Source organism: Gordionus sp. m RMFG-2023, chromosome 1, assembly GCF_954871325.1.
Source record: "Gordionus sp. m RMFG-2023 chromosome 1, tfGorSpeb1-WG-v2, whole genome shotgun sequence".
Classification (NCBI taxonomy): Eukaryota; Metazoa; Nematomorpha; class Gordioida; order Chordodea; family Parachordodidae; genus Gordionus; species Gordionus sp. m RMFG-2023.
This window is the reverse complement of record NC_088775.1, coordinates 83,577,203-83,721,381: the sequence shown is the minus strand read 5'-3', so window position 1 is coordinate 83,721,381 and position 144,179 is coordinate 83,577,203. Positions and strand designations below refer to the sequence as shown.

Here is a 144,179-nt window from a genome sequence, read left to right as displayed (position 1 = left end):
GGGGAAGAGACTAGTTATTGCTTCAAAGAAAAATCTCGCGGCATTTTGAGAGATTCTTACCGAGCTAATCCATATCCTTCCCCAAGGGAAAAGAGAGAGTTATCGGGTATCACCGGTTTATCCTCAACCCAAGTTAGTAATTGGTTTAAAAATAGACGACAAAGAGATAGGGCAGCCGAAATTAGAGAAAAGTTTGTTTATTAAATTAAAAAACATATATTATTATTTTAAATAATTTTTTTAAAAAGTTTTTTCTATTTTATTCATGTTTAAAAACTAGTTGTCAGATATTTTAAGCAAAATTTTTCTTTCAAAAAATCAAAATTACAGGGACGGCATTAAATACTCTGACAACGAAGATGACACTAAAACAGTCTCATCCTTCGAAGAAAAAGATAAAAACCTCGATATCGATTCCACGAAAGAAAAATACAACTACATTGAAGATCCCCAGGATGGTTATAGCTCATCCGAAGCTGGGGACGATAGATTTGCTGATTCATTGCTCACTGATAATGATTGTGGAGCTGGATACGAGCGAATATATGCCGTAAACATGACCTCCGTAAATAGCGGTAACAATAACCATTGCGCTTATTCCGTTGCGTCCTCCCTTCATCCTAGCAACTACATAAATTACACGAATCTTGATAATATCTGCTCTCAAACTGGAGATAACGTGAGCCACATAATTAACGATATAAACAGGGGACTAAGTGATACAGGGTATAATGGTTCTGCGATGTTCCCCTTTTTCGATACATCACAACATAAATCCAATATAAGCCCAGAATTTTTGCCCTTGAATAAAAGGATCAAACATTATTAAACATCCATGGTATTTAACTTAATACTTGCATATCTTATGAAATTGAGTGTAACGAGTTTTCATAAGATATTACAATTGTATACGCTAGATAATTTTTCATTTTTTTTATGTGATTCGCTAGGTCTCACGATATTTTAGAAAGGTTTGTGATTTGAAATAATTATATAAAATATTTACAATTTAATCTGTCAATATTTCAGGACTCTAAAAAAAATTTATATTTTATTTTAATACGCGCCGATAACATGTGATTTTATAGTCATACTACTTTATATAAATTTTTAAAATAAAATCATTTTTACTATATCTGATTGATTTGAAATATATTACATATCTTCGTAAGTTTTTTTGCAATTTTTTCAGAAAAAAAGAGAAAACCTTATAGATAAATGATTTATAATAAATATGGCCAAAACTTTTAAGAGTTATTTTAACTTGAATATATATATCCATTGGCGTAGCCAGGACGATTGATAAGGGAAATCCCCTCTCCAGAAATTCTGTTCTCGTAAATATTATTTTAAGTAATAATAAATTTCCCCTTACACATATTCCGCCAAAAAATGTATTATAATTATAAACAAGTATTTGAAAGAAAAATAAGTAAAAGTTAATAATGATTTAAAATAAATAACGACTATAATTGGAAATTTTTAGGAAAAAAAGCAGTTTTATACAAAATTATTTTTATAAAAAGACCCACAATAATGTGACCTTTAGACTTCCATTGAAAATTATGGATGAAAACCCACTTAATAATGCACTCCTCCCTTAGCAAACTCCTGGGTACGCCAATGTAATGTTATATCTAACATATCTCTTTCTCTTTATATATTAAATTAATGGAGACATTAAGTGTATAATCAGGGCTTCAAATCGAACCGCGAAACCGGAACGTACCGTTATAATTTCCTGAACTGTAACCGTAACAGAGCAGTAAAGAAATTATAAAAAGAGCTAACCGAACTGTTATAAATATATTTGAACCGGTTTAACCCGGTTCATAAGGGTTTTTGTAAATAATTAATTTTTAAATTACTAACCTAAATTTGACATTTTAATTGCGATTTTAATTCGTGATTTCTTTTCATATTAAAATAGTTTTACAATTAAATCGCTATTATCTTCATATCAATCAATACCAAGTTTATTGTTTTTACTTTATATTTTCAATTTAATAAAAATTAGGAAATTAACTAGTTAATTAGATAAGATATAATCATCATATTTAAAGTAAAAAAAGAATTATAAAAATATAATTTCAGTTAAATTTATATATGGTTTATGATTAATTTTCTTTAAAAAAATCAAATTGATAAAAACTGGAATGAATCGAAAAGAACCGTTTTAAATTTTAAACCTAACCGATATGAATTTCTTAAAAACCAAACCGCTATACTTAAGTGTTCGAAGCCTTGAGTATATCTTTGATTAAGGAGAGAAAAAGAATAGAAAAGGTTTAAAGAACATGTCAAGAAAAGAGATCATTTGATGGAAGAGATAAATCAGAGTAGTGTTGTTAAATTACCTAACTTTGACCATCTCTATTGTGTTTGAGTCAAGCTTTTAAACTAAAAAATTTAATTAAGCTTTTAAGTTGAGCCTCAACTTGATGATTGATTAGAATATTTCTGGATAAAAATATGGCTAAGCTATTTTTTTTAGTTGACTAAAGATAGGTAGCTTAACAACACTAAACAAAGTGAATAAATACTATTTTCTTGTTCGATTTTTTCTAATTTTTCAAAAAAAAGGAAGGAATATGCAAAAAAAAAGAAAAAGGAATTTTAAATTCATAACTTACACAAAAAAAAACAAACTCTAGTAAAATATGGATTATTATTAAATGATATACTATATAGATAGATCCCTGCTTAGCATATGCGGTGCCAAATTTTTATTAAAAAATAGCTTTAATTTAGATTTATTTTTTTCTCGTCGAATTGAACCGGGATTTAAAAATTCTTAGAAAAAAACAGGATAATTAGATATTTCTCTTGAGATCAGGACAAAAAAAAATATAATAAATTCTTTCGTAAATTTTATTATAAACGTTTATAAAAATAATTTTTAATTAATAATTTTTTTGTAAATTGTCAATTTAGTGTCAGGCCAAAAATATTAAATATTATAATTACAAAAAAAAGAATAAGTATCTTTGATTGAACAAGTTTGATTATTTATTGTTATTTATGTTAATATAGAAAAAAGAAACAGGTTTCAGAAAACATTTGAAGAAATCTGTGAATATATAATATTATCGCAATAGTTTAAATCAATTTTTTAAGAGTAGCAAAATAGCTCTCGAAAAAGAGATCCCTACTATCTTATTTTTTTTAAAAAAAGCAACCCGTTAGTTTAACCGATTATACGGTATTTCAGAATTTCAGAACTGAGACCGGGTATTCTAAAAAGTTCTAATGATGACGGGGGAAAAAGGATATTAGAAGCAGTATATGACTATCCTTAATTGGATGGTATCATTGATAAAGAATAACCTCTTATTCACCGTTTAGGGGACGGAAGAGGGAATGAAGTGAAGGAGATAAGAAAAAGAAAAAACGGAATGAGAGATGATAATAGAAAGAGAAGGATAAATATATGGAAGGAAAAATAAAAGGGAATGAAAAAAGAAAGAAAAGGAGGGAAAAATTAGGGAAAGCGAAAAGCAAGATTAATTTTTTTTTGCAGATAGGACTTGAAAGTTTCCCTATGAACAGTATAACTGGATAGTCGCGAAAAGTAAAACCACGCCATTAGTGGCGTTATAATAGAATTGATAGGAATCAAATATTTATTCCAAAAAATTATCGTTAGATAGGGAACAACCAAATAGATTTGAGTAAGAAGATTTGTTTTTTTGTTATTGCTTTGATTGTTATGAAATAATAATTAATGCTATTAGCTATTAAAAATAGCGCGTTACATTTTTTAATTGGTGATCGGTAACTACGCTACTTTTATATAGGTAATTAGTAGCGCGACTTTTAATTTCGAGTAGTTGTAGTTTATAAAAAAAAATACAATAATATTTTAAAATGATGAATATATTAATTTAAAATTATTTTATTTATAATTTGGATAAATAAAATGGATATATTTTATAGAAATTAAATTTATTCAAATCTATTAATTTGATTTTTTTTCCTCTGTAAATTTTATTGTAAAGCTTTAAGATTACCTATTTAAAGCCTTTGTCTAAATTACATTTTTTAAAATTATTAGCTTTTACTTATTTTTAAATTATTGTTTATATTGGTATATTGTATACATTTTTGGGTGACACGGGAGGAAAGGAGGGAGGTTAGGAACAGTTTGCATCCAATTCTTTTGAGGGGGTATTATGAATTTATCGGAGGTTATCTATTAAATGAATTTTTAGATGAAGTAGGACAAAATATATTGCTGTAAAAATTAAACCTTCTATTATAGACCTATACAATAATATTGCAAATCATCGACCAAATCTAAATATCGTATATAATCATAGATATTACAAAAAACTTTCTACTATCCTTTTAACTGTAATTCAAATGAGTTAGACATTCTCAGCAAACTCATATTCATGCCAATATATTATAATAATTAATTCATTTAAATGAGGGGGTTTTAATTGAATTCATGATTTAAAAAATAACTCTTTTGTATACATATTATTTTGATAGTTGGTAGTAGAGATAAAATAATTTAAGTTATTCTTTTTAAAATCTATGAATGGAGTACCATTAAAATTAAAAGGTGCAATTAATAATGTGCACATTACTGAAAATATTGTCATGCAGACGCTAGTTTGGAGGGGGGGCAGGTATAAGTTCTTCTCCGTTAAGGACCTAATACTTTAAAATAAAACCGAAGTAATAAGCCTAATTTTAAAAATACAATCCATTCTAGTCTAAACAATTAAAACCCCGTTTAACAAATAATTTTAAACCAGCTAAAAGCATTTAATCTATGTTATAGACTAATTAACTTTACCTAAATAGCTAGCATATAGTTTACAACAAAATGAAAAAAAAAACAGGCAGGTATAAGTTTAATTTTTTGATATTATATATTTAATAAAAAATCCCTATAAAATAGGCATAATATTTAATATTAAATTTAAGCCTTTGATTTTTAACGATTATTATTATTATTTAATGTATCTCATGAATAATTTCTTATAATTCTAATATTCTCATCCTAAATTTAGATTTGTTATTTTATTTACAAATTTAAAAATAATTTGTTTAACATCAAGTTTGAGACACAAACCACCTATCACTTGTCTGTCCATTCGACTGAAAAACAAAACCTGTAAAATTATGACATTTTTTGCGTTAATTATTATTTTGTAAAATCAATTAGGCAAGCACATTATGAGCTCCAACTTTATTTGATCATCACAATTATCGATTGATTAATATTAGCAAGGATAAAGGAATTTAAATAACTGAATTGGATAATCAATCATATATTAAAATGAAAATCAAGGGCTTATGTATTTTAAAATATAATACATAAGCAGTAAAATTTTCAAACAATACATTTATTTCATACTTTATTTTTACTTTTAATTGAATATAAAGTTGAATTTTTAAATCAGTTGTACACTAAAAAATTTAAAATGTGGATATGTAATAGATTAAAAGAATGAATATAAAATATAATAGCATAATTTGTTGTTGATTAATAATGATTGACCAACTTATAATATTTAAATAACTTATTTTTATTAAGCTAGCCTAAATATTATCTAGTATTAAATTTAAATCTCTCAGTTATATGACTTAATTATAGAAGATTTCATTCAAAAACTTAATTATAAATGGTCTAAAAAGCTAATAATTTTTTATTAAGTTATTATGACCATTATGTAAAATATACATAAATATTTAAGTAACAAAAAAAAAATTAAATGCCTGTAGAGTGCTAATAATTTATAAGTTGGGCAAGGATATGTTATTTTTTATATAAACCTTATCATAGTTGGTATTTGCTATTGTAGTTTACACGTATTTTTATTTTTTATTCTGGCTGGAGATCTACAAAGCCTGGCCTAAGGGCCAAACTAGGAAATTTCCCTAAAAAATGGTAAGACTGGCTAAGAAATTTTAAAAAAATTTCAAGTAGGCAGGCCTCATAAATCTCTGATTTCTAAAAGTTTAATAGGCATAAAATTTTAATATATTTTTTGAATTTCATTCAATATTTAGATCAATACATTTTGAAAATAAATTGCCACACATTTAACAGTAAGCTGGGCTATATTAATATATTTTTTAAAAATCTGGGCCATGCAAGTACCTTTCCAATCTCTGATATTTATTTTAAGAACTGTCTAATTAAATACAAAATCTTTAAATAAAATTGTAAATTTAGAAAAAATCAGAATTTATTTATGATATGATCCAATTCATTAAAATTATACAAGGATATCAAATAAAATTGATCTATAAAGCATTGTAGAAAGATAGCCATAGATTAGAGATAAAAAAGCCTTAATTGACATTAAGAAAAATTAGATATAGATACAACTACATGCTAATAAAACTATTGGTTGTCAGTGAGTTTATAAAAATCTAATTTGTGGTTCACATATTTTTAGTTACTGACAACATAGGTTGTGTATATTGGTGAACCAACATAAAATTTTTTATAATATATATTTTAAAGTGCTAATTGGATTTTTAAAGAAAAGCTAAATTATAAATAAAATATACACTACAGATATATCAGCATATTTCTAGATAATTATTGGAGAGAAAACTATAAAAACAATTTTTTTTAGGGATGATCTGATCTCCTTGATTTCAATGTCAACACAGGATTAGGTTGATAATTGGAATTTTCCAAATTCATAAGTTCCTATTTTCTTTCCAAAAATTTGGAACGTCCATATCCTGTGAATGCTACCTTTGCAGAAAATATGGCATTGTTCTATGTCTAGTGTAATCATAATTTGTGCTTGTAGATTATTTGCTAACCTTGTAAAATAAATTAACATTTGGTTTGCAGTAGACCTAAAATATTTCATTTGAAATAGTAATGGATAGCAAATAGTAGGTAATCTATTTGTTTTGTTAATTAAATGAATAATTCAAACTGGGCCTATATCTTATTTACTGCTGGCTTGGCCAGTCAAAGATTAAGAAATTGAATGAAATGGAATTTCATAACCTTAATGAGTCACAATAACTGCTTGTGAAAGGCTTTCCCATTTGGAAAGAATTCTCTTGTCTTATAAGGCTGTATCCTAACCTAAATGCTAAAAATAAAAAAATTATTAATTTTGAAGAAAAAAATAACAAGCTATCTTTTATGTAAAAATAAATAAGTGTTCTAAATTATTTATATAAATTTTAATATATTTTGCTTAAAATTTACGTAATTTTTATGAAAAAACTAGTAAGTAATGTAAAAGTATTTGGTGGCATTGTTATTTTTAATATTTTATTCTCGTTTTTTTGTTTTTCTTAGTTATATTTTTTACATTATCTTTTATTTTAACTTAAAAAATAATAATGAAGATTTGACATGTCAAATTTTATCATACTAGAAATAAATTTGAAGTTTTTCAAAATATAGCACAGCTTAAGAAAAAAAATGAAAACGTCTTTGTTTAAAAAAAATTTGATCGATGTTTTATCGTCATATTATTTCAAAATTTCAATAAGAGTAAATAAGTTAAAATTGTTATTTGAAAAGTGAAAGTTACTAAGGATAACTACCTTATTTCAAAAATAACAAATTACTTTGTAAATATTATCACCTATCATTTTAAATATAATTTTATTATATTGATTAGCGGCAATGTGTTTTTTCGGATAATGTGTTATTTTTTCAACTTTAAATTATCTTTTGAACGCCTTTTTTTAAAATTTAAAAAATCTGATTTTACCAGAAATGTATTCCAATTAGTTTTAAATACCTATATGAATTTCAAACAATTTTGGCTTGCACTTTTGAACTTAATATAATTTATATTAATTTTTCCATAGTATTTTTATATAAATTAAAAATGATTCAATGTTAACAGCAAAATTGGCTACAACTCATAAGATAGGCATTCTAAACACGTTGAAATACATGTCCGGTAAGATCAGATTTTCAAATTTAAAAAAAAACACGCCAAAAATTCAAAGTTGGAAAAATATTGCCAGAAAAAACACATTATCATAATAATATATTTATTGTTCATAAAAATTTGAATTTAAATAGCTCATAGAATATTTATTTTCATAAATTTGAGGTTAATAAATTATCTAATTGTTTTTCTCGGTTATCCTAAATTGAGTAAATGCAAGCAGAACATTATATTTAATATGCAGGGATTTCAAATTTAAGAATTCACCAAATAATGATTACCACTAAAGTTACCTGTAAATAGTTATCTTAACAACACTAAATTTTTATTCGAATAATTTATTAATTATTTTTTAAAAAAAACAAATTTTCTTGAATCAAATACAAATAGTAAATTTTGTTATTTCGATATATTTAATTATTCGATTTTCAGCTAGACTATCTGACAATTTCTTTTAATTCAATCAATATAAAATGAATTATATTTTTAAATTAAAAATAATCTCATTTTATTAACTTTTGCCTTTTGGGGTAATCATAATCCAAATTAGTTTAGTCCCTCTTAACGAGCAGAAATAAAAGTATCTTTATAAACCAAGATTATTTCTCACCAGGTCCTATTCATATTCATTTATTATACTTACCCAATGTTGATACTAAGAAAAATAGGAGCCTTTATTTTATGCCTTAATAAGTATACTAGGGCATAGCAACCTCTCCAGAGATTTTTAATTTGTCACTACAATTAAAACATTCCGATATTTTTTTAACATGATTTTCTTAATAGCCTTATAACTTATATTATAGCTATGTTAATCAGAGACCTTCAGGCCCGGGTCCACTGGCCAAGCTTATTTTAATTCTTTTAAAATATACCCGGGCCTGGCCTTATATTATAAATCGCCATTAGTTATAAAAATTAAAAGTAAATGTAATATATTATAAAAAAATCCTAGCTGAGCCGGACCTAAAAATATAAAAACTGGGCCGGGTCGAAAAATTTTTTTTAAAGAAAAATCCTGGCCGGGCCCTGCAATGGTACCTCTGTAGATCTCTGATGTTTATAAAAAGTTTTAGTAATTTCATTGATTAATTTATAAGATAAAAAAATATTTGGAAGCAAAAACGACAGTCATATAAATTTGTGTAGGATATCAGAGTTTTAAGAAGGGAGTGAGTTACACCCCACTCAAAACTTACATTATTTGTTTATCTACCTTACCACTCAGGGGTTAAATACATAGCCAATCTTGAATTAAAATATACAATTGAAATCGTATTTTGTAACCATTGGAGATCGATGCTATGTTTTGAAATTTGCCATAAGTTTGGGTGTTTACTAGATTAAGATTATATTTCATCAATAAATATTTTTAAAAAAAAATCTTATCTATATACTCTTCATCATAATATTATATTACATTTTTTTATATGTATATTATTTTTATTTTATAATCACTAATCTGGTGGTATCGAATGTTAAAAAATTAAAATATTATTTATAGTACGTTATTTCATTGCCTTAATACAATAGTTTTAGAATTATTAATTTTTTTTTGTAATATGATAATCTATCTTTCTTATCTTATTATGTTATATATAATTTTTTCTAAAATTTCTCTTTAAATTTAAAGGGAACAGGGAGGAAAATTATTATATATATTATTTACACTATTATACAAAAAAAAATTGACTCGTTTGGTTGTCGCCTCCCGCCCAACGAAATACGATATGTGTTGTGTACTATATTTTATGCATTTTAAAAAAGTAGATGTAATATTTTTATTCTATTTTTTTTTGTAAAAAGAAATAATATGTATATTGTTAATTTTTGTCTCAATGCAAACAAATGATAGGAAAATCATTGTTTGTCGGGAAATTAATACCCCCGTTTAGTTGACCTTTTTATTTATTTTATTTTTTTAAAGTAAAATAAAAAAAATAATTAAGGTATAATAAGATATTTATAATTAATCATCAAAAGTTATATGTAAAGGGTGACATTGTTAACTAAATTTTATTTTCTTCCTAAGGCTAAGTCCAAAATCTTTTTTAAAAAAATTCCATTTGTTTTTAAACTTTCAGAAGTATTAAAATTTTAATAAAATCATATTTAAATTTGGAAATTTTTATTTTCTAGAATTATATTTTGGACATGTTTTTATTTTTATAATAGGCTAAATCCATTTTTTAAAAAAAATTTGAAAAGTTTTAAACTTTCAGAAGTTTTAAAATTTTAACAAAATCATGTTAAATTTTTGATATTTTTTTAAAATTTTCTAGAATTATATTCTGCAAAGTTTTTTATTTTTATATTAAGTAAAGTCCGAAATCCTTTTTAAAAAATTTGAAAAGTTTTCAAAACTCAGAAGTTTTAAAATTTTAATGAAATCGCACCTCATACAGTTATGGCTATTCTCAAAACTATATATGCGGTTCAGATTTTTTATCAGTCATCTTTATCGGCATGATTTTTTTCTTCTAAGTTTTTAGTGCAATTCTTCAGGATAAAAAATAATAATTTGGATTTTTGCCTAAGGGCCTCGGTCGTGGAATCCTTGTTCATAACCCGAATTTAATTTGGCCGATTTAAGTTCGGTCAACTAACGAAGGCCAGCCATCTTTATCTTCCATTCTTTAATTTTTAGGTTGGTTCACAAATACACCATACCTTAAGGTGGGATGCGTTTTAAGAAGTCTAACCCTCGGGATAAGACATTTAGGACTATACCGTTTTAATTTTCTGTACCAAATAATTACTATATATTTTTTTTTATAGCACCATAATAAATTATTATTTTAAATTTTATTATTCATGTTCTACCTCATAACCATCATTTCTAATCCAGAATTCAGGTTACGAAGATAACTTGATTTGAAAGCAACTTGCTTTGATCTTAAAGCTGGGCATGTAATGTGCTTCATTTATGGCTATGTTTGTTTATTTCTACAAGTTCATTCTCATTAATTTCTTTCTTTCATTTAAAAAGTTATAAAATTTACAAATAATGAGATTTTTTTCCCCATAAGATATTAGTTTCAAAGACAAAAATTATTCCGTTTTTTCTTGATAGATGGGACACGTTCGAAAGATGCTAAGAACTCTTCTCAAGGCACTATATCTTGGAAGACAGCTTCTCTCGGTTGGGCTGATTTTTTATTAGTATATTTTTTTTAAATAGCAAATCATTTAATTTTTTAAATTTTCTATCATATTTTCGGAATTTAACCCCAGATTTAACATTTAAAATATATCGCGTCCAAGGTCATAGTTATTTTTCGACTCATATTTTATTGATCGATGATGGTTATTGGGTGAATGAGTAACGTTGCATTTCAGTCTTAAAAGATATTTCAATTAATTTCCCTTTGATTATCACCCATCATATTAATATCGATAAAGTTTTTTAATTAAATATTTATTTTGAGTCTATATATCAACTCCTAGTCTAATTGCGAAGACTCATTCAGATCAGGTTTCAGATTTTGGGTTATTGCCGTTTTTTGCGGGTTTGACTCGAAAATACACGATCCAAAAACCAAACCATTTAACAACGTTAGTAGAAAATATGGCATCAAAGTTTATTTATAATTATGGGGCATGACATGTGTTATCAGCGCCGTGCCGAGACTTTTAGGGTCTAGTACAAAAAATAATTTGACGGCCTCAAAAACACAATTCACCTAAGCTTTTTTGATAATTTCTCGCAATGAGAACTAATAGCCTATATATTCTATTAAATTTTAATCATAAATTAGTAGCGCACATTATAAAAATGAATATAATCATGAACGAAAATACTGCAATTTTATTTATCCTCTTCGGATTTTTATATTCCAAAAGGATATTATGTTAGTATAATCTAACGATGAGTCGATATCATTTCTATTGAAAGTGAAGAGAGATTAACAAGTCGGTCCTGTGCCATACAGGAACGTAGTAGTTATATTAATTTGAGAAAAGGGCTGCGTTCTGCGGATGCCACAGTAGTTGGAAAGATTAAAGTAATCCTTAATAACAATGGATATATTTGGTAAGGCTTCTTTAATCAATTAGTGTAAATGTAGCGTAATAAAATTTTAAATTGAATTTTTATAGGATGCTTGCTTAATATATTAATTGAATATTTTAATTCAATTAGTAGATCTAGCAGATTTATATCACTTTATAGAATATCCTAATCTGTGAATATAATAGTTAATTGATAACATTTTTCCTATAGCTATCTTTCGATCGTATTTATTAATTCTGGTATAATAAATAAAAGATTTAACAGCTGGAAACGTTCCTCCAACCAATTTCTCTCCTAGTAATGCATTGAAAAATTTGATCTCATATTTTTTTTGAGGATCATTAAACGTGTCATCTCCTTCGTAAGAAAATTGTTTTACAAATTAATGCTATTAGAGGAAAGCACTGCCTTTCTAAACTTAATTCTGATTTCTGCTCAAGCTCATTCGCTGAGTAAATGGAATCCTGAAAACCGTTTTTCTTGAAGCGATCTAAAATATCTTGCATACTTTCTATAAGTGCGATCATTCCATCCAATTCAATAATGTCACTTTGCATGACCTTATTTAATAAATTCACCTGGGTTAATATATCAAATAAGATGACAAGAGTTACCAATAATGGAAATTGTTTTATTTCTTTAGCTAATGAAATGCCTTCTGTGCAGCATTTGGGATCTTTCGTTTTTTCGGATACGTCTATTAGTGCATCGTATATATGACGAATCTTATTTCTAATGACTTTTACACTCACCACCTTACACTCCCATCTCGTCAAGTAACGGGTTTAACGTAAAGTGATTCATATGATCCTTCAAAATTTGCCATCGCTGCGAAACGTGAATATTTATTCATTAGACAACGCTAAAAATAATTTTGAGACTAATGATAATCGTGCCATGTTACCAAGTAACAGATTTAAGATATGACAACCGGAAAGCATAAAAACGCTACTTTTATTGGTAATATTAGAATATTAACCATTTATCTGATATGTCTGGTGTGCAGTCTAATATTACGGAAAAATATTTTTTTTAGTAGTATCAACATTTTTTTACTATTAAGTTAATAATTTTATTTTGAATTTGATTTCCAAGGTAATGATAATAAACTTCACTCTTAATTCGACGAGAATAATATTATATCAAATTTCGTTAAAAAAAATAAAATTTCTTAACCAAAAATAAATGAAGTGTTTTTACTAAAATATAAATCAAATTTTTTGTTATAGTACCCTCTTTTCAACATGCATAGATTTTTTACAAAAAAAAATAATAATGCCTTGCTTGTATATAGTATATAGTGATGTTAAAAGTTACTTTTGAAACATAACTAGTTACAGTTACTAGTTACATTGGCAAAAACATAACTAGTTACAGTTACTAGTTACATTTTTACAAAAGTAACTAGTTATTAGTTACATTTTTACAAGAGTAACTAGTTATTAGTTACAGTTATTTTCAAAAGTAATTAGTTACTTACTTTATACATCATTCATATGCGCATTATTTATTTATTGAATGCATTTATTTAATATAAAAAAAATTAGGATAAACAAAGTATAATCAGTTATTTAAAATAATATACAATTTATTTATATAAAAAAATATCGCAAAATTGAATATTTACATCGAATATAAAAATATATATTTGCATTGAAAAAAAAACATTTATTTTTCATAAAAATTAGAATCTAATAAATGTTTATTTGCTTTTAACAACAAATTAATTTCAAAGTTATTATCTAAGAGACGGCTCGTTTATCTCCAAAAATGAGCTTACCTAGACTGAACAAGCGCTCTACGGGAGTACTTGATGTTAGAACAACATTATATTTAATGAAGAGTAATTTTAACTTTGGAAAATCGTTATATAAAGAAAAAGTGTTGTTATTAGATTTGATAAAGAGATCAAAAAATCCAACTACATCAAGTGATGTTGGTTTTGAGCATGATTCATTCGTCTGGGATTCACTTTGAGGTATTAAGGTAAATTTGAACGGGAAATTATAACAATCAGACATTTTCACAAAATTTTAAATTAATAAATTTAATTTAAAAAATAAATTTAATTTGAAATTAATTTATCACAACATATTAAAAATAAAATTAATTATTTGAATATATCTTTAAAAGTAACTTTACTTTTGACAGTTACATTTCAATAATTATAACTAGTTACAGTTACTAGTTACAGTTACTAGTTACAATTTTAAAAATATAACTAGTTACAGTTATTTTTTAGCCAAAATGTAACGGTAATAGTTACTTTCCTTAACATCACTAATAGTATGTACAAAAAATATCTTATTTTTCAAGAGCTACAAATAATATAGTAAATTCCAAAATTTGGTGGCTCCTAAAATCATTTATTTTGGTGGCTAGGGGCAGCTGCCCCGATCGCCCACTATTGCATGTTTCTCTGTGTTATTATAAATCTCGATTAGACCCATTTAAAAGAAATGGCGTAATCAAGATTTTTTTAAATAGACCACCTGCATTTTAATGCATTGTATATAATTCTTCGCCCTCCTCTGGGAAAAATCCTACTGACACTCCTGTGTGGAATGGGCATTTGATAAGAAATAGGTTTATGAAAATGTGATCCCGGATCAAAGGCTTTCCTTTGACCTAAGGGATGGGCGTAATGCTGTCTAACCTTCTATTTTATGACGTGTTAAATTCTACAGATTTCTGTGAAATCCAAGGGCATTATGGTATAAGTAGGTTACTGGCTCGGTGGATAATAATTTTTAAAAAAGCAACATTGATATATAGAACACATATCTGATGATATTTATCTATAAACGATATCTTTTTATTAGTCATTCTTTAGGCCATTGAATATAATAACATTTAAAATATTAAAAAAAAAATAGTGTAGTAGTTTGGATCGATTTCTAAAAACGACCCTATTAAAATTTAGCCAAAATAATATTATATAAGCCTGAATATTTTGCTCAATGTGATAGAAAGGTTTGGGTCTTTAGTTGCCAAATTTCTAGGTTTTCAAAATATTATTTTGGCTAAAATCTAAATCGAGCCATTTTAAAAAAGCAACCCAATCGGGCCATTTATCACTAGTAGTAGTGTTTAATAAATATTTAAATGTTGTCGCTATTAGATATATAGTGTAGTAGACCTATTCAAAAACGAATTTGAATGGAATAATGCATTATTCTTTGATTTCTATAAACGAATCAAATAATTTATTCGCAAAAAATAAGATTTATATTCGTACGAATTATTCGATTCAAATAATTCGTTTTTAAAGTATATTATAATAATTCATATGAAATATATTATAGATATTTTCATTTCTAATTCATTTAATCAGATTGACCTTGTATGAATTAACTTTAAATCACGATTATGATAATTCCGTTGTTAAGCATATTAGAAAATATATTTTATTATTTGTATATTATCATTATTTGGAAAATATAAAATATAACTGTAAAGTAGAAATAGCAAATAATGGTTATTAATACAACATACCGGTAGCATCACTAGGGGGAGGGGGCGTGCATGAAGGGGCTCGAGCCCCTTCAAAAATTTTAATAGCCTCCTGAACGATTTTTTTTTATTTAATGTTCCCTAACAGCCCTTTGAAATAAATAATTTTGATATTCCCCTAAGAGATTTTTTCAAAATCCTATTATGTACATATAGATTTGATATTATTAGAAATCAATAAGACTATAAAGGTTTTTATTAAATGAGTCCTATTTTAATTATTAGATTAGTAGTATAAATTATATTTTCACTATATTAAAAATTGCAATCAAATTTTGTGTTAAAAATGAAATATCAATCACGTATAGTTATAATAATTTTATTTTTTTTATATGTATATTATTATTTAAAATTATACATTCTATTTCCATATTATAGTATTATGAGTTTTTAAGATTCGATATTGATTAGATTTTAAATATGGCATATTATAAGACAAGTAAAAAGTATTTGAATACTTAATAATAATGTCTAAATATCAAGCAAGCATTAACAGTTGAACCTTAATTAATTTTTATTATTTAAATTATTTATTAGATTTTTTGTCTACTTTTCTTTTCTTCTCAATCTTACTTCCTCTTTAGTCATAAACCTATTACTGACTTGTTTTTGTCAAGGCTTACATTAAAGATGCTAAACTTAAACTTAGCCACCACCCACCCTTAAAGTAATTAAATTATTTTTACAGTTCTTGGGTATAGGCTTTTGTTTTGCCCATTTCTTTTTTTCTATTAGCCTATAGACGTTTAAGCAACAGTTCTCGGACTGTTGCGCGTACAAGTACGTGCGGCTTGCCCACAAACGTGTGAAGGGCTCCTCATTTTTTCTCCCCTTAATTAACTATCCAGTTTGATGGATTTTTGAGGAAAACCTAGCGTAACTCTGTTGTATCCACAACCAGAGGGCGAAAACGCTTTTATCACGTATCACGTAATTATTTATTAATTGGAAATAAAATAAATCCAATTTAATATTGTGATTTGTGTTAGTCGAGTTCAAAATTACTAATCAACTATATTACGATTTAAAATTTAATTTACTATACCTCTCCTAAGAAAATTTCTAAAATACAAATCAGTAAACAAAATTAATTTGTTAAACACCGAGTATATTTAATGAAAACATCTTTTACTCATTTATTTTATATTAGATAATGAAAAGGGAAGAGATTGATTTTGAAATGAATGTTTTAAATAATGGAAATGAAAACAATATTGATAATATTTGAAACAAAAGAAGATGAGGCAATAAAAGAATTGGAGTTAAAGTATATTCAATTAAAACATCTTTAACTCATTTATTTTACTTATTAGATAATAAAGAACAAATAGATATTGATTTTGCGATAAATTCTTTAAATAATGGAAATGGAAACAATATTGTGTTGATAATATTTTAGACAAAAGAAGAGGGAGAATTGAAGTTGAACAAAGTATATTTAATTAAAACATCTATAACTCATTTATTATATATTAATTAGATGAAAAAGAAAGAAAAGCTATTGATTCTGATATGAAAGCTTTAAATAATGGAAATATGGATATTGACATAGGCGTAGCCGGTGGGGGGGGGGGCTCTTCAGAAATACATTACTTGTTGTGAATATCATTTTAAGCTAATAAAAAATATCCTCCTTAGTCTCTTCCTACCTGTCCCCCAAATATGTATGTATATATCTTAAACAATAATTTAAAAGAAAATGTAAAAGATAATATTTTTTTAAACTAAAACAATTCATTAAAATTCATACTTTTTTGGAAAAAAGCATTTATATATTAAAAAAAGTGAAACCAAAAATGTTTTTTAAGAAATGAAATATAAGCCAAAGATAAGTCTTAAGACAAGAGTGAAATGTATTATAATTACTATTAATAGATTCATAAAATATCTATTTTTTATAAAGTGTGTAACTTTAATTTATTTATCTTAATAAAAGTAAAATATAATTATAAAATTATTGATAAAATTAAATTATAAATTAAATAAAAAAATTAATGGACATTACAAACAATGGAATATTATGTGTCGTAGATTTACAGTATATCTAATTTTATCTATTATCATATGACAATCAAATAATTTTTACCAATAGTGAATTACATATTTTACAGAAGACTTAAAATATTGATAAGGACATAATAAAATATCTTTTAAAGAATGTAAATGAAAAAAACAATTCTTTCAGTAGCGTCAATATCTAATAAGGTAATCCATTGTGGGATGATGGTTAATTTTTAATATAATTTTTTTTATTTAAAATAAATAGATGGCTTTAAAGAATTGATCTATTTGTTGCTTATATTTATTAACAAAAACATTGATTAGTAAAGCTTATTAAAATATTAAGTAATATATTCTATAACTGTCAAACATATCTGTAAAAGGGGAATTCTACCTAATATTTTGTAACCAATTCTATTAATAGAGGAATATCAACTATATATCTACTAACTTTATATAAAAAAATTTCTTATACTTGTTTGGAATAAATTATTACCATGCTTTTGTATTAATGTATATATATGTAATTTATTATATTTTATATAAACCAATAAAAATATATTTTCTATTTGTTCCAGCCTTTATTTGATATAGACTGTTAACCAATTTCTTATATTTTAAATAATGACAATATTTATTTTTTTGTTAAAATTAACCTCCTATCTGGTAAAAATAAATTATGACTAGATATAGACTACGAGAACCGGGCCAAAGGCTGGGCAAAAGGGGGCCGAAGGCCCGCCCAAATTAGGATCTGGTAACTTTGCTACCAGAAATTTTTTAATTCCCCCCCCCCCCCCACCACCCCCTCCTTTTTCCAGGATAATCCTGACTACACTTATGGTGCATTCGGTTGCTTAAGTTATATAAAATATAGAGTTAAACATATGTATTTAAAAATCATTGTTATAATATAATAAGAATTAAAATTCGGAATTAACAGGAAATATATAATAAAAATTTTCGATAGCATCAAAAAATGATAACGAACAGGAATGAAAGAAAAAAAAGAGACTCCTGATGTATTAATTAGTAGCCGACTTCGATATATCTCAAAGACACAAATAAAACTTAAAACAATTGAAACAAGAAATACACGAGAGTAAAATTATAAAAATTGGCAGGGAGATGGTGTAATAAATTTAACTATTGTCGTTGCACTATGTATATAATATCAAATAACTATGTAATAGTGCAATTAAGGCAATTGGTTTTGTTTGATGTAAATAAATATTTGTTATAATATTATGATAGTTTAATTTTAAACCAAATTTATTTTAAAAAAGTATTTATTATATACATATTATTATTTGAAATAGAATTGAAAATGAGAAATGAATAGCAGTTAAAAATAAGTTGTATAAAATATTGAGTCAAACATATTTAGAATTTTATTATTATTATGTATAAATGTGCATTTTTTGAATTTAGATTTTGATAGTTTTATGTCCAAAATATTAACATTTCTTAGATATTTTTTTACAATTATTACTGCTTTTATTACTAAATAACAATATTCTTGCTTTCCGTTTTAATATCTATATATAATATTTAAAACACTCATAGAATCATAATAATTTTGTAAATAATTTAATCTCAGAACAGATTTTTAATGATTGAAGAGCCATAATGATATCAACATATATAATATAAAATAATGCATTAGAATCACTATTTTTCAAGTAGGATATTAAAATAAAATAGAAAACAAAAAACGAACAATTATGAACTTTAAAAAAATGAACTAGTACGTTAAAAAACGTACTGCAAACGCTCAATTTGTGCTCATCATCTGAATTTAAAAATCTATCCATAAATATTTTTTAATTTTTTGTAAAATATGAACACAAATATCACTAATGATAAAAACCTTATGGCAGATCTGGAAATTGAAATGATATCTGATATGTATCACAGGTCTGCATGGTATTACAAATTTATCTCAATATTTTTATGAATTTTCTGTTAATATCTGAATCTAAAATATATTTAATATATATCACTATTTACAATTATATGATAAATATTTTGTGTAATAGAATGACAGATGCCTGTATGACCAAATGTATACCTAAAAAGCATAAGGAAGCAGATCTGACCAAAGGTGAAAGTGTGTGTATTGATAGATGTGCTGCAAAATATATGGAAATTCATGAAAATATTGGTAAAAAATTGACACAAATGTCCATGCAAGATCAAGAATTAATGCAAAAATTACAAGCACAACAAGAGATCACAAAATAATATCAAACTACATATATAATTTTGTATTTAGAATGTTATTAAAATGAATTCACATTTAATTAATTATTAAAATATTAAATTATTATATGAATGATTTACTAATATCAGTGTTGTTAGAGTCATGATACTATCTTATGCTATATTGACAATAAGCATACTTTTATACATGTTATTTTCAGCTTTTATATTACTTAAATGCTTAATATAATTTTGTACATTTAGAAATTTAATTTTACTTAATTTAGCTACAAAAAAACTCTTGATGTTGTGGAATAAAAATATCAAAGTTTAATAAGTTTTGAGTAAATTAGTATAATAAAAAATTAAATTGTCATTATCAAAACAATATGACATAATTGTTCAAAATCACTAAAAATAGGCGGAGATTTCATAATTTGGGCATGACTAAAATATGTGCTCCCTATAAAAGAAGCTCAATTTAAATTATATTAATATAGAATCGTATTTAGCCTCATAAGATGAGTTAGAAAATGTTTTTTTTTATTTTTAAAATAATAACAGTAAAATTTTTAAAAAAATATTTTTTTGCATGTCTAAACTAAAACTACCACCCCCCCCCCCTCTTTATCAAAGAAGCTTAATTGATTAAAAATGAACTAGAATCATATATAGCTTATTAAAAGGAATCAAAATATTATATTTTAAAACTTTTTATAACCTAGTGGGCTTTTGAAAAACATTTTTTTTTGACTAAACTATGTGCCCCCTATCAAAGAAGCTTAATTCATAAAAAAATTAAAGCATAATCATATTAAGCTCATTAATAGAAATCAAAAAATGTTAATATCAAGTTTATGAATTATTTATAACTTATTGAGACAGGAAAAAGCACTTAATTTCTCCTTTTTTTTGATTAAACTATGTGCCCCCGGTAAATATACATTATTTTTAAAAAATGAATACAGAATCATGTATAATTTTTCAAGGAGATTCAGAAAATGGTATTCAATTTTTTTTAAAAAAATTTTAATTCTCGAAATATTTTTTTGACTGCTACGCTCCCTTATGCGCCAACCAAGTGTATAGTTTAGTTTAAAAAGAAGAAATTAAGCGTTTTTTCAAAATCTCATTAAGTTATAAATAATTTATAAACTATATTAACATTATTTGATTCCTATTAATGAGCTTAATATGATTATGCTATATTTTTTACGAATAAAGCTTCTTTGATAGAAGGCGCGTAGTTTAGTTAGAAAAAAAAGGTGTTTTAGGTTATAAAAAGTTTTAAAATATTATATTAACATTTTTTGATTCCTTCTAATAAACTATATATATTTCTGCGTTTATTTTTTTTATAAATTAAGCTTCTTTAATAGAGAGCATAGTTTAGTTATGTAAAAAAAATATTTTTTATAAAATTTTATTTTGTTACCATTTTTATTTTAAATCAAAAATATTTTTTTTAACTCATCTTCAATGACATATAATAATACCTAGACTGACGATTCATTCATTAAAATGCATTTTTAAGCGTCGTTAAAAGCAAATCAGCTGGACCCGCCATTTTGGTAACCTTTATAATAATTATTTTCATGTTAAAAACTAATATTAAATTGATAACTTACTTTCTTATTATCTCGATGATCAGGCAATTCTTTAATAAAGTTTGCATCAGATATAATATAAAATTAGGCTCTCGTTTAAAATTTTAATATTTATTACAGTAACCAAGATGGCGTCTCTAGCTGATTTGTATTGATGTACACTTTTAATGAATGAATCGTCAGTCTAGGTATTATTATATGTCATTGCTCATCTTATAAAGCTATATGATTCATATTAATATAATTTAAATTAAGCTTCTTTTATAGAGGGCTGATTTTAGAAAATCAAATGTAAAAAATAAAATATATTCTTTACATATTTACAAATTTATTTCAAGATTTGGAGATTATATAAAAAATCCTCCCTACCTTTAGCAATTTAGAATGGGAATAAATATTATGATTATGGTTAAGGAATTATTTTTAATTACATAACCTATCAGATTTGACAAGTTATAAATAATATTAAATTTTAGTAAAAACCATTTTCAATATAAATTAAAACTAATCTATATCTTTCAAATTAACCCATATCTCTAGCCTTTAATCCTACATACTTGTTTAATTTTAAATATATTTCATCAAATTAAAAAATTTATTGATTTGGTTAATATTTAATATAAGATAGGAATATTATGACATTTCTTTATAAATTTAAAAATATTGATACATAATTTTTACTTAAAGCATTTAAATCGTGAAGAATAATAATGTAACAGTAATGTAAATAAATAGTTTTGTAAAGTATATTTAAGACATCAGCTCTTTGGAAATTCAAATAGTTATGTATCAAATATAGTGAAGCAATGCCTAATTATATTAAAACGGTTATTTGATCATCAAAAGTAATCTGCCTATGCAAAAAAAAAGGAAGGCATGCATTTAACTATACATGCAAACATGACTAACATAATTAAATATAAACAGGACATGGACATAGAAATTGGAGGCCTAGCCACTACGAAATTTCTATGCCCTGATTTTGCGTTTTTTTCCATTTTTACACATTGTAATGAAAAATATATTACATAAATTATTTATAATATAAATTTATTTAAAATTTCGCTGTATATTTCACAATAATCAATTTAAGATTAATATTCAAATGATAGGATTTTTCTCTTCCTTATATCTTTTTACGTGATTTGTAGCGCTTTTGCCCTTCGTTGGAATAAAAGCCCTCTACATTTTTGTGGGCAAGTACGCACAAAGTCCGAAAACTGTTTTTTAAACGTATATAGGCTGAGATAGAAAGGGTTGGGCAAAGTAAAAGGTAGTTCTGAAATTTGCGTGGATTATTTATTATGGGGAAGCTACATAAGAGGGATATATTACATTTTGAGGGAGGGGGGGCTTTCTACTTTCCCATAATAAAAAGATGATATTGTGGCTAGTTTAATTTAAATATTCAGCTGCGATGTTGTCTACACTCGGAGCCTAGTTTTTTTGTGAGTTTTTGATGATTTAGCAATTTCATAAATAGAGAAACCTGATGAGGTTGGGTCAGTATGTATGGGTAGAATTGTCTTCTTAGAGTCAAGGGCCATCATTTATTGATCCAATCATACTGCAATTCCTAAATCTATAAAGAACTTCTTGAAACTGTAAGGTTTACAGATAAATTAAAATTTTTTATAGGCATCATAAATTCTATTATCTTTCATGTCCTTATCAATATCAACTGCCTCCTTGCTATGTAGATATTTATATCACTCCGTAATAATATTTGCATTCTTTTCCATAGATCGCTATTAAAATCGTCGTTTTCTCTGAGTTCATTTATCTTTTATAGTATTTCACTAGACATCCATTTTTTCCTAGAAAAACTATTTAGGCAGATTAATGCATGATTCTGATAAATTTCCCTTAAAAAGTTTCCAAAATTCCTTAATGGTTCTGTGTTCAGTTATATTTAGGAAGTTTACTATTTTCCTATTTAATACTTTTTATTAAATTGACTTTTATCCTTTGGCCTTCATAAATTCCTAAGATTATTACGTAATAAAACCGCCGATTAAATTTTCCTAAGACTAGTAGTATTTTGAGTATTGATGTTGAAAAACCGCTATATATTCATCACGGTTATCTTTATGATCCGATAAGTTTAGATTTGCTAATGCTTTAACATCATTAAACCACCAGTGAATATTGGAGATGAATAGGTCAATTTGGGATTTCTAGCGAGCCCTAACAAAGGTATAGGTGTTGGTTTCACGAGCATTGTAACAGAAATCAATTTTTAAAAAATTATTATAATTATCGAGACATTTGATCAACGTACAAACTACAAAATGGTGCTACAGCTGGCTTCAATATGTGGACGCTTTAATTAATGAAGCGCCTATCTATAGTTATATATATCATTGTATACTAGCGATAAAAAGTTGTTTTTGTCTGATTAATGATTTAATAAATGTTATCGGGTCTCCTAAAAAATAATTCTTAAATTATATAATTAAAATATAATTATAATTTACTTTGCATTGGGTTTATATCTTATATCTAGAATTTATTTATTGATACTGTTATAATATAATATATTTGTATCCTATTAAATCTGTGTTCGATGTTATTTAATTTTTATTTTTGTAAAACGATAAGAAAGTTGCAACTGTCCTTTGTAAAAAAATGCCAATGTGTCACTTCTATTCTAATATATTATTATATAATTTTAAAAAACGTAAAAATTAAAACTATTATATTGGCGACGAGAAAAAAAAATAAAGTGAGTTAAAATGAAAAATAGGAAAGTCTAAAAATAATAAAGAAAAAAAATTTTATAGTAATTTGTTTGAAAATTTACCAATTAATGGAAAATGGCAATTATAATTCTAAATGTGGAATTATTTAAAAATTATTTTAAATCAATTCGATGACATCAATACTGATATTGTTGATTATTTGGAAAATTTGAGAATTTGTGTTGGAAGCAAAAATATACCTATTAAACCAGATATTCAAAAAAAAAGAAGATTCTAGCTTATTTTAGGATTCTAATTATTTGTAAATTAAAAATTTAATATATCCAACAAATATAAAAGAATGTTCTTTTGAAGAAATTTGCGATTCACTGAGAAAATTATATAAAAAATAAATAAAAAATATTTTGCTATATTAGAGTTTAAAGGCAATTCAAAAGAAAAAGAAAATGTAATTAGGTATTTGCAAAGAATAAATTCATAGAGTATTTATTTCAATTTTAAAGGCAATAGAAGAACAGATTATAAATCAATTTATTGCGGGTGTTAATTTATCAAGATTATTAGTACGTCCCAATGAAGAATTATCATTGGAATAAGTTTTAACTTTTGCTCAGACCAACAATGTTAATTCATCCAATAAAATTTATAAAATAAATAAAAATAAAGGCAAGAACTTTAATAATAATAATCATCAGATACGACAATTTTGTACATTCTATACAAGTCTACAAGTATGCAAATTTGGCAATTCTAATTTAAACATAATTTTAATGTTCCAATAGATGTTTGAAATGCCACCACTTTCATAAAGATTTCCAATGTCCATTTTATAGTAATGTCCATCTAATGTGTAAAATTGAAAATTTAAATTAATTATTCAAGTGATTCTATTGATCATTATGGTATAAATAAGATAATGAAAAGATTTTCTATCTCATTTATCAACTCGTTTTTCAAGAGTTTTAGAAAATAAAAAGTTATAGAATTAATTAAAGTGTTAGAAGATTTCATTATAGAAAATCAAATTAGGTCTGAAATGAAACTTAATGAGGTTATTGAAAAAAATAAAGAAAATGCTGACTAGTACAATTTGAAGGAAAATTAGTAAGATTAAAAGTCAAGAAAAACAAGTAAAAAAAATAAAATAAAAAAAGGACTTTAAAAAAATGGTTGAAACTAATAATAACAAATGTAAAAAATAATGAAATAATTTATGAATTCAAAATATAAAAAAGAAGGCGATTTATGATCAATATATAATTGAAAATTATTTTTAAAATCCATCAAACTAAAATTTAAAAAACAAATGAAATAAAAATTTGGAAAAGAGAAACATGAATAAAAATGAAAAACGGTGATCGATGATAAATCCATCAAAATAAAATCGGCGATTATCGATATTATATTTAATTTAATTCTAAAAATTCATGAAATGATAAATTCAAAATATAAAATAAATTTAATAATTTTAAAAATTTTAAAAATTATAAAAATTATAAAGGGGAAATGTAATATATTGATTTTCTAATATATTATTATATAATTTTAATGAATTAATATTATTAAAAATTAGTCATTCTCAGCTATATTATTACATTGTCTTGTCACTTTATAAGGTAGATTCAACAAATTTTAAGGATAATGATTAACGATGCACCCTATATATACATACATTCATATTATTTTTTAAATGAAAAGTTTATTTTTTCAAAAATTTTGCAATCCTAAACATCGAATTCATACATCTATAAATAACCATTTGAAAAAAAGTCTTATAATATACTAATTATATATTACTAAAGTTTTATTAGTTATATATAATACAAAGGAAAAATTAACCCAAGTATATTTAATAATTGATATTATTTAATACTTAAATAGGTTGAAGGGATCATTGAAAGCAATGATAATACTTCAAATTATAAACCTTCTTTATACCAACATCTTATTGACCAGAATAAAATTCCCAAAGGTTGTTGTCCCTTATGTGCCCTTAATATTAAATTGCAATATACAGTATTATATTTTGTTTCATATTATATTATTTTTTATATAGGATATTTTGATAATTAGCCAATTTTTAGATCAAAAGGGAAATGTTTTAGATAAAAATATTAGTGGGTTATGTTACAAGCAACATTCTCTATTGAAAAGATTAACAGAATTTGCATTTAAAGCAGGTTTTAGGGTTATTTAATTCTAAAATACTTAAATAATATAGACTAAGTTTATTTAATATTAAAAATTAACAGAATTTATATATAAATTAGATTAGATTATTCAACTAAAAATATAGAATTATTTTTCATATAATATGAGAAATTCACAAATATGGCTTGGGTATTAGGTTGATGCTATCAATTTAATTATAGAAATAGCCAGGATTTTTAGAGGAGGCTATAAGACATGATTTTCCTCATAAATTCTATTAGAGAGCTTTAGGTCCACTTATTGCAAACCTTTGGCTGATAAAATTTTTTAAAAATAATAATTTTGGTTGTATAAAATGCTCCATTTTCAGAAATTTTGAAATAATTCTTTTTAACTTATACTTATTTATAAGGACATATTATATACTTTTTCTGAGAAAATTGGGGCTGGGAGAATAGAATAGTTTTATTAGTTTAAATCATATCTAAGGAAACAGTGAATTTGGATAAAATTTTCCATGGCCCCAACTCTATGCCACTTAGAGTAATTGGATTTATCATAGATGTCACAAGAGAAGCCTTAATGAAAATTATTTACCAAATTATTAATATATAAAATACAAAAATCAATATTTTTTTGATGACAGCTATAGTGCAGATATTATAGAGATATGGAGGATATCAATAAAGCAAAGAGGTGGTGGTTCAATTCTTGGCAGGACATTTTTTTCCTAAAACTAACTTACTTGAGTTTTTATAAATGTAATATTTAGCTTAAGCATAATTATATTTATACTTTTTTTAAAAAATTACAAATGACTTTTAAATGCCTACAAAACAAAATTTGGCAGTCCAGTGTTGCCATCCAGTTGCTCCCATTTGCACAGGCCTTATAGCCAAAGGTTAGCGAGATGGAGGTAGGGTTAATTAATATATATTTTAAAAAAAGTTTAATAAAGGAGATGCTTATTTTTATTATTTTAGGGGTGGTGTCCATCCATTCTGGCGCCATTTCCTATTTCCTCCAAAAATAGAAGGTAAAAAAATCTAGCTATGCCTTATTGATACTTTATTGATATCTGTATCTCTCTTATGGAAATGATACCAATTGTGGATTTTTTATGAATATTTTGATTTCCTTATTTTTAGTACAGTTAATTTTAATTATAAATATGATTTTTTTTAAAAAAAAAGGTTTATTAAAGCCATATGAACAGAAAAACCCAAAATTTCAAGGGCCCAAAAAACGCTGGGAACTTTACAATCGAGTATATTTGGATAGAACTTTGTGGCCAAGGCAAACTGTGAAAAAAATTGTATAATAATATAATTTTAATACACAAATCTGTCAATTGTTATTTTTATATTTTAAGTTTTATAGCTATATTAACTCAATAAACTTGGTTATTTATCCTTTTTTTGTTTACAGTTATACTATTTCTTTTTTAAAAAAATTAAAATATGAATTATTCATTAAAATTTAAATGAAAAATATTTGCGTCGCCAGGGACACGCCATTTAAATTTAAAAAGTCCGCCTATATAAATTCATATAATGGGGGGGCCGTGCAAGACTAAGCTTAAAACAGAGTTTCCTGTTATTCTATTTCCGGTTCTTGGATTTGTTCTAGTTCTAGGCTTTCGGTTCCAACTATTAATAAACAATAAAAAAATAATTAAACATTGAATAAATTATCTAAAATGAATCACTTAAAATTTTCAACAATGTACATTGTATATATATTAATTAATTAGTATTTTTTTGTTAGAATCACTTAGGGAACCTTGGAATTTTTGTTCCAACAAAAGTTTTTAATAATGGTTCCAAGATTTTTTTCTCAATTTTTGTCCCGGTTTTCGATGTTAAATATATTATTTTTCCAAGATTTTTTTTAATGGGTCACGAATTTATCTTGAGATAGACACCAATATTTTTTAAATTATTATATAGGCATTATTCAAAAACGAATTCGGATCATCGAATTATTCGTATTCGATTCTTTTAAACAAATCGGATAAGTTACTATTCGTTTTCATACAAATATTCGTTTAAAGAAATCGAATACCAGTAAGGGGAATAGGTTTTTAAACGTCAAAGCAAAAGTCGTTAAAAATTTGGAATTTCGCTTATATCTCTTAGAAAAATTTTAAAATTAATTCCAATAGATGCTAGGGAAGTAAACACTTTAGAACAGGAACCAGTAAGGTTGACTGGAGTATAGCGATTTACGTAATAACAATTTGATAACTTTTTTTAACCATTAAGCATACAGACCTTAAATTTGGTATGAAGATATATTTTTATATCTTATTTTGTTACTAAGCTGTGCCGATATTAAATATCGGGTCGGAACCGATATTTGGCATTTTTTAAAATATCGGATCAGGCCGATACTTTTTAAAAAACCAATCCTATCCTATATTTTTGATTATTTTATGATTATATATTTTTTTATTTTATAAATATTTTGCTACATTATCTGCAAGAAAAGGATTTTAAAAATATCGAGTCACATTCAGCTAGCTTGCTAAACGGCTCAAGTTAGCCAATTTTTAAAAACGAGTAACTTAAAATTTTGGCCGAAAGTAGGCTTATTGATTTTGCCCACAGATGGTAAGGTTTGGATTTCTATTGCCGAAATTTCAAAGCTTAGTTAAAAATAATAATTTGACTAAAATTTAGATTTAACTCTATAAGAATCAGCTAAATGGAGTTGTTTTACAACACTACATTCACCCCATAAACATTGTAAATATTTTAAATGAGATTATTAACTTTTGGAGAATAAAAAAATCATTCCTGAAAGTTCGTTTTTTTTTCCAAATGATATTGATATTTTTATGACATTGATACAAAGATAAATGGTAAATAAAAATCAATATGAATATCGGTTCGGATCGGTTTTGTGGATCGGCACGGCCCTATTTCTTACCTATGTTGTTCTTTTGGAAAACCTGGTGTGTCATATTTTGCCAAAAATCCGTTTTTTACCCAGAAATTATAAAAATCACCCTTTAGGTTATTTTGTTTATAGTAAAATATATTAAAACTAATATAAATTTAGAAATTTGCATACATGTTCCTTAAGGTCATTCATAGCTATAAAATAAATTTCATAGGAAGTTTTTAGCTTAACTAGAAATTGCACAATAAAGATTTTTATAATATATATCACCTTGGGGTAAAGTTGTTATGGATAAAACGGTAAAAATGTTCCGTATGATTGAAGCTGTAAAAAGATAATTTTTAAATAAGGTCTACGTATTTTTGTGCAAAAATGAACATAAATAAATAGTTCATGTTATTTGGAATAAAATTTTAAAAATAGCCGCAAAGGGGAAGAATAATTGAAATGTGCTATTTTTGATAAAAAATTTTACATTACCATAATGTTTGGATTTGTTTATTCTTAAAGGTGATGAATGGATGTCAATATTTTGTTCAATAAAACAACAAGTTATTTTCAATTTTATTTACCTACTTTACCCTAATGCCTAACCATTTTACCCTGGGTATGGGGTAAAATGACGGAAATGGTACACTTCAAATAATCATAACTTCGTATTATAGGTAAAGAGGTATACTTTTTTTAAAAAAATTATTTTTGTAGATGAGGAATCCGGCTACATATAAATCTATAATTTGCTTTGTTTTTGTTTCAAAATTTTATGCGAAATATCAACCGTTTTACCCCGGTCTCCCCTAATTAATAATTCGTTTTTATAAGCATAGTTATTGTATTATACATATATACCTCAAATAAAAAATAATGATCGTCACAATTTCTTTTTTTTTCACCCAAAAAAATTAATAAAATTTACAATTTTAAAAATAGAAGCACCGATAGTATAGTTTACAATAAATTATTAATATTAGTTTTTGCGGGATTTTCTTTTCATATATGCGGTCATTTGTTTTTTCCACTTGGTTCTGAAAATTAAATATATATATTTTTGTGAAGGAGTTTTTAATTTAACCAAAAACAAAAAGTAATAAAAAACGAAGAATATAATAGCCCAACTATAATTTATTTTAAAAAAAACACTATGATTTCTTATTGCTTAAGGATTAATTGATAAATTAAGACTCGAATTTTATGTACACAACAGTGGGTTTCCGTAAAGTGGGGGCTTCCACTCAATAGCATACTGTATTGGTTGTAAGGAAGGTGTAACTTATATCCATCAGAGAGAAAATGAGTATTCTACATGAAGCTATAACTACTAAATTACAAAAATTAGGAAATAAACGCGCTAAATAAAGATATAACTCATTTTTTAAAAAATAGTTATCCAAGTTATGATTGCCTTATTTGCCTGATGAATACCAGCGTAAATACTATAGGTTAACTGTCAAATCCCCGCCGATCTTTCTCATAGATCTTCTGTCCACCCGGTTCTGACCGTTAAATGTAAACCGCTTTAAATAACTTGCTCTCCTATTTTTTTAAAATGTATGTTACGTATTTGATAACACTAGTCAATCAATAACCTTCGATTCTGGAACCAGGTCTTAATTTGATTTTCGGATAGCTTCAGCATGATCGACATTTGTTTACGTTTATTGACCGTCAAATAACGTTCTTTCTATCAATTTAAATAAATTTGTAAAATATATAATAAATTATTATAGATACCTTGAATTCCATTTCTAAATTCTGCAATTGTTGGGGGTTGTAGGCTTGTCTATTCTTCTTGCACTTTTCATAAATATCCAACTTGAGGCATTTGCTGCCTACCATCTCTTTGCTTATTGTAAGATTATCTTTGCTCGCACAGGAGGATTCTGTGTTTTAAATAATTGTATATTTTTTTTAACAAAGTATTATTTAATAATAATTGGTAAATTATGATCAACAAAACCCCTAAGCTAGAATTGTAGTTTTTTGTTTAAATTCCCTTAAAATGTGAGGTTTGAAATTGTTATTAGACAATTTTCCAGGATTCCGAGGCTAAAAATTCTCAAATCACATCTAATTCTCATTTTTAACCCTAGTTTATATAGATTATATTGATAAACTTATAAATATGATTATTAATTATCTTACCAATGCTGACAAGTGATACTCTTGAGTTATTAGTACATTTTATCGGATTCTCTATACTCTTCACACTTATATTTTCCATAGATCCCCGAGATTTTACAGAAAATTTAAAATCTTTCCCAAAATCATTCTTGCTGATATTGTTATTGTAATAAAACACCAAATAATTATAATTTTGTAGGATTTCGTAAGGATAGAAATAGGAAGCACTGAATCCTGATGGTGGTATGTTGTCATATCTCGAATTTATCCAGTAAGATTGGAAAGGATCATTATATTTGATTGTATTGTCTCTATCCCGTTTCTCTCCACTTCTCAATATGTTCTCGATTGAAAAATTGCATCTCATAGTTTAAAGTAATAATTTTGAAATATTTGGATTATTTTTTCATTTTTAAAAGCAAAGAACAGTGATAAAATGAATATTTAATTATATATATATGTATTATATTATTATATAAAATATACACAATATTAACGTGATTCTCGCACCTATGTACAATGGTAGAGGAACATTCTTTGATATTACATAAGATTTCAATATTTTACCACTGTTTAACATTTAGATGTTATTTTTTTTAGGTGATATAAAGTAAATAATAATTGAAGATTGAGAAGTGATAATATTCGAATTTGAAGCTTTTTAAACTCCAAATTTTTGACATATTTTTATATTGAATAAGTTTCAAAAAGAAATAGGAAAACGATTCGTAATCAGTAGTGTTAGATTTTTTTTTTGCGTATTTAGAGCTCTTCATAAACCGTAGATTTAACGATACATAATATAAATAAAAATATATACTACCAATTTTAATGATTTCCGGACTGTGGGTAGATGTCATTTTAAGGCATTGTTTGTCACTTACGTGTTAAGACAAGCAAAAAAAATCGTATTAGGTTACTTCTTTTAAAATGTTTTGTAGACAAAACATAAAATATATTTATATTTCTTTTTTGAAAGCAAATTATTATACTAAATAAAAAAATTTTTAATATCATAATCGATTATTATTATAATGATAATTAAATTTGTTAGTAAATAATTCCACATTTCATAGTAGATATAATGTAAAAAAAACTACTATTGCTATTTCGGGTAACCAAATATTGATCCTAATATATAAATTGCTAACATAATTAACAAAAAAAATAAAATATTTTTAACAAGTATATGATTAAAATTCTTTGTCTCATTAATTTGATATATTTATATAATAATCTAAAGTTTAATCGTCAAAATGTCACAATTATCGCGAAATGAATATTTTTATTTGTATAATAACTTCAGTTAAACAAAATATACTTCAAGATTGAGGAAAATTAAGAGCGTCAAATGAAATATTTCGTATCTACTTCTACTAACGATACTTTTCCATATAATCGCAAAAAGGTATTTTGTATCTAATTTATTCTCACGTGTCATACTCATAGGTACACTTAAAACGATTTAATCGTTATTCGAATCGTATTTCATGAATTCAAATAACAAAATTATTCACTAATAAGGAAAATTATTATCTAATTTTAATCGAATTAATCGTATAATTTAAAATTATTAGTGTTATTCGAAATAATTTATAAATAATTTGAAATTCTTTTTATTTTATTTCAAAACTTTTTCCCCTACATTCTATTAATCACTTTTTTAAATTTTAAATAATCTATTTTGAAAATATTTACATGGAATTTAATTTTCGAATCGAATATTCGGCGAATCAAATCGAATAATATTTTTATTATTCCTAAGAATAGTAAAATTATTTGATTCATTACGAATACGAATAATATAGGTATTTGATTCGAAAATATGAATCGAATACGAATAATGCAAATATTTGATTTATATTTTTTGTATGTATAGTCAGGGTTCAATATTATGATTTGAATTGATTACATGAAATATGTCCTCCTGAACATGACGGTTCTTGGATTGAAAGTCTCTGGTTATTATCGTATTCTTTTAAAACCTCTTTTTAAATAAAAAGCTATAAAACAAAAACCGAAGTCTTTTTAAAGGTAAATAGAACGAACATTCTTAGGTTTTATTTTACAATTTACTAAATTTTCCCTTGACACTCTAGTCTAAATGAAATCAACGATCTTTTTCAATATCGACACCTTTTCTTCGATTACATAATTTTAATAATTATTTAAGTAAATAAAAATGATTTCGATATTAAAATCCATCATCTAGGTTCAGCATAATCATGATGGGTGGGTGGATTTGAGTTCCTCGAATTTTACGCTCAAATTAATATATTTTTCATTTTTTTATGTATATGAACTGATTAAATTATAATCTTATTTATCTAGGAAATCGGATTTTTGATCTAATAGTTCAGAACATATGTTATGACAAATAATTTTCTCTTTTTACTATGTAAAAATCAACCACTGTAAAACTTAAGATTGATTAGAGTGTAAGGAAGAAAAATGTGTATATATATAAATAATAAAAGTTCTAATTTATAATATAATCCATTTATTAATCTTTATTTCATCCAATAATCATAATTATAATTCATTCGTAAGGTAAAAGGTATAAACAAAAATAAAAACTATAATAAATATCAAATATTTCTAAATGGACACGAAAAAAATTGAAACCCAAATTTAAAGTTTTATTCTTCTACCATTTTATTTCAATTATTAAACTAACTCATCTTTTGTCAAAAAGTTAAAAAAAAAAGGAAAAAACACTAATCATAGAAAATAAACGATCAATATGACAAATATTTCTAAAAACTTCGATAAGAAATGAGGAAAAAGCTATTCGGATTTGCCATTGGAATTGTTACTAGATCAGAATTTCCGGAAAACTTGAAAAAGAATGTTCGATTATGATATTATGATGATCCCATATTCATCATAAAGAAAAATTCAGATTATAAAACCTACTTTCATCATACATGTCACAAAAAATTTCCTAGAATATAGATTATTTTATCTATGAACGTTATGAAAAAAGGTCTATAAGTTGAAACAAATTTAAACAGATAAATTATTGGCGAAAAAAATGGCATTTCGAAAAAAACCTGCTGATGAATTAGTTGAGTGAAATTTTAAAATTTATATCAGGAGATGGGCAATAGAATTAAAGATGATAACTAGGGGCTACTAGAGCTACCGTTTCGCTCTGTTAAGAATTTTTGCCAAAGTTACCTGGCCAGCTCTAAAAATTTTTGCGTACAAATTGCACGATACGTAAAGACTTTTGCGTGGTCTGGTCCAGCCCTTTAAAATTTTTCTACCCTACATACAGGTTAAATTTTTTATAGGAATTTTTTGGCCCCCACATTTTTAATATCTATCTATATCTTATTTTATCCAAATGCCAATTAAGGCTCTTATATATCTCTCCTCTATAGCTTGTCTATTTATACAACAACCGTTTTATAAATCAAATGTGTTTGTTATCTGTAATTGTGTATTAGTAATTTGATCATATCATAAGTAACTTTTTAATTTTTTTTATATGAATTTAACTATATTGTTTATAGATTTAGTAACTTTTTAAAACAGCTCTTAAAATACAAAGAAATAAACAAATTTTAACATAGTATTAGTCAAATATTAGCTTGAAATTCAAAAAATATATATATCAAAATTTTAATGTTTAGGTTGGCCTATTAAGATTTTACGAAAAATCCGACATTTTCACGGCCCTGCTTGATTTTTATATAATTGTTCAGCCACCGCTCAAGGACATTGCTTTAAGACAGGCTGGACTATGCAGGTCTCTATGGCTTCTATCCATGCTTAAGCGTCCACGAAGAAAATACGTTTTTTCTACATTGATACTGATACTGATCATAAGTTATGTGGGATTATATATCAGTTAAGAGCGGTTATCGTTATTGGTAAGGTTTGAATTGAAGATGCAATTTTTAAAAGGTAGAAATGAGTGAATTATTTTTTAAAAAAAATTCAAATTTTAAGCGAGATAATTTTTTTTAGTAATTTTTTTCTTCCCTAGGTGCGGAAGATTAATGTTTGTTTTTTATTTTGCGTAGGGCGTCAGACTTGCCAGTCGGGACTGCAATTTATCAAGTATTTTTATGTTTAGTCAATCATGTGTTGTTAAATAGCTCGATTTGAGTAAATTTTTAAAGACGGCTAACTCAATATTTTAAAAAATTTTTTGCTTAAGCCTCGAGATTCTAATAGATATCCAAAGTGCCATAAGTAAAAATTTTCTGAACAAAATATTTAATTACCCGTTTTTAAAAATCGGTTCAAATTCGAGCCAAACACTAGCAATCAAAAGCTAAATTTTAAACAATAAGTGGATTAAAAATGAATAATGCTTATTGAAAATAGTGGCTACCTATTATATTTAACCACAAATCAACATCGTACGTCGAAATTATATAAGTCCATGGATTGGATATATCATGAAGCCAGTGGCGTAGCTAGGAATTTTCCTTAGAGGGGGTCCATACATATAAAAGATGGGGGACTTCGCCCCCCAGACCTCCTTTAACGGGCCTTCGGCCCTTTTGCCCGGCCTTCGGCCAGGTTTATCTTACAAATCATAACCATATCTTCGATAATATAGAATATATATATTTTTTAAATGCATCAATAATATGTTATTATAATTTAGTAGATTATTCTCAATGACTTTATAATAATACTATCCAAAATAATTTCAATAGTAATATAATATCCTTCCACAAACATCAAAACCAGAAAAATATAATTCATATAAAATCACTTTTAAGTCTTTTGAACGTATAATCTCAAAAAAATTTTTGCTCTGGGAGGGGTCCAAACCCAAAAACCACCCCCGTAGCTACGCCACTGCATGAAGCCCAAATTCTGTAAAGATATCTAAAGCATCCATTTTAAAACTTATTTAACCTCCTTAAGTTTGAAATAATTGTTTACAAGGTATATATGCTATATATATTCAGAAATCAAAAATGGCTAGCTGCAAATGTAAATATAAAAATCCCGGACTAATTATTTAGGCTCTATAACTGAATTTATATTATTTTAAAGTTTATCATGATTAGGTTTGGCCTAAATATCAAAAATCTTAAAATAATAAACTTTCGAAGCTATTTTTAATGTAAAAATAAAATGATAGCCTAAAACATTTTTCTAATTTACTTAAGTTTATAAATTTTTTAAAGTTAGAAAAATTAATGAATTTAATAAATTTTAACTTAAAGTTTATAAAGTTAAATTATTATTTAAAAAAAGTTATTAATTTATAATTTTTCATTTTACCGAAAATGTATTTCATCATGTTTAGACTATACCTTTCTTATGAATTGTGGAGTTAACCTTTGAGTCAGTTTATGTAAAAGAAAATCTATGGAAAAACGATTATAAATTATATTAAGTTCAAAAGTTAAGTGGTAAATTGTTTGAAATTTATAAGGATAGTTATTCCAAACATGAAGGAACACATATCAGGTAAAATCAGATTTCTATATTTAAAATGGAAACTTTCTCAAAAAAAAATGATTTAAAGTTGAAATTAACAGTTAAATAAAACTAGTGTAACTAATAAAAATAAAAGAAATTTTTTTTACTCAAGACAATCATATAATAAAAGGACACGGCATGATTGAAAAAAATAACTAATAATGAAAGATATTTTTAGAGAATTATATAGGTAATTAATCAAATTTTAGCCAATTTAAAATTAAGATTTTTAGCCAAAATAATATCACGTAAGACTCGATATTTCGATAATAGATGTCCATTCTACGATCTATGGACAAAATCTCCAGTTTTGCATGGGCAAGCCGTCTAATAACACTATTAAAAGGGAATTATAAATTTCTTAAGGTTGGTTTTTTTTCTCTCTCCTTTTATAATCGTAAATCAATATCGATAAACCCCTAAAAAAATGACAAATAAAAATATTCTAAGCATTTTATTTAAAACTTCTTTTCTTTCCTGTAAATAAATTTTATCATTAATTTTAATTGTGGTGGTTTTCAAACAATATCGGACTGTATAAGGTGACGTGCCTTTGCTGAATCTTATAAGAATTTACCAAATTTTCGTTGATTAATTTGTCGCTCATCTCCCAACCCTCTCTCGGAGATTTTTGACCTGATAATGATATATCCACATTATTTGGGATGTTAGGAATTCCGTAGTTACAATCGTGTGTATTTAAAAATTTAGAATTTAGGGGCGTATTAGGAGATAAGGGGAACCTATAACCTTTATTGCAATTTGAAGATGAAACGCTAGCCAGAAATTGATCGTGAATAATTTGGGAAGCGTTTAGTTTGGCCATATTATCATATTTATGATCTTCTATCTTATTATTACTTTCGATATCGCCATTTATCATAAGATTTATGGGCACCCAGGGTTTAATTGAAGTTATAGAAGTTACTAGGGCATTAATACTATCATCCATGTGTGATTCTGGCTTCTTATCTCTGATAAATTTAGAAAAGGGATTAAATAATTCAGCAGCTTCGAATAAGGCACCTCCTAGGACTTGATCTTTAGGGGATGGACCTCCCTCTAAATTTTTTCGTTGCGTTTTTGAAATAGCCGCTTTATTTTTCCTCTCAATTGATTTTTTTATCATTTCTCCCACCAATTTAACCTTTCTTTCCGTGTCCAGCACTCTAGCGTTTTTAGTAATGTTAAGCCTATTTTGAGTTACAGATATGGCAGAGGTTTTGACGAGGTAAAGGGTCCCCATGGGAGTTTCATTGGTCGGTGGTATCATCTTATATTTTTTCCTCGCGATTTTCATCAATTTTTCCCACTTTCTTGTTTCTTCCTCAAGTAAGGGTTTCTTCGTTATCAAGATAATTTCGGTAATTAAATAGGTTGTTGGTAAAGTAGTCGTAATTACCGTAAATTCGGGTTTGACGCTTTCCTTATTCTTAGTGACCATCATTATGCGTGGCTTTTTAGGGCGGCGCTCGGGTTTTTTTCTTCGAGTTGACAATGTGGCTAACTTTGTTTGGATAGAAATTTCAGTTTTATTTTTTTCCTTTGTTATGACGGGTGTAGGGGCCGTAACCAAAAATGATGTTATATTGATATATTTGCGCATGTGTGTTTTCTTATGTTTCTTGTGTTTACGAATACTTTTTTTGGTTGTGAGAGCGTATATCTTATTGGGAGATGATTCTATAATGAGCGTTGTTGACTTAGATACTTTTGAAGGGGTCAATTTTTTAACTTTGAATTTATGCTTATGCTTACTTATTTTCTTGAAATAATTGCGAGTAGCAAACGGCCATTTAACATTATAGGTGTTGCGCGTAGCAAACAACCATTTAGCATTATTAGTGGTGCGAATATTTTCGACTAAAACGGGCTCTACAAATGTTATGTTTGTGGGGATTATCACGGAAGTTATTTTAGTTGCATTTGTCATATTCATCATCTCAGTTAGAAATAAACTTGAGGTTTCCGATTTATTTTCGGCCATTCTGGTTAAGGTAGACTCTAAAGTAGCATTTATAGAAGGTCTAGTGCTACTGCGAATATCAAGTAACTTGGAGCTGCTCGGAGTGGTTGTCTCTAATTCCTCTAGTGTTTGATTGAATACAATGGGCTTCAAAATGGTAGTTTCTTCTATCAATTTAGTTTCAGGCCAGAATGATTTTTGAGAGATTTGTTTTGTCGCATCAGTTAAGTGGCCGTAACTGTAATTCTGAGGCATAATATTAGAAATTTTTAATAAATTGGACATCTCAGTGTTCGATATGTTAGGTAGAATATACGAAGGAATAAAGGTAGTTGGGGGAATACTTAAGATCGATATAGTAGCTTTCATCATTTTCGGCTTCTTCTTTTTCATTTTGAACCGATTAATTTTTACCTTCTTTGAAGGAACATATGCTTTAATAATTTTTTTGCCGGCTACATTAAATGCAGGCGTGCTCTTTAAATATTCTAGACTTGATGAAAGATTTTCGGATAATAATTTACCTACAATCTCTGTACTCCTTATTTTCCTAGAAAATTCCGCAGGTTCCACCACTTCCGGCTCTAAAGTTTTGGGGAACAGTACTATAAACGCATTTCGAGTAGTATGCGTAGATAGAGATATATGGATGGAAACGTCTTTTATTATAAATTCTTTTTGAGTAGGACGCGTAGATAAGAATATATGATTGGAAACGTCTTTTGATGATGACATGTCGGAATATGTGGATGATGGAAACATATCGGAAGACGTGGATGATGGGAACATATCGAAAGTCGTGAGTGGAACTTCAATCCTAGGAATTAAACCGGTTGAAGATTTCTTCTTAGCTCTGCCTACGTAAGAGGGGCAAGGTCTACATTTATCTATTTCAAAATTATATGATTTTTTTTTTTAAAAAAAAGAAGAAAATTTATGATTAGTTAATAACTATATATTCTATAAATTATACTTTAAACTTTAAAATAAGATGAATGAAAAATTTTAAACTATGTTTAGTAGATCGAAATTTATTTCTCCTTTTCCCCATGTTAGTAGATCGGAATTCATTTCCCCTTTTCCCCATGTTAATGTAAAGTGAATTAACGTCAAACGATAATCTCTGTTCTCCTGCCATACGGTCAAAATCCAGAGGAATATGAAGGATCAGTCTCGCGTCCAAGGGAGCTTCCTCTGAATCCCTCAGTTTGTCATCAAGGGATCTTGTTCTACGTCTGTGGTTTTTATCCGCTAGCCATCTCACGCAAGATATCAAGCATTCCCTGAAATGGCTTAGCGATGATCCTTCTTTCGATTTCTTTTCATCATCATCATCATTCGCGAAAGTTATATCGGTCGTGATCAGAGTCAGTAGAGAAAAGAGAATAACTAATAAAAACAAATTTAAAACATTACACCCACAAAGAATTTCTATTTTAGGGATTAATTTTAGCTTACTTATTTTATTTTTTAAAATAATTGTAACAAAACTTAAACGTAAAATTTCTTTAGGTATTATTTTATAATTTATAAGATAAACATTTTTGATTCTCGTTATTATTTAATATTACATTATGCTGTTCTTTATTTAAAACGCATGTTTATCAAATTTGATTTCTTATTTAAATAATTTAAAAAAAATATGGTTTTTAAGAATTAAGATATGTATATTAGTTTCAAGTCAAGGTTTCAAAATAAAAGCGCTCCTTAGAATTTTATCCTCAGATTTTATTATAGAAGACTGTGAACATTCTTTGCAATTTACCGCTATCCTTTTTTTATTTCGATTTGATTGGGTAATCTTTCGACCAACTTAGTAAACATATCAATTTCATTTTAGAGAGAAATTTTTTGTTAGCTTTAAATTTTTTTTGGGGAGAATAGAGACGACAGATATTAAATTCATTATAATTGAGGCTAATAAAAAAAAAGTTCGCATTTTCGATCTAAAATGTATTTATTACAATTTAAAGAAAGAAAGAAAGAAAGAAAGAAAGAAAGAAAGAAAGAAAGAAAGAAAGAAAGAAAGAAAGAAAGAAAGAATATTCATTGTTTTATTTTAAATCGAGTTCCTTCTTCTTCTATAACATTTAGAATAGATAGACCATATAGATATTCCACGGCCCTAGCCAGGATTTTGTTAAAGGGGGAGGGGGCTATTATGCTGTTCTTTTCTCCATTAATTTTATTGGAGGATTTTTTTACTATTGCCAGGCCCTGCCTGGTTTTATATATTTTTTTTAAATACAAGACCTAAACCAAAACATATGGTGTAGAAACACCCAGAATAACTATTTATTATATTGATGGTTAGATTTGAAAATCAAATACTTAATAAATTATCACTTCTTAAAAATATCAGAATTCATTAAATATATATACAAAAATTTTGCTCAACTTGGCCAATTTATTTTGTGCCTAGCCCTACCCAAATCAATTTTTCAGACGTTACCCGGCTGAGTCCGGGCTGGGCTTTGCAAAACTCTAATCTGAACTACTTAATTTCAGCACTGGTGTGGTCCTATCAAAGCACATATGGACTAAGGTTAATTAGTTTAATGTAAAATGTTATGCTTTTATTTAAATAAAACTGAGTGCTGTTATATATTTTTTGAATTGGCTATCGCCGATTCTAACCTAGTAATAACCGTAAATACTAATTAATTCTTAAGGAGGGGGATGGGTTGGAAATAACAGTTTTCACCTATTAATTTACTCCGAATTGGGCCCCCAATTTCTATGAGATACCTTTGTCCTAATTTAAGAAGACCTGATACAAGACCTGATACAGGAGACGATATCTAACAACAACACGGAAAAACAATGCCAATTCTGATTTTCGGTGTATTATCTTATAAACTGAACGTGAATATTAATTATTTTATTTATAAATAAATATTATACATACCCTTAGTTATCTGCATCGGGCCTAATTTCTCAAGCCCGGTCCGGCCCGAATTTGTTTTATAAAATTATGCCCGGCCCGAACCCGAAATTTTTTTTAAAAAATTTTGCCGGTCCGGCCTGAATTTATTTGAATATAGAAATTAATTTTTATAATAACTCAAAATAAACTATATGTTATTTGGCGTCTACTTTTCTATAAATAAAATCACATATTTTTATTTTACATAAAAAATTCAACATAAAATTGATAAATTTAGATATATTAATACCCGAAGGGCCGGGTTCGGGCCTGGTACGGATCGGGTCTACTTTTGCAGATCTCTACTCTCCCTTTTCTTTCTCTTTTTCATATATTATGGATATACATATCTGAGACCTACAGATGTACCATTCGCATTGCCCTGGCCCGGGTTTTATATTTTCAGGCCCGGTCCTAAATATATTTTATCTATTTTTAATTTTTATAGATAATAACGGGTGATTTAAAATATTTTATTTTAAAATATAAATCAGCCAGGGTATATTTTTTTTTAAAAAATTTTTAGACTCGCCTCAGGTATATTTAAAAAAAAATTAAAATAAGGCCCGACCCGATATAGATTTATTTTATTTTGAAAACCAATATTTTCCAAACTTTTATTCATTCTGAATAATCAATTTTTTTTTTTAATTTAAGCCCCGAGTTTATAAGTTTTGATAAAAATATTTCGATTGTTCATAATAATTAATTCAAATCGAACTGATTTATGTACGAGTTTATTATAAGTTCGATAAGCGATTTGAAAGTCATTCATTTTTTTTATTTGGCATTTAATTTTGATTTTTCTACAAGGGTATTTTTTTTTTAAAAAAAACGATCTTAATTTATATTATAAATTAATTATAATTATTCGATAATCATTATTTATCATTTATCATTTACAAATTATATAAATTATAAAATAAAAATAATTTTTTTTGGTTTATTTTAAATTATATAACATTGGATTTTAGTTTTAAAATCATTTAAACCCGAAATTAAGTGATGATGTCGCGCCTTTAATTAACAAGTTAAAGATCTAAATCTAATATTTTTAATATTAAAAAAACTAGAGTTTAATTATGAATAGTGTTGTTAAACGCGATTTAAGCCGATATTTTAAAAAAAGGCAAATCACAATATTTTATCCAGAAAAATATTACGCAAGCCTATATTAAATTTTCTGTATAGCAAACTATGTATCTTTATTTTTTAAAAAAGTAAAAAAATCAAATTAAATATCAATATCAATTAATAAAATAATATATAATGATTGTAATACATAAAATAAATTAAAATTATAATATTGGATATTTTTCTTTATAAAGGTAAGAGCCTCAATGTGTTAATAAATTTCTCATGTGAGGGCTAACTGTATCTAGTGATTTTTAAAAACGGCTGATTCGATATTTTATCCGGAAAAATATTACACAAGACCGAAGATTTTGATCATAGATGGTACAAAAGTTTGGACATCCTAGCTAAAATATTATTTTATTATTTGATTAAATCCCACTTGGTGAATGCTTAAAAAATGGGAGAGGGTGGAGTCAAAGTTACCAGACACGAAGTCACAAATATTGTATATCTTTCACTAACATACCCATACAAATTCGTACTTTTTAAAAAAAAGATGAATATACATCTCTAGCAACCCCCGGGGGTTAAAGTAGGATTAATTTCGGTATTTTTGTTTCGATTTCAAATAAGAAAAAGAAAGGAAAAATTGATATAACAATAAATTTTCATTATTAATTATATATAATTTAACGTTTGTCAAACTTAATCCAATTTTTATTTTTCAATTTTTCAATTTTAAAGGTTATCGCTTTTTAAAAAAAATTTATCTGCTGGGGGTTAAGACCTTTAATCTTCCTAAAAACTACACTTTTTTTAATTATTAAAAAAACATCATTATGACACCGCCAAATAATAAAAATGTATACAAGATAAAAATAATAGGGTTATTTTATAAAATATAAAAAACGTTTTTCAAATTTTAAACAAAATATAAAATCTAATTTTTTTCTCGTTTATCCGAAACAAATTTTAAGAAATTTTTTCTTTTTTTGTAAGACCCATGAATCAAGTAAGAAATGTTTTACATATTTAAAATATTCATGTTTTTTTTATTTTGTAAATTCCTGATTCAGCCGTCTTCATCGGTCGAATTATTTTTAAAACTTATTTTTATTTAGCCTAGGCTTATTAACCTTTAAGTTCAGAGACTTGAGCCCTAATCCCGATCCGGGCCGTATATTTACCAAATATCTGAAATCGCCATTATTAGCTATAAAAATCAAAAATAAATAAAATATATTTTAAAAAATCCGGGCCGGGCCGTAAAAAAATTGAAAAAAAAAATCCCGGCCGGGCCGTGTATATGGTACCTCTGCAGGTCTCTGAGTTATATGATGCCCCTCCTATTCTGGTTTGTTTTAAGTTTGTTACATATTATATATTTGTTAATTACTATTATTTTTTTTCGGTATAACGAAGACCTGTAGTTTAAATGATAATAGTCTCTTTTTAGGCTGTTTATAAAAAGCTTATATGGATAGCTATTGAAATAAATCGAGCTTGTTGACACGGCCTCAATGCGGATAAAAACTTTTATTTTTATAAAGTATAAATGGATTTAAAATGCTATTGTCCTAAATTATCTTTTACCAGAGTTTAAAATGCTCTTTCAAAAACAAAATTTTTTTATAGATTTTTGATCTATGAATTTGATCAAATTTTACCTAAAAATTCGAAATATTTTCTCTAACAAACATAATATTTTACAGTCTAAATCAAAAATATCAAAAAATACGATTCGTTAACTTTTTGTAACTATATATAATACAAAATAAATAGGTTAATGATGCTTACTACCTTAAAGTATTACCTATCAAATTTGAATTTTGTTTATTTTTCATTTGGATAGGCACTACCAATTGAAAAATCATGATTTTTGGAAAGCGTCTGTGGCCTAGTCGCGTTGATTACGTCTATGCCCTTTGTACACACCGCCCGTCGCTACTACCGATTCTTACCAATCCGATGGTTATGGGTTCGAATCCCAACAATAATCATATTTTTTTCTTAATCTAACTTGGTGGTTCCATCCTTGGGGAATGATATATAGAAAGCCGGGCTAGACCACGTGATTCCGTTATAATAAATGTTAAATAATAAGGGTCTTATTACATTTTAATAAATTTTGGTATTTGGTTTGGTAGTATGTATCAAAAATTGTAAAATCACGATTCGCTAGGTACTGCTTTTGGTAATAAGCATCATTTACCAAATAAATATGCTCTAAGATACTAGAACATTTATAAGAATTTCAAAATTTTAACGTATACGATTTCATTAAAATTTTCAAAACTTCTGAAAGTTTTAAAATGATTCGAATTTTTTTCTAAAGAAGATTTTGGACTTAGCCATGAATAAATCGTTTTGTAATTTTTATGCATAAAATTTTTATGTTTCAATTTTGTGATCTTTAAAGAATTATTTAAACTCAGTATTTTACAAAGGAGAGAAAAGCAGCTTAATTTTAAAAACCTTTACGATATTTTACAAGTATGAGCTCTTATTTTCTTTTATTCAATCCTAATGCGTTAAAACATATATATCAAATTAGAGATCCGCTTTACTTGTCCCAGAAGCCCGCCCGGCTAAATAAATTCAGGGGTTTATTTTTGCAAAGAATCTTTAACCACGATTAATGGATGTAAATTTTATGTTTTTTCTTCACAAAAAAAAATTTATTGATCAGGCTAATCTGAAGCAAACAATTTCTGTAAAATATTTTTTGGACCGAGCCGGAGTAAAAATATTAGGTGCAAGACCGGACCAAAATAAAGGTGAGTTATGCTGATCTCTAAATAAGTTTAAATTACAAAATCTTCTTTGGTCAAAATATTTTTCACAAATATAAAAATTTCTAAATTTTAAATAATTTTACAAAAAATAAATAAATCACAAACGCATTTATAGATAATCCTTAGCCTCTTTATTGTCCTATGTTTAGGCAGTACTTATTTAGTCAATTGCGAAATATTGAATTCGGAAGGTGCAAACAACGGGCTAGTTAATGTCTTGATTAGACAGAAAAGAAGAGGATACTATGGACCTGCTCAACAAATGGATAATCGATACAGTGAAGGACAGAGAACAGGGGGTGGGCCTATTAGTGGCGTTCGAAGAGGTGGTTTTCAAGGAGATGGACTTCAAAGGGGAGCTAGGATCCAGGATTGTTTGATGCTACTTGAAAAATACTATTCTGACCAGAAAAGAAGAGGAGATTTTGGAGGTGCTCAACAAATGGATCGAGGTGGTCAACGAGATATGTATCAGAGGGGTATGCCTCAAAGAAGTATGCCTCAAAGAGATATGCCTCAAAGGGGTATGTCTCAAAGAGATATGCCTCAAAGACGTATGCCTCAAAGAGGTATGTCTCAAAGGGGTATGTCTCAAAGAGATATGCCTCAAAGAGGTATGACTCAGAGAAGTATGCCTCAAAGAGGTATGCCTCAAAGAAGTATGCCTCAAAGAGGTATGTCTCAAAGGGGTATGTCTCAAAGAGATATGCCTCAAAGAGGTATGCCTCAAAGAAGTATGTATCAGAGGGGTGGCGCAGAAATGGGTGTTGATAGAGCACCGGATTGTTTGAGACTACTACAAATATACGAATCTACTTATGGTAGGAGGAACTAGGTGTTATAACTTGTACATCTAAAAATTTGATTACAACTTTCATTAATTATTTCCCTTTCTACTTTGTGTGTTTTATTGATTTGTTCTCATATTTATCGCCTTTATAATTTCAAAATTATCGCAATTCGTATAAAATAATTTTCAATATTCAAAATATTATAATTTTTTTTAAAAATCTAAGAAACCATTTTTTTTTAAATAAAAATAAAAAATTGAAATTGCTAAATAAATCATCTTTGCTTTGTGCTAAATATTTTTGTGACGATATCTCGAAAGAAATCTCCCTAAAACACAAACTAGATGTTAAAGACAAAAGATGTATAAAAATTATTATTTTCACAAGAGCTAAAAAATATTACTATAGTTCCAGAAAGCTTTTGCATTCTTAATGCAAATTTTTTATTTTAAAGCAATTTCTGAGGTCGCACTAACACAAATATGAAAAGAAAAATTACTATATATATCTAAATATATATTGGGGTAAATTTCCTTTATTTAAACGATCTCAGAGAAAAACTAATATATAAGGTATATCTTTAAATCATTTATTCGATTTTTAAATCATTTACGTTAACGATATTAATTTCAAAACCAAAATAAATCGTTATAAATTTGTTCAGAATTAGCCCCAATAAAAGAAAACATAACCCTTTCGATCGCAGTAGTGCAAATATAAAACCGCCTTTCAACATTTATATCATCATATAAAATGAAACCACCACGAATATATTATTAAGATACTTTTTCATATGTGTGTGGAGGTTGTATTTTTTAAAATATTTTTTTGCACGCATTTATTAAATATAAGGCATCACCCTGTTTTAAACTTTTATCTTATTCATTGGTCGGCTATTATAAATGGGGCAATATAGTCTATCGGGCTATGACTCTCACTAAAAAATTTACTAAGAACTTTTTAAATTTAAAAAAAATTTGAATCGACCGGAAATATTATTCCAGCATGTGTATAATATACTTACCCATATTAAATTTGAGATAAATTTTTCCCCTAACTTTTGTATATTTTAAGAATTTATATGACAAAGTAGCTATTATAAAAGAGGATATAAATTAAGAGCAATTTCAAAGGTTTGGGAAAAAAATTGTTTAAAAATTTACAACGCAATGCAGGTACTCTATCTATAGTCTATATTATATCGTCGCCTGAGAATTAGGTTATTCCATATCCATCTTTTGCCAAAAATAACTTTTTTTTTTCGCAATAAATCAATTTTTTGTAATTGTTAAAATTCTATATTTGCATTGAAAAAAATCCATAATATTTACAAATTAAGCCCAAATTATAGCCAATATAAGGTTAACAATCCTATTGAAAACAATATAATCTTCATTTTTAAAATTGCTTGACTGCAAAGTTACACAAAAGTAGATATTGAATAATTTAATCCTCAGGTGGCCATATGTTGGAATATATTTCTGATTAAATCAAATTTTTTTCAAATTTTACAAATAGCTCTCAGTTGTTGATTTCTAATTGGGTGATTCAGATTCTCATTGAATTCCATTCATATAATTAAATTATTTCATTTTGAAAATGGTAATTGGAAATATATTATGAATTGTTATAATAGGTTAAAAAATGAGAATAAAAAAAAATTCTTTCTTTGGAATTATTTCATAATCTTACTGAGAAGTAAAATGAATAGTAATTATATTGGCCATTCATTAATTAAAAGTGTAGATACATAGGAATCAGCTTCAGCTTCATTTTTGTGGATTGCAAGTCGACCTAATTGTCTTATTGTTCATTAATTATGATTATCTAATGGCTTTTAATTTTTAAATTTGAAGGTCGTCAGGTTATCGATTTTACAAATTTAGCTGCTTGGGGTATATATTTGTAATCTGCTGATAAATCTAAAAATTTAAAAAGAATTGATGAATAAAATCGTGTTATCTTTATTTTATATTTTAAAAAAATCAGAAAGAAATAAGCTTTCTCATCATACCTATAAGGTTTATATACAGCTTTTGTTTCCTATCATTGTAATACTACGGCTAATTATGTATATTCGACAAAATAGGTTTATTTAAAATATATACAAAATATTTCGAATTTAGATATTTTATAAAAATCAAAATAAGTTTTTTTTGTGGACCATGAATCAGCTGATAATTTTATTTTTAACTCTTGTAAAAGTGATAATATATTAAAATGTCCAAAGTTCTTTATATTTTACAAGGAACAGGTGGATCTCAGTAAATAATCACTTTGAAAAAGCGCAGGATTTTTTTTTCTGAGAGATATTTTGAGTGAACTCCTCCCTCCCCATTCCCCACGAATTTTATTGGAGGGATTTACCCCGCGTTCACAGTTAGGGCAAATCGCGGCGAAATATACAAAATATGACAATAAATAATGTATTAATTTTACATTTATTTTTGTATATTTTGCCGCAAATTCGTTCTAACTGTGAAAGCAGGGTAAGGCCACTTAATTGGAGGCCTATGATAGGCTTCTTTTTTTCAGAATGAGAAATTTGATGTTACGCATTTTTTTTAAAAAATTGTCCAGTTTTAATGGACAGTAAAATTAATCAAAATTGACTTAAAATATTTTTTTTTATGTATTTAAAATTTTTGGCCAGTTAAATAATATATTTTCAAGTTTTTTTAAAATTAACTTGGGAAGTTAATTTTTTTTTAAACGTTAACCATGAAAGTGCGTGTTGAAAACCTGGTTTCAGATTTATCTATTACAATGAACCTGATATGATAATGGTATGGATGAAAAAGCTAATAAAATCAGGCATTATGTTAAAATAGAGTTTATTCTTTTTTTATGCTAACAAATTAATCATCTATTATTAGCTCAAAATCAATTTATTTTTTAAAATAAAGTCTTTGAATTATTTATTGAAAACTGAGAAATAGTTGTTCCTTGCCTGACAAATAAATATTATAGAACTAAATGGCTGAATATAAATATAACACATTATAAAAAGGGTTTTAAAACACCTAGCACCGATAATGCATGAAGCTAGTAATGAGGTAGTTATTGTTGAAAATACTTTAGAGCTATTATTTACAGTTGTTTCATTTCAAGATTATTCCTAAGAAAATAGTAGAATAATGGTCTAATGCAAAAATAATTTATGGTAAATTCAATAATTATTATTAAAAACAAGAACCTTTCTGCCTGCAAATAAATTGAAAGCAACTAATTGTTAATACATTAGAAATTTATTTTAAATTGTATTAACCTAAGGGACTTGTTATATTGTTTCTTTCACTTAACATAATATTAATCTAATAGTTACATAGATTGTTATTTACTTTTGAAAAATATACATATAGAATTTATTAGGTTAATAGTCAGTTAGTTATATTTTATAATAAATAAATTTAAAATAAAATAATTTTGTACCAACATTTTTTAATTTCTACACCATATTAGAAATAATCAAGAAATTTCTACACCATATTAGATCTAATCAAGAAATAAATTTGAAAATCAGTGATAATGCATAAAAGAATAAATATAATCCAATTCCAATATAAATGAAAATTAATAATAACATTTTCTAAAATGAAGTTTAGATAAAAGAATAATAAAGAGATAATGCTAAGAAATTACCTTATATATGTCCAAAAATAAAATAAATATTATGCTATTCCAAAAAAAATAATATAAAAAATACAATGAATTTTTAATTATAGTATATATCATAATATTAGAACAGTAATTATGACCTAATTATATGAGAAATATTAGGAAAAGTTAAGATGACCCTATTGATGACATAATCTTTAGAAGATATTTGCCGTTTTTCCCCTTTGAGTATGGTGGCTATCGATATTTCGTATTCAAGACCTTGTGTAACATTGGAAAATGTAAAATCCATCCCTCGCATACCAGCCTATAATATAAAAAGAAATCTTTGTAAAAATAAAATATATAAAATATTCAAAAAATGATGATATTGATATAAATTGACTTAGAAATTATGACTTTGTAGTCTCAATTATACCTACAATATAAATTAAATGATTGCCAATATAATAGTATTCGATTGCCTTTGAATCAAATCGAATAGTTATATATTATTTGTGTTCGCATGAATATTAATTTAAAAAACCCCTTTAATAGATTCTTCAAATAATAACAATTTAAAAATTACCACCCCCCCCCCCTCCCTTTCGCACACACATTAAAGTAGCTGTGATAATTTAAAGAAAAAACTAATTTCTATAATAAAAAATTGATATTTTCTCTCTTTTTAGTCAGAATTATTTATAAATTATCGCATAGATACAAAATTTACTTCTTTAAATTGTTTTTGTTTATGTGAATTCATGTCTAAACGAGTTGGTGATACTTCAGCGAGGTATCCAGCAATATTTTCAGATGGGTCCATGTCATGACGGCAAGATACTAATAAAACTAATTCTCCATTTTTCAAAGAAACCAACGTTACCTTAATTATCTTTGGGCCAAGCGAGGAATTAACTGTCAAATAATGCATGTCACATTTTATAATAAAACTTTAATAAAGGTGGCCTTTTATATGGCCACTTCAGTTATTATTGGAGATAAGCTTTTAAAGGCCCTAATTTTGAGATTTTGGATCTCTAAAGAATAGTTATTATATATTATTATTGAGACGGTGAATGGGTAAATGGTGATTACATTATATTTTTAAAAAAAAATTAGAATATTTTTGATTCATAATTATTGATTTTATTTTATACCGATTTGGATACTCTTTGATGATTCAATATCTGTAATTATTTTAAAAATATTTATAATTAAATAAAAATAATAATATGCAAATAAAAAAAATTCTATTTACAGGTGTATACATTTAATGTCTATAGAAAATCCATGATATTTGCAATTAAAATTTCTTGTAATTAAATACTAAACAACCGATTTTAAGAATGACATTCATATTACATTTTCATTTTGAATTTTAACTGGGACGATATTAATGTTCGTAAGATCTTTCCAAAATAAAAATCTTGAATTAACGAAATCTACAAATAGTGTAAACTAGAGATCTGTAAAAGTGGCCTAATATTTTTTAAAAAAATTCAGCCCGGGCCGGGTCGGGCTTTAAATTTTTTTAAAAATATATCTAAATTTATCAATTTTATGTTATTTTTTTTTGTAAAATAAAAATATGTGATTTTATTTATAGAAAATAGACGCCATATAACATATATCGTTTATTTTGAGTAATTATAAGAATTAATTTCTATATTTAAAAAATTTCGGGCCGGGCCGGGCTTGAAAAATTAGGCCCGATGTAGATCACTAGTGTAAACAGCTAATATCGAGATTCTATAAAATAAAGTCTTTATAAATTCTATTATATAATATAAAAAAAAATTGTAAAGGCAGACTATAAATAATATACCCTGCATTTATTCAATGTTAGCGCGAATTGGTGGCGAAGTATATAAGAATACAAAAAAGTACAGAATACTTTGCCGCCAATTCGTGCTAACTGTGAACGCAGGGCTACGGCCAACACATGTATATCTCCTTAAAATTGACTGAAATTTATAGAGTAGGTATCTTGCAAATGCTGGATTGTATTTCTGGAAGTCCGATTTTTCAAATTTAAAAACGTGCTTAAATTGTAAAAAAAAAGTAGGGAAACGATTTGTTGAGTTTTAAATTCGAAGAAGATTCCATTTTGCCGGAAATGCATTCCATTAGAGTAAAATATTGTCCGTAGCATACAATATACAAATCAAAAAGCATAGGTATAATTGAAATTAGAATTTAAAAAAAAGAAGAATCTTATTATTTCATATGGGAGGGAAAAAAGATTGAATAAATTATATAGTTTATACATCTGACTATACGTCTAGCAGAAATCCGTTTTTCACGCTTATTGTCATCATTTTTGTATACAACGAAAACGACTATGTAGTATGTAGCGCTTTTCTTTAAACCTCTAATAATGAAGTAATTTTTCTAATTTGATTTTGAAAAATAATACAAAATAAGTTTTATAATTAGAAACTAAACAATATTTTATTTTAATACCTGGTTCTTGTCTTTTTTCTTGATATGATTTTTTTTAATAGCTTTGTCTCCCTTATTGAATTTACCCTTATCTTCGAACACGCCATAAATATATGTTTTATTCGACGCGATAAATTTAACTTTTAAATTAAAAGTGTTTCCACTCTCATTCACCATCTTCATATTATATAACTCGATTGTAAGTTCTTTTATATCATTGGCGGACTCTTGTTGAATTTCACAACAATGGCTACCGTTTGGGAATGTGAACACCTCCATAAAATTATTTTCTAAATTGTTTAAAAGTCCGAGTAATAAAATATAAGCAATTAATATCAAATTTTTACAATTATTTAAATTATAAAGAAAAATATGTACCAATAGAAAGTTCAGTATTCACGTCTACGAAAACAAGAGAAAGCAAGCATATTAGACACTGGAATAGGCTATAAAAGAGACCGTTAGATGTCATTGTTGAAAATTTGTTCGTTAAATATAAATTGAAATATAAGAAGTTAATCTTATAATCGAATTTGATAAAGTTTCAAGGATATTATAAAAGAAATTTGAAAATATTTATTTATCGTTATAAATTCTTGGAAAAATTTTTGTTAAATATTTACCTATGAAGTTGGAAAACATTTTGAAAATAAAAATATTGAATGCCTTGCCGTGCTTACCTTTTTTTTTTCAAATCAGAAAATAATTTGAATTTATAATAATTTCATAGTAATACAAGAATGATTTATTATTTTTCGTTATTTGTTCGCGCAAAATGATTCCAAGAAATATATAGCTAGGAACGAATTATCTGTCATTTCCTCATTTTACAAATACTTGACTTATATTACTGTTGGATTTGAGCCGATTCGAGATTTCGATTATAGATGTCCAAACCTTTGAGCCATCTTATGAGCAAATTATTTAGGGCTTGCATAATAATTTTCTGGATAAAACAATGAGTTAGCCATTTTAAAAATCGGTACAAATCGAGCCGTTTAACAACACTAATTAGATGTGTATTAATAAGTTGAATTGAATATTTGCCCAAGTTCGAGCATTTAATGCCCCCCCCCCATACCTTTTGTCTTCCGATTCCATTGTATCATTTGCGAATAATCAGATTGGGTCTCGAAAGAGACCAATTTCTATTTGGGAATTCTTGAAATAATCGTTTGGCACCATAATTTAGTTCTTGTCGTAAAATTTTACTTAACTTAGATCAACTTTAGTTAAAAAAAAAATTTTTTATCGCTTGGAATAAAAAAAAACTGTTTGGCTTATTTTTAAATAAAATTCCATATTTAAATTTATAAAACTTTGCAAAATTGTTGAAAATGAGTTATTTTATCAACTGACGGAATTATGTAAACTAAATATTGGCTTGAAATTTGAATTTTAATGTCCAGGCTGACCCATTAAAATTTTACGAAATGTCTAGCTAAATCTATAAATTTTTTTGTAAAAGGAACAAATTTACATATATAGATTTAATTTAAGACAGTACTTGGAATAAAAATAAGCTCATTGTTATTTCAATAAAGGTTATATTTATAATAGATGGCGCTAAAGAATAATAAAGGCAGCCATTCAAAATTTCAATGCGTTTATTTTAAAGAATTCAATCCCTTATAATTCAATTCCAAAAATGATTACATCTGATTAAAGTATCCTCAATTAATAAACCATAAAATATTATTAACAATTCAAAATCCAGGATTTAAAAGGTTCGACCTAATCTTTTTGTATGTATTGTCAGGCCCGACCCGTTTATTTTTTATCCACAAATAGTTATAATTTTTGCCTGGCCTAGTACATTAAATATTTTAAATTTGATCAGCTTGCGAGTTTACGAATGGGAGCTTTGCAGATCTCTGACTTCTACCCACCCTGACATCCATCTCAACATTCTTATTTCCATTGAGGCTATTTTTTTCCACCTTATTATAAGCACAACAAGTGACTTATATCAAAAAATTCGTGATATCGCTTCCTTCCAACCTTAATTTTTACATTTATTTTTAAAAAAATGGTCCAATCAAAATGGCATAAAAAAATTCTGGATTTTATTTAATAAATACTGTTTGTAATTAATACTTGCATGCCAAACACAGTATATTAACTAATTTGGATGGTCAAATCCGTGAACGGGAGAAAAAAAGACAGGTAAGGATATGAGATTTGGTAATTGTTGGAGATGTGAGGATACGAGTAGTGTTATTAAACGGCTCGATTAGAGCCTATTTTTAAAAACGGCTGACTCAATATTTTAGCAAGAAAAATATTGCCTAAGCCTATTTTTCTTGCTAAAAGATGTAAAACCTATGATCAAAATCTTCAGTCTTGCATAAATTTTTTCTGGGTGAAATATTGAGTTAGCAGTTTTTAAAAATCGGCTCAAATCGAGCCGTTTAACAACACTAGATGCGCGTGAATCGAGAAGAAGTCGTGTCTTCGTTTTTAATAACTCTTAAATGAATTTAATAGGACAAACCCCGCATTTCCAGTTAGAGCGAAATTCGAAACTAACATTCGCACTAACTGTGTGAGCAGAATAATGCCCGGGGGTTTATCACGCTCATTACAAATTTAATGCGATATAGTGAATTTCGTTTTTCAATCTAAGAAAGAAAAAATAAAATTTAATAATACTAAAAATTACATTAAATATACAGCTGTTGCTAAATATTGTTTGGTATAACAAACTGGGACGTGTTCACCGAGGACCTGAATTTCCTTACTTATTCAACTTAAAACAATGTTCAAATCAAATTAACTGAAACTTGGGGACACAAAGATAAAAATTTATTTTATTTATGTTACAATCATCAATAAATATATAATATAATTTTTTTTTTAAAAAAGATTATAAAAATGAAATAGATATATTAGTTAGCAGGTGCCAAACAAATACTTGTATTTTAGGGTTAAACTATATAATACAAAAGAAATACAATGTGCCATATGAACAACCCAATCAACGAATAAATCTCTTATTACAAAATAAGAATCTATTTTCCTCAATTTGTAGAAATAAAAGGTGAAGGGGCTTGGGGGGGGGGGGCTTAGGTGTTCCTAGAAAAAAAATTCACAATTAATGCGCATATAAAACTTCTAAGGATACTTTAATGTATTATTTTAAAATAATTTTAATATGTTACATGATATCGAAATATTATATATTTTATAAAAAAAATTATATAAATATCATTTTTTTTAAAAAAAAAGAATCATTTTTAACTGGATTTGTAGTTTCGCATTTTCCTGAGACAAACAAACTGGTATCTAAAAAATAGAATCAAGATAGGAACAAAAATGATCATCGCGCGGCAAATAGATTTCGTAATTATAAATACCAACAGGAAAAAATGCATGCTTTATAATAAAATCATATTCCTTTGACTAACAAAGCAGCAGCCTTCAAACCTATCATGCATGTTGCATCGACCAATCATTCAAGCTCCCTTTTTCTTTATTTTGTTTACGATTTTTTCTAATAACCTTCCACCTCCCGCAGCCATGATACTGGAAGAGCTCACGAAATTTTCGGCGGGTGTGGCGTGTGTAGTTGTTGCAGCAGTTGGGGATTCCCTTACTTTTCGTTTCTTAGCGGGTCCCTGCGATTCTTTGAAAGGAAAATAATTAGAGTTATCGGCCGAGTCTTCCAAGGTATGTTTTTCTGCTCCTCGTATTGCTAGTGGGTTGAGAGAAGGGATAGATGAAGAAGAACCTCCTCTGGGAGAGGAAGCGAAGTGCGGAGGCATAAAAAATGGGGGTGGAAACATGGATCCGGGAAAGTGGGGAGGTGCAAACGGGTGATGGGGCGATGCGAACATAGAGGGAAAATGTGGTGGCGGGAATTCCATATCTTTGGGAGAAGAGGACGATCTCGAATCGTCGTGGGTACGTGAATCGTGAGGAGGGCCGGAGGAAAAATAATCCTCTAAGGCGGCGGCCAGAAGATGTGGTGGGAAAGGAGGGGGAGGCATATGATGTCCAAAAGGGGAAAAAGGCATTCCAGGAGGAGCGCCATCTGGTTCTAGAGGATGAACTCTGCGGCCTTTTCCTGCCCGTTTTTTCGAACCACTACTATTACTACCAGAAGCACCTCCCATAGAAGGTGAGGTTTCGTTTTCCATCATGGCTGTCATCATCGATTTCCAAGCGGCCGAAGCTGCATCGGGGGAAAACGGAGGGGGGACGTGTGAAGGGAGTGAGTGAGGAAAGTTATGAGAAGGAAAGTTATGTTGGGATGGGGGCGGGCCGAACATAAAAGCTGGATGGAAAAAGGGTGGAGGAGGTGGTACACGCCATTCTTGAGGTTCGCTCTGAGACATTTCTTTGACCTCTTTCATAATCTCCTTGGGCGATTCTTTGGAATCGCAACTAAGATTTTCTTTAGAGATAAGGCGACGTGGTTTTATTTCTTCCTTGGGCACAGCTCCGCCACGTCTTTTTTTGGACGAGGATGTAGAAGTTGGAACTTGTTGTGGGTGATGATGTTGTGAGTCTCCTTTAGATTTTCTGTCGCTTTCCCGTTGCTATGATATATAAATATTTATAACTTTAAATGAAATATTTACGTTTTAAAAAATACTGAACAATCATTGTTCTAAAATTTGGAGTACTCTAGAATATGATCCATTAATTAATATAAAATTACTATCCATTTGGCAAAAAAATTGAATTAACAATAAAAGTTACAAAAAATCACCAGCTTGTTATAAAAAGTATTGATTATGTGTTTTATTATTAATAGAGAAAGATATTTAGATTTCATGTTTAAAATCTACAAATTAACAATTAATATGAAGATGAGTCCTTCGGTTAAACTTTCTTTTATGCCAAGGAGAGCGAAATTCCAATTTTTAGGATAATATGGTTCATTTATACATATTATTTTTAAATAATATTTTGATAAATGTTTCAAAATTTCGCACTTTAAATAAATCTTTAAACCCCTTTTTTTTAAAAAAGAGAGATTCTTTAAAAAGAATATTTAAGAAATGGGGTTTTAATAAATTTACCAATGGGGATGAATGAGTTCTAGAGTTAGGAGTTAAATTTCTGAAAAGATTTTTGGAAAGATCGAGAGCTGATTCTGATTCGTATGGACTAGACGCCGTTAGTTCATCGCGTAATTTCTTTTTCAAAAAAGTAGTATACACATATTATATAAATTAAGTGTTTTTAAAATAAATAAAAATTTAAAATTTGCATTTATCAGGTTTTTCCCATTTAATATTTTTTTTTAAAAAAATGAATTAATAAAAAGTAAATTCCAAACCTTGGCAGTTGCGGGTGCATTATAATTCACGTTGTCGGATTTGGCTGCCGCTAAAAGCATCTCAAGGAAAGCGGCCGCTTCTCTAGCCGATTCGGGGTGAGATCCAGAAGATGAATTCGGAGGGATAGGTAAACCACGGGGCAATGGGGGCATAGGTAAGAACGGAAAAGGGGGTAGGAAATTTTCCGGAGGGAAATTGTCTGTATAATTAGGATGGTTTATTAGTCGAGTTAATATGGATAAACTTGATTTGATTTAAAAAATATAAATAATGAAAAAAAACTGGGATTTAAGAGGTCCATAAGTTGGTCACGGTCAATAAAAAAGAGATTGATTTTTTTAAAGGTCACCAGAGGGTTATTTATGTTATGTTTATTTATTTTTGCAAATATGGTGTGTAGACCCGACTCAGACCAAGTCAAACATAAGATATTATGTTATACCTAAAAAAATTATATATTTGAATTCACAACTATTGCGACAAAAAAGGGTGTTTATTTACCTTAGTTTGAGACGACCATGAAATTAACTACTCTCATTAATAAGAGTAAGGGGATGAGATGTGTTTAAAAAATATATAAATTTCAAATTAATAAAACCATTTTTTTTCTTCCCTCCCGAACCGCGGGATTTAGGGGGTTCAAAAGGACCAAATTTTTCGAACAAAAACTTTTGCATCTTCTCTTGGTAATCCAATAGGCAAGCTGCCTCTTCTTCTTCCTCCAACTCGGCGTAATTTATATTTTGATTGGTCTATATATATGAAAAATTAATCAATTATTTATTTTTTTTAAAAAAAATTAGTGCCATTATATTTTTTTAATTTTTTTGCTCCTGAAGGTGTAAAATAATTCATTTGAATAAATTAATATTTTTAAAATTGAAATGAATACTCACTCTTGAAAATTCGTTGTTTTATATCATAAAATTGAAATTAAAAATTATTAACATTCATTTCTTTTTAAACTTTAATTCCTTAATAAATATATATATATTTTCCTATCATGATATTTCATTCCTTAAAAATGTAACAACCATTTTTTTTTAATATTTCGAGAAAAAAAAGAGGGAATGAAGGGGGCATTACGGTTCAAAATACGCGAAGTATTTTAAAATAGATCCTAGTAAAATCCTAGGTTAAAAGTGGAAAGGCATAATAAATGAGTACTTTTGCCCTAGAATTATTTCTAAGAGTTCTGGCCGAGATTGTTGGATTATGTTGTTGATTGCTGGAGTTAGAAGAACCAGGGAAGATTGAGGAGAGTAGGGGCATGGGCAAGAAAGGTTTATCGCCAGTATCTTTTTTTTTAAAATAAACAAAAAAATTTAATAAGTTACCGGAAAATATCATTCAAAAAAGGAAAAAATTTAAACAGAAAAGGAAAAGAGTCAAATCAAAAAAGAAAATGAATCAATTATATGAAAGTGTCAAAATTATTAGAATTTTGAATTCTGATATTTCCATTAAAAAAACACATTTTCTGTTGGATTCAGATGTGGTCTATATGGCAAAATTTTATAGTAAAAAAATGTGAAAGAGTGAAAAAAAAAATGTAGGAATGATGACAAGGGAAATAAATTTAAAAATATGATAAATATTGATTAAAAATAACATAATAGCGCGACCTAATTGAGCGTTCTCGAAAAAAAAATTTGCGTTTTTATAAATTTGAAATGTATTGTTTGCGTTTTCCATAAAGAAACGCTTAATTAGGTTGCACTATAAGAGAGGTCCAAAAAGTTTTCCTTGAATAGGATTTTTCCATTTCTACTGGGACTTTTCATTTTTTGATTCTCTATATTTTTTTTGATGAAACTTTTTCTTTATTTAATCGGACTTTTGAATGGGAATATAATAAATGAGATTATTCTGTACTAGCTATATAAACCAGGATATAAAAGCTGAAATTCTAAAATTTAATGTCCAAAAAAAAAACCAACTCTTTACAAGTAAAGTAAAAATCAAAACCCGGTGGATTAATTTTGCCGAAATTTCTATCAGGTGTTGCGTGATCGGAACCATTATTATTGGCATTGAAAGCAGCTCCTCCCCTTTTCGAGACGGCGGCTTTGAACATTTGAACCTTTTGAGCCAACAAATCGTCTTTCTTAATTCGCCTACGTTTGTTAACTACGGGAGAAGGTGGTATGTTCAATTTGTCATCCTTTTTGGCCAGAGGATCTAAAGACTTTAGTTCCTTGGTGTTCAAAAAAAAAGATGATATTAAATAAAGTATATAGGAGTCTTATGCATAACAGCTTTGTTATAGTAACTATAAAAGTAACTAGTTACTTTTAAGTTAAAAAATATGTTTAATATAATATGCATATCATTTATTATCTTTATATGATGATTTCTCAAATTTAAAATGACTATGTCTCCTCATTTATATTAACCAAAACGCTCCTATAAAAAAAAATTTCTGGCCTAGGGAAGCCTATTTTTAGAGAAAAACTAGCCATCCTTTTATATCCCAATTTGGAAAATAGTTTATAATTAAAGTCGAATAAATATTTATTAAGCCTAAATTTTTACGAAAAATAAATATTATATTGCGATATATTCTTTCAGCGCAAATAAATATTATATTTGTGGTTTTTTTAGTGCAATTATTTTCAATGTTTTTTTAAATCATAAAAAAATATTTTGTATAAAAAATGATTGAGTTATATAAATAATTTATTAAGTAACTTATAATCTTATTTACCTTTTTAAGAACTAGTTATTTTTCAAAAGTAACCTTTAACAACCACTAATAATTAAATGCAAAAATACTAATAAGATTTTAAATTCCCCTTTATATAGTGAAGATCAGGAACCAAGATCAGGCGCTTGAGAATTAGACCAAATTAAGACCTGGCTATTGATTTCACTTATCTTTTGTGGGATTTGCAATTATATAATTTTTTTTTAAAAAAAAATCATATATTGCAAAAAAATAAAAAATAGTAGACCTCGAATGGTTTGGGAAGTTTGGAAGGCTTCGTATCAGGAAGAGCATTTTCAATCTTTCTTTCTCTCCGCATCCAATTTTGTCTTCCAAATACGGCATCACAAATTGATCTTAATCTTTGAACAATTGCCGAGGTCTAATTTATGAGTATAGGTTTCGTATAAATTGTTTTAATTAGTAATAAATAGGGAATCAATCAGAGGTCTAAAATTGATAGCACAAATTTTCCCACATTGAATCGGTTGGTTAAAGATTTTAAAATGGTTCTGTTTATGCCTCATGGGTAGTGTTGTTAAATGGTTAGTTGTATAAAACGACCAAGTAGTTGGGTCTAAAAATAGGCTAAACCAGCTCTGAGCAAGAACCCCGCCACAGACATGTAACACAAACCCATATATCTTAAGTTGTTTTTTCTTGATCATATATGGTTTTAATCGATAAGAACTATTGAATAAGAGATCAAGCGCTTTTTCTCTATGGACGAAGCTATTATTAAAGGGGCCAGGAATAATTTTACCAGCCTCAAATATTGATATGATGGGCATCAAATAACAGCTAATTGAAATATCTTTTCATTAGGATAATAAAATAGTATTTCATTCACTTTATCTTAATATGATACGACCTTGGGGGGGGGGGGGAGTTTAAATAAAAAATTGATATATCTCATATGATAACTATCGATTAATACATAACCATAAAATATGCCCCAGGTTAGTACTCAGAGCAGGCCCAGGCAACAAATTGGGTCGTAAATTTTAAATTTTACGACTAAGCATTAACAACACAATTCATGAATCAAAATCGAATTTTAATATGTTGATTTTCTTTTGTGTTAATTTTTTTTTAGAATATTAGCAAAAGTGTTCATTTTTAGGCTAAATTCGTTGTAAATGAAATTAATTGAGTGGAGATATGAGGCATTAAGAGAAAATTTGATATGCAATAACAAAATAACATTCGCAATCAAGGAATATTATCCATTTATCATAATTTCAATGGTCACAATGATAGTGGCAGTGGCGTAGCTAGGAATTTTCCTTAGAGGGAGTGCATATATATCAAAGCCTGGGGGTCTTCCCCCTCCCCAGACCCCTTTTGTCCGGCCTTGTTTTTCTAAAGTCCAAGAATTATTGATCATTTTAAATGCATCAATAATATGTTATTATAATTTAGTAGATTATTCTCAATGACTTTATAATAATACTAATAGTGGTTATCATTTTTAAAAAAATGATATAAATACTTGAGGAAACTTATCCATTTTGTCGCATTTCTGCTGTTGTAACGTGGCCATAAATTTATCCAAGTTTGGGATGGCGTCCATTTCAGATATCTGCTTTAAATGTTTAAAACAATCATAAATAGGTAATATTAAGAGTATTTAAATAATTCTAAAATTTAGGATTTCGTGATTGATATCGACATTATGAACTAAGAAGTAACACAAAGATGACAACTTTAAAAATGGGGTAGTTAATATGTACATGGTCACTATTACAAAATTTTTTGCGGTAAGGTCATTCACTTCACATAGAGCATTATACTTTCTATTATAATAACCTTAAAACAATGTGTTAATGTATGAAAAAGGAAGGCCTTAGCGTATAGGGAAAAAATAGTGAGTTTAAACGTGACATGAGTAGTTAATCATTCATCGGAGAACTAACCTGAGCTCCTTGCTCGTGAACATTAATGGAGACCTTATCCAATAGCTGCTTGATGGTGAGCGCCACGGAATTGATCGCGGAGTTATTTTTATCCCTGATATTCCTGCGTTTCTTCATCATGTCGGCAAAGGAAAAGGCCGGGTTGGAAAAAATGGTTTCGGCCACGTTCCCAAGTCCGTGACTGATTGATTATATAATGAAAGAAAGTAAAATGATTTTCCAAAATAAGATAGTTATGGATTGATCTTAGTAAACACAAATATGTCTTAGTCAATAAAAAAGAAAACCGGAACACTTAAATGCGTTTGTTACAGATTCTTTTATTCTAAAAACTTTTCGAAAGAAGATAAAATAATAATCTTAGTTTTTAATGTGAGATTTAGTGGTATGTTTTATTGGCATATCAATCTTTATATATAAATTATTTGAATTTGAAGCATATTATTTACCTAATTAATAATAATAAATAAATGATAACAAGGAACTTCCTATATTTGAACGAGTTTGATTTAAAGTGTTTAAAAAAAAGCAAAATATTATTATTTTCCAAATCTTCTCACACAAAAAAAAGGACCCCGCCCATCGCGAATTGTCTAAGTTAAGCTCTTAGAAATCTGAGCGAGTAACATGTATTATTGGAAAAAATGTACCGATAAAACCATCATTCAAAAATATATAATAAAATCTATATTGTTTACCAAGCTACCCCGATCAGCATCTCTCTGTCGAAGATCTCATTGTCCCACCATAGGGGCATCTGTTCAGCCATAAATTTATCAGCCCTATTGTTATCATTGGCTTTCTCGGGTGATCTCTCGGCAGAATCTTGGGGAAAAAGATCTTTCGCGAAAGCGCTAGGGCCTCTAGGGAGCGCCGAAATAGCCTTATCAAGTGACGGGTGATGAGAGAGAAGCTCGACCCTCACGCAGTTAAGCAAATCCACGGAGTCCAGAAACTGGCAGGCTATTTCGGGGTTTAAGTTAAGATCCGGACAGAATTTCAAGGCACGTTCTGCGCAAATTTTTTTGGAGTTGTTTTGTTAAATTATGTTAGGTGAAGTCATATGAAAAACATCAAATTATATAGGTAAAATCAATATTAATTTAGATGGTAATAGGGGAGAAAAAATGACCTTCAAAGGAAGTGAGTTGTAATCCCAGAGTCTTGACGGAATTAGCGTAAGCGGAAACAAAAAATTCTTCCAAATGGGCGTCGGCCTTTCTTGAGAAGGCGGACCCGTGAAACCTATGATTGATATTTTGATAATTTAAAATTAACTTGGGAAAAATATTCCTAAAAAATTATAATGATTTATTTTTTACTATTTATAAGTTCTTAAGAAATACAGGGGCCAGTCCAAAATCGAATGCCCAAATATAAATATATTATACCTTCTGTAAACAGACCAATCAAAAACAGCTTCGTAACAAGACAGTAGCATGTTCTCTTCGTTATCTGCACCAGCACTATTTGTACGTCTTGAAGTGTGAGCATTAGATGCGTCCTCACGATTGGCCAGCACGCCAGTGTCCATCAAAACGGCTAGAAATTCTGATTGGTCCCTAGCAGACCAATCGCAGCCTAGTCTGTTGTTTAATTTAAAAGGATGGATTTAAGTAAACAATTTATTTTAAAACCAAAATTATTTTTAATGCCAAAATATCTTTTTAAAATCTAAATTGTTAATAATGATGCGGCTAAATACATTTTTTTTTACAAATATTACTAGGACAATGCAAATTTTCTATATATCAAATAAATTAAAAGTTAATTTTTAAAATTAAACTAATTCTTAAACTTTTCGCCGAATATTTCCTTACCCCCTAACCCTTCAGCGAAAAATAATCAAAAAATATAAATAATTATTTATAATATATTTAAGTGATTCTGAAGACATTATTTACGGACAAACCTTGATAAGGTATTATTAGATGAGCGAGAGGGTGCAAATACTTCCAAACGGGATACGGCCCGCGCAAGTATTCGAGAAGTAAACAAAGCTTTAGGGTCAGACGGAGATTCTTCCGTTTTGAACGACATTTGTTCTTTCAACAGTCTTTCGCGTTTTTCGTTGTTCTTTTAATTTTTTTTTTTTTATTAAGTAAAAATATCTCATTTTGAGAAACAAAAAATATCAAAAAAATAATATCTAAAGCTGAATTTTAAAAAACCAAAATTTAATTTGATATCCAAAACAACTAAAAAAAACCTTCTCAAATTTCATCAGCAACTTCTTGTGAGCCCGTTGATAAGCCGTTATGATTCTCCTGAACCTAGAGGTCAGGGCTGAAGGGATGGGCCATCTCCCGCTCATATCCTTATTCTCTGATTCACCGTTTTCCGCCTCGACAACCATCTTAGTCGTTCCAGAATCAATTCCAACGTCCAATTGGGTCTTTTTAGCAAGAGGATGTTTTTCCTCTGGGATTCCTTGTTCTTGGGCTTGAGAATCCACCGTTTCGCTGGCGACAATTTTGACCGAACTTCTCAACGCTTTTTGGCAGTCGTCGATTATGGGAGGCGTTGATACTGGAAGGGAAGGTAGATCGCTACCATTGTTAGGTAAGAATAACGAGGGGAAGGATAGATATGGATCGAGCCGCATCTCTTCATATTTCTCGTAACCTTGGGGGATGATGTTGTGAATTCATTTTAAAAAAATCATAATTAGCACACTTTACTTTTTTAAAAAAAATAACCTTCGAGAAAAATGACTGACCAAGCTTTTAGCTAGGGTATTATTCATTTATCTGGCGATTATATAAATCAAGTGCAAAAACTTATATACATGACAACCTTCTTCCAACAATTTTGCTAGTACAAAAGCCGATTCGCTACGTAAGCGATAATGTAAGATATAATTCCGTTTCTTTTTCTTTCTTGCTTATGAAAAGTAAATCAGTTTTAGAAGTAAGGTAAATATTATATTTTTATACAAAACTTTAAAGTGAGCAGTACACAGAAAAAAATGTTATTTTTCAATAGTGCATGTATATACCGTGTTTAAAAACTCCGACAAGCAGAGATTTATCGGCCTGCGCGTTCCACCAAGGAGCGGGTATTTCGGGATCTACGAAGGATGGTAATTGAATGCTCAGCTTAGATATATCGGGCCCTCGGCCACTCAAAATGTCCTCGCCCACGTCACCAATTATTTCGCTACGCAGGTAGTAAAGCATCCGAACCCGTAGAAGTATTCTAATTATTTTATTTTATGTGTTACTATATTGGTTGTTTGTCGGCAATATCTATTTTGTTTTTAACCTTACTAATATGGGGCCGTCCCCGCAAAGATAGAAGAGAAAGAAAAAGACTGTTCTTAAATGTTATAATAAAGAGTTAATTGCTAACAAGATAAAAGTATTAAGGAGTATAATAGCTTGATGAAATCAAGAGAAGATGATCTTAAAATATTCACTTAAAATAGACATATTAATATATTATCCATCACTTATTAGCATGTCTCTGTAAATGGCGTCGATAACCAAGGTCGATTAGAAGCTTTTCGGTATCAAAGTTTGAACTCCACTCGGCTTCAAGAGGGAGAGGAGAAGATTGGCCATCGGACGGGATAATTTGATCGAGGTCTGAACTGGTTATTTCTGAAGAAATCATCGACGTGATTAGAGGTTTCTTTTTGCCCTTTCTGCCTCGAGGGACAGGGGCTGACAGACCTAAATTAAAAAAAGGTGTCAGAATATGCATTTTTAGATTTCAGTTTAAAAAAAATGAATTAAAAAAAGAGTTTATATCAGTGAGAGACTAAATAAAAATAACTTAAGCGATATAAAAAAAATTAATAGTTAGAATCTATTATGCTACATAACAGAGACATATAGGCCCGAATTAAAATCAATTTTTCGAAATTTTAGACAGGCCAAAAATAAATTTAAAAAAATAATAAAGTGGCCAACGAGTGGCAAAAATCAAATTTGAAAAAAAAAACAGGTCTAAACCCTAGTAGGCGTAAATGAACAACTTTATAGGTCACTTCATAAATAAACCATAATTACCTGAATGATTCTTGAACTTGTGCCCACCCCCACTGCCACCTTTGAAAGTATCTTCCTCTCTAACGTCGTTAATATTGGATGTTTCAATTTCGGATAACTTTTGAGCCTCTATTACCCTCCTATGTTGCAGGGGGTCTATAAGTTCCCACATAAAAGACTTTATGTTTCTATCGCCCCTGTAGTGCTTTAGGCAATGCAATATGAGTAATCGGCAAAGTGCTTCGAGTTTAGCTTGGTTCATCCCTCTGGAAGATAGTAAAGCTTTATCCTTTTTAACCTCGTTAACTTCACCTATATTTTCTATTTTTTTATTATCCGCGGGTAATTCTGTCACGGTTAACGCTTCCTCGTCGCCGATCTGCTTGATTATGATGGCTGGAGTTCCTTCAGGTGAAACTGTTTTTGGAGGAGAATCCATTAGTTCATTCTTGGAAATTAGCTGGGTATTATCTGATATATCGTCTTGTTGATTTGAAGGTGGTAGGGAACTTCGTTCTACGCCAAAATCGTCTCTCAATATATCATCCCATCTGGCCCAGCTTTTTTTTTAAAAATAAGAACATATATTTTATATGATATTGTTGATTATTAAATATAAAGAAAATGAAATAAGAACTAAAATGTAGATTTTTCATTGGAAATAAAAAATGATATAGAAATTTTCTGTGACATGAAAAGTGGTCATTTGAGTGGTAACATATTTTAAAAACAATTACCCATAAGTAGTTAGTCCCTTTTCGGCCCTGAAACAAATAGCCCTACCCCATCTACGCGTGCTCAGATCGACTTCGGCGCATGCACCTTCATCAGACCAATCGCATCGAGTTTCGGAACCGTCGTCTGCTTCGGAAAAATCTTCTTCTACCTTTTGGCTCGCTTTTTATTTTTAATTTTACAAAAATATTTTTGGCTGTTAAAATAACGTTTGTACAAAACGGAGATATCAAGTTTTGCAAATATTATAAGAGACATGTTGGGTATTTCAATATATGGCGATGTAACAAGGTGAAAACTTCATTTTATATATATATAAAATCGAACGGCTATGAATTAGCGCAAGAGGATCAGAATATTGTTCTGATCATCGTTACCCCATAAAGAAAATTAGAATATTTATATAAGTGATAAGATAATCATCAAAGATGGGACATAGCACGGAACCTTCCAGGCATGCTCAATGGAAATTTGGGAAAAATCATGAAACGCGAAAAGAATGTAGATGGGGAGTTATCTAACCGTCGAAAAAAAATTATGAAAATTTTAATTCAATTTATTTTTTCTTTCTCATAACTAGAAATATAATATCTAGATCATTCAAAAAAATTTCGTTTATTTAGTAACAATATTATTAGTATCATTCATTAATTAATATTATTACTTTTATTATAAATCTTTTTTTTAAAAAAGTATTTAGAATAAATTAACTAGAGATGTAAACGATATATCTTTTTCATCTAATAAAATCAGACGAATTTTTTGTAAAATATGCAAAATATATGTTAAATAATTTTTTTTATGAGTTTAGAATATAGAACAATAATCTCATTTTTGGGAATTAAAAAGCCACTAAAATTCTTTTAATATAATGTAGTCTTCATTTACCTCTATAGTTTATCAATTAGATATGAATTTTTTATAAAAAAACTACTCAAGTAAATACCGTTGTTATCATCTCCATCGGTCACGTTGACAGTATTTTCAAATTTCTTTTTATCCCTACCGTGGATACTACCTCCTACTTTGATCTTGCCGCCGCTTCCTTTGATCCTTCCGCCGACCCCTCCTTTAAATCGTCTCTTCTTCTTACCACAGGCAGTGGCGATAATCTCCATAGGCATACCCGCGGCAGCTAAAAGTCTAGGTTCATTAGCCACCTTGAATTCTGAATCGCTTCCATCCATTTCCTCTTCCATTTCATCGTCCTCCTCTAGCCCACGCATATCCCTCCTCGTTGTTTCGTTAGTTAGCTCGTCGTTCAATTCAAAATCGGAAACCGAACCGGTATCTTCGGAAAACCGGCCTCCGGCTTTGGAACGAGTGGAAAATCCAATCTGTTGTCTGAGGAGCTTACCGGGTTTGCCTTGCATGACATAATGGAAATTAATTTATTTTAAATAACCAATTCCATCAGGATTTATAGACTTACTTTTATTTATTTTTTGTTAATTTTATAGCTAATACTTAGAATAATTATTTGATTTGAATATAAATTTTTGATTAAAATTTAATAAATATCATGAATTATCATCTAATATTATGCCAGCAAATATGTCAAAGAATGAGGGGTTATTCAAAAATTTGTTTATTTTATGAGGTCCATATTAGCAAAGTATAATATATATTTAATTCTTTCAATTTATATGGAAATTATTTATAAGATATTTATAAATAATATTATTTTTACGATATCAATTCCATAATGTCTCAAAAAAAGATTCATTACATATAAATAAAAAAAATTTTTTTTTGCATTTTTCTAAAAACATTATTTTTTAATTTATGATTTATAAATTATCCTTTTACTAGTGAGGGTTTTGCATATATTATTTTTGATTTTTTTTATTGCCCTTCAAAATCCTTACCTGGCAAGATTAATTATTTTTAGATAATAAATTACAAATTCAAATGTTTAAAGTAAAATGTAGTTTGGTAAGATTCTTTATTAGGTATGTAAAATAAATTTTTCTTTTTTGATATCATGAAATTGATATCTTAATAATAATAAGATTTATAAATGAATTCCATCCAAATAATTTATGTACTAAATATATATTTTGCTATCCTACTCGATAAAAATAACGAGAAATTTTTAAATCCCCCTCTCATCAAAATATAGCCACATTTCTTATTCATACTATAAAAAGTAAAGGAAAAATTCATGATTAACCAGTCATTCTTTTGATGGGCTATCTGCTAATTTATTCTAAAATGATAAGATATGAATACGACAATATATAGTGAACAACAATTTCTTTTTATTCCCGCACCTTTTTTGTTCTTTTTGAATTTTCCCGACTTTTTCTTGTCCTCGGATAAGTGGTTGTAATAATAGTAATCGTCGACTTTATCCGCTTTACCTTTAAAGGAAACAAAAATAAAGATTATAAGCATGGATAAAAAAAAAAGGATAAACTATCACTTATAGGTGGAGAAAATTTAGTTTTCTTATAAAAATAATTCATTCATTCATTAAACCTTTGGCGCTTCCGGAATCACCAAATCGGTCCTCACCATTCGGCTCTAGCAAGGCGGCATCTCCCCTACCATACTTGGCAGTCTGTCTTCTCGATCGCCTTTGTTGAAAACATCTCTTCAGCATAGACTCAGTATCCCCTTCTATGAATTCATCCTCCTCTTCAAGGTCGAGGATAGCGAACGATATGGATTTGTTTTTCTGGGGAAGTTTTAAAAAATTTTATATATTTAATATTTTAGGTTAGAAGTTTCACCTAAAAAATATTCGTTCTATATTGTATCCGATTTTGAGCAATCGGATTTTGAATTAATATTCTTTAGAAAAGGAAGAGACGTATTTACCGAATATCAACCGGACCGGATCAAACCGATCCACAATCCGAAAAAAATAACAAAAAATACTTTGCTGCCTGCTTTCAAATCGAATTTAAAAACTCGATAGAAATTAGTTATTTTGGCGGCAAAAATATTTGATAAAATTTTGGGATTGTGAAGCAGTTTTCCCTAGTTCTGGCTTACCTTCACTAGATGCATTATTATATTATGAATATGTATCTATGATTTTCTTATAATAAAATTTAGCGAATGTTAAAACTGTTATATATCTCGAAATAACCCCTCAAAAAAAATTATGGTTAATATTAACATCCATACAGTTAAATTATTGGTCTTTTTTTTTGTTTAAAAAAAACAAACCTTATTTTGAATTTTGTCGACGTCAATGTCCGCCTTTTCGGCCCATTTTTGCCAAAAGTTGGGATCGTCTATATCAATATCGCTCCTATTTCCAGCAGCCGTAAAACTAGCCTAAATTCATATTGAAAAGAAAATATAAAAGCCATAATTTATCTTTTGCTATATACTCTAGTTTCGCGAGTCGAATAAATTATTCTTTTTTACAAAAATTAGTAGATCAAGTTATATTTAAGATAAATCGACCCAGGTGTTTTAATAAATATTGCACCTGTCAGGTTAATATATATATATATAATTTAAATTGAGAATATTTAAAATTTCCCCCATTTTTTAGCAATTTTTTAAAAAATTTTAATCTAAGCTTTATGTTTTTTCTCTCTTTCTTTCTATCCTTCTTTATTTAAATATTTACCTTCTCTAACATTAACTTAGAGATTTTTGGGGATAAATATAAGAAAATTAACTCACGAAAGAAAAAGGTGTTGTTTATACTTTTCACATATTCTCTAAATTAAAGTTATAATTACAGGTCAACCAACTTATCTAGAGCCCAGGCATCCATTTAAAAAAATTATTTTCCAGCCCGTGTTTGCTAATAAATATTAAAATGTCCGAAGGAAAAACTAAGTTAAAAAATTCACAAAAATATTAAAGATTACAAATAACTATCTTGTTTGTTTTATTGACTTCATAGTTTAATATGTCACGTGTCTCCTAGGAACTGAGATGGTATGTTTTATCGACTCGCTTCCTAGTCACTGAGTAAATTATATTCTATGAGATGCTACTTACTACAACATCATAAACTGGCGTTTACAATACTTACAAAATAGGATTTTGAATGCTATCAATGCCTTCTATTAACCACGAAACAGAAGCCTCGTGATCTTTTATTTTTGTTTGGTTCCTTGCCCCAAAAAGGGACATAATACAAAAATATTTTTTACCTTTGCAAAAGTGGATGAGTAATTTTTCCTCTCCCCTTCCTTCGTCCCATCTGCAGCGTCCTCCCCCGTGTTCAGGGCACTGGCTTCGTCTAACACGACGACTTGAGTTCTACGAGACAGTATCTGTTCTATGTCCTCCTCACAAAATTTGTCCCCAGCTTGATCATCGTCCATCAAGGCACCGTAAGCCCCTTTTTTGAGTAGATCCTCGATTTCCTTTTTGGATAGTTGGTTGATGCTGCTAATACCCTTTCGTAGTGCAAAATTTTTAAATAATACATCAGCATTCAAAATTCGATATTTCAATTTTATTGATCTCTAAACATTCTAGGTCTTGGTTTAAAGATCCCCAGGACTGGCCATTCCTTAAAACCCAGACTGGGCTTTAAAATGACTTAAATGCTTAGCGGATCCTAAAAATTTTCTATTTATTACTCTTTAAATAATTAATTTATATGGTAATATATTGCCAAATAAATTAAAATGTATACACAAAAAAAAATGATCCCACTCGAATAACTTATTTTCGTTTCAAGAATATTTTTAATTTCAACCCTATAAAGCCTCAACTACCATATGGCCCCTGCTTAAGCATCTATGTAAGGTTAAATTATAATCGCGTTAATTTGTAGTGCTATTAGACCCAACCGTTTACCTTCATTAAGTAAATACAAAAAAGGAGTAGAGATTGAATCACGTTTATTCGTGTTAGGGAGGATTTTATATCTTCCTAATTTCTTTCATATCAAGATTTATAAAAATTCAAAATGCTCTCTAAAAATATATATCAATTAAAAATAATTTCTGATTGAAGGGAGAAACTTTGCTAAGTCCTCCCGGGAAATCTTTGCCACCTTCCACGTTATTCTCGGTACCACCGGCGGAATTCATCCTCATCGACTGAAGAACGGCTTTGTCGAGCCCGAGTTTCTTCCCGGCCCGATCAAACATCTCCCTTTCGTAAGTGTTTCGACAGATCAAGCGGTATATTTGCACGCGTTTGGATTGACCTTTACAATTTTATTTTCCCCAAATATGTAAATATAATGGTGAATAATATTCGCAAGATGATCTCGATTAGTTGGGAACTTTTTATAGCCATTTTAGCCAATTTGAGGCGGACTAAAATAGATCCTAACGGATATTTTCTTGAAAATATAGCTTATTTAAGAAAAAAAAAATAAGTCAATGAGCACGAGCCTATGGATCAATCTCATATAGCCGATTTTTTTAGCCTTTGCCCAATTATGGCCCATTAGATAAAAGAAGCAATTAAAATAATTTTGGTAGATTCTTAGTTAAATGTTGAATATGATGTAGGGAGAAAGTGGTAAGAGGATGACAACCATTAATGAAATTAAAGAGCGAAATTGGGGCTAAATATAAATTTTTTATAAAAATATGGAAATAAGGAGCGTTAAATAATAAAGAGTCTAATATATTTTAATCAAATGGAAATGAAGTTACCCAAATAAAAATATAATATTTATATATAAATCGAAACCAATCCTATGGCATCTGGCTTGAGCTTGGAGATCGTTTTGAGGGTTCCAATCAGAGTCAAATATAACGCAAGTATCGGCCGCTGTCAGGTTAATGCCTAGCCCTCCGGCTCTGGTGCATAGTAAGAATACGAATCTTGGGTATTAAAAAAAATTTTGAATGTGAAGGCCATTAAAAAAATATATATATACTTTTTGAATACAAAAAAATATTACGATTAATAATATCCAATAAATAGTTGGAGATAGAACAAAATATTAATAAAATGGGATAAATCCGGGGGGAAAAAACAATAAAAGGAATCAAATTTTTAAAGCGTTTTAATAACCTATCTTCGCATTCATTGTCCCCATTTTAAATATTATAGAAAAAATAAACAATCTTTTATGCTTTAAAATTTAAGATTTCTATACAAAATGATTCCTATACACAAATTTCTATAGTTTAAATTATTAAAAATTCTTGTAATGTAGTTAGTTATAAATACAATGAATTACAAATGGGAACGACCTTAAAATGAATTTTTTTTTTGAGAAATATATCATAAAATAATGTCCATTCAAAATGTTTTTAAAAAACGAATCATAATTTTATTTTGAAAACAAAAAAAAATAGCTCCCAAATACCTATCGCTGTCTTTCTTGCAGAATCTATCGATAGCAGCCTGTCTTAAATCGCCTCGGATGCGACCGTCTAGGCGTTCGAATGGGTACCTATTAGATTAAAATATTCAAAGGAAAAAAACCAATCAATAAACAGGTGTAGAAATAAAATCAATCACAATTATTTTCATTTCTTGGAAGAAAACCTTACAAATATTTAGATATTGAATCGTCCATAAATATTTTTCATTTTTTAAAATAGGCAAGAATTATTATTTAAAAAAAATATATGATAAATATTAAAAATACATTTCATTCGAATTTATGAGAAGCATTCTTACACAATAAAATAAGATTGGATTCTCTCTGTAGTGTTGTTAAAACTCCGATTGGGAACGATTTTAAAAAACGGCCCCGATTAAGATTATATTATAATTAAAATAACATTATGTAAGCCTAAAGATTCTGCACATAGCTGGCAGAAATGATTGGACATCTACAATCTCAATTAGTGTTGTTAAACGGCTCGTTTTGAGTCGATTTTTAAAAACGGCTAACTTAATATTCCATCCAGAAAAATATTACGCAAGTATGAAGATTTTGCTCATAGAAGGAACAAAGGTCTAACATATATTAACGAAATCTCGAGGCTTAGGCATAATTTTTTTGGCTAAAATATTGAGCTAGTTGTTTTAAAACACGGCTGAAAATGAGCCGTTTAACCACATTAATCTCAATGCTTACATAATATTATTTTAGCTAAAATATTAATTGGGTCGATTGGCTTTTTAACAACACTAGTATAGCTGTTATTTTGAACATTTTTAAGCTAAAATGGCGATGATTAACTAATATAATATACAAAAAAATATATGTAATATAATCTTTTAAAGAGTATAGATTTGTAATGATTTATTATACCTTTTATAGATAAGGTAATCCTCAAGGAGATCCAAACACCTGACCATCTGGGAAAATATGAGGACCTTGTGGCCATTAGCCTTTAGCTTTGGCAAAAGCTTGTCTATCAGAACCAATTTTCCGGATGAGTTGACCAAGAGTTTGAACGCCGTTTCTTCGGATATCGCGTTATTGAGACGGGATTTCTCCTCTTTGATCTCACCTGGGGGATTATTAGTAAGCGATTCTTCCGATAATATTTTATCTTCGGCACCTGTGGAATAATATATATTAAAAAATTAAATTTAAAAAAAATAATAAAAACTAGAATTTTTATCCATAATGAAAGAAAGAAATAAAAGAAAGATATTTGCAAAAGAAATAAGTAGTAAAAAATATGTTTACATACATAATATAGGTATTATTTAAAGAAAAAGTACCTTTAATGAGGTAAGGATGAATGCAGCACTTCCTTAGTTCCATCATGGCGTTCATGAGATTTGGAACGTTGGAACTCGAGCTTGTCCCTTTGGCCAAATACTCAAAATTTTTCTCGAGGATAGCCCTGTAGTATTTCTTTTGTATGTTGGTCAACTCGACCTAGCAGCATAGCATGATGAAATGAATAAGATAAGTTTAAAATTATTCATATGATTTAATAGCTAAGACCTGCATAGTTAATTATTTAAATCCATGGACCGAGGTCTAGCCTTTTTTTTAAATAGCCATTTTAAAATCTAGCCTGGATTTGCATTCCTATCGGGGGTGGTTTGCCAAATGTATTTTATTCTGAAGAAGCATAATTTTTTTTAAACTTTAGATCGAGATACACTACTAATTCGTGAAATCGGCACAGGGTTTCTAACATTTATTTGTTTTCAGACCAAAATGGTCCGGGTTTCAAAGGCACGAAGGTATATATATGCAAACTATATAATAATAGATATGATAAATTTATGACCTCTATAATGGTTTCTTCTTTGGGAGCTAAACTTTTTTCGACGTCTTCTTTCAACCTCCTCAGCATCATTGGTCTTAGAAGCTTGATATGTATAAAATTTTAAAATACAAATATTATTTGTTAATCATGCTTAACATTTTAAGCATAATCAAGCTCAATTATTGTTATAAGATTCACATTTAATTTCCCTTTCCCTTCATTTATTCATAAATCTACTATTATGACTTACATTCTCTAATATGCACAAATTATAATGCTTTTATTTTTTACATCCTGGAGTTTCGTGACTTGTTCTTCTGTATCTAACGTACCATACTCAGCCAAGAAATTTTGAGACGAAGCAAACTTGACAGGTTCCAAAAAGTTTAAAAGACTCCACAGCTCTTCAATGTTGTTTTGCAAAGGGGTACCCGTCAATAAAACACGATGCTCCTATTCATTATAAAATTTTTTTATAGATATTGGTATGTACATTTTAAATATTTATAATCAAAAATATAACATATTGTAATCCTTTAGATATCAAAATAAAGATTTTAAACTTCACGTTAATTATTAATCAAATTAATGAATGACATTTCCGTAATTTATCTCTAGCCTTAAAGTATCGATGATAAATATCCAAATAAAAAAGACATCTAAGATCCAATCCAACCATGCAATGTTAAATTACCACAAGAGAACAAAAGTAATGCTTCAAATGAATGATTAGATACTAAAATCCAAGTGTATGCACACGAAAAGAATAAGCTATAAATTATTCTTTTAAAAAAATGGAAGTAGGAAAACCATTTTAAGCGATTTGATCCCTTCCATGAGTTTGCATTTAACGTTCTTGAGCCGGTGGGCTTCGTCGATTATACTAACCCTCCACCAAATATTTTTGAGCAACTCGCAATCCTGCATCAAAATTTCGTATGTAGTAATGAGTGCGTGAAACTTGTACACATCGCCTAAACGGTATCCCTTATTATAAGTAAATTTTTTTTATTAAATTATCTACATTTTCATTTATTTCTGATAATGCGGTTATATATTTATCTTCAACTTCTGCCTAGAATATTTTAACGAATAGACAGAAAATTACTGTATAATATGAAGATATATAAATTAAGGGAAGAAAATGATTCGTCTAATATTTTTCTGTTAAATAACTCGATTCTGGGAGGAAAAACCTCCAAAATCGTTAATTTTTTTTTGTTTAAACTGTTATAAAATTATTTAATTATGTTTGTAAAATACTTACTTTGGAATCCCTGAAATACATTTCGTACTCCTGAGCTATTTGTCTGCTAGAAGAGCTTTATTATGTTAAAAGTATAAAATTAAAATAGAAATTATAAACTGTGCTGTTGAATTATTTGCAATTGGAAAATTATCCCTTGCTACAACAAATTATAGCTCAATCTTTGCTCGAAATTTTACACTGTACTTAAATTTTAAATAATGGAGTATTAACCTGCCGTGATACACGATAACGTTGAGATCAGCCCACATCTCGAATTCCCTCTGCCAATTGGCTATGGTCGACAAGGGAGCCAAAATAAGGTAAGGCCCTTTGATGCCGGCCTTGTACATTTCCAAGAGAAAGGTAATCGATTGGACCGTTTTACCTAGGCCCATCTCGTCCGCGAGAATGCAATTTTGTCTAATATTGTATGGGGGGGGGGAATTGGGTAGCAAATTATTAAAGTTTTTGTGATTAATAATAAAAACGATTCGGAATCCAATCTGTTGACTGAACTCGCTTTTGTCAATCAAAGGGTTGAAGATGATCGGAATTATATATTTTTAAAAAATCCTACAACACCATTTTTATCCCCCCAAACCTTATAATAAAAATAATAAAAAAGGGATATATCCAATGAATTGGTAATATATATTTTTTTTTATCTCCTTGAGGTCTTTACCAGTTCTAAATGAAAATAATTTTTTTAATAAATATTATACCTTCCTTAGCATCTTATAAATATGACGACTAGAGCAGAATAACTTTATAACTAACCCTGCATTCATAGTTAGCGCGAATTCGCGACGAAGTATATAAAAATGAATGTAAAATTATTAAATTTATATATTTTCTATACTTCGCCCCCGAATTTGCGCTAACTGTGAACGCAATGTAAGACATCGTTTAATGTCGATTTAACTTGTCAACACGAATATATCAGGTCTAAAAATTACATTAAATTTACAGGCTGTGTTCATTTGCTCAAATTCGAGTCGGACTTATAATGTAATGACATGGCATTTGCGAAGATGTATAATAAAAAGTTATGGTTTTTATTAAAATAAATTAACTCAAATATATCTAATGTAAAGAAAATGAGATTTAATCAAGCAGGGCGGTATTTAATGCCATTGAAATCACAGCTGATTATTCCCAGCTATAATAATTTTAAATATAGGTCGCAACATATGCTTCTCAAATTTAATCGTATCGTTTTCCGTTTCGCTCCATATTTATAACATATCTATTTATTATCCTGATATTGTAAATAACGTAGCGTTAAATATAGCATCGCTTAGACAAATCGCGTTTATTAAAAATGAGGCCTAAATAACTATTCGTTATCCATGCTATACGACAATTTTAGTTTTCGAATAAGTAATAAAATAATATATGCAAATATTTTTTTTTACCGATTGTACCAACAGAAAGAAAGCCAATTCACGCCCTCTAGCTGATAATCTCTGAGTTTGTTTCCGTTTTTGAATTCAATGGTATCGTCTATTTTCCTCCACATGGATGGATCGGGTCGGGGTATACGCTAAAAAAATTTTTTAAATACATTTCAAAAAAATTAATATAATTTCTCCTTTGATTAAATGTATCTTCTTTTTGTTCAAAAATTTAGGTTAAATTTGAATATACTATTTATCAGTTGTTTTTTTTTAAATAAATATTTTTTTGCCACAAAATTTTGAGAAAAAAATTTTTGAATATCGTAAAATTAAATTTTTTTTAAAATAAGATTTAAATTTTTCTTTAAAAAAAAATTAATTGTGATTTCAATCATAAAAGATTTTATTAATGTATTTTTTTACAAAAAAGTTTGGAAATTTAGGGGATTTGAACATTCTCAAAAATATCTTAATCTTAAAAAATCATCAGATTTTTTTATTTTGAAAAATATTTTAAATTTATGCTATTTATATTTTTACTAAATAAATGGATGAATGATAATGCTAAGTATGGTGTTAATAATTTATTAATGATACAATGTTAGTAGTTTTGTTAAACGGCGATATTTTAAAAAACGTCTAACTCAATATTTTAGCCAAAAAAATATTAGGTAAGTCTTAAAATTTTGCTCATAAGATGAAATGTTTGGACATTTATTAAACAAATTTCGAGACTTGCCTAATATTAATTTAAAATAGAACCTTGACGATATTTTTCGGACTATGTTATAATTTAAAAATCAGATTAGTTGGATTAAATATATTGACACAAGACTATAAAAAGTGTAAAATAAAAAAATGGTCAATAATTACCTTGGTGGATATTCTGGGAACCCTCTGGCATCTCCTAAAGGCCATAATTTTTGCCTTATCCACATTTTCCTCCCTCTCCCAAGTTATATCCTCATAGCACATTGATCTCCATTTCACCAAGTATATCTTACCTTCTCTCGATTCAGCCGCGAAAATTGGAGGAGCTACCTTAGTCCGATCAGGATTATCAGTAGATGAAGAGGGGATTATATCGTCCGTTTTGATATCGCTGTTTATGACTTCGCCGGGTTGGCGATGTTCATCTTTATCATACTCGTAATTAGTTTCCATTTTTGCGATTTCGGGTTCTGCTACATCGATCTCTTGATCCAGGAGCGACATGGTTTTCTTTATCACAGCAGATTTATCATCTACCTTATTATTATCTTTGAGATCCCCTGTATTGGCGCGGGATGGGTGGTCTTGGTAAACTTCGTTTTTGGAGCTACCTTTAGTTTCTTGAATGGATAATTCCGCGGTTTCGGCATTGTCATATGTCTCCTCTGATTTGATAAGCGGTGGAGGTATCGGGCGGTGCGAATGAATAATATCGTTTATAATTTCTTCCGTTTTCGCCGTAATTGCTTCCTTCCCGTTCAGCGCAGGTCGAATATCGTTGGCGATTTCTTCGGCTTTAACTATGCCCACTTCTCCAATCTTCGTGAATGGTAGGGCGGTTAAAATTATAACCATAATATTTTTATTATCGTAAAAAAAATGCCTATAAAATTTCATGAAATTCACTCGTTACGAGTACAGGGCAGAAATATTATTGACTGGTAATTTAATGAATTTTAAATAATGGAAGTGACAACGATATTGACAAAATACAGTCATCATGAAATATTTACAACCCCCCCCCCCCTTACTATACTTATTGTTGATTAAAATGTTAAATGTTTGATGATTATTTCCTCTTTGTAATTTGTCGAGTTATTGGGCTCAACATTCGTGGAGATATAAAAGGTATCTTTCAGAAAATTTGTAAACAGGGTGAAGATTTATATCAGATTTGTTTTCCATGAGGAATATATAGATAGCCAATATTTATCGGTGGGTTTAGGTAATTAATTACTAACATCCATGCTAACGATAATAATATGATTCCTGGACTAGCTTGTATAAGAGTTCCATAAAACTATACAAGGCGCGCCATTTTATGGATCTTTTGTTTTTTTTAAAAAAGTTAAAATTATTTTCTCTCCTGGGCTTTCTTGTATAACTGCACAGATGATTTACCTTTAAATATAAATAGGTTTTTTTAAAAATTTTATCTACCTACCTTCGAAGCCGATCAAACGCGGCTATAAAATTTGCAATCTCTCCGATTATGCGAAAATTCTTGAATCTCGCGAAAGGCATAATGTCAAAGCGGGACACTCGGTTATATGCCTAACAACTCTCTTTATTTCTAATTTTTTTTGTGCGTGGTATGGTAAATTAAAACTCCCAACCAAACCTTAGAAGATTATTGCTAAAAATAATATAAATATCAGTCGATGTCACATTTTTTCTAAAAAAAATATATGAAGCCAGATAAATCGATTGTCGTTGTATAAAAGAAAAGGAGGAAGAAGAAATGAATAAAAATAAAATATAACCTTATTAACGACCGAATCGATACTTTTGAGCTGCGCGTTTTCTTCTAATTCTTGATCGTTGGGTAGGGCCAGATTTTCTTCGTAATAATAATAATTGCAGGGCAAATAATTCTCGAAGTAGGAATAGTCGAAGACGTCTTCGGCCATCACACGTTCGATCTCCAGGAAATCTTGGTTGAAAACTTCTTCGTTGAGCTAATTAATATTTTTGGGGAGAAAAATTATAGCCATTTAAGTAAGTATCGTTGCAAACTTGTCAGGTAATCATTTTATTCGTAATTCGGAGTCAAAACGGTATTAATTTTTTTTAGCTAATAACGATACCAACAATGATTATAACACCGTCCTAACTTACTAAAAATTATCTAGCAGAATTTGTGAACTAATCTTTAATTTATAAAACTAGTTTTACTAATTTTATCTTGGACAGACCAATTTGACAACATTAATTACTAAATCGGCGATAAAAATTCGTAATTAATTACGAAGAAATAGGATGGGAGGTTAGAAAACAAAATCAGGTAGTATTTAGGTTCGTCCAAAGTCAAAAGATTTTTCAAAAAAAAAATGATTCTCGCATTAGTTTGTTATCGTAAATTTCAATAATAAATTAATTTTTATTTAAATTTTGACTTTGTTTATTTATTTTTTTAACATTTACATATAACACCAAAAAAAAAACAATAATTTATAAATGTGGTTTGAAACATATTTTCTTTTACAATTGATGAATAGATTTAAATCCCTGATCCCAAATAAATAAATAAATTTTTGGAGTTTCATTTTTTATTTTTGAAGAGCAATTTAAACTTTGATTTAAAAGTTTTTGTCTAATAATAATAATATTTAACAATATTTATTTCTTTTTTTAAAAAATTTTATTCATCAATATTATTTTTCTATCTTTCTTTGCTTATTTTTTTTTAATAAAAATTCGAATAGATTATCAACAAGCAACGAATATATTTCCGCATTCAATCAAAAAATATTTTTAATCTGAAATATTTTTGTAATTTAATACAATAAAAAAATTATATCGATATGGTACATCTCTATAAATTTTCTTAAATAGAAGAACCGATATTTAGCGTTTTTAAAAAATATCGGATCGGGCCGATACCAGTAAAAAATCGATTCGATCTTTTTACTTTTCTTTTTTATTTATTTTATGTATATTTATTTTACATTAATAATATTTTCTAAATAATTTTGTTTTAAACAATGCAAATACACAACACCCCTTAAATTTTATTTATTTTTTTAAATAGATTTATAGTATTTTGAAAGTTTTTTTTTTATAAAAATAGAAAGGAAAACCCAAAGTTTTATTTATTTTAAATTTTTTTAAATAATAACGCGGCAGAATTTTAAAACTGTTATACTTACTCTCTTATATTTATACTTTAAATAAAAGAATTTTTTTAAATATGGTATCTGAATTACGGAAATATTTTACAAAAGACAAAGATAATTTTGCGAAATGCGTTAGGAATTCTAATTTCACGGGGAGGAATACTGAAAAATTCATTTTATACTACCAATATCGGTAAACTTTTTTTAATTATTGTAAAAATAAAAAAATTAAATTAAATGCATAATTCGATTTTTTGCATAAAAATATTGTTTTCTTAATTACATTCAAAGGGTTGTGGTGAAAAATTAATATAAATATCGGATCGATTTTGAACCAATATCAGAATATATCGGATCGGATTGGTGAAAAATATGTGGATCGGCACAACCCTAATTCTAAACCATACTTTCATAGTTGATATGAAAGAATACGGTACTTGAAGAATTGACTTATCAAAAAATGTAACCATGGAAAAATATGGATATAGAACATTATAATATTCAGTCTACGTATCACAATTTTTCATTGTAATTTGTAGGCAGAATCATATCATAAAAAATCAATTATGTTTTTTTTGCTCTTTTATCTTCTCCAACAAGAAATAAACAGCTTTTTTCAAAATATTCAAATCATGAACCATTTTTTAGTTTTTAAATCATTTAAGAATTAAATAAATTTAAAATTAAAATTCAGCGAAAAAATCGTATTTAAAAAATAATAATTACGTCCATATATCCTATATTGCCAGGTAGATCCAAATCAAATTCTTTCCTTTTGGCCCTGTACCGTTTAATCTTAGAAGCTCCTCGTTTGTCAAGTAAAGACAGGGTGTCTTCATCGAGCCATAGGCAATGAAGGTAAGAGAAGTACTTGAATTTAACGTAAAACTCTTCCACCTGACGCGTTATTTCCCTTTTTCCTTTGGTAAGTAACGTTTCCGCTTCTTTATTTTTTCCCGCTTTAAGCGAAACTTTATCAAGGCTGCGTATTTCTACGTTGCTTTCATTCTCATCATTTTCGTTAACAATATTATTAGTATCGGTGGTTATTAACTGATATTCCTCTTCAATCTTTGCTTCGATGGCTATCGTAACAGACTTATCCGTGATCTCTTCAGTTACCCGCTCGTTCGTATCTAGTGTAGATTTATACGCTTCCAATTTTATAAAATTGATCGAGGCAGCTTTATCATCATTATCTATGTTTAATAAGATATCGGGAACTCGATTTTCTTTAGCGGAATCCACATCTGGTGGGGCGATACTGAAATCGACTTGGATCATCTCAGAACATTGGTGTCCTTTATCCGGGGTAGGTTCGACGCTTTCAATTTTCGTGGCTCCTTTAACAATTCCTTCCTCGGTATTATTGTTGACTTGAGGAGTATCTTCGAGTTTATTAGCTCTCATAATGACTTCGTCATCTGTGCTCACCATGACCTTGGTAACTATCCTAGAATCCATAATTTTTTCCACAACCAGGGACTCGTAGCCTCCACCCAAAAGATATGTCTCGTCGAAAATGTAGGGAACGGCCAATGGTGGAAGAGGTTCTCTAGAGAAATCCCTTTCATCCCCCTTAGATGTTTCCTTTGAATTTCGGTGAATATTTCCGGCGGCCTTTGATTCCAATTTGATTAAACGATGAGAGAGAGCCAAAGCGGATCGGCCGAATTCTGTAGTCACATTGACCATTTCGGGCTTATAGTGTGGGCCTTCCAGTTTTCTCCTTCGCCTCAGGTCCGCTAAAGGGTTAAGCGGTTCAGAATGATCGTCTTCTTCAATTGTTCCCATATGCTCACTCTTGGGAGTGTTGAGTGATTTAACGGGTAGAGACGAATCAGATTGCACAGCTATTGAGGGTGAAGTCGTCATAGTAAGAGGGATTGATGAGTTATCACCTACGATGTTATTAATGTTAGGAAGAGTTGTCGTGTTATCTATTCCTGCAATAGTATTGTTATTATCCGTTGATAGTCCAGCTAAGTCCGTGGTTTGGGAAAAATCTCCTTTAGATAAGCCGATAAATAAATAGCAGGTTTATAATATATAAATAAAACAGTTTCATTTTGGGGAATAAATAACCATTTATAAATTCCCAACCAAATGCTCAGTAATAACTAGTTACAGTTACCTTTTTTGAGGAACTTGAGCTTGCAACCAAACTAGATTTATAATTTATTTTATTATATCTTATAAAAAAGTTAGATTATTTATATAAATGTGTATCAATTTAATTAAAGTTTAAAATAAATCTTGTGTGTAATTAATTCTTTCCCGCCAACAAATATTTAAAATCAAAATTTTGTAATCGTCATTTTATAAGCAGTGTTTTGCAATTTAATTTATTAATTAAAAAGAATAATTATTTTTTATCAGTTCAATGTATTATTTTTACAATTTTAAATCATTTTTAAGAGCGCGTTTTATGTAAATTTAAAAATTTGATTTTACCGGAAATATATTAAGATATGTTTAGAGAAAACCTACTAAAATTTTTAGAAAATTGTTTGAATAACCTTTCTTTCTCTCTAACTTAAGAGAATATATATTAGTTTCTAGATTTTTATATAAATTATAATCAAAGTCAAAAGTTAAGCGATTGTCTGAAATTCATAGAGTAGATCTATTCTAAATATGGCGAAATACTTTCCTAAATTTTTTAAGCTTTAATATACGCGCTCAAAAAATGATTTAAAGTTAAAAAAAAACACATGGATGGGAAAAAACACGTTGATGCTAAATATAATAAATGATTTTTCTTCTTTCTTAAAGTTGTTTTTGTTTCATGCTTTTAAGTAAGTCACATAATTAATTGCATCTTTTGATAAAGAAAAATTAAGGTCATTATAATGTAACTATTAGATTTGAGTAACTTACATTTCAAGTAAGGTATCTATGATATTAACTAGTTACTCTTGAAAAGTAACGTTAACAAACACTAAAAAATATAATTTATTTTATCATCTTATCTACAATCTATCTATAATAACCAAATAAATTTCAAATAAACAAAACCTTTTAAATCAACAAGCCCAATATTGGAATTCGTCTCTGGGTTTGAATCTCCTTGAACAATGATGGCATCCATAATGGCATCAGAACTGAAAAAATCAACATTGGTAGAAGAGGAGGTGAGAGATTGGAGATTTCTGGCACTCGATTTCTTCTTAGTGGGTGCGTGCATGATTTCCCGCTCGAAGGTTTCGTCATCCATGGCTTCGTCCATGTACACCTTTCGTTTAACTTGTCTCGCGGATCGACGTTTCTATAGGGGAAAAATATAATGAATGATTTATGCACCCATAAGATGATCATGCAAAATCCGTTTATTTATGATCTTGCTTGAGGATAAAAACACGAGGGAGTTAAAGTGGCAATTTTACTTGTGATAAACTAATGGTCCTGGGGGCATTCTTGATATAATTTAAATAAAACAAATAATACCTCAATAAAAGAAATATCCACATCTTCCGTTCCCACTAAGGCGACTATCGTTTCATTTTCTTCTCGATTATCGTTATCATTATAATTTTCTTCAGTATTCCCAATCTTCCCGACATCTAATTTTTCGCTTTTCTTCCTAGAATAATCCCTGTAGGCCCTGACCGTGGTATCACGGTATTCATCATCACTGGCGTCATCTTCGGCAGTCACTTCGTCGTCGCAGTAATCGGCCGACAGATCACCTCCATCTTTTTTCGGTTTTCTGCCTCTTTTGGGTGTCTTACCGCCTGATTTTCGCTCTTTTCGACTGGAAGAGGATCGGGCCGAACCCTTTTTGCGACCTCTAGTGCCTACGACGATAGGTGTTCTTGTTAATTATTATTTTATTTTTTGAGAAAATTATAAGATTTACAACGAAGAAATTCGAGTCATAATAATAATGGCTACCAGATTTTTCCCATAAATTAGATTTTCCTCTCACCAAGACGTAAAGTTTTTGCGATCATAATTTATTCAAATGCTGAAAAAAAAAGTTTCACGTGTAGGAGATAAAAAATATTGTCCCATCTTTTAAAAGAAATCTGGTAGCTGACATATCCTCTAGAAACGAACCTGCTTCTAAAGATATCGTCTGCTTAAAAAATTAACAAATGTCGAGCAAGCTCAGATTAAATAAACTTATTTTAATTGTAGTTTACTTCAATTTTATGAGTCGGTGCCTTGATTTCTTCCTTCCACTTCCGCTACCTGCTGGGCCAGAGGAAAACTCGTCCGAACTCGTATTTTTATCACCCTTTTCTATCCGATAAGCCGGGTCCACGTCAGCTGTCAACCCAGGTTCTTTGTTGCCAGCCACACTAGCTGCTTCCTTAAAAGGGTTATTTTAATTTGATGTAATGATATCAATATTTTTCTAAAAAAATACACTATTTTTCGGCCTTACACGAAAAGGGGAAAAAAATTATTGATTTGAGAACTCTTGTATAAGGTCAATTTCCATAATCCCAAAGTGATTATAATGAAATATTAAAATTATACAGATTATTTTCCTCATATATAAAATAAAAAGTTATGGTTTGGCTAAAGAAAGAAGATTAAATTATATATTTAGAATCTTTCTTTTTTTTTAAATCAAAAATCATTTGCTCTTTTTTTAGGAAAGAATGAAGATCATTATGGTTAAGGCATTTATAGTAAACGCGTTATTTTCAAGCGTTGCTTTATTTATCGTTATCGAAATCAGAGCTGATTCCTCATAGCGTTAACAATGACACAGTTAGCATTAACAATGGCACATTTAGCGTTAATATTTTTTCGATATGAAGAAAAACAATGAAGTATTATCATCATAAGGCTTCATATTTATAAATTATAAATATTTATTGGCTTGATTTTAGAAATAACGCACCGCTTGAACATAACGCGCTTACTATAAATAAGGCCCTAGTCCAAAATCTTTTCTAATAAAATTCGAATAGTTTTAAAACTTTCGGAATTTTAATGAAATTGTATGTTAAATTTTTAAAATACTCTTAGAAATTATATTTTTGGGTACGTTTTTATTTTTATATTAAAAAAAGGCTTATATTTTTTTTTTCTTCTACGAAGTTTCAAAAGTTTTGGAAATAGTATTTTTGGTTGAATTTAGCCTATAGAGAAATTTCATATAGTATTCGAAAATTAATAACAAATTAAAGATCCATAGGCTAGAAAAAAGAAATTGGAATCTACGCGAGACGTTCAATTTTAAATTGTTAATTTGTCAAAATGTCAAAACAACAAATAAAAAGAAGTTTAATTAATTGTCTGAGTCAATTTTTAGCCGAAAACTATCACTTTGGCCTAGGGGGGTTTTGTTAAAAAATTAGGAGCTCAAATTTTGAAGTAACTAATATAAATTAGAACGCCTTAATGTTAACGGATTTTCTCCGGCAAGCGCCTGAAGATTGAGCGGAATTAGCCGGCATTTAGTCATTACCCAACTATACTAAATACGACGCGGCATAATGATCAAGTTTCTTCGGATCATCGGAAAATTTAATCGCGAAAACGACAAAATAAAAGATGGGAAAAAAGGATTATAAAAAAAGAAACTAACGATATCAGCTCCGCTGCCACGATCCAAGGATAATGAACCATCGGTTTTTTTGCGTTTCTGGCTGACCACGAAAGTGACCGAACTTGCTAATATATTGGCAGGTCCACCTCCGCCGGTCCCCAGTGATACGTTATTAGCGATGTTAGTGAGCGAAGTCGATATTGAGAGGGAGGTGGGCGAATGGGCAGGGGGAGACGATCCGACTGGGATCATAACCAGACTACAGGTCGAAGAGGAGGAAAGGGTTTCCCTGGGTTGAGAGGAAGAGAGATCTAATAAGAGGTCATTAAGGGAATCATTGATGGTTTTTTCCTCTTCCGTCTTAAAAGACGAGATGGTGGGCACTTTACTATTACGTTTCTTAACGGGTCCCTCCTTTTTAGGGCGAGCCGGGGTCTTAGGTAAAGCTACGGTGTTTTCGTCGGCCATTTTACGCTCCTTTTTTTTACGTTTGGGGGCTGGTTTAAAACTGAGTTCGGAGCCAGATACCACGGGTTCGAGGCCAGATTTTGAGTTTGCGGGCTGGGCCTTGGGCTCGTTATTGCTGACTCCGAAGTTCGTGCCATAGGTAGCTGGGTGAAATGAACCCATCGCTTGGGCATTTGGATGCGAGGGCGAACGATAGGAAGCATGCAAATCGAGCGAAGCGCGCGAGGCAAGGCTCGACACCACTAAGGGATTGAGAGTGTCCTGTTGTATAATACATAATTTTATATAGAAATATAATAATTACTTAACTCGAGAAATATGCATGCAAAAGCATATTGTAATTCAATGTTTAAAAAAATTGATGTGAGCGGATATTAAATACCAAATAAAGAATAGATACGAATCAAATAATATGCAGACGATATTTACTAAGTTCTCAAATAGGAAAGCAATGAATATAAGAACTTTCAAAATCGTAGGTAATGTATTCCGAAATGCTGATTTGAAAGAAGCTGTAAAAAATATATAAAAAATACGAGCAAAAATGATCCTCTAGAAATTATTCTCTTAGCGAATCGATTGACAGTGCGTATATAATGTTTTTTTAAACAAATTTCTTCAGAAATAGTAGCGCGTTTTTTTTAAAGAAAAGCTATCATTTTGTTGATTTTTATATTTAAGTATTTAATAAATACGTCAAGGGAAGGAAAGAGAAAGGATGATAAATATAATAACAAAATTAAAAGGTTTTTTCTACTATTTTTATATATAAAAAAAAATGTGTTATGTTTAGTTAAGATTTACAAAAAAAAGAAAGAGGAGAACTGATGAGTATCGTAATTAATTTAATTTTTTAAAAAAAATTATTTCATCCTCTAGGAATTTTTTTTTTACCGAGATGTGATATTAATACCCATTACATAACAACTTATTTATACAAATACAATAACTAATATTATAGATTAAATATTTATTATTATGTCATTTATTTTATATAGATGGGAATTATCGATTTGTGAAACTGGAAATGGAGAAGTAAAAAAAGAAACTGCCTTTAATGACATTAAAATATATAAAATGATTATTTGAATTATTTTTTTTGGAAAACAAAGGAGAAAAGGAATGATGATATAATCTTTTTAATATTCGAAAACCCATCTCCAAAAGGGATTGATGTATCAGCTGGAGTTTCGCTATAATAGCTATTAAAAAATTAAGTTCTCAAAGGAAAACTGTGCCTTTAATTATGGCAATGGTGTGTTTTAAGGTCTTACAATGCAGACGTTCTTAAAAAAATCTTTGCTTGCCCTTCATTCTAAAGATGCAATTTAATTTGAATCAATGTTTGGGGGAAAACATTATTCATATGGGACTTAAAAGAAAAAATAGGTTTTACTATTAAAAAGTGAAAGATAGTCTTAAAAATAAATTACAAATCCAGTTAGGGTCTAAAAACATATTTGCATTGCCCATATTTTTCATTTCCTCCCTTTGAAACAATTTATAAAATATTGTCATAATTTAAAGTGTCAAAATTTTTAAAAATCCCAGCTGGGCCAGGTCTAAAAATTATACATCTGCATGCCCTGATTAGTATAAGTTTTGTCACAAATCAATTGCAATCAAATCATTCATAAATGCAAAGATTAGATTTTTTTATCTAGTCTTTTTTAATTATAGGAATCACCATTATATAATAAATATTGATCATTATACAATAGCCCTATCTCACATTAATCAATATGAGGGAAATTTATTTGTGTTAAAAGAAATTTGGAAATAGATAAGATATTAGCCAATAGAAAAAAATACAATGTTTTTGGGACATGGCATTGCCACATTCTTATCTTATCCGATCAAAAATATATTATTTCTTTCTCCATTTTTTTCCTTTTCTTCCTTTTTTATTCCTTTCACATTTAAAAATGTCCTGGCCTTTAAATAAAGGTTTTTTTTGAAAATTAAATACTTGTATCATAAAGGAGTTTGGTTCATTCAGTGGTTCTTTCTTAATGTATTCTGCATGTCTAACAAGTGTACTAGTTGATAATTGATGTGAGGAATTATTGTTGTGCAGGAAATTAAGGGATGTAGGAAACTCTATATCCTGGTCAAGCAAAAGACTTTGGAAAGATGGGGTATGAGATGGCCTAGAGGTCCTGACAGAGAATTGAGAGTTTTCTACAAAACTCCTATTGAGAGGTGGGTACTTAATCTCTGGAACAATTAGCATATCTTTTGATAAATGATGTTCTTCTATTTTGATAGGCAAATGACTAATATTTTGTATGGGGGGTTTATACATGGTAGCACCAGGTATTTGATTTAATAATGTTGTAGGGTAGGCAGCATATCTTGTGACAGTTATATCTGATTCATGTTTAAGTAGTGTAGGCTCTTCCTTGATTTTTTGGATAGAGGGTGTTGATGATGCCATCCCCAAATTTAGTGTGGGTTGAAATGGTTCACATTTTGGCAGAATTTTATCTTCCAAACCATAAATTTCAGGGTCTCGTAGGGAGTCCAAAAAGGATTGTTTGTATGTTGTGGTATTTGGAAAGGTGTGGCCCATTGGGTAATGTTTTATGGATGAACCACCCTGTGTTATTAAAGATGCTAAATTACCTAATGGATATTTTTCAATAATGTATGGTTTGCCAATATTTTCATTTACCATGATGTTTTGTGATGGTAGTGTAGATATAGCTTGATTGTAGGCAGTAGAAAAACTTTCATTTGATTTTGTTGTTGCTATGTATGATCTATTTATAATTTTGGTAAGATCATTCTCGTTGAAAGCAAATTTTTGTTGGTCTATTGTAGCATTTGATAACATGAGAGAATTGTTATTAATTGAGTTATTATAGCTGCTATTGTTGAAATCTGAATATGAATTGGGAAAATTAATATATGAATTTTGGAGAGGGGGCCTGTTAAAAATAGTAGTAGGTGGCTTTGCATTATTTTGAGCAAGAAAAGGGCTTGGTTGTTGAGGTTTTCTATCATTTAAAATTTGAGGGTGGTTATAATATTCATTTTTAATAGCTAGATGAGTGCAGGTAATAGGAATGTATTTGTTAGATTGAGGCATACCTTGAGGTGTACTTTGTTGATAGTTCAAGATATTAATGTCACCCCTTCCATCATTGTAGTATCTTATGGGCATAGCTTGATGATGCATGGGCTGACCCTGATGAGGATTGAAAGAGGGATGCACCATTGGGGCTCTGGTAAAATCTTCGGTAGGTGTCTGGTTGACAGGAATAAATCTCTTATTTACAGGAGGAGCATTGGTATAATTATTTGGATAGGGCAAATTATTAAAATTTATCTCTTGAGGCCTTTGGTTTGGAATAATTAAAGGGTTATCTTGGTAAGGTAGCATGGGTATTCTTGTGGCAGTTTTGTCAGGATAATAAGACTGATTATTTATATTATGTGGAGTTTGGTGAGGTAGATAATTATTATAATAATTATTTTGTGGATGAGATGATCTGTATGGTATCTGGTTGAGTGTGCTATTGTTAATTTCCATGGCTTGTGATGAGTGATTATAAATAGATATACCAACAGTATTATTATTGCCATGTACTGGAAAATTAGAATTGGCATCGAATAAATTCAATGGCTGTTGCTGTAACTGGTTAGAATTTTGTGAATTTGAAGGTTGATAAGCTTGTATATTATAATTAGAAGAGTACATTTGGTTTAAAGGATGATAATTTTGTCTATTGGGAATATTATATGAGGCTGCTGGAGGTGGCATATCATTGAGCTCATCCAAAAAACTAGATGTCTTACCCCCAATTATGGGTTGTGTAAGGTTCAAATGGGAAGGATAAGAAGATTGGTTTGAAGAACTCATATTATATTGGTTTTATGAATATTGTGGTATTGACAAGCAATAATGATAAGGCATTATAATGACTCTAAATGCAATTCTATATAAATTATGAATAAAAAATAAGTTTATAATAAAAAAAAAAGGAAAAAATTGTTAATAAAAAATGTTTATAGTAAAAATAATGTCAAAAATTGTTGCAATGATAATATATCTCTACCTTTAATATCATCAATTTATTTTGTTAAAGCAAAAAAAAATTAGTGAATTCAGGCTTCAATTTTCTATTATTCAAATATAAACACAATTTTTAATTTTATGTTATTTACTAACACCTCAACGAGAAAAAAATATTAGTAAATTTAAAAGTCAATTTATTATTTCATATTTTAGTGCTTTTCTAAAAAAAAAATTTTAATTTAAAAAAAATAAATAATAACCATTACTCTCATTTTCCCAAATGCTACAACACATCTTCCTATTTATATTTTGTTTTTACTTTTTTTGCATTCGATCATTTAACGCCATTTTAATTTTTCAATTTTTTTAAAAAAAAATAAAGATAAAGGAGAAATTGCAAAAACTCATTTGATTGGTAGATTTATAAATAAAATGTATATTTTTTTTTCAAGATCTTAAACGAAGTTTGTGCAAAAACCTATATATTTTGGGGAGTATTTTTTTCTCAATGCTACAAAATAATTTATAGTAAAAAAAAACTATTTGAAAAATCAATAAAAAAAATCTTTGATCAAGCCACCATTTTCTTTTCTTAAAATATTAAACTAGAAAAAGGACATCTAGATACATATTATCGTACTTGAAAACTAAGCGATATCTCTTTTTGAAATTCATTCATAAAATATTCTTTCTACTTATTTACTTTGACTTTTGTTTACTAACATAAAAATACTTATTTATTTTTATCAGGTAAACAATAAATAGTAAAAATAAAATAAACAAGTTTCAGAATAAAATTGCTTACCACACGTCACTTCGTCTCCTTATCGCAAGGAATTGATAGTAAAAATAAAAAAATTGTTCAAAACAAATAAATAATAATAAACAAAATAATGATATTTTATGTAAACAACAACATCGATAATATATAAATTAGATTTATTTTGTTAAATATATTTTTTTTAAAATTATTATGTTCGTTTCAAAATTTAATTTTTTTGTGTAAAATAACTAAAAGAGAAAAAAAAAATTATGAAAATATAAATAAAAATTATTTTTTTTTGTTGTTTTGTTAAAGTGAGTGATTTATAAAAAAAAAATAAAGAGAGGGAAAGAAGAAAAGAGAAAAATAAAATAGAAATGTTTATTTTGTTTATTCAATCTATAATTTGTAATTTACGCGTTTGTTATGAATATATATTTTTTAAATATAACTTTTACTATGGAAAACTTACAAAATTATATTGAAAAATTTTTTTTTGCGTCTTTTATCTCTAATTTATGAGGTGCAATATATTTTATTTATTCATTATTATCTCACCCCCCCCCCCAACCCAGGAATCGAATAATAAAGAACATTAAAAATATTTTCTAAGAAGGAAAACTCATTTTCTGGATAGAACAGGATATTTTGTTGAATTTTAAATTTATAGCTCGGGCCGGATTTGAACATAAATTAATTTTTTAAGGACGTGAATTTCTAAAAAAATTGAATAATTTCAGATTTGTATTTTTTTTTATATATAATAAAATCGTACACAGGTAATTATCAGTATTATTAAAAGATACTTTTCAAATAGATCTACTAAATACAGATACAATTTTTATTACACTTATTTAAGGATGTGAGCTTAATTTGGGATTATATTGTTAAAATTCAAATTTTGAAATGAGTTAAAAAATAAATATTGAACTGATATTACATATACGAGCATATTTTAATAGTTCATAAATAAAGTTATAACTAATAGTTGCATTTGAATAATCCCCGTTAATCTGCAAATATATTTTTAGCCATGTTCCACTTGACGGCAGAGTGTTATATTTAATGATAACAACTTTATTCATATTTATGTGTGTCGCAGTTAACAATTTCTAAAACTTTCGTCACTAAATAGCGAATCAAGATTTTATAATCTCAAATATATTAAAATCCCGACACATATTCAAAAATATATTAACAAAAAATTATAATCAATATTTATATCTCCAATGGGTGCCGAAAAAATAAATCGAATATTAAATTATATGATTTCTTTTTAGAAATTGTCTAGAAATATGAATCTAAAGATAATGAAATATATTTTTATAAAAAAAATTAATATAAATAAAATAAATTTACAATGTTTGCCGTCATCCATTTCGTAAATTAAAATTTCTTTGGCTCGTTCTTGATGAATAAAATTCGAATTTAATTCAAATATTATTATTTTCAATATAAAAAAAAACGTAATTTATCAAAATCTATCGAAAAAGAGATAACAGATACCTAGTATCTGGATATAGATAAGTTAAATACATTTTATAATAGATACTTTAACAACTCTGATAATTATAATAAAATCACCTTTTCTCATATAATTATTTCTTTAAATGATGAGTAAATGCATACCCCTTATAAAAAAAACAGTTTATCATGGATATCCTTCATCAATCTCCCAATGAAGTGGGATTAAAATTTTTATATATATTTTTTAATACGGGTTTTGTAAAAAAAAATATTCGGCAAATTTCCGAACTCGCTAATTTTTTTTTTAATAATAAATAAATTTTAGGGAAGTGGTAAATGAAATGTCTAAACAAGTAATAGAATAAAAATGAAAAATATGACAAAAAAATAAAATATCATTGTCATATAATGATTTGAGTTTAAAATTATTTATTTTAAGTAAACATTATTTCATTGAAATCCTTCTCCCTTTTCCTATTCATTATTCAATAATTAACGTTTTGAAAATTTGTCATCTTCTTATCTTCTTTTTTTTTACGTTTTAAAATTTTATTTTTCCTTCATTCATTAAAATTTTTTTTTTTTTATAAAACTAAATGCGTATCTTAGGGGTCTCCCCTTAAATATTTTCAAACGATAGATGCGACCAGTAACGTATTTAAGGGCCCGTCTGGGTAAAAGGGCTAGCAAAATAAAAGGCAATGTCGAGATTTTCAGTTTCACAGGCTCATAATTTTCTAGGCAAATTTCACCTTTAAATTCTAATTGAAGTTGAGTTTTATGCATTTACATGCATTTCAAAATTGAAGTAAAATATTAAATTAATTATGTACCTAATTCAGTCATTTATTATAATTTAATTAAAACATTACTAATAGTTAATAGTATATTAGATAACTATTGCCTAATCTAAGTTGCTTCATATTCATGAATCTTCTTTAAAAAGTGATGAGCTTATTTTTATTAGGATTTAGAGTAGAGATAACGAAATATGATTCGAAATATGGAAATATATATGCCTCTTTAAATATCACTCGAAGACTAAAAGCCTGGCTATACGTCATCCTTAACTCTCTTTTATTCTCCGCAACACTTAAACATTAGCACGTGGTTATGAGAATGAGAGTCCTGCAATGTTTCAGTCTGCCAGACGGTAATATCCGCTAAATTATAGGCCCGTAGTCTGGAAAACATTGAAGAATTTCCTTCTTATTCTTCATTTTCTGCCTGATTGCCTATCACAAAATATGGTTTTGCAAATGGCAAAATTCTTAGGCCCTGCCCGGTCCGGCAGGGTTGGGTAACGAGCCTGGTATTGCAGACCATTAATCGCAATTTTAAGATAAATTTTTAGCAAAAATTAGAAAGTATGAATTATTTACCATTCATTATCATATGATATTTTGTAACTTGTGGCTGAACAACAATTCGACGCTGACAATTTCTATGCGGACAATCTCAGCGTTGACCTTGAAATAAAATCAATACAATATAAAACGAAATACATTTTAAATAATAAATATAATTATTAGCTATCAATTACTAATAACTATTTTATTGCATTTATGTAATCGAGGATCAATAATGAAGGCATTTTTATAATTTAGTTAAATTATGATTTTTTTTTAATCGAAACTCGTAATTAAATGTGTGTTTGTACATCAATACATATTTAGATAATTGATATTATATATACTTACATAATCATATTTAATGTTTTCTAATGCAATACTTTGAATTAAATGCCCAAATTTGTGGGCGCGTCCAATTGTTGATACCGAATTGTCGTGATGTGATACCATTAAATTAATTATCAAGTTGCTACATATTTTAATTTAATGAGAAAATAAAATAAAATAAATAATTGAGGAGGATTTGCTTTTCGGGGCGGGCTAGGATCGACATATTTCCATTTTACAGGTATCAAAAAAGGTTTATTTAGATGTCATCATTCTTATATATACCAAGAAATTTGATTAATATCCATAATTTAGACATTCCTATATGCCCCGTGTATTATAATTATGTCAAATGTTCCCTGTTTCTTTTTTCCAATTGAAAAATCTAAATATTTTTTAAAATTTTTATAAAATTAACACTCAAAAACTTGTTTACTCTTCGCACCATATGGCTATAAGTATATTTGGGTAATGTCTTTATTTTTTAGAAATCTGATTTAACTCACGTAGCAATTTTTATAGATTCGCCAAGCATATATAGATTTAGTTGGCCCTACTTTTTTTTTAGCTATTAGAACTAGTAAGGGATTATACCAAAAACTCTAATCACTTATAGATAAAACCACGTGGCAAATGGAAGGATTGAATATTTTAAAATATTTCAAGGAAATGAGTATTATCTGAAGGTCAAATGAATCCATAGAAATCAGTTAAAAAAAAGTAATAGAGTTTTAATAGAGAATGGATTAAAATCATTAAAATAAAAATTCAGAAACCTGTGGTGCAATTTTTTTAAAAGAAAATTGAGGAAACATGGGCCGGGCTGAGTTTCTTAAAATAAAAATGCTAACCTTTTTTTTTCTTCTCAAACATAAAAACATCATCCATATACTTGCCTTCTGGCATTCTACGAATTAGTGAAGGTAAACGGACAATGAAACCCTGAATCTGGAAATTTTAATTATGAATGAATCCCGACATATAATTTTACCAAAGAATGATGAAATAAAAGAGTTTTATCCAAAAAGAGATAAATATGGAAATTAATTTTTTCATGTTATCTAAAGACTAAAATTTAGATCTATTAGTAGGCGGCGCCTATTCAAAAATCAAATCGGATAATAAATTATTCTTATATATTTGCAATTTTCCAGGTTAAACCGGCTCAGAAGATGTCGATTCCGGCCCGAATAAAAATAATCGAATCAATATCCTGCCTGCTGACCGATTACAGAATATCTATCTTCTATTTAAATTAATTATATGGTTCCCGTTCTAAATCGCTAAAAAATTAGGAATCTCGCTTATTATCTTCTAGAAAAATTTTTAAATTAATATAAATAGACGCTATATACCTACCATTTTTATAAATTTATTTTTTAAAAAAAAATTAATTTAAATAGATAGATGTGTTTACTTTCCTCGCATCTATTATTTATTAATTTTTTTAAATTTACTTAAGAAATTTTCAAGGTAGATAACAAGCATGAATTTTTACGATTTAGAACCTATCCCTATAATATTGTGTGTTTTTAGATGTATATATAAATAAAAATTCACAGTAGACGTAAATTAAATTAAATGAGTCTTTAAACTTTACTATTATTTGATCACGATATTAAATTTACAAAAAAATAATTCTATAAAAAGGATTTAGAGAAATATTTTATTTTATGCTTTTTTTAAATATAGATTTTTAATGAATCGATGTATTTGTAAATTCGAAAACTAGTTAAACTCAAAAAAACCCCTAATAATTATTAAAAAAATGAATTCATTTTAACATTTCGAATACTATTATTCTTTTTAAAATAACATTCTCGTTATTATAAATATTACATAAACTCTAAATAAAAAAATTACAATTTTATTAAAATTTTAAAATACAGATCGATATTGATCAGATCTGGTACCTGCAATAAAATTATTTCATTTTTTTTTATTATTATTAGAAACAGTTACAATTACATTTAAAATATATAAATGTTTAATTCAAATTAATTTTGGTAATATGGTTGCATAAATTAAATACTAAAAATAAGCATATGTATATGCAATGGAATTGGGAGGTAATTTTAGAATTATTTTTTTATTGATTAATTAATTTTTTTTTTAAATTAAACTTTAAAGCATTTTATGACAAAGTTTACTTTGAAATTTGTATCATTCAAAGAGGGGTACTATTTTGGAACTCATAGATGGCATAAATTGTAATTTTATAGTATTTCATAAAAGAGGTTTAATTTTCACGATGAGATGGTCTTTCTCCAACATCATGTTTGATTCTTAATGTTATTTTCGAATTAATTTTTGAAACGCCCAAAAGAGTGATAAATTAAGTAGACCCCCTAAAAAGAATCTTTTACTTTGTTAGATTTGAATTTTACTATGACGAATAAAATAACCCAATTAATACGAATTTCCAAGTGGAATACCGAAAAAAAACTATTCAATTGAATAATAATAGCCACCTCAATTTTCGATCTAATTAAGAATATTTAAAATTACTGATTTAATATTCTGAATTAATCTCAAATATTCAATATTTTTACTCAATAAATTTTTTTCCCCCTCTTCTCTATTTCTTACTATTTTTTAAACTCTTTAATCGAATATTTTAATAAATTCGACGGTTTTACTATTCGTACGAATGCGATTAAGAAAAACAATAGTCAGAAAATAAAGCGCAAATTAAAGATATTATTTTTATAATTTAATAATAAAATGGATCAAAGAAATTGCAGTAGTATGTCATCAAAACTGATAGGAGGGAGGTAGTTTTGATTTAGATGACCTTTTCTTTTTAAACCTGGATTAGGTGAGAGATATTTAAAGGGGAGGATTAGAGTGTTATTAAAAAGCCCGATTTAAGTCGTTTCATAACGGCCAGATTAATATTTTAGCTATTATGTAAGCATCGAGATTTGGCAAATTGATGTCCAAGTCTGTCAGCTATTACTAAAAATATACTTATCCTTTTCTGATTATATATATATTAAATTAGAAATTTTAAATATTAATAATCTCATCCATCTATCGTTTATATAAACCGATTTGTTACCTGTATTAACTTCAATGCCTTTTAACAATAATGGGGCAGTTTCCTCTATTTTTACCCTACCAAAAAGTGGAAAAGTCAAATTTCTAACCGACCGAAAACCTAGCTTCGGGTTTAAAAAAAATGAAATAGCTCAATATGAATAAAGCAGAGTAAATATCAATACTTAGGGAATTTGTTTTGAAAAGTGTCTAGATGTTAGGCAAATTATCTATTACCAAACTATGCTTACTAGGCCCATTCAAAAAGAATTGAATAATGGATTATTTGTATAAAATTCTTTTGAAAGATTTTTATTATTCTTGCGAATGGGCCTGACTGCTCAAAATTATAATCTAAAATATGCCATGATTTTAAAATTATGAAAATATTTACACAAATTATCTAAATTAATAAATAAATAATTACATATTTTTTTAATAAAAAATAATATATTACATTTTTTTGGATTGAAATAATAATAATAAAACTGTACAAATCGTTGATTCAATCTAAAATTTAGATATTCGCGTTAAAAAAAATATTTTAAGAATTATAATAATGTTTAAACGAGAGCACTCTAAAACAATAAATAGTTGTCCTTTTTTTTTATCCTTTCCTGTTGATTTTGTTCATTTGTTTTAAACGGTTTTGAAGTTCGTTCAGTCTATGAATTCTAACAAAACCTGCCCCGGTACAACTTAGGATCCAATCGTGATGCGCAGGGAACGGATTGAATGATATCTTTGTGGTTCACAAAAAGTATGAATATTATTAAATTTAAGTTTAAAATAACTACATTTAATATTTGTATTGAAGTCGAAACAGAACTATTAATCCTTAATCTTTACTTAGGCAAACATGATAATATTAATTCTAAGTACAGTAATTTAATATACAGCACTTTAGGCGGGTAGGGGGGGTTAATTGTGTATTATAAATTACGCAATATAATGATAGACAAATATGTTATAACCAATAGTCATATATATTTTATTAAATAGTATAACATTTTTAATTTATAAAATATTAGTAATGTGCTACGAAAAAAATAAACTACCATATAATTATAAAGTTGGGCGGTTTAGCGAGTACTTTCTATTCTTAAAATAAAATATACTTTTAGTATTAGTTAATTATTATCTAAAAAGTATTTATATCTAGATTATATATTTTTTTAAAAAAATTTTTCTACAAAACTGTTGATACACACATATTAAACAAAATTTGATAAAACAAAAAAAAATAGAGGAGAGCATTTTAACTACGTCTCGTTACCCATTAATTTTTATCCAATCCTACAGAATTATCCATGTTCTTAAACCAGATTTTATAAAAATTATTTTGTCTAGGCCTGAATGATTATCATATATAGTTAGTATCTAATATATATGTCGTATGGGGATTCGGAATCTCTTGATTTTAAAATTTACCATGGGCGATTTAAAATTTTAAAATCAGATTTAACCGGAAATGTATTCTAGCATGGGTACCCAACCTGTAAATTTCAAACAATTTTGCCATGAACTTTAGAACTACTTCTAATTTATATTAATTTTCACATAAATTAAAAAACACTAAAATCGATGTTATAGGATAAATACTCTAAACATGCTGGAATACAATTCCTGTAAAATCAGATTTTTTAAATCCAACGCCTTTAGAAAATGATTTAAAATTGAGAGATTCCGAAACCCCATACGACATATATAATTTTTTTACTTTGTTGACATACAAATTTTCCCCGTAAAATGGATCCTCGAAGCACGGGGTTCCCAATTTCTCTCTAATTTTATTTACCTTTGTGATGTTATCGACTTTTGACTTCGCAGCATAATAAAGAATTTGTTGTTTTTTTAAAAAAAATTAATTTTAATTAGTTTGTAAATGTAATGGTTGAAATGGCCGAATTAGATTATAACTATATTTTTCTCCAATAATCTCTTTAATCGCATAAATGAATAATGGATTTTTTTTCTAAGTATTAATAACGGGCTTATTTTTATAGAATGGGAAAGTTAATTTAAGTAATAATTTAACATAGTCGAAATAAGTTATATTAAAAACAACCTTGTAAATTAATTGGTTGTTATTTATTTATATCTATACCCTTAATTATTTATATTATTGCAATTAGCTACTTATGAAAATATTATCAAATAAAGTATTCAAAATCATAGATTGTTTATTGGTAAGATCACTTACATTATAATATATATCGTTGAATAAAAGGTAACCAATCCTGTCAGAAGAATCATTCATTTCGTTAGATTCTTTAGTGCCATCCACATGGGGAGTCGTGTCATCTATGCTTTGTCCTAACATGGAATGGTACAAGGTGTCGCTGTTAATTTGAATGGTAAGTTTAGCACCGGAGTCTGATTTATTACTTTTATTCCGACCTAATGACGTGACCAAAAGTGTGGTTACGATAAAAAAAAGTAAGAGTAAAAGTAATGCTAAAGAATAAAAGAAGGTTTAATAAAAAAACAGAATTTTTGAGCATAACTCAAAATCACTATCATAGATCAAAAATATTTGAAGATATTTTGATTTTGAAGAGCTAGTCAAAACCATGTAATCTTTTCCCCTTTATTTTTGGCACATCGTCATCTGAGGAACATTCGTTTTTTTTTGAAAAAAAAATGATGAAAGACGTTTGACGAACTATGAGTATTTTAGAAAATCTTTTTATTTTTATTCCTTTGAAAATAAAAAATATCAATCCAAATATTTTTTAGAAAAAAGGATTATTTTTTAATCAGTTGTTTCCTCTATCACATTTGAATTTTTTAACCGCCACTATTTTTGTCTTATAACACAGTTTATTAATTTGAATATTATTTATAGATTAACGTAGGCGTGGATTATTTCATTATCATCATCATTAACATTACTATGGCCTAAATATAATAAATACTTCAGAGTAACATCATATCTTCAATAAACTAATTCTAGCCTTACCAAATGTAAAATGTGTTCAAAATCTTCAAGTTCTAATTTAAAGAGGTACTTGATTGTAATATTTATTATTTTATATAATATATCTATAAGTATCCTGTTAATAATTTAGACTGCTGTATTTCATTATTAAATTATGATTATTATTATAATAAAGACACAAAGTAAAAATCATTAAATATTATATACATAATAGATATAAAATATTTAAAATCTTTTTGAATTTAATTTTTAGTATTATTTGAAATTTTGCTATTATTTTCAAGTTTTTATCAAGGGTTTCATATTTTAATAGTTGAACACTATTTAAAGTATTATGAATTTATATATTATATAAATAATTAAATTTTATAGGATAAATAAAAGTTTTATATATTAAAAATTAATAAGAATTTTTATTAACTTTAAACGTGTTAAATATATTGTGTTAAAAAATATATGCTATTTACTTATATTAAATTCAATTTTTTTAAAAAAAATTTATAAAGGTTTGAACGAACGTAAACGCATTTCTTTTTTTGAAAGTTAACTTGAACATAAGAGCCTTCAATTTTTAACATCGAACGTTAAACGCGTTCGATTTCTTTTAGAAATGTCTATAGCACTACTATGTATTTAAATTAGAAAGAACTGATTGATTACAATTATTACATTTAGAAAGTGAAATGATCATTTTTTTTGATTCGTGAATTTTTTTTTGTTTTGGAAGAAGGAAAAAAATATCATTGAAAATTAATTATAGGGTTATTGCCATCAGCGGGCGATAATTCTTAAATTGAAAATAAATAAAAAATGCTTGATATTTGATAAGGTTATTAAAAGTGTTGTTTAAAAAACCCGATTCGGGTTTATTTTAAAAACGTTCGATTAAGATGATAACCAAAATAACATTATGCAAGCCTAAAGATTTTGCTTATAGCTGGCATAAATGCTTGGACATCGATTTGCCAAATTTCGATGCTTACATAATTTTATTTTGTTTAAAATTTTAATCGGGCCCGTTTAACAGCACATTTATCAAAAAATAGCACATAGAACACTATAATATTCAGCCGACAATATTTATTTCATTCTTTTTTTTAAAAAATACCATTCTTTCTGGTATAATTGGGAGAGATTTGACTAGCCGTGATTTGATATACGCATATTTGTTTATTAATCGGGTTTTTAGCGGTCGTCAGATGTTTGTAACGAGCCAAGTCTCCGGGGAACAACATGAGATAACCGCCCAAGGTGGATATGGAAAAACATTTGACGATGTGATTGAAATCAACGCTTGAATGGCAGGAATGGTTCAGGTGGGCTATTTTGATTGGATCTCGCGTGGAAAACCCGTTATCCAATACATGACAACTAGTTTTAAACCTTTCAACCAAAAAGAAAAAGGGGGCAAATATCGATCATATATAATTTTTTTATAAATATTTTGTGCGATAAAAAAATAAAATAATATTTAGCAATGATCTAATGGTAAATCAAAATTAACACTTAATATTATAAACTTTATAATCAAAGACAAGACAACATATCTCGAAAATGTTCGCTGGAAGGTGAATCTCTGTATTCCCTTACTAGAGTATTTGAAAATCAAGATAATTTTTTTGGAATTTACACATAGAAATCGAATAAATAAATAATATAGTATAGACAATTCATAGCTACGAATATAGCGCTCAGAGTCAGAATCCAGAAAATCTTTAAAACTCTTTCCAAGTTCCAAACGAGTTCTTAAAAATTTGAATAACAAGCCTAGAAATCTCGAGCATGCTCCAAAATAATATTTTTATTCTTACAAAATTTTTTTTCATGGTGATAATTTATCAATTCGATATTATCAACTAATATTTCTTTATTTTTTTTTTATAAGGGTAAGATATTTTTTTTTTCTATCTCACGGTTTCAGAAAAGTTTTAGATAGAAGGATAATCTCTATTATGAAAATTTAAGATCAATTAGCAAATAAATATGTTAATTATATAATCTCAAACCCCGAATGTTATCAATTTAAACCTGCCCGACCAGATTTTTTAAGCCCAGCTTGCAGAACTTTGAGAGTAATGATATAATGATTCTCAAAAAGTTTGGAAAAAGGAATGGAATGATCATTCGAGCTGTGATTTAAACCGTATAATGTCGGACATCATGTTAAACAAATGATATTTATAATAATTATTAAAAAAAACAATAATTACTGGGCATTGGTATCACTTATGGCCAAAAAATTGAGGGTGTCACTATTAGAATTGTCGAATAAGGAGGCGAATTTGGGATGCGGCCATATGCAACCCGTGCAATGAGAATTGTATGAGGAGGAATCACCTTTATAAAACAAAAATTAATGCGCATATTTAAAATAAAAATTATTTTGTTTAATATTTATCAAATTTATAAATAGTCGCCTGATTTTATATATCACGTGTAGAACTCGTGATCTCTTTGTCCCAAAAAAGTATAAAAGAGACTAAATTTTATAATTATTATGATTTTTTTTTGTAATTATATATTTAGTTGGCGAATAAAATTTGGAGTTATTTATTACTTTTAGTTTTAGAGTTGTGTTGGTAAATTGAGTGAGTTATTAAATAGCGTTGTACTAGGTAGGTTATTTTTTATTGTATATAATTTTCACACCAAAGTGTTATAGCTTCACTTATCAGATAACCAATGACATTAAGTGAGAGTTAGAGAGGGAAGGGGGGTGTATATTTTTTAAATTTGGTTGTCGTAGAGAACTGATCCTTAAATTATTCGAGTTATTTTTTATACCCAGAATTTTAAATCTGATTAAGACTGCCATCCATCCTATTTGGTTATAATTTTTAAAATAATTTTAAAAAAAAGGAACAATCAGTATGTTAAATTGCTCTTTTAAAATGGCCAGCTCAATATTTTATTCAGAAAAATATTACATATGCCTGTTGCTCATAGATGGCACAAAGGTTTGGACAATTAGTAAGGCGCTAGTTTAATGGGGTTTCCCGTTTCAATTCAAATGATATTATCGGTTAAAAATATATAAAATTTAAAAAAAAACATCATTTTGCCGATAAAAACTTCTAGAAATTTGAGCAAACATTATAAGCAGAGTTGTTAAAAGATACTTTTCCAATGGATCTATATACAGCAGATACATCGTCTAAAAACGTATTTGTTTTAAAAATATAGATGTTTTAAAAAATATATCTAGATATAGATATCATTTTTTTCATATGTGTGGATATTGCTTTTTAAAAAAACCTTGTAAATTAATGTTATTGAAGCTTATATTATAGTGGGGACTAATAAAGAATTTTCGATAGAAAGCACTTGCATTTTTATTAATTTTTAAAAATCGTGATAATTTGCATGACACCATATGAAATGCATTTTTTTTGCGTTTTGTATAACCAAATGCAAATGATCAATTAGGTAACACTATTATAGTTATTATAGGTTTATAAAATATTATAAACTTATGAATCAAATTTGGAAGCTAAATCTGATGACCTGAAAAAAAGGTTATCAAGATTTATGAATAAATAAAAGGGTCAAAATATAAAAAATTATTTTTAATGTTTGCAGTTAACAATATTTCTCAAGTTGTATTAATGTATAAATAAAAACTGTCTAGGCTGGTCATCGCCAGGTTAAAATAACTGCTGAAATGAACGAGGTTATAACCATCGCTGCTAGTCTTGCCTAGGTCCCAAATAGCTAAGACCCGATCCCGCCCAACCGAGGCCAGATATCTTGGTTTTAAATGGTATCGATCATCGTTTCGGCAACTCAACCAGCAAAAGCTAACGCCCGTGACGCTATCAAAATGAATAGCACCTGGAGGTATGACTCGGGAGGGAACAATGCATTGGGTGGTTATTTCGGTTTTAACGATACTTAGTAAGTTTTTGGTGGTTCTAATACTGTCGGAACAAATTTTTTCGAGATGCTTGCAACTATTAATGAGGATTTCTTCGTCGCAATCTTGATGGTTATCATTTTTGGTGATCTTTGACTTGTCATTTAATTGGGTTTGGTTAGAGTTAGGGAGCAGAACGTCAAGGTTTATAGCGTAGTTTTGAATAGACTCCGGCTTACTCGATGCCGTTATGTTCCAAATGGCGATAGTGCCTAGATAATCGAATTAAAATTTTTAGCATAAATTTCTTTCTTAAACAGGCCTTATCAAATTTTATAATATAAAAACCTAAAATTTCCAATATAAAAAAAAGTACCATCGAAAAAGCCGACAGCAAGAGAGCAATTGGTGGAACTCAAATACCAATCCAGGCAAATTGGATACGTATAAAGAGTGCGGGGGAAAAATCGGTTCATAGCTGCCTCACTCTCGTATTCCAAATCTTCGTTTTTTTCTTTAGATTTCCTTATGCTCGTTGTTGAACTTTGTTGGCGGTGGTCTAAATTCCAATTTGATTTGAGGAACGTGCTTGGGTTCACGGACAAGGTGTCAAGATTATCGGGAGTTATAGGCGGAAACAAGGAGAGGACGTAAAAATCCAGCGTTACGAACCAGGGGCGGTTCGGACTAGAGTCAGACTTGAGCAATTGTTCTGGAAAGGGAAAGCTTTTTTAATTTTTTTAAATAATATTCATAATAAAAAGCTGAAATCCTATTTTTAGAGTTTCGCTGTTTTTTCTTAACAATCTGCTTTAAAGTAAAATATAATTAAGTTCATAATCATTTAAGTACTGTGGTCTAAAGCCCGTTTTAACTAATCGGCCCAAAAAACCTTTCAATCTCTTAGAAAATAATATAATATAAAAAAAATTGTTGTTACTAATGGGGGGGGGAGGAACCAATGTTCACATTATTTAATACACAAGAGTCAGCTGTAGACGCCATACGATATATGCTCTTTGACTAGGTGATATTTATCGTTTAATATATTTTTTTAATTTCTAATGTACAATAAATTCCTTTTTTTTTAAAAAAACATGTAGACTATAAAATGACACCTATTGCCGACTTCCACGTAGTTAGTTTATATCATTGAATGGACCATAAATAAACTTGTCCTTAATTGTTATGGCATCTTATTTTAAAGACTAAATATTATACTAGCAAAACACAAATATATTTTTTTCCCCGTGCAAAGCCACTAGAACTAACGAATGAATGGATAAATTATATCCAAAAAATAAACAATAATAAACTAAACTAAAAAATACAATAAAGGTGTTTTAGAGTATACGGTATAATCTTAACATTCCCGTTCTCCTTGCAGGTGAGCGCCAAGAGTCCTAAAAATGAATTGCGAATGTTGGGTGAATCAGAGTTTTCCCAACTCGGGCACCATTTACAGTCCAAGATTCCCCATTGGTTCAACAGCCCGTATTCGAATTTGCAAGTGACAGTAGAAAGACTAGTCTTACTCGAATTCTTTAGGTACAATAATTATTATATTATATATTTAAAAAAACTATCTCGCAATTTTTTTATCATTCCGAACCAGTATGATTTAAAATAAGTAAAATATATTTATAAAATTGTTGTGTGTATTTCAATTCTCTTACTGGTTATGGGCAGTATGTGAATACTACCTATAGAAACTTAATGTTTGTTATATTAACTATTTTTTTTATAAAACAATCAATTACTAATATTTCGTATTTATTATTTATATAGCAAATGGAATAATTTATATTTAACTATCTATACATAAATAGACTAGAGTAGCATTAAACGTCTGTCTAACTCAATATTTTTGCCAGAATATTGCTTAAACCTCGAGATTCGGCTAATGGATGTCCCTCCAAACCACTGTGCCATCTATGAGCAAAATCCTTAGGCTCACGCTACATTTTTCTAAAATAATGAGTTAGCCGTTATTAAAAATCGGCTCAAATTGAGCCGTTTAACATAATTTAACTAGAAATTTGAGGGGGTTAGGCAAAAAGATTATAGGATTGAATGACGACAAATCGGGCCAAAAGTTTTTTTACGACCCCAGCTAAAGTTTTGAAAATGTGCTTAAAGATGATAATTAGGTAAAATAAATTTCTCTTTTTCCTTCATAAAAAAAAATAATTATGGTCTGGGTCAAATAACCCGATAAAATTTTCAAATGTGCCAGTTTGAAATATCCGATAGAAAAATTTCTGGAGGTCGGGCTTAAAATGAATATTGAGTATTAATGAAAAAAAATTACAACAAAATATTACTACATTATATTAAGTCATCTCTACATATTATCAATACCCCCCATAAAAGTTGGTGCACATAACATCATCGTTTACACGTTTGAAATGATATTTATATGATGTAAAAGGCTAAATTAATCAATTTCATTTTCTATGCATATAACAAAGATATATTCACCTCGTCGGAATGAGGGATTGATTCTACTATTTCAAGACCCCAAATTTGAACGGAATTGTACGGAGTAATGGCTGTGCCATTTTTATCATTATTTTGGACAGGCCCATCAACTTCGTGATTTAAGAAGATGGCGTCGTTATGGGAATATTTGGAGGTGTGGTCCTTTTTGTTGAATATTACGCTTTTAGATACCTCGAACGTATCTTTATCCTTATGATGATCTATGCCATGATCCCCGCCGAAGGTGTGAGTCGAGGTGACAGCAAAATAGTATTTCGTGGTTTTGAAACCGCGTTCAGGCTTATTTAACAAAATGGAAGTGTAAGGGGCCCAATCAATGGCGGTAACGTTGCCGTGTGAAAATAGGGTCCAGGAATTGTCGGCTTTAAAAATTAATAATAAATTTTTGTGTAGTATTATTAAGTTGTTTGGTTTAAAATCTGGTCCTCCACTCTTTAAGATGCTAAGAAATATGTTCCAATACCTTCTTTTTTAAACGAACACATAGAAAACTATAAACTCAAGTTATTAGTTATTCGATTCCTATTTTATGAATACATAAATTCTTATTTGATTCAAAATATTTGAATTTATTGATTAAATAAAATATTTAGATTCTAGGGGAAAAAATGCAATATAAAGAATTTTCTATCTAATAAGAACGCCTTACTTTTCCTTTAGTGTTTTTTTTACTACATCTTTATCATTTCCTTATAGAATGTAAAAACTAACTAAAAACTATAAATACAATTTTATTATTTTTTCAAATATACTCGGATCATTATAGATTTGAGCAAATTTTAACCGGGTAGTATTTATACGGAATTCTTCTAATGATGGTACATCGTTACGAGGTTTAAAACCATTTAGTATATCTTCAGAGGGCTTAAACAATGAATTATGCATATTGAGAAAATATTAGTTAAAAAAAAATATACAGGTATAATAAAAATAATTTAAACATTTAAATTAATAATTTAGGATGACTTGGATATTTCCAGCCTAGTAAGTGGAGATTATCACTTGCAGGGTGGCCATTTTTTTTAAAAAAAATTGCATATTTTGGCCATGATTACTTCTAAAATATTTATGGTATAAGTAACCCCCCCCCCCCCCAAAAAAAAAAATATGCTCTTTGCCATATTTAAATCAAAAATAATATTATGGTATCTTTAGAAACATGAGTTAAAAGCTAATTAAAGGGAAGAAAGAATTTGTCATTCAAAGATTTTAAGGGGCCATTCTTATAAGTGTTACTGTTTGCTCTCCGGGAAGAGCAAAATAAGATATTGTTGCTTAAGAGGAAATTAGTACGGATCATGTTATAACCATTTTCCAGGATTCAATATAAATATTGTAAAATTTATATCATTTATTTTAAGTTCAAAACAAAACAAAATTATTTTTTTCAGGAATAAAGTGAAAAAATTGATTTTCAGTTATGAAAATAAAATAAGTAATAATCAATATTTTTTTTAAAAAAAACAATTATATATAGTTTTTAAATTTTATATACTAAGGGCAAAGTTATTGTATCTTCGAGAAGTTCGTAGGCATCTTGTTTTCCGTCTTGCGTCATACCGACAACGTGGAAAGGTAAAGATGTAGCGGAGTATAATCGGTCCAATATCTCCACGCTAATAGATATTAAATGTGAAATAAATATTTAAGAGTTAGGCCCGCGAAATTAACTAGTTATGCCTTTATCACGAAAATATATATTAATCCTATTCAATTCACAGCTAAAAAGGGTGTTAATTGTGCTTAGTTTGATAAAACCATAATAATTCTTTTTTTCTCTAAGTTTGTAAATATCAACAGCTGTATTTTTTTTAGAAATAATGATATTAATTGGCTCAAAATGCTGTATCTTGCTTGTTCCAACTAGTGAACCGGTCCAAGCCGAACCCTAAAAATTGAACCAGACCATGGTAAAAGGACAATTACAGATAGGTCCAATATAGATAATATCAGAGTTAAACCTTCGCTAAGACCGGGAGTCGAATTATTCCAAAAAAGAGTGTGGAAACCGAGACATTATCTAGGGACCAAAATTTTTCTTTTACAAAATGTGTCAGATCGGGAACACGAACAGTGATGCAACCATCTTTTCATGACCCTCCTTTAAAAATTTTTGGGAACCTATTTTAAATAAATTTTTGCGTATTTATATTATATCAATTCAAATAGACAAAAATTCATGAGAAGAACAGCTGCGTGGGAAAGAAAAACTTAACTTATAGATAAAATAGTACTAGAAATAGGAGTTCGCAACAATTTATCTGAAGTTTGGGGTAGGATTTGCTAGACGATATTGGAAAAGGTAAAAAGGAGATTAATAACAGTATGATTAGGAGTTTACCGTATTAGCGATTCCGAACCGCCCTCTAGCTAAAAAAAACACTAGTTATACGGAGTATCTCGGGAAATAGAAAGGGATATTCGAGACATTCATTGGCTAAATATTTTTTTTATCCCACTCCCTAAGTCAAATTTTCGGTTATATTGAAAATTCAGAAACCCCAAGACCCTCTTCCCCTCATCTAAGCACGAATAAGAGCTAATAAATATTGACTGAAATCATTTTTTTTTAAAAAAAAATAATTAGGATCTGGCACTGGTGAAAAAAAAATTGTAACCGAAACATCACTAATAATAAGCTAAATAGTTGCATAAAGAATTTTACTTTTTGAAAGGATACCATTTGGAGATATCGGGCACCCAGGGAGGAAGACTAGCCTCGTAATCGCATGATTGAGAAAATTTGGTATCATCGGATATTTCCTTCGGGAGGTGTACCCGTTTTGGCTTTTTTTCGATCTGTATTCCACAAGAAATTAACACCAATTTTTTTTAAATATGTAAAATTGATAAATGGCCTCAAAGGAATTGGCTGACAAGGTTAGCGAGGTGAAAATAAGGATGTATAGCGGTACATTTAAATGATCCCGTATGTATATGTATATAAGGTATTAAAAAGCCTGAAGTTATAGGGTAACACTAATATACGAGCCGCCATCTTAATAATAATACTCACGTGGTTATTTTATTTTGACACGTTTATCTGGAACTTTCAATATCAAATTATTTTTTATTATCTAAAAATGTTATTATTATACTTTTTCAAATATATTACAAAATTTTATTGGGCTTAATTATTTTTTTTCTTCTTTTTCCTCCTCCAACAATACATTAAAAATGGTAGAATTTCAAGAGCTCTTAGAAACATATTTAGAGCTATGCCAATCATAAATTTTTCCCTGATCCAATCAGTTATTCATACAAAACCGATCCGATATAAAATTGATCTTTCCTCTTTTGTATCAATATCTTAAAAAATTTCTTCCTGAAGAGAATTTCTTTCTTTCTTTCTTTCTTTAGAGACGAGATAGTTTCTTCCTATAAAAAATAACAACTGTAAACTAGAGTTTGGTATAATTTAGGACTGAATATCACTCGTTAAATTTTTTTGTTATAGTAACGTAAAAAATAATAATGACATTTTCACGCTACACATTTGTCAAAATCATTTCAAATAAATTCCTTTTTCATACATTTATTATTAGGTAATGTATAAAATAAAATTATCATATAATTATATACACAAAAGAGAAACGATTATAATAATAGATCGGCTTTTTTTGAAAATATTGGCCAGATCCACGTTCGTTTAAAAAGGTGAATATCGGCACAGCCCTAAATATATTTGCGAAACGCAAATTAATGTGAAATCTTTTGAGACAATCTTTCACCTAAAAGTCTAAAAAAAAGTAAAGGCGATGAGTATAAACCGGTTTTCAATCCGGTGAATTATATTTAATCGGTCTTTTGATATAAATTCGGGTCTAATTTAAATCCTATTTATTATCGCTAATCTGCCAAAATCAAATAAGAATAATCGAGGAATACTTTTCAATCCTCCAAATAAGATAAGAATAAGCTTTTTTTCAAAAAAAATATTATATATAAAAATATAAAATAAACGGCTATTCTATCGAGCAATATGGAGTCGACGGATACTTCCGATCCGCTGAGATCTTCGGAACTTTCATTTCCAGCGTCAGCTAGGGAGTCGAACGGTTCAATTTCGAAATCGGAGTCTTCTTTTTTAAACGCTTTATCATTATTATCATAATCCACGTGATAGAAATTGTCGTCCTTGCTGAGTAAAGAGGTCAAAAATCTTAATGAAGAAAAAAAGGAGATAGAAGATTAATTTATAATTAATAAAATTCACACTTTTGACACCCTATTTTACGCAAACATATCGCTCACTCACAAATTATCACCCCTCAATGTGATGCATCAACGTCATTATGGGAAGGTAATTATTTTTAAACATAGTCTAGGTCTCCATCTACGATGAGAAAAGTGGGCTGTGGGTAAAAATATTTTGATTATAAAAAGGGCGGGATAAAAAAATTAAAATGGAGGCAGATAAATTTGATGTTTTTTTTCTGGGCTTTAATCTTTTAAAAATTATTAACAAAAAAATATATTAAATAAAATAATCCTTAAAATTTGGGCGGGTGGACTAAATAAAATTTTGAAATAAATAAGTGAACGGGTAAATATTTAAACCCCTAATTTAGGACTCCTAAGTCTGCCTATTTCATACCTGGCGGAATTTTCTATATTGGACCTCACAGATGCCTATTTTCAAATTAAAGTGGGGGACGAGTCTCAAAAATATTTTTCATCCTACTTCTATTATATTTGTAGAAAGATATTTTTGAGACTTATAATCATAAACCCATCCAATTTCATGAAAATAAGCTAGGAATGATTCACTGTACGCATTATGAAATATGATGAATAGCATAAATTTACAATATTTTTTCATTTAATTTAATTTCTGCATTTTATTTAAGGAAATAGTAAAAAATATATAATTCTGACAAATCATTCGGTTAAAAAAAATATTACATTCTTTAAAATTTCATCTTAGGTTCTTAAACATATAAATTGATCAATAAATCAAATTTATTCCAAAATTATATCATTTGACACTTAAAATTTATAAGGAATGCTATTTTAACATAATTATCAATTTGAAATGTAAAGAATATAATTAATATTAATTGACTAGCTTCAAAAAAAATTGTCGCTAATGTTTTAATCTTCAATTGTAGATTACTTCTTACTTATTTTCGTTAATCAACTCCAATATTTTTACCACAATGAATAAGAATTCAAGTCAAAATAGTTTCTTTTAATGCAGCAATTACAATCAAATTTTACAAAATGAAGAAGAATAAAATATTATATCATATATCAAAGACAGGCAGGCCCGGCCCTGCCGTAAGTTGGTGTACATAAGCCGGGCCGTATTTTAATTTTTTTTATTATACCCAAACTAATCTTAAAAAAATTTTTTTGTTTAAATATCCGACCAGCACTAAATATATTTTTTTTAAAAAATAACCGGAAACCAAGTATTTTAAATCGCTATTGTAAGCTATAAAAATTAAATGTATTTAAAAAAATTCGGGCCTGAACCCTGGTCAGTCTTATATGAAAAAACATGTAATAGCTACCATAGAAGTAACTTCATATATCGAGTGTTTAAAAAAACCAGGGCTGTGTATTTGACCTTGCCTGTCTAACTTTATTAGCTAAAAAAAATTATTCGATTCAATCAAATTCAGTTGACTGTGAACAATTATTTTCCAAAGTAGGTGTTTATAGAAGAAAAGATATAAATTATCAAGGAAGATTACATATATCATGTGGGTCATGGCTTAAAAATGATATTCAATGAAGAAAATTTCAATCTCATTTTAATGGGCCTTAATGAAGCTGATCTGTTGGTCTATAAAAATTTAATTGTTTTACTATTACTATTTTTGGTAAATAAAATTAAAAATTTTCAATTTTATAATAGTGATATTTTGTTTTTTTTATAGGCTTTAATAGTAAAAATAAAAGGCGGACCAGACCAACCCCAATTGGTATTTATTGTGGTCCGTAGTATGGTCGCTACACTGTGGTTTATGGCTGACTTTGATCTTTAAAAACCGGTGTCAGCCAACTTGAACCGTGACGTTTTGCTCATTTGAAATTACATGGCACCTTTAATCTCAAAATGGGGGGTCCAGTAATAAAAAAAAATAAAAATGATTACAATTTTAAAAAAATTAAACCTTTTAGCCTTTATTTTGCTTTTCCTGACACCGCTCTCTTCCAAATCATCACTTATTTCGACTAAAAAAATATATAATATAATAAGTAGAGTTTCATGCAAAAATTTGCAATCCCTTTCTTAAACTAAGAAGTAAATAGATTTTATGAAGATATTATCTCACGACTTCCGGCTCAATTCAGTTGATTTCTGGTGTCGCCCTAGGAGAGGGAAACACGCTAATAAATATTTTGCAATGTTTATTTGTATATGCCAAATTAAATTTATATATTTTTTTATATACAAACGAGTTCTATAGAGCGCTTGAATAATGAATTATCAAGGTAAACGCCGTTCATCAATTAAACTAATAAAATATGCTGAAAAAGATAGGGAATCAGTAATTTACTACTTTAATGACAAAATTCTGATAATAACGCTGTTTTGAACCAAGTCGCAAAATAAGCCATTATAATTTTACAACCTGTAACCATTATATTTGAAAGGTGTGAACCGAATTCCAAATGGTTTAACCCGGTTAATACCGGTTTTTAAAATTGTATATATTTATTTTAAATGAATTGTATAATTTAAAACACAAATGCACCAACACCAATACAGATGCCGATAATCTACATAGTTAAAGATGGTAAGAGGGGAAATCTCAACCCAATAATTTTTAATAAGTTTTTTATATAAAATACTAAGCGCTAGTTGGCCTATTCGAATTGAAATGAATGTTGTAAAATTCTAATAAAATAGAAAAAAATATTTAACACAATTTTAGGTTTTGTTTTTTTGAAACTGTGTCCAAACCCATTTTTAAAAAATTCGAAAAGCTTCAAAATTTAAGAAAAAGGGATATAAATTTATAAAATATGAAAAATAGATGTAAGCTAACTAACTAATTTGTTTCGGCGTGTTGTTGGAAGCGTAATTCAAAAAGGAACAATTTTTGATATGGTAAGCCAGGCCAGGGTAACTCGTATAATTTTTACCACAATCAGCTGACAGACAGTTAAATTTTTTGTACGGTCCCAAGAATTTGTTCAGGAAACGCCAGTATTTTTTGATTAAGGAGTTGTCGATCGTATATTCCTTTTTTTTGTAAAAAAAATAATATAATTTCTTTTTATATTTTCGGGATTTATGATAGTGTGTGTGTAGCATAAATTTTGAACAAAATAAAAATGGGCGAAACAAAGTTAAGATGAAAGGTCGATCTTAATTGGTATCAGAATAGAATGAGCAAAGATTACGGAGAAATCTGGTCATGGTCTGTGACATGAAGCCCAAATTTATAAGATTATACCGGAAATAAATATAACTTCTTTAAAAAAAATTAAATATTACCTTGTTGTTTTGTTATAATTTTAAAAAAACACAGTTTTGAAAATATAAATTTTTTATTCTCAAAAGTTAAATGGTCAACCATTACATTTAAAAATTTACTTTTCCCTTCCCCTCTCCGGCCCTTTTATCTAGTCTTTAAATTGTGTTTACATTTATTTTCCTTTCTACCTTTTTTGCTTTCTAATATTATAATATGAAATTTATGATATTTACCAGGCCATTATGAAGAGAGATCAGGTGGTCAATCTTTTCGTCGATATTTGAAAACTTCAATTGGCACAGATTGCACAAGATTTCTATCTAATGAATTTATATTTTTTTATGAGAAATATATAAATTTTAATTTGAAGGTAAAAATTTTAATTAGATTTTGTTTCGTATGCGAATAAATTTCTAACTTAAGAAAATCTATTCTTTTTTAAAAAAAAGGAATAACTTGATGCGACTGTAGACAGGTTTCCAAATGTTCTAATAATTGATTGGCATCGCCAGGTTCTATGTTTTTGTAGCACTTCAAGCAATCGTACTCTTTCAGGCATTCTATTTTGTACTTTAAAAAATATTTTATTCTAAAAGTTAAAAAATCTAATAAAGCATTTTTTTAAGGAAAAAGGTTTAAATATATCTCGATATAAAATATCAGTTCGATTACTCTACCGAAAATACGGCATTCTGTCTTAACTTGTTCTCATGGGAATGAGGACGTGGTTGGATGTCTAATTTTTTACAGGAAAGGGGAATGACAAACTTTCTTTTTTAAAAAAAAGAACCTTTAATTCCTTTTCCTTCAATTAATTCCCTTTATTTATATTTAAAAAATCGCATGACATATAAATCTATATTAAAATAACATTTTTAAAAAAATTAAAATGACATTTAAAAAATGAATAAATAAATTAAGCAAACAATTTTTAAAAAGACAAAAATAAGTCTTTTTTTAAAAAAAATGTGTGGCATTGGACAAAAAAGGACTCTTATTGAGATCCGAGGAAACTAAAATATTTGCCTTGAAATAAAGCGACTTGAGTTGATTGTGACATTTTTACAAGAGGATACATGATCATCATTAATTTGAATAATTTTTTTTTACCCACAATTTTAAAAAAAAGAAGATAACCTAGTAGGGACCCATAGGTAGAAATAACTATGGGATAAAGTGAAAATCAGAAAATTGATGATACTTTCAACTGTAATAATCGGATCAATGTTTGTGTTAGAAGAAAATTGGGTGTTAAAAATAAAATCCCAAATAAGGTGTATTCTTACAAACAAAGGAATGTTTGTGTTTATCTTTCCAATCAGACAGGGATAAGTTAATGGGTTCCAGAAGGTTCGTGTAGTTAGCCAACCCGAATTTATTCGAGATTAGAGTTAACTCTATGTCGACTGAACCGGCCTTTCGAATATAAACAGTTTAGACCATGTAGGCCCTTAGGATAGGAGTCTATTCCGCACCCTTTGCATATATTGAGTAGACATATGTCAGAGCATAGTCTATATCTTATGATCACCCTTAGCTCCTAATAGGAAACTGAGATTGGCACTAGGGACAGCTTCAAGCTATCATGGCCTGAGTTTTGTCTCAAGTATTTGAGGATTGGAGTGTCTTCAAGGGAGAGGTTAACCCACACCAATTTTTTAAAGTTAACCAGAAAGGAGTTAAGAAAGTCACTATCTTTTTTAAAAAAATTTTACTAAGTAAATCTTTCGCAATTTTCATGCATGACTTTCTAGATAAAATCAAAAAATCTTCAAAAATACATTAAAAAATGCCAAAATCTTTACAGATGTAATAAAAAATTTCTTTATTTTTGAATTTTTCAAACTCTGTTTCTTTATTTATTTATTTTTCCTTCTTTTAATAACTTATATTACGTTTTATATCTAGTTTTAAAGATCATATGTAATAAATATTTTCATTATATAAATTTACCTGAATCAATTCCTTCACTTTATCCGAAAATGCGTATTTTTTTAGGGGAACGACGACATGGACTACTTTTTTAGAAGTAAAATGAGAATATAAAAATTTTAAACAGAAATAAAGAAGAAAAAAAATAGAACAAAGAGATAAGAAATGAAAAAAAACGTATATGTAATATAAAGGAAAATGAATTTATAGAAAAACGAAGGTCCAATTAAAATTATGCTAAAATAAATATGAAAATTCGGGAGATTCAGACTCGCATATTAGTTTCGCAAAAAAAGCAAGTCCCTAGTCAACCGTGCAAAATGGGATAACGGAATAAAACGAACTAACAACAAAAGTGCTTAATTTGACTGGGCAAGCCGAGTCAGGTCTCTAATCTTGATAGCTTGTGATGTCATCGATATAGTGGAAAGAACAACTATAAACCCGTTTGAAACAGATTTAGAGTTTTTCTTAAATGACTCCCCCGACAAAGGAACAAATGTTGAGCAGACATATTTTACATAAATGAAAATACATAGGTTATTATTTTCAATAAGAAATTATGATTTTAAATATATATTTTAAAAAAACCAGTATTGGCTTTATTGTTCAATGGTGTTTTGACTAATTTTCTAACGTATTTTCTCTTGACAATGGTCGAGCTTGCTTTTCCTTCGTCGATCCCTTTCTCGTTTAGAAAATCGACATCGTTTGTCATCCGTTTTTCTGTCCTAAGCCTCTTGGAAACTTTGCAAATATTCTCTGTCCTATCATTCTCATGAACTTTTTCGCCTTCTCGAACCTTTAATACATTCGATTTGTTCTTAAACGTAAAATAAAAGTAATGATTTTGACTGTTATTTTAATAATATTTTTTTTCTCAAAATTCAAAATTTAAAAAAAAATATCATATGTGTGCATAAATATAAATAAATTACAAGATTTCCAGTCAAATATAAAAATATAAATTTTTAGTGATTACAATAAAAGAATAGAAACACATAGGATACAGTCAGCAGTAGTCTGCAAATGGCAAAATTTTCAGGCCCAGTCCGGTGGGAATTTAGTTTTTGCCTGGCTAGGCTCAGTTCCAATTTTTTTAAATACATGACCTAAACCAAAATATGTTATTCAACACCAAAATAAATTTATGGATTCCATGAAATATCAGAATTTATCAAAAATATATATACAAAAAAAAAATTTTGCCAAATTTTCCTCGGCCCACGTAGTTCAAATTTAAAAATGGATTCCAATAGATTTATAAAAACATCTAATTCAGATAATTATCTCAACAAATACCCTATAAAATTATGCTCTTCAAAAAAACGTTTTTCGATTATCTTAGCGGAAAATAATTCCCCGAAAAAAAATACCAATAATTCTTAGAAAATAATTCCACGGAATTGATTATCTCAAAATTTTTAAATAATTAATATGAGGATTTTTATTCCGTGGATATATTTCTAGAAAATTTTTTCTCTTATTTTATTAATTTTGTAATTTTTAATATCTCAAAAAACGGGAATTTTTTTCTGGGGAATTATTTTTCTAGGTCCATCATTGACTGGCCTGTACCCAGCTCTTTAAAAAATATTTATGGTTTGGGTCAAATAGTCGCACAAATTGAGCGTTAACGCTGCGTTGCAAGTGCAAATAATGCATTTTAAATGGCCTCGTGCAAAGTGGTAGGATTACCACCATTTTAAAAAAAAGCAAATAGGTTAGTTTTTTCATTACTTTTTTTTATTATTCGTTTTGTAATATTATATAAAATGTAAAATATAACTTACTTATATCCTAAAAAATTAGAAATATGAACGTATACGATAATATAATTTTCAAAGGCGAATCCTCTTTTAGAACTTATTTAAAACTTTAAATAGACGGATAATAATAAAAAGCAAAAAAATTTTTGTTCAAGATCGAGCTGGGCAGCACATACTTTTTTTTAAAAAAAAATTTCGAGCCAGGCCAGGCTTAAATTAGGCCAGACGCATATCACTAATTACAATTACATTTGCCTAAATTTCTAAAATTAATTTTTAATTCACCTCTTTCGAATTCCATGAATTGATATTAAGCAAATGTTCATGCTCTGCTTTGATGGTTGAGCCATTGAAGTGATTAACAGGATATGTGTCTAATTTGTGGTTAGATGGGAAAAAAATTCCACTTTTATCAGTGACAGACTCACCAACATTGAATAATTTTGATTCGTCTGGTGTTATTTGGGTAAGAATACCAGAAACTTCCTTCTGAATAGTATTGTCAACTGTGGTGCCATCATTCGAGCTATCGGGAGTGATGGTGGAACCCATAAAATCTGGCATATCCTGATCTGTGAATGGGAGTTTTTTTTCGATCTCTGCCATTACTTTGTCTTCATATCCTGATTTTCCCAATGGAATTTTTTTATTTGAAAATCAATATAAAACATTGTTGGGTAAAAAAAAATAAAATATTATTCAAATTTAAATGTTTATTCTTTTTTATTACAAAATATTATAAGAAAATTAATACTAAATTTTCCCAATCCTGTTTTAAAAATTCATTTTATAATTGTGTGATATAAAATCAAACAAAAGGGAAGAATAGGAAGAAATTATAACATTAATATTTATAGAGCCAATGACTGGAACCTATATTCTATTGATGATACTACCATTTGCCCAGCTCTGCAGGTGTCTGGTTGGTCTATAAATTATAACACTTTAAAGATTTTTCACTTATGCCTAAAATTTGATACTTTACACTTCATTTATTATAAAATATACAATATTTTTGCAAAGTTATGTGAGAATAAATCTAAGTAAAATTTAATCATTACTAAAAAACATTTTGGATATAGATGAAGTTATATTTTTTACTTTTATTTTATTAATCAAAGCAGAATATATTTTTTATTCATTAGACTCATACTTGCCTTATTCACAAATTTTGCACAAATCAATTAAAAAGAAGTGAAGTTCTTACAATATTATATTAAAAAGTCATCGTCATCGTCATCAAGTTATATAATAAAATCAATAATTGCTCTAATTAAATTATTTCAAGAGATGTTTAAAATAAAGGAAGTGTCCTTTGTAAATTTTCAATATTAAGTAAATATTTCCAGAAGTATTATATATCACGATCTTTATAGAAAATATATTTTAAAATCTAATGGTTCGGGTTGAAAATTAACTCTTCTAATGGTATAATAATACAAATTTTATATATATGAGCCATGTGCAACTATTATAATTTTTTAATGTGTTAAAAGAGAGAATTTAATTACAAATTATATAATGTAATATTATGTTATATTCTTTTTATTATAAAAAAAAATTTACCTGATGATTTTTTTGATAACTTGGTAGGTATCAATTTTTCAATCTTTCTATTTTTGTTTGATTGTCTAAATTTTCTTTTTGGCAATGAATCACGATATTTTGTATACCACTTCATAAATCCCATATTTGGATCTATTTTATGAATAACTACAAACAATAATTTATCAACATTGCTTCTATCATGACAAAAGCCAGCTGTTAAACATTTATTTAATTTTTTAATTAATAAATTAAAAGGAATGATTTTTGTATTGTTTGGGTCATTAGATTCATCATTTAAGGAAGAATTATCTAATCCTTCATCATGAATTCTTTTATTGTAAAGGGAATATTGGTAAAATATATTAGCTATTTTAGATAAGGATATCTAGAGCACAAGTAAGTCTAATGTGTTTATAAAATATTTATACTTCAGAATTAAAAATCCCAAAAATACATTTGCATATATGATCTTGAAATAAATCAAAATCTTTGAATTGGGCAATGCATGTTTCTTGAAAACACTTACCATAAGAAGACTTTAATTTTTGTGAATAAAATTCATATCTAAGGTATTCGTTTAAGGTATCATTTCTTGATTAAAATATATATTTAAAATAATTATATTATATTATTTACAATTTATTAGTTTCTGAGATTTGCTTATCCTTATTTTTAGAAAGGCTTGACAAATTATTTACCTTTGAACTACCAATGTATGTTATTAATTTATAATCTAAAAAATTTTTAAGATCTTCTTCCATAATTTAAAATGTAAATAATCAGATTTTCAACTAGTTTGAAAAATATGATTTTAAAATTTGGTTAAGTGATATTTAATCTAAATGATATTTCATCTAAATATAAATGCGAATTGCGAAATTTTCGTATCAACAATATTTTTCACTTTATTTACTGTTTAATAATATTATATGGGAGAATAAACTGGATTATTCTTAGCTGTTATACATCTATATATATAATTATTATTGCAAGTAGTTAAGCAAAATCGCTCCATTTGAGCTAATTTTTAAAAACGGCTAACTCAATATTTTATACATAAACACATTACGTAAGCCTGAATTTTTTGATTATAGATCACAAAGGTTTTATATTAGCGAAATCTCGAGGCCTAGGCAATATTTTTTGGCTAAGCAGTTTTTAAAAGCGAAAATGGATGGATTTTGAATGACTATTTACAAGTATCCAGGTCAGTGGCGTAGCTAGGAATTTTGCTTAGAGGGGGTCCATACATATAAAAGCCAGTGGAGCTTCGCCCCCCAGACCCCCTTTAGCGGGCCTTCGGCCCTTTTGTCCGGCCTTCGGCCGGGTTTATCTTACAAATCATAACCATATCTTCGAAAATATATAATAAATATATTTTTAAGTGCATCAATAATTTGTTTTATAATTTAGTAGATTATTCTCAATGACTTTATAATAATACTATCCAGAATAATTTCAATAGTAATATAATATCCTTCCACAAATCAAAGCCAGAAAAATATAAATATTATTGATATTTATTTGATATAAAGTCACCACTTTTAAGTCTTTTGAACGTATAATCTAAAAATAAATTTTTGCTCTGGGAGGGGTCCAAACCCGAAAACTACCCCCGTAGCTACGCCACTGATCCAGGTCAATGAGGGGGTTGTAATGAGCAAAAATAGTTATAAAACAAAATGTATGGCTAATATTAGCAAAAACTGAAAGAAATAAGGGTTTTATTACTTTTAAGTTTCTTTTTTTTCTCTTGAATTCTTAGGGCGCAATGTCTATATGTGCTGGAGGGGTTAGTTTTCCTCCAAATACGTCCCTCCCGAAAGAATCGAGTGTTGCTTTAAAAAGGTTTTTCTCTAAGCAGCTAGGTGGTCAAATCAAGACTTATATATCTCTCTAAATTACTGATAATCTACCCCGTACCCTCCACCCCCTCTTCTCACAGAATTATAATTGATGAAAAAGAAAAATTAGCAATACACTTTTACAATTCATATGAAGATACCCTCTTCATAATTCTTCACCCCATTTCAATGACGATTTTACATGATACTCCCTCACTTTGCCGTAGTAAAAGTTCTTGGGTCAAATTCTAGGGCTCGGGATAGATGTAAAATTTTAAAAAATTACCTTGAATCAGCCTGAGGCCCAGTGGCATATTTTTTAGATATATGCAGCCCAGTCTGTGGCTTTTAAAAAAAAAGTTTAACGGGAAGAACACCTTTAAATATTTACTTACTCTATTTAAATCTTATGCAATAAATTCAAATATTCAGAAATAATTTTAATAATTTAAGGTTGTTATTTTTTTTTTTTACAAAATATGATGAAAACGAACAGTAAATATTTCCCACCTCCTGATTTTTTTATTTTTAAAATTTCTTTAATAATTGTAATATTCAATCAGGCAAAATAGGGAAAATTATATTTTAGGGGCCTCCGGTCCAGGCTGATAGATCGGTTCTATAAATCAGTATTTGGGAAAAATAAATAACTTTTAGGGCAAATAATTTTTTGGAATTTCATTTTCAGGTCAGGAATATGAAATTTAATAGTACTCGAGCTTTTTCTTATAATGTAAATCATTTCATGTTTAAAAGTTCCGAGTAGTATAGAACAATATTACAAACATCAAACATTTTGAATCAATGATGGTGATTATCCTTATCCCATAAAATTTAACTTTTTAGACAAACGGAGTCTTATACAATCTAAACAGTATTTTGATTATAAGCCTAATGGATAATAAATAATTGGCACAATTTATTTTAAACTAGACCCAAAGGTTTTATTAAACTTTTCATCTGGTCCAAAACCAAATTAACTTACACAAAATATTTTCCCTCGTTGAGTAAAGAGAATTGGCTCTAACAATTTTAAACTTCCTCCAACGGTTTTATAATATTGTTCTAGAATCCTAAACTTTCTATTGGGTTTAAACTAAAATTATTTAAAAATTTTACTTTTTTCGCTTATGGGGTAAAGAAGATTGGAGCCGTTTGTAATACTTTTCTTTTCCCTAAGAATTTTTATCAGGACAAAAATCGATTTTTTTATAAAAATCCTTAAAATTTAAAAAAAAGCATCAGCGCCAGCTTGCGTTATAAATTTTATTGCAAAATAAAATATAAAATCATTTTTCATAGTCTTTTACGGTTAGAAAAACTAGAAGATATTATAATTAAATTTATATGAATAATTTAGATGAAGATAATATAAATTTTTAAATAATATTAATCTTTCTAAATTTATTTTTAAAATATAACAATAAATTATACAAAAAAATATAATTTTTCTATAAGACATTGCGAAATTTCGCAAATTAACCAAAAAAATTCATTATTTCACCTCTTTTGCATAAATTTTATTACATAATACTTTATATTAAAATTATCTACAAATTTATGTACTCTCTTACTAATTAAAAAGGCAACTCCTGACCAACCATTTAAGGTAGTGCCTGAACTATACAGTATAAATTTATTAAAGTTGACCATATTGTTATTTTAGAATGGGTCTCTTGTATCGCTATTACATCCATTTTCTCTTCCGCCATTAGCGTAAGAAGAACCGTTAACTTGCTTTTTAAGCCATTTATATTAAGAGAAGATAAGAGTAAGTTTCCCTTTTAACCTATCGGATGCTATCAAAAAATTCAAAACAGATAATAGCAACTCCCAATTGTGCGCAGAGATATGGAGGTTGATTTTTCTCTATGCAGTTCAAATTTTATTTTTTATTAAGGTTTTCTTTATCTTTTCATTTCGCTTTATTTACTTTTCTCTTTTTATGTGTTTTTAGGCGACCTCATCCTCTCTTTTAACTTGTTAGACTTTTAAAACATACTAAATATAGCATTTTTAAATATCAGAGTAAAAACAAATTGTAAATAAATTGCTATTATCTGTTTTGAATTTTTTGATAGCATCCGATAGGTTTAAAGGGAAACTTACTCTTATCTTCGCTTAATATAAATGGCTTAAAAAGCAAGCTAACGGTTCTTCTTAGGCTAATGGCCGAAGAGAAAATGGATGTAATAGCGATACAAGAAACCCATTCTAAAGATAACAATGACCAACTTTAATAAATTTATACTGTATAGTTCGGGCACTACCTTAAATGGTTGGTCAGGAGTTGCCTTCATAATTAGTAAGAGAGTACATAAATTTGTAGATAAATTTGTCCCCATTTCGGAAAGGTGTTGCCTGCTGTATTTAAAAACCTATTTTTAACGAAAGATCCTAATAAACTTATAAGCTCCTCCTAACATAGGTGATAGGCTCTCCTTTTTAGACCATCTTGAAAACATTGTATGCTCTCTTCCTAAGAGCCGCAATTGGATAATTTTGGGGGATTTGAATATCAGGATTGGGAAGGAGGAGTCCTACATACATGATGGAGTAATTGGAAATGCGACCATTCCACAACCAAATCGCAACGATAGTAGGAAGCTTTTGGAGTTGTGCAGGAGTTTTACCCTTAAAATCGAACACTTTCTTCTTTCATAATGAAAGTAATGCTTTAACTTATAGGAGGAACAACATTACTTCTCAAATTGACTTTTTCATTTCCAACATTCATGGTTGGTTTACTGATGTAAAAGCAATGAGGAACATAAATATTTCAGATCACAAGTTAATCAAAGCAAACATCCTCATAAAAAATTTATGGGGTAACTCTCAACGCCTCCCCACCTCTAATCAGCCCAGATATTCTCCCTGGACGAGAAATGCTAAAAATTTACAACGACCTGAAGTAAAGCTGCTCTTAGGCCAAAACTTAAGAGACAGGATGACAGTACACGAAACTACACCGGAGTCTGTTTCTACGGAGACATGTTGGTCGTCCTTTAAGAGTATTCTATTTGGAGCCTGTAATGATCTTCCTAACATCAATAGTTCTCCCCCGAAGCAAGAATGGTTATCTGAAGACACAGTTCTCTTGATAGCTGAACTCAGGTCGCTTGATAGACGTGATGGTGCCCTCTGGACTACAATCCATAGACTCCTTAGGAGGGACAGAAAGATCTACATAGCAAAGAAAGCTTTCGAGATTGACAGAGATATGAGGGAAAACAGAACTTTTGATGCCTATAAAAAGCTCAAACTTTTCTGCAATGCAAGAGTAATCAAGCCTCTCCCATCAATCAGACTGGATAATAATAAATTGATTACCGACCCGGATCAAATGGCTCTATGGTTGGACCATTACATGGAAATCTTTGATTCAAGGAGGCCAGTCGTATTTCCATCCTCTAGCCATAGCGCAGTATCATCTGACGCTAATTTTTTTGTGCCGGAAATAACTAAGGCCATTAATAAACTTAGGAACAATAAATCCCCAGGTCCGGATAACATCTGAAAGCTGCCCCCTCAGAGGTCTCTCAGCTCTTGCTGGGGTTGTTCAATAGGATTTGGCTTACGGGGAAGATGCCAGCAGACTGGAATATGACAATTTTTTATAACTTACCCAAAACCCCGAATCCTGTTAAATTTAAGGATTATAGAGCTATTGCTCTCACATCTATCGTGTCCAAGGTTTTCATGATTCTTCTAAAAAACCGCATTCTTGCGTCCACGCCTAATCTTCTGTCTAAGTACATCTGTGCCTACCGCCCAAAAAGAAATATCAATGAACCTATATTGGCATTAAAGATATTAATACAGAGGTGTGAGAAGTATAAATTGCCATTTTACTTTATCTTCGTTGATTTTAAGCGCGCTTTTGACAGCGTTATTCACGATACTCTGTGGGCAACCCTAGAAGGATGTGGCATTGACGGGAATATCATTAAGATTCTTAAGACACCTTATAGTAATCTCTTCGCCTCGTTTAAAATCAAATAAAGTTTCTCCCTCCTTAAGAACAAAAAAAGGAGTAAAGCAAGGGTGTGTCGTCTCCCCGCTGTTGTTCAATTTAGTTATGAATAAAATAATTACCGATTCGCTGAGAGCCGCAAATCTTCTGGAACTTGTATTTAATCAGTCATGGTTTTTGGAAAATAAGGTGATTTGTTATGCAGATGACTTGGTGATGATTTCCAAGAGCTTGGAGGAGGCCCATAATTTAGTCTTGATACTTAATTCCTACAGCTTAAAGGTTGGACTGGATTTAACTTCGATAAGACGGTAATTATGCCATCATCTCATGCGCCCCCTTTGGCTGATTGGATAGTAGGAGGAAAGTTGGTTAGGGTGGTGTCCTCCTATAAATATCTTGGGGTAAACATAGATAATAGGGGTAGCTGCCATGAAGAACTAAAAATCAGAATTCATAAAAGGGCTGCTTTTTATAAATATTCCAAACTGTGGAAATCCAGGGAGATATCGGTTCTAGGCTACGTAATCATCCCAATTCTCCTTTACGGCGGTGATATATGGAAGATTACGAAGACAGAGACCAGGAGACTACAGGCGTTTGTCAACAAATGTTTTAGAATAATAAATGGCATTTTTTACCCCAACATTATCTCTAATGTTAACCTTTGGCTGAGGTCACGTCACACTCAAGTGCATGTGACTTTGAAAAAGAAACGTCTTACCTTTTTTGCACATATTCTGAGGAATCACACAAATAATAGCCTGGTCCTGGAGGCGATAAATTGGTTATACTAATTCAACGGCAAAACCTATGGGAAATATAAAACGTTATGGTTCTATAGGGCAGTAAAGGATATCATGGATTTAAACCTTAACAAGAAACAGTTTTTAAGGTTGAATAAAGATAAGAAATCAATAAAAAAAGCTGTTGAGGATCAAATCAAATTATTTGAATCTCCCATAAACTCCTCCTTGACACAGGATATTTTTACTTTTGTTTTATCTAACTTTATTTTACTTTCGCTGCCTTTTCTCTCTTCTCATATCGAACTTTTTTCCTTTTCATCTATTATTTGCTATCAAATTTCCCATCTTATGCCTTATGTACCGTGTGATTAAAGTTAAGTTCCCCTTTACCTTTATAATTTATTATGTATATAAGCATCTTATGGGTGTGGGCTGGGCTTATTTTTGTCCATTCCTCATCAGCTCATAGACGTTTAAGTAATATTCCTTGGACTATTACGCGTACAAGTACGTGCGGAGAAGGGTCCCTCATTTTTATCCGCATTTTAATTTGTCCAGTCAGATGGATTATGAGGAAAACCTACTGTTGTATCCACAACTAGAGGGCGAAAACGTTGTATATCACGTATCACGTAAATTATGAAATATTTTTGAAGAAAATTTGCAAGTTTATCATGCTTCTTAATTTGGCGAATTTCTCATTTTCACATGTTAGAGACCTGTGATAAAGTGAACTGAATAAAACAAGTTCATTCATTTTCATTGAGAATATTTATCTCATTCTTTTTGGTTTTTTTGAATATGAGTCTGTATATAATAAATCTTTCTTTTTTGGCCATATCTAGATATGTTTTTTCAGAGAGATTTTTTTATTTATTTTCAAACAAAATATAATAATTTGCCAGATCTTCGAAAATCTGCCAATTAAGGCTGTTTAACAATAACTACACCTTCACCCATAAACATTGCAAATATTTTAAATGAGATTATACCTTATAGAGAATAATAAAAATAAAAAAAAATACACTAATTATTTGTGAAAGTTGGTTTTAATAAAATATTGTTTATTACGGTTCAAAGATAGATACAAAATAAATATCATATAATCGGAATCGGTATTTTTTACTAATATCGAAAAATATCGGATCGGATCGGCATAGCCCTATATTCTAAGCCGCGAATTCATGCTAGCTGTGAATGCAGGGCAGAGTTATACGCTATATCTTTAAAAAATAATTTATAAAAAATTTTTTACATAAAAAATGTAAAGTAATACTTTGGTGCCTCTAGAGACAAAATCGGATTTCTTTTGATAAATGCCCCAAACCAGTCTTCACCTGCTGTTTTATTTAATTCCCAAGATTTAGGCATCACTAACTGATACTTCTTAGCCATTTGATATGCTAAAATTCTAATCTTTATATTCAAATAAAACGAAATTGTCGTTAAAATATCCATTTATACCATTTTTTTTAGACATATTTTGTTTGGGATGTAGAGATATTTTCTTATCGATTCGGCCCGATATTTCATTTCTTTCAAAATATCGGTTATCGGCTGATATTATAAAATTTCCCGATCCGACAAAACGTCTTAATTTTTAACTTATTATTAGTGTTGTTAATTAGTCGAGTTTTTCCAGGAAACTAAAAACTTTACGACTAAATTAATCGACGGGAATTTGCTTATAATTTTATTTCTTATTTATTTATTTTAATTTCTTTACTTTTAGGGCCTGGCTGGCAAAAAATCTGATATATTTTTTAAAATAATTATTTTATTAATAGAAATATAGGCAGAATTTTTATGTTTTCAAAAACCTTAATAAAATAAATATAATAAAAATTAATAATTTTAGCCTTTAGTCGACTAATTTAGTGGCTAAAGTTTTTAGTCGAATTTTTCGACTATGACTATTAGTTAGTCGTCTTTTAGTCGACTAAATTTAGTCAATTGACAACACTACTATAAAAATAGAATAATATTATACGAATGAGTGATTTATCAATAAAAATATTTTACCTACTTTTAGATTCATATGGTATAATTAAATTATAGATGTTATATATACTGATGAGTAGATGTATGTATTAAAAATTAAAACGATTAGTATGTTTACAGAATACAAAACCAGATATGATATCGAATGTAGGTCGATATCAATTTAATATCGGTAATATCGGATAGGCCTCCAAAAAGTTATATTGGTACACCCTTCATTTTTATTATATTAATCCAAAAATATTGTAATAACACATATTTAAATCGTATATCAAGTTCTTATGCTTAATCTCCAATTGTCGAAATTTAATTATTTCCAAAAACCATTTTAAAAAATTTCTATGGAAACTACCATTCTTCCTATTAAATATTTATTTTAAAAAAAGGGAAGTACGCTAGAGTAAATGTTTTTAAAATTATAATCAATTTAAAATAAACAAAAAGTAAACATTACCTTGATTTTTTTCGTGCATCATTATATTTTATTAAAATTAAAAATTTAGACCTTTCATTATCGTCTTCTTTTTTGGTTGTCATACACTGTCCTTTTTCAGTTACTTAGTGATATTTTCGATACTAACTTGGTGCAGAGTAATACAAAAAGGCACTGTGCGACCAAAAAAAGTTTTCCCGGCCCCTTGAATTATAAATGACTATCAAATAAATGTAAAAATTTAGATCGCCCTTTTCTCGAATGATGGCGCTTATTAGATTTTAAATAGGAATTACTCAATGTTGGCTAGTTTCTAACCGCCATTTTATGCTATATATTGTCAATGTGCCTTTGCACTATTTTTTTTTATCTAATAATATGATGATTCGCTCTAAATGGCGATTTTAATATTAAAAAATCGATTACGATGGATCGGCCAAAAAACCCGATAGAAATATTGGAAAGTTAGTGAAGAATTCTAACATCATAATATCCAATGTATTATTCTCAATTACAGAATTTACGAAAAAGAATCAAATACGACTGCACGATACATTTATTATAAGGAAGAGCATTAAACTACTTTCCTTGGGACTAAAGCCCGGTATGAATCTCATATTAAGTGGGGTTAAGTGATATAATGAATGAGAGCAATAGATGTCCAGAAGATTTTAATGGGTTAATGTTAGATATCGCATAGTCAAAATATAGGAATTACTAAACAACGACCAATTTATTTATAATGTAATGAGATCTATATATTAATGGAATCACCTAATCGAGCCAGATCTACTATCTATTATCCACCCAAGGATGGAACCACCAAGTTGGCTACAGAAAAAAAATGATCCCTGCGTGATTCGAACCCAAACCTTCGGATTGAGATATACGAACTCATCCGACTAGGCTAAAGAGGCTCTTCGAAGATGACTATTTATAAATAAACATTGGTTATTTGATCATACCACATTTTGGTTGGTTCATTAATCATTTTTTAAGAAGGGGTTCCACATGAGCACGCCTAACCTCTTATGAATGTAACATGAAGGATTTACGTGATAGACCTAACTATATACAGTAAAATAATTCATTATGTACAAAAAAAATGGCTAATGAGCGAATAGATCGGCCAACGGAAACAATCAGTTAATAAAATATTGTAAAAATTAGCTTATCATTCTTTATGAAATGAATTTGTATTATTTTTAAACAAATAATGATGATCTACCATTTTTTTTGACCAAATTATTCCCGATTTAGGTGTTATAGTTTAGTTTTATAAAATTATGAAAATACAATATTTAAAAAAAAACATCAAACAAATAGTTAGATCACAAACTTTGATAAAAAATTTTGTCTCCATTTTTTCGCATATTTAATGTTCTCCAAGCGGCTTTCACCCCCCTCCCCCTTCTTAAGCCACGGACTATTTTATCGATTAAAACACCCCGCCCCATGCTCGAAAAAAATTTAACCCCCATCGCCCTAAAATTTTTCGAATATCCCAGCAGCAAATTTTAAAATTCCCGTTCTATGATAAACTAGTTAGAAATGACGCAATTCAATTAGGAAAAGATGACTTATTTAATCGAGAAACAGACTCAAGGATACTCATGGCATCAATCGATACCGGATATTGGCATCGGCGATTGGTATTGGCAAAAAAGGTCAGCGTTAAATAATTCTGCCATCACCTCTGTTGAGAAGTATCATCTGGAAGAAGCTTTGCTAAAACAGCTGGGAGATCTGACATTCGCAAAAAGAAATTCTCATTGACGGTTAAAAAGAATTATTTGAGATCATAGAATTAATCTAAATATATAGAAAGATAGTTCTCCCAACAGGGTAATAAAATGTGATGTTTTATTGGTAAAAAAAAATTAGATAATGTCTTAAATTATCATTATATATACAAAAAATATTATTTAAATTGGTTTGGAGTGGCTGGTGTGACTTAGGGTGTATATAACTTGATTGATAAATGATATCACGCTGATTCGATTTCAATTTCAGCTCAGGACAATTTTTTATTCTGGAATCACCCTTCCGGAAAAGGTTAGAATTAGAATTGAAATTAACAGTCGGGTTAGTAATATATATATTTAAAAATGGGTGCTATATAGCATTTTATCAAAATTTGGTTAATTATATACATCATTACCCGCCCAAACATTAATCGAAATAATATCTAAGTTTGAGCCTTTTACCTAGTAGAATGTGAAAGTGGAAAGTAAAAATCTTATAGTGCGATCAATTTTTCTTTTATTAAATCAATAATTCTAATTATTTTGAATAGAATTATAGATAAAATTAATAATATTAATAATAAAAAATTGATCTCATAAAACAGATTTTAAAAATCGATCAGCTGTTAAATCATGCCGGATCGGATCCCACTATTATTCCAACCTAATGTTGCATCTATAGAGGAATTATGCAAGGAGTATTTAACATTACAGCAAATTATGTATAGTAGATAGGGGAGGACCAGGAGCTATATAACCATGTTTTTTTTAATAAACGATGAAAACAATATTTTTAATTAAAAAATTTTAATTGTGATATGACCAGTCAAAACGAGGTATGAGGGGTTGACTTGATGGCCATAAAAATCGACTCTCATAGAAACTAGTATGGAAATCTACCTTGATATAGGTGCTTTTTTTTTAAAAAAAAGGAGGTAAATAATATAGCAAAAAAAGATTAAGTTTCGAGATTTCGATATCAGTTTCTATCAGAGTCGATTTTTGGGCCAGTCAAAACCCCCATACCTGGTGTTGACTGGCCATATCATAAAATGTATTATTTTAATTTTTAAAAATTAAAAAAAAACTATTAATCACAACAACAAAATATATAATATATTAAATATAAATTTTATATACATTAATTTTTTTTATTATAATATATTAATATATTTTTAAAAATCTAAGATAAACATGGATAAGCCTTTATAGCAAAGCTGATGTATGCTTATTTAATATTAGGTATTTGGTTATCAAATAAAAATGTCAAAAACAAAGTTACATAAGAAAAAAAATATATGCAAAGCATTTTAATATTGACTGTAAGCTGATACAAGTTTCTTCATTTTGGTTATATAATAAAAATATCACATTCATAAACAAAATTAAATTAAAAATCTTTTATACATGAAAGTCATTTAAATATTGAGCATTGATAAGCTAATTATTGATTTTATTTTGGCCATATAATAAACAAAGTTACATTTAAAAATTTGCAAGTGAATTATTTTAATATTCAACATTGTAAGCTGGCACATGCTTACCTATAATTACTATATTATACATAAGTTATAAAATAAAATATCATAAACAAACTCTTTTAAACAATTAAATTTAATTTAACTTTTTATCTTATAATTTTTAAACTAAACATTAGGCTAAATTAGATTATTACATATACCTTTAACTTTTATATAATCCTTATTAATATACTTACTCCTTTAGGGCTATATCCCATAAAATCTTCACTTGCCTGAATAATATATTGGCCAAGCAGTTTATTTTCCTGAGATGGTGAGAATACTAATCTGTTTGATGTCCACCCCATTTTTGGATATTGATGAGAATCTTTATATTTTTTCATAGCTCTTCTCATTGTTGTCCTGGGGATATTGTATTTAAAGGATGCAGAACGAGTTGACATTTTGTTGGCAACAATATCTTCAATTGCTGCTTTAGTTTGTTCATAGGTAATAGAACCAAATGTTGTTTTTCGTTTGCGAGAACCCATAATTATGAATGAACACCGCTAAAGGTCCAATGGCCAGTCTGTTCACCCTCTTCTATTATTTTTAAATACTTTTTAATATTATATTATATTGAATCTAAAGCTTTTAAATTACAATTTTTTTCTTTTATGAGTAGTTTATTTAAGGATACTATCTATATAAAATATTAACTTGAATGTGTATATTTTTACCTAACATAAAAATATATAATATTTGGTAAGGAAGATCCATTTTTTTTAAAAAAATATTCTATTATTGGATTGACATATTAAGTAAAATTAACATATGCAAAGTACTGATAGTAAATTATATTGAGATCAATTTTGATATAAATTAACTAAGTAGATAAAAAAGTAAGGAGGTAAGTCCATTCTAAGCTTACAACTCTTTATAAATGATATTTTATTTAAAAAGATAACTCAGAATATGTTTCAACTTTAATGGTACAAATATATTGTTAAAACAATATACAAAACATTATTAGGTTAGGTTTACTTTATTGCATATAATTTAATTAACTATACAATATTTAATATTAATCAATTTAAAAAAAAATATGAATCAACATTATAATACAATTAAATACCTAGTTAAAAATTTTAAATATGGCTAAAAATATCAATAAAATAGAAAAAACATATCAAAATAGTGTTGTGCAGATTTAATAGAAAACATTTTCTTCATATATTTAATCTATTTTTAAATAAAATTATTTAACTTTTAAAATTTGGAAAGAATATATAAATATGTTATCTTAACAATTTTTGGCAAGTCAAATAATTTTATTTCAAATAAATTAAACAATATGGAAATTTTTTAATCAAATCTGGTCATCACTGTATAACATTTAAATAAAAGGAAAATTTGGATAATAAAATTTTATAACAGCATTTGTAATTGAAATGTTAAATATATAATTTGTTTCCTTAATAAAAAAATATTGAATGATGAAAATTCATTTTTTTAAAAACTAATTTTATGATATTTTTGTATTTTATTTCAGATAAACTATAAAAATAACATAAATTTATTAAATAGAATTACATAATATTAAATACAAAAATAAATGTTCTTAATATGAATAATATAAGGATAAACAGTAAAAATATCATAAAATATATTGAATTATATTATATTGATATAATATAAACAACTAATTTAATATTTTATAGAATGCTAAAATAAAGAGAGTTTTCATCAAAATGAAATTTCCTTAATAAAAAAAATTTTTAAATCAAAATTTTACTTGTTTAGGTGATATGCGTACAAAATATTTAGAGTCTTCGATAATATATTTTAATAATACCTTCTCCTCATCCTTATTAAAAATGAATCTGGTATGATGAGGTTTATCTTTATTAATTAGTCTTAACTTTAATGTATTATATGGAATACTATATCTAAATTTTCATTTAATATAAAATATTGTATTTACTATGCATAAATTACTTCTTTGCCACTTGGGCTAAAGGGACTTTATTTTCTTGTTTAAATTTAATAGCTTCTGCCATATTTTTTTCATCAATAGGAGCTCTTTTACGTTTGTAATTACGCATAATGAAACAAACAAATAAATATTGCAAACTAACCCCTCTAATTTTGACTACATGCAAAAATGGGTTATGATATTTAGCGTCGGACGTTATTCGATTATTATAGGTAATAAACGTTAGGTAATAAACGTCGTGGACAATCATAATAGTACAAAAAAATCATAATAATGCTTCAGAAGGTTAGAGATATAGAAGGTCGAATGTTAGAGGGTAGATTAGGAATGATACTTTTGTTTTAATAATGCTGCAACTTACTTCAAAATAGAAACACGCTACTCTTTACGCGTTCTCAATACTTGTAACCTTCTTTAAAAAGGAAAGGTGTTACCGTTACTGGTTACCTCGTTAAAAAAGGAACGCGTTACTCCCTATTAAAAATGTAACTCGCTACCTAAAAAAAGACTAAGTAAATATTATATAAATGCATGTTCATCTAGCACAGATTGGAGGATTGTATTATATTTAATAAATAAACATTTTAATTGGGGGAATTTATTAAAAAATAATTAGAGGAAATTATATTTAAAAAACTTTTAGATCCTTTACACAAATTTCTTTATTATATTTGAGCTGCAGGACATCGAGGTTATAATATTTGAATAAGCGCATAATTCACACCTACAACGTGTAAACATATTGTCCTTAATTTTCTTTATTGGTGTAAAAAAATGTTTTCATAAAGAAGTTATGTCAGAGTAAAATAATCTTCTTCTGAAAAAATAATTAGGAGGTAACCGGACTATTTAAGTCATTTTTGATTAAATAAGATTTCGCAAAAATAACTGTTGTGATATATAATATTATAACTTATGTTTTTTTAAATTATTATATGCAAAATTACTTACTGAAGTATGAAGATTGGTTATGCACAGACAGTATATTTTGTTAGAAAAATAATTTTGTTATGTAAATGAGATGAAAACGCAAGATAATTGCAAAGATATTATATACATAAATAGTTTATTGCAGTTATTCACTTTTTTATTTTTTACTTTTTTTATTTTCTTTATTGTTACTTATATTTTTGGTTCTTATGTTCAATTATTTTATAATTATGTTGGATTATGTAATAAAGTGATAGTAAAATTATTTATTCGTATATTTAGATACATTTTTATGATTATTTTTAGCAACCTTATATTTAGTCTTGCAAATCCTTACTTATTTAAGGTTTCCTACGGCTTGTTAACCAAATATTATCTTCTATTTCAATCTATTCTTCCAATCGTTAATTAATCTTAATTTTTACAGATTCAACTTCTTGTGTTTTTACAATAACTATATGCGTGGAAAGCCCCATCGTTAGGCTATTCATTATGCTAATTAATTTTTTATCTCAAGTAATTTTTTTTTCCTCCAAACGAATTTAGCGAGAATCATATTTTGTCCGGAATTGTCATAATCCCGAGTCATTCTCGGACACAACCCGGGGAATTTATGGGCATATGTTCTTTGGCTAGATTTTAATAGAAGATAATTTTAAAATGGGCAAATTATAAAAAGTGTCTCTTCATAAATGCTGAGAACCAATCTTCACCAGTCATTTTAATCCACGTGGGAGACATAGTTATAGAATAAGTTGAAGCGAATGTGTATTGTTAAAACTAAATATTATGTTAGGCATCTGATTCTTAAAAGCATATAGAATTCTCAGTTTTGCCTCGCTTGCGGGAATAGCCCTGTCTTCCCCTATCGGCATGGCTAGTGTGGTTAACTAGTTAGTTTAAAACGACCACGACCCTGTCTGTTAGTAGAAAAAATGAACCGGAACCAACCAAACTAAATGGGTCGATCTGGTAAACCAAATCCATAGACCCGAGCACCAACTCCAAGCCAACTTATTATAATATTTTATTGTGAATATTTAGCTCAATCATATTTTTATGCATAGAGGACGAATATTTCAATATTAGCATAGAAATAATCATATTTAATAATATTAGATTCCCTTTTTAAAAAATCGTTCTCTTCTTATAATCTATATTGTTAATTTTAACTTTAAACTAGCAACTCGAGTTGTAATTGATAACCCTATTTAAAAATTAGAGGAAGAGATTCACATATTACTTGAATAATTAATATCGAATTCGAAATATTTACCTTCTAAGATCGGTAAAAATTTATTATAGAAATTCATCGATTTCATATATATAATCAAAAAATTAGGGTAATATATGTTTATAAAATTAATAATCGGGATCTGCACTAAAGTTGTAAAAATTGGCTAAGACTAACCCGATTAGATGAGTTGGTTCATGTCATTAGTCACCTCAGAAGTTGGTTCTAGTTGTACCAATAGTTGGCTTGACTTTAATTTTGAGCCGAAATGTATTTATTTGTGATTCAACTCTAATTAGCTGACAAAAATTACCTTCCAATCAAAATATTTTAATAATTATCCATAATATTTGAGGAACCTGTATTATATACCCTCTAGCAAGTATTCTGATCCTTGCTCGCAAGTGTCAATGGAAAGATCCTTCTGTGCACTACGATTAAGCAACCACATTACGAAATAAGTTAGACAAATGTACTTTGAACGATATTTTATTCATCAAACTTAATAAAAATTTGTTTAACAACGTTATCTTTTGAGTTTTATATTCATTTTTATTAATATAAGATTTTGAATTGAATCAGTTGTTAAGATTTATGAATTATTATATATTTTCTTAGAATAAGTAAAATAATTTTAATGAAATTGTTACCACTTTTGATAGTTTTGCTCGAAATTTTACAGGCCATTAAATTAAAAATAAATAAAAAATAGAAAGCATATTTTTCTTAACAAAATAATTATTTATTTTTAAAAAGAAAATTAGAAATATTTAAAAAAATTGGGCATATCTATGTATAAAATACTAGTTTGATTTTCTGAAATGTTATTTAATTCTTCTAAATTTTTATTTGTTTAGCAATTTAAATTATATATATTCAATTGTTCACCAAAAAGTATAGTATTGTCTTAAAAAATGTATCTTATATTTTTATATCTATATGTCGAGGTTCAAGAGAGACCGGGAATAGTGTTATTCCGCATTTTTTTTAAATATTAAATACCAATAAAGATATGTAAAGAAACAAACTAATTTTACATATTTTGAAAATTTGCTTAGCTTATTTTTCAATTTTTTATGGATAAAATTAATCCCGACCTCCCGTATTAGATTTTTATATTGAGACAATCTAGGTTTTATATGATTGGATTCGCCTCTGCTTACAGTTATTCATGCGAGTAACCAATAGGGGGGGGGGAATCCCCCCATCGTCAAACTTGACTGTTTTTATAAATCATTTTAAGCCAATAAAAATTTAACCCCCCCCCCCCTCCAAATCAAAATTTTACAAATATTTGAATATCAATTTTCCAACATACAACTTATTTTTTATAAATAAATTTCCTTTCCTTGTGAGTACATTAATTATTCAAAAATTTTAATAAAATGGAAAAATTTTTAGTCAAAGAGATTGAAATCAAACGGTAATTTATTTTATTATTATATATAATTATTTTATTAAATTCAAAATTATTAGTGAGTTAGAATTAATAAGTATTTTTAATAATATTTTAATTATTAATAAATATCTATAATTTTTTAAATATTTTTTATTTTTACTCCATTTCGTAATAAAACAGAAGAAATAGAAATACAAAAGTTAAATAAGGCTGAGCATGAAAAAAAGTAATGTGTCGTCAAAAGCGATATCATTATTGAATTCAATTGTTCAATCAGAGTTTATCATTGCTGCTAGTTGCATCAATAAATTATTTTCCTATAGCTTACTTAGAAATTTACAAAAACGAAATTTAGATTTGGTTCAAGTTATTGATTTAGCGGAAAATATATATGAACAATGAATGTAGATGAATATTTTCATAATATTTATCTAGACGTTGAATCGAAGGCTAAATTTTATGATATAACACTAATTAAACCTCGTCTAGCACCTAGGCAATTATTGAGATGTAAAATAAATTTTGGCTCAACTGAAGAATATTATGAAATATCCATTATCATCCCATTCTTAGATATCTCTTTATCGCAAATAAAAGTACGGTTTTTAGATAAAAAACAAGTCTTTAGCAATCTTCAAGTTTTATTACCCAAAGATCCTTCTTCGTTTTCTAATGCCACTATTGGTAAAATTAAATATTTAGAAAAATTTTATTCCTATGATATTGATACTGAAATAAATATAATCAGTGAATTCGAATTGTGGTATAAATATTTACTACGTTTAGCTATTTTACCCGAGCATGCTATTGATGCGCTCAATCGGTGTAAAGAAACCTTGGCTCAATTTCCTAATATTTTGAAGTTGTTTGATATTCTTGCATGTTTGCCTATTACAACATGTACGAATGAAAGGACTTTTTCCAACTTGAGAAGGTTGAAAACATATTTACGAAATACTACTTCCGAATCTCGGCTAAATGGGTTAGCTCTGTCAAATATCCATAGAAATTTGATTCCAAGCGACAAATGAAATTCTTGATGAATTGGCAACATTCCCACGAAAATTAAAAATCACATTATCATTATAGTATTTAATAAAAAAAATTTTATAATATTGAATTTGATAAGAAGTTAAAAAAAACTTGTTTTTTAAATTATTTTCTAGTCAATATTTTATACACACTACTATTAGTATTTTCAATAAAAAAATTATATTTTACTTATATTGTATGAGAATTTAAGCTGAGGCTAGTTTTTAAAGTAAATTTTATTAAAAAAATGACATTAAACTTTAATTTAACTTTACATTTAAAAAAAACTTTATTAAATATAATACACCTAACTTAAAATAATAAAAAAAACGATCACAAACTCCTATAAACAATATACAATTTTATGTGGGAGATTAGGACATAAGATTATAAACTGTCGAGCTAACTTTGGACTATTACCAAGAAAAAGGATATGGAAGGTTTCAAGTTTCGCAGCCAAAGGAATTGTCTTAAATTCCGACACGATTAATTTGATGAGGAAAGTATCCGAAGAGTCCCGAACAATTTTTTCCACGGGATCTAGGGCTAAGGATCACAATTCAACATCGGAAGCTGAAGCCTCCTTGAGAGAGATACAAAAGATTGAAGATATGCTATTAGCCACCCTGAAGAAGAAAAATTAGGAATCCAACCTATATCTCATCCCAAATAATGGGGTGAGATGTTGTAAATAATGATAATTAATTTTAAAATAATTTTTTTTTTAAATATTTTTATTTTTTTGTAGAAAAATTTTTATTAATATTTTTGTTTGGAATTTTTAAAAAAAAAAGTTTTCCGTTTTTGTAATTTTATATTTATTATTTTCTTTGGTGAAATAATTTGAATAAAAATAAATGGCAACAATCCATTTTGGAATAATTTAAGTAAAAATAAGTCGTAACAATTTACAATTTATCCTAGAATAATTTAATTTAAAAAATAAGTGGCAACAATTAACAGCAGCTATCATTAGATATGTGTCATTCCACCTTGTTGCCATGTCCAGGGGAATTTTGGCACCACCACTTATCTTGATAAACTGTTCCATTAATTTTGAAGAAGTATGAAGCTTGTTGATTAGCGTATGAATTAACTGCAATTTATTTGATAAAAAATCTAGTTCTTCATATACTATTAGTTATATTACATGGGCTAGATACGAAGGTAATACAAATTTGTTTTGTATCAATGTTTGAACTCATCTTTTAAAAAATTAACACCACTAACAACATTTTTTGCATTATCATGAGTAATTTCTAATATCTTTGCAGTAATTTCAAATTCATTAAAACAATTAATTAGCAAATCTGAATTGCTGTCCAGTATGGGGATACGGGAAACAAACAATAGTGAGCAATTAATTGGTTAATGGCCGGTAAAAATTCCATCAAAACTATCAAAAGTGGTAACAATTTCATTAAAATTATTTTATTTATTCTAAGACAATATATAATTAATTATTCACAAATATTAACAAGGATTCCATTCAAAATCTTATATATCGAAATCAAAATATAACGTTGTTTAACAAATTTTTATTAAGTTTGATGATTAAAATATCGTAATATAGTTACTTAATCGTAGTGCACTGAAGGATCTTTCTATCGATACTTGCGAGGATCAGCTAGAAATACTCGTTAGAGGGTATATAATACAGGTTCCGAAATATTTTGAATAATTGTAAAAATATTTTGATGGGAAGGCAATTTCTGGCTAATATATTAAGAAATTATTTTTTGTTGTACTATTCCTTTAATTTTTAAATAGGATTATCGATCATAAATCGAGTTGCTAGTTTAAAGTAAAAATTATACAATATTTTCAGATTATAAGAAGAGAACAATTTTTTAAAAATGGAGTCTAATTTTATTAAGTATGATTATTACTATGCTAATAGTGAAATATTCGTCCTCTTTGCACAAAAATATGATTGAGCAAAATATTTACTATAAAATATTATAATAAGTTGGTTTGGATTTGGTGCTGAGGTTTATGGATTTGGTCAACCAGATCGACTAATTTGGTTGGCTTGGTTCTAGTTCATTTTTTCGACCAAAAACCCAATCAAAAATCATGCTAATTCGGCTCAACCAAGCAATTTAACCACACTAGGCATGGCACATATTTAAATAAGATTTCAGGGAGGAATAGTGCATATTTATTTTCCCGTAATAATGATCATAATTTTTTAGGAACGTAAGCTAAGTTTAATATTGATTGTTTTATCTTTTAGGAGATAGGCTAATTTAAAAAATTTTTTTTAATTTAACTCAAGAATAACAAATATTTTTTGATCCAATTATAATTATCAATATTCTTAATAATAACTTATACTTTGAAAAGTCTACACCGATCTTGTTAATCATTAATATATCATAAATTGATTATATTTTTACACCTTGTATTCAATCTAATAAATATATTTTGCAAAAAGTATTTTATTGTATAAAGAACTGTTTGTTGCTAATTCTGAATAGCATACTATTCAAAAAATATGCTAAGATATGACTGGGGTCGTAGCTATTGCATTTAACCGATTCGCATTTACGCGGTTTCAACTGCATTACCCTCTCATTTAAAGTTAACGCGAATTTGCGGCGGAGAATACAAAAATACAGTATTCAAGTTTTATAAATTTCACCGCAAATTCGCGCATAAATGAGGGGGTCATGTCTTAGCGATCAAAAGGGGACGGGGAAAAATTATTTCCTTATCCGTTTTTTATATAATTGTATGAGAATAAAAAATTATCTCCACTCTCCTTGATCCCCCCCCCCCAAAAAAATGAGTTACAAAATGTCATCATAAATTTTAAAATAAAATATAATCTGGTCAAAGACTTATCAAAAAGAAGGTGTTAAAAATTTTTTAATGAAATATAAAGTTAAAAAAGCATCGCCCCCAAAAAAAAAAAATGAGTTACAAAATGTCATCATAAATTTTAAAATAAAATATAATCTGGTCAAAGACTTATCAAAAAGAAGGTGTTAAAAATTTTTTAATGAAATATAAAGTTAAAAAAGCATCGAAAATCTTGGAAATACTCATGATATTATGTGAAATATTATTAAATCTTATCGACCATCTTTCTCAATCGTATTTTATATAACAAATCTTCTATATTACCAATTCTAACCATTTTTTATATAAGTCAAACATTGTCATTTATTTCTTTATATCTCTTGTTAATTGAAAGAGGACACTATGTTTTATGAAAATATTCAGAATATTTCTGAAAAAAAGCAATATATACACCATGTTTTTTAGTTATATAATCATTTCTATATGAGACAAAATATATAAAATAGAGTTTGAGCAAAAAATTTCCAAAGATATTTTGAATATTTTCTTTGTCCAAAATTTTTAGCAAAAAAAATATTTGAAGTTTAACAAATTTTTTGTTTTAAAAAAAAATTATTATTTCAGCAAGAAAGATATTTTAAGCATAAATTTTCATTTCAAGGAAGTTTTAAAATTAGGTAATATTTGAATCAAAAATCTTCAGTTTTCAGTTTTTATTTTTATTTTGAAGAGCATTTATAATTGTAAAATAATATAAATAATATTTATTGGTAAACATTTAAAAAGACATAAAATTTATGATTATATTGCTTTAATATAGTATTATGCATATGGTATATATAATATATATATATATACATATGGCATTTAATTATATATAAATTTCAAATAAAATATTCAATTTGGTTGATCAATATTATTCTTTGAAACTATAGAATAATATAATTTAGTAGTGTACAATACAAAGTATATAATGTAAATTTCAAAATATTTGATTCTCAATTTCTTAGAAAGATTGAATCCTAAAATTCATTTAGAAATATTTATTTATAAAGATAATTTCAATTGTATTTCTTGGAATACACCCAATATATTTGATCTTATATAAATTGATATTGTGGTATTATAAAATGCAAATAATATATTGTTTGCATGTAATATCTAAATTATAGGATTGAATTGGAAACCAATATTAACTTTGTTTAAAAAACAGATATTGTTAATGTTTTAGTATATAAAAGTATAACCAATATTTTATTTCATATTAGTTTGTTGAATATTAAGTACTGCTAATGTATAAACCAATATATGAACTCATCTTTTTCCATTTATAAGGCAAAATAATACAAAAGGTTATATAAAGAAAATTTTATTTGACATTTATTATTTAATAAAAATTTACCTGTTTAGGGCGTATGCCTGAAATTAACCTAGATGCTTTAGTTATATAATCTGTTAAAAATTTTTCCTGATTGTGGCTAAATATTTGTCTGGATATATATTGTTCATTAAAATCTTCACTTCTTTTAAACTTTTTATGATATCTTTTTATACTTTAAAATAATGATATAACTACACAAAAAATTTATATAAGGTAACTATATACCTGGCATATGAATAATTTGATTTTGTAGCTATTGCACGCAATGATATATTTTGAATCATCATATCGCGAATAATTGCTCTCTCCTCATTATTGGATAACCTGTCTGTTTTTCTTTTATAATGTCTAACCATCTTTGTTATACAGCTGATTTTATGGATGAGTGTTTTAAAGGCTCATGGTCTCCCCCGACAATACTAACCCCGACATACAATTATTTTGAAAAAATTATCAATTTTAGGATATTTTAATTAGCATTATTATAATCAATTTTTTTAATGTATATTATAAATAAGGAATTAAATTTATTATTTAAAAACTAGTATTTAGTCTGCAAATTATTTATAAAATAAATTAAAAATTAAAATTTTAAAAGTTAATTTTAGAAATTTTAAATCTGTAATTTAAATTCAAGAGCAATTGTTTGTGAAACACTTTTAGTCCCATTTATACATCTTATCAAATATATTTTGAGTTTAAATTTTAAATCTCAGAGTATTTTACCTTAATAAAAAAAATAATAATAGGCTTACATTGGAGTTATTTTAGATCCTACAATTGATTTAAATAATAAATTATTGTTTGCTAGTGGATTTATAGAATGGATTGTAGCATGCCTTCTATGAGAAATTTCAATTTTTTTAATCTTTAATATTTGCAGAAAATAAAATAATTATATATATAAAGATCTTTTCTTCTCTACTCCTTCAATTTT

At 28.0% G+C, this 144,179-nt stretch overlaps 6 protein-coding genes across 8 annotated transcripts in view; 2 read left to right on the top strand and 4 right to left on the bottom strand.

Moving 5' to 3' along the window:
• The window catches only part of LOC135922631 (uncharacterized), a 2,217-nt gene extending 1,209 nt beyond the window's left edge, over positions 1-1,008 (top strand). The window contains exons 1-2 of the mRNA XM_065457050.1: positions 1-191; positions 331-1,008. The exon at positions 1-191 is cut by the window's left edge and continues 1,209 nt beyond it. Coding sequence (XP_065313122.1) covers positions 1-191; positions 331-829 — 690 coding nt within the window. The 3' untranslated portion in view covers positions 830-1,008. The remainder of the gene's footprint in view (positions 192-330) is intronic.
• A 24,597-nt stretch (positions 1,009-25,605) lies between these two features.
• Positions 25,606-27,495, top strand: LOC135922269 (large ribosomal subunit protein mL66-like). The gene is made up of 5 exons (XM_065456679.1): positions 25,606-25,701; positions 25,744-25,775; positions 25,814-25,948; positions 25,989-26,112; positions 27,277-27,495. Exons 1-5 carry the CDS (start codon positions 25,623-25,625, stop codon positions 27,402-27,404), a joined length of 498 nt encoding a protein of 165 aa, XP_065312751.1. The 5' UTR covers positions 25,606-25,622; the 3' UTR covers positions 27,405-27,495.
• A 2,459-nt stretch (positions 27,496-29,954) lies between these two features.
• On the bottom strand, positions 29,955-31,475 carry LOC135930839 (homeobox protein Hox-A4-like). The gene is made up of 4 exons (XM_065467627.1): positions 31,130-31,475; positions 30,719-30,867; positions 30,574-30,668; positions 29,955-30,012 (listed from the first exon to the last, which is right to left on the bottom strand). The coding sequence occupies exons 1-4, from the start codon at positions 31,473-31,475 to the stop codon at positions 29,955-29,957; spliced, it is 648 nt and encodes a 215-aa protein (XP_065323699.1).
• Positions 31,476-54,942: 23,467 nt separating this feature from the next.
• Positions 54,943-92,281, bottom strand: LOC135922655 (uncharacterized). Of its 2 annotated transcripts, none has more exons than XM_065457082.1 (43): positions 92,140-92,281; positions 89,283-91,254; positions 86,885-87,574; positions 85,485-85,654; positions 84,787-85,153; positions 84,358-84,607; positions 82,066-83,348; positions 79,987-80,181; positions 78,386-79,042; positions 77,531-77,658; positions 76,347-76,535; positions 76,134-76,188; positions 75,677-75,853; positions 75,158-75,319; positions 74,888-74,968; positions 74,367-74,526; positions 73,948-74,200; positions 73,051-73,137; positions 72,426-72,559; positions 71,744-71,931; positions 70,922-71,170; positions 69,975-70,085; positions 69,279-69,477; positions 69,071-69,160; positions 67,744-68,163; positions 66,800-66,959; positions 66,084-66,622; positions 65,522-65,744; positions 65,069-65,268; positions 64,280-64,695; positions 63,983-64,146; positions 63,462-63,656; positions 63,203-63,315; positions 62,769-63,081; positions 62,071-62,251; positions 61,647-61,739; positions 60,402-60,536; positions 59,416-59,644; positions 58,615-58,745; positions 58,046-58,199; positions 57,447-57,646; positions 57,187-57,303; positions 54,943-56,700 (listed from the first exon to the last, which is right to left on the bottom strand). In XM_065457082.1, exons 2-43 carry the CDS (start codon positions 91,176-91,178, stop codon positions 55,615-55,617), a joined length of 12,840 nt encoding a protein of 4,279 aa, XP_065313154.1. In that variant the 5' UTR covers positions 91,179-91,254; positions 92,140-92,281; the 3' UTR covers positions 54,943-55,614. The 2 variants fall into 2 exon arrangements, with proteins under 2 accessions (XP_065313154.1, XP_065313155.1); XM_065457083.1 differs by having other exon boundaries at positions 61,647-61,736.
• A 6,460-nt stretch (positions 92,282-98,741) lies between these two features.
• Positions 98,742-120,500, bottom strand: LOC135922722 (uncharacterized). Of its 2 annotated transcripts, none has more exons than XM_065457167.1 (21): positions 120,279-120,500; positions 118,998-119,335; positions 117,535-117,766; positions 116,965-117,026; positions 115,468-115,581; positions 115,245-115,331; positions 114,584-114,776; positions 113,701-113,761; positions 111,542-111,740; positions 110,244-110,377; positions 109,074-109,194; positions 108,331-108,442; positions 107,558-107,940; positions 106,431-106,618; positions 105,453-105,802; positions 104,845-105,348; positions 103,434-103,560; positions 102,332-102,606; positions 100,486-100,682; positions 100,003-100,104; positions 98,742-99,024 (listed from the first exon to the last, which is right to left on the bottom strand). In XM_065457167.1, exons 1-21 carry the CDS (start codon positions 120,400-120,402, stop codon positions 98,890-98,892), a joined length of 4,038 nt encoding a protein of 1,345 aa, XP_065313239.1. In that variant the 5' UTR covers positions 120,403-120,500; the 3' UTR covers positions 98,742-98,889. The 2 variants fall into 2 exon arrangements, with proteins under 2 accessions (XP_065313239.1, XP_065313240.1); XM_065457168.1 differs by having other exon boundaries at positions 98,743-99,024; positions 116,965-117,029.
• Positions 120,426-133,016, bottom strand: LOC135930838 (uncharacterized). The gene is made up of 5 exons (XM_065467625.1): positions 132,723-133,016; positions 128,103-128,242; positions 120,689-120,851; positions 120,483-120,645; positions 120,426-120,451 (listed from the first exon to the last, which is right to left on the bottom strand). The coding sequence occupies exons 1-5, from the start codon at positions 133,014-133,016 to the stop codon at positions 120,426-120,428; spliced, it is 786 nt and encodes a 261-aa protein (XP_065323697.1).
• Positions 133,017-144,179: the final 11,163 nt, after the last annotated feature.

Bases quoted from the DNA above. Each gene is read 5' to 3' on its own strand.
- LOC135922655 (XM_065457082.1), bottom strand. From the start codon at position 91,178: ATGAGTTCTTCAAACCAATCTTCTTATCCTTCCCATTTGAACCTTACA. The intron at 79,043-79,986 runs GTTATATTTTAT...CCATTCACGAAG, and splicing joins TCGATTCGGTCGTTAATAAG to ATTGGAGAAGTGGGCATAGT. The intron at 66,960-67,743 runs GTATTTACTTGA...AAAAATAAAAAG, and splicing joins CGATGGAGATGATAACAACG to CGAGCCAAAAGGTAGAAGAA.
- LOC135930839 (XM_065467627.1), bottom strand. From the start codon at position 31,475: ATGAGATGCAATTTTTCAATCGAGAACATATTGAGAAGTGGAGAGAAA. The intron at 30,868-31,129 runs GTAAGATAATTA...TTTAAAACACAG, and splicing joins AGTATCACTTGTCAGCATTG to AATCCTCCTGTGCGAGCAAA. The intron at 30,669-30,718 runs GTATCTATAATA...TTAAATTGATAG, and splicing joins ATTTAGAAATGGAATTCAAG to AAAGAACGTTATTTGACGGT.
- LOC135930838 (XM_065467625.1), bottom strand. From the start codon at position 133,016: ATGGGTTCTCGCAAACGAAAAACAACATTTGGTTCTATTACCTATGAA. The intron at 120,852-128,102 runs GTATTACTTTAC...ATTTTAATCAAG, and splicing joins TTGTCTCTAGAGGCACCAAA to AAATGATACCTTAAACGAAT. The intron at 120,452-120,482 runs GTTTAACAGCTG...TCATGATAGAAG, and splicing joins AATTAAAAAATTAAATAAAT to CAATGTTGATAAATTATTGT.
- LOC135922722 (XM_065457168.1), bottom strand. From the start codon at position 120,402: ATGGGATTTATGAAGTGGTATACAAAATATCGTGATTCATTGCCAAAA. The intron at 111,741-113,700 runs GTTTAATTTTTT...TTCTTCATTAAG, and splicing joins AGCAAAATAAAGGCTAAAAG to ATTTTTGACCTCTTTACTCA. The intron at 105,349-105,452 runs GTACTTTTTTTT...TCGATTATCTAG, and splicing joins TGCTGTCGGCTTTTTCGATG to GCACTATCGCCATTTGGAAC.
- LOC135922269 (XM_065456679.1), top strand. From the start codon at position 25,623: ATGAAAAGTTTATTTTTTCAAAAATTTTGCAATCCTAAACATCGAATT. The intron at 25,702-25,743 runs GTCTTATAATAT...AAGTTTTATTAG, and splicing joins AAATAACCATTTGAAAAAAA to TTATATATAATACAAAGGAA. The intron at 26,113-27,276 runs GTTTTAGGGTTA...TTAAAAAAAAAG, and splicing joins AGAATTTGCATTTAAAGCAG to GTTTATTAAAGCCATATGAA.